This window comes from Atractosteus spatula, chromosome 16 (assembly GCF_055471065.1).
Source record: "Atractosteus spatula isolate fAtrSpa1 chromosome 16, fAtrSpa1.hap1, whole genome shotgun sequence".
Lineage (NCBI taxonomy): Eukaryota > Metazoa > Chordata > Actinopteri > Semionotiformes > Lepisosteidae > Atractosteus > Atractosteus spatula.
The window spans coordinates 6,906,588-7,050,766 of NC_142721.1; the positions used below are offsets into that span (position 1 = coordinate 6,906,588).

Here is a 144,179-nt window from a genome sequence, read left to right on the forward strand (position 1 = left end):
CTCTGCAGCCAGAGGGCGCTCCTTCTCTGTCCTGTCCCTAGTTTCCGGTCTGCTGTCCTTCCGGTCCCTCTCTTTCCCTTGGGCTATATATTTCCGGGTCTTGCACTCTGTCCCGGCTCTCAGCATTGACGTTCGGATGTCCTGAGACCCGCCTAGCACCAGGGCGCCCCGCGTCCGCTCCCTGAGGGCATAGGTTTCTATACGGCATTCCTGAACTCTTTGCACTAATGAGTCCGGGCCTTTTTCCCGTCTCGCCGCTACGCATATGGGTCTTTTTCCGCTCTCCTGCTCCCCACGGTTAGTCCCTTTGGACGTCCGTGACAGGAACAAGTAAAAGAAGAAGGCACCACAGCCGAAACGTACAATATGTTTCTTTTCTTCTCTTTTCATCATAGAATAAACCTTTACTTGTTCCTTTGCTGTCTAATTGTAGTTGCAGATTGATAGCTGTATTTGGTATCACTTTAGTTGAGGAGCTTTATTAATGCATAACAGCAATATGTTCATTAATGGAGCATTTATAAACAGTATGGGGAACAGGAAGACGTTAATTCGTTGGTACAAAAATACCTTTCCTTTTGGAACCTTATTCAGATGTGTGTGTGGTATGAAAACAAGAAGCAACCTTTTTTTACACTCTAGTATTCTCATATCAGTGCAATAGCAAAATAAAAGACACGAGTGATAGGTCATTTTTTAATGACCTATCACAAATGATAGGTCATTAAAAAAAATAAAAATAGACTATTGTTCATTTCAGTTCTAGTTTCGTTAGTAAGTTTTACGCCTTAGAATTCCAACACTTGTTCACTGTTACAGTATAAACAATATAATTAAGTGAGCTAAATACCTATATTGTTAACCTATACATATTTCACAGTGGTATCTCTTCTAATTGAACCAAGCACTTATCCACTCTTTCAAGTTGCAGTTATGAATGCTAGCAGAGAAACTGAAGAGAGTGCACAGATAAGTATTTCTTCAAGCCTGTAGAAGTCTACGAAGTATTCATACCCTGTGTCTTAAATTAGTTACTACATTAAAAATGGAATTGCCGCTTGCTTGGGTAAATGAATGTGCACTAAATGTAACAGAGCTATCATGGTTGAAGAGGCTCAGTATAAACAATATATATTGAATGTAATAGATCAGCGAATAACGTTGTTGGAGATGGAAGGTGCCAGCACTTGACAGTAATTGTACTGTGTAACCATAAACAGTGTTTGAATAGCCACTGTGCTCATTTTTCGATTTATGCAGGGAGGTCAAAGATTTGGACACATGGCACATAAACTGTATTTCAAAGAGGGTATGATTTAAAATCACCACAAATGGCAGGTTTCAAAATAAGCAATGGCCTAGCACACAGGCCTGAATTTTGAAGCACTACATACAGATGTACAGTACATGACGCTGGGTAAATGCTGGCAGCAGGAATATTTCACAAGGAATTTTCTCTGAAAATACAGCTCTAGGCAGTCTGTGTACAGCTCTGTTCTGGAAGATGTCTGATTAAAGCTGTCTGGTGCAACACTTGGAGATGCTTTGCATGGTGAGACGCAATACATTTACTGTAACTCACCCAAAGTCCCTCAGTTTTCTGGTGGTACAATGTTGCAATTATAGTACTCTGCAGTATGTTTAACTTTAGCCTGGAAAATTAACTAAATCTGGTAGCTATACTGCATCTCCATTATGCTTGTACATTGTTTTAATGACATACTGTATATGCAGACTTAAATAGTTTTTGCTTTTCATACAGTAGTTTTAGAAATTGCTCCTCTTAGAAATGGAGTGAAGACCTGCTTTCTAAATTAAGTCATATTTTAGCACATCACTTTAGCACTTTATCAGATTCATTTATTATGTATCAGTATTTATAATAATGGACTGTATACTGTATGAAGTTCTTTTGGAAAGCTATCTGTAGGATTGCCTTTACAAACAGTAATGTGGCAGTGATAATAAGTATTTATTATTTTAGTAAAATCCATTCGTGAATACCCCTGAATAGTCCGTGCTTTTTTACGTACAGTATCAATGATATTACAGAGATCCCCGCAGGTGGGTTCGGGGTTTTTAGTGATGCATCTTTCTAACTTGAGTGTTTTTCTCTCTGATGGAGGGTTATTGGCAGCACAGTGGTGTGGTGATTAGCACTGCTGCCTCATAGTTCCAGGATAATCCTGGATTCATTTCCAGCCTGGGATACCTGTGTGGACTCTGTATGTTCAGCCTGTGTTTGTGGAGATTTTCTTTGGGTGTTCAAGCTGCCTTCCACCTCTCAAAGACTTATGGGGAGGGTGTCAAGGAAATTTCCTGTTTGTGGGAGTTTGTTCTCAGTAGTACAACGAAGGCTTTGTGGCAGTAGAGTAAACCAGATGAACATGATAGGCCACATGACCTCCTCTTATCTGTGGCTTTGTTGACGTTCCTGTTCGGAAACTGAAGAGTATTGGTTGATGGTTAATTTCAGCAAATTTGCACGTTTGCCAATATTTTAGTAAAATCCAATAAGATAAAATCATGCAAAGATGGAAGAGCCTGGTGACGTACTGTATCTTCACCCAGATTATGAATAGATAAGGTTAGTCATTTTTGGAGAAATAGCCAGCAAGAAGGCTTACGTACAAATATGAATCCACATCCCTCCTTGACCTGAACTGGAGAATGGGTAAATGATTCCAAATCATTTTTTAAAAAGTGGTTAGCTCGCTTTTAAAAGCACCCATTTTAAGGTTAGTTATACCATTTTTTTGAATTCCTTAAAACTAACGTTTACTACACAGCTTATTATAGTAAAGAAAAACCTCAAATGGAACCCAGATTAAAATCCAAGATTTCAATTACATTCCTGCATTTTTATGAGTCACTAAACAAAGGCAAGGGTCTATCATTATTCAATTTAATTCAATGCAAAATTCCTAGTATAATACATCACTGTGACGCAGAAAGAAAGAGAAAGACTTTTTGAAGAGTACTGCTGTTTATAAGACAGCGACTACTTTTTGCCTCTTTATTCTCTATTTTCTAAACTCATTCTGCAAGGTGTTTTGTTGATTTTAATGGAGAAATAATGCTTTAAATGCTAATAAAACAGAAATGTATTTAACCCTTTTTTTCACACAAAGTACTCAGTGGCAGTTGGAATCTATTGAAAATATTCCAAACAAGATTTAATTATTCAGAGGACAGATTAAGGAGGCAGGTGAAAAACAGATCTTCTCTAGTTATAAAGCTCCGCTTCTTGCCAGACATGTTGAAGTCTTCAGGGTGCAATTTTTCCATTTCGATGAGTAGCTTGCAAAATATACGAGAAAGCAGTGGAAAAGATAAAGACATTACATGATTTACTTTCCAGACTCCTACAGACTCGACATTTAAATCAGTTAAGGGGAAGACATCAGATGCTGGGGCATGTATTGGAAACCGATAAAGACTGTTTGTCCGGTACAGGCCTCAGATGGAAGCCGGAAAATGTAGGACCCAAGTGGGGGGAGACTCAGAACAACATGGTGGAGTTGTTTGGAATGGATTAAAATAGAATGGAAAGAACTGGAGACTGGTGGCCGATGGACAAATTTGAGAATGTGTGTGGTCCAGCGTGCAGGCATGTGGAGGCAGGGCTATAAGACTTAAACGTGGCTGCTGCTTTCAGATTCACATTTCAGATGCTACCCGGTGACATGTTGCTATAGTCCCATAACAGCATGTAACGCTCAACGAGACGGAGTTATAGTTATATGAACACTCAACATCTCCACCGTTTTTTTAGTGTTCATTTTGTTATACTGTTTTTTTTTAAGATTCCTACCACAGTTGCATATTCAGAATGCACACAGCATGACACAATTGTCTGTTTTCACGTTGCAAGCTAAAGCCCTGATACTGTATGTTTGCTACGTTCACGCATTCAATGCCATGGTTGTCATTTTTCGTTTTTTGTATTTAAGCAAAATCTTAAAAAAAGAAACGTTGGATTTAATTGGAAATGATTTAGGTTTGTCAGGAACAGTTAAAGCAGTTTCTTGGTTGTTTGACAGTTTTATTCCTCTTGGAAAAAGAGCCTTCACACTTTGGCGTTAACTTGCAAGTTTGTAAATTGAGCTAAGAGTTTACCCTAACTTGTCAGCGGCACTTAGCCACTCTTCAGCTTCATATTCATTCTACAGGTTGCTTTTCCCAGGGGCTATTAATTTGTGCTTTATTTCTAAATATAGCAAAAGATGATGGATGGATTTTGTGGAACTCCAGGACACACTAAATGTCGGTCCTGGACCAGCTGTATTCAAGATAGTTTAATGATGAAAAAATATTTCTTAATGACAGGACAAATGATTTCCAAATAAAAAAGGCCTCAGTTACTGTATGAACTGAAGTATTACATTTTTCATGTAATCCCCCTTTTAAAGTTTTATATTGATTTAAAAGTTTAATTTTTGTTATGAAAAAGCTGAAAAGTAATCATATATACTGTAAGGTAAAACTAAACATTTGATAAAGGATAATATTTTGCCACAGGATATAAACAATATGCAACATGAACTCACCTCCACTTTTGTGGTGACCCTGATATTTGATTAAGAAAAAATCCCTCCATTTCTGCTCTTCCCCCACAACAGTTTCCTGCAGTGCTTGTCTGGGACCAGCTGTGCAGAGCCGTGGCCAGCAGACGAGACAAGACATGGCCCAGGTGTTTGTGAGAAAATCTGATAACCTACAGCAGGTAAACACACCGAGACTGATACCCAGCGTGACACACCAGTGCCAGGCCAGCTTCAATGCCAGGTCTTGAGAAGCACATCTTGGAAATGGTGTGCCACAAACAGTGCACACTTATTTATTGCTTGGATTGTTGCCATTTGTGTTACTATATCAGATTATTTAACTAGGTATGTGTCTTATATACTTTACTTTTAAAGAATTTTCAGTTAAAGTCTGATTAGCATTGCAATGTGTTACACAGTACAACCATCTTGGCATTAATCAGTGTTTTTACATTTTTCTGCGACCAGTCTATAATTTCTACTCAGAACCAATGCTGGGTTAGAACAATACAGAGAAGGAAGGTGTCGGACAGGTTTTAAGTAGGAACAGCCTCCTTTAATGTCTTCAACTCTATTTGACATCAAAGTCCCATATTTATCTTTCTGAAAAGTCTAGCAGCTAATGGAAAAAAGGTTAGTTGATGGATGATTTACAGTAGATGAAAACAACCCAGAAATGACAGTCTACTTTTACCTCAAACTTCTGTTTGCTGCACACACACACAAAAAAAAACTTTCTGGAACAGGACCCTTGAAGCATTTTGGAAACCCATTTAAATGTGCCTTTTGTTCTTTTCATCAATCATTTGTCTTTTCTTGCCAGCATGTGCAGTAAGCTCCTTTCCCCAAGAGCATGTGAAAAAACCACATTTTAACTGCGGTGTGTATAATAGGCGCCTATGTTTGCTCCATCCAGCTGAAGCTCCCAGCAGTAGATGGAAAATTAGACATACACCACTGCACAATAAATCTTATTGTAATTCACTAAGCTAGCATCACCATGAACAGGCCCTGAGAAATATGTCATGCATGTATATGTGTGGGTGCTTGAAATCATACTTGTGCCATTGCCATTTTAATCTAATAAAAATGTTTAATTTACATTTTCTCTTCTTTTTTGTATAACACACTTTTGGTAGTTGCCAGATGCAAGGGGGAACGATCCAGCACAGTCTTCAAATGATGTTGCAGCTTTAAGTGGCCTGTTTGGATTAACTGTCACAATGTTAGTACAAAGATGTAGGTGTTTGTGCTGCAGATAATAATTAATACTCTGTTAGTCAAGACAGGCGGCTGCTCTGTTATTCCGTGGTCCTTATGACTAAACATTGGAGTGAGTCGGGTGGAACAATATTTTACTGTTCTGGAATCTGAGCCTGTGTCTGAGCTCAGACACAGCCTGAATCTAATGAATCAGTCAGAGAGTGCTGTCTTCGTGAACGTATCCGCTATTTATCTGATTTTCTCATTATACTTGACTCAAGACTTTATTGGTACTGCATTTGGCAGAAATGCAGTTGCACTTGCGAGCTGTAAATGCAGAAAATCTTACATTTAAAGTGAGTACTGTAGGTTGCCCTCTTAATATTTACTACTACCTGTTCAACTTGTAACTAGAAAGCAGGGAGAAACACATGAGATAAAGATTTAGATAAACCTCAGTGAAATCCAGAGGGTCCTGATACAGAGACTAATACTGTAAATAGAAGGAAGCCACACATGAATACAATGTATACTTCTCGTTTAAATTGTGAGTTATACTGTATATAAAAGCTCGGTTTCACTTGAGAATATTTTTGAATCCCCCTGGAGCATTTTGGAAACCTTTAACTGAAGTGTGTGAAAAGGATAACCTTAAAAAAATTCTTAAAGTTTAAAAAAATATGATGTGTTTCATTCAGCTGCTACAGATCTCTCCAAATACTTTTGCATTATGGAAGTTATTGCTTTAGCAAGACTTCCTTTCCAGATGCTACCCACTGAAATGTTGCTGTAGCCCCATAAGAACATGTAAAGCTCAGCAAAACAATAAGTCAGAATGTTTCAAAAATTTTGAAATTCAAGGTATGAAGTTCAAGGAGCAAGAAAGAATGGTCAAATTTAGGATGACTCAGACCCCCATAAATTCATATGAATTTAATCGAATTAAAGAAGAATTAGTTCAGTTAGAAAATTCCTGAAGTAAGCAAATAAATAGGCCCTAAAGTTCTCTGGTACTGTAGGTGTATGCTCCTGTATTACAGTGCAATATAAGGACAGTTTTATTTTTTACTGTTAAGAGTTAAGTTCTGTGCATACTGTAGGTTTGAACTCTTCCAAAATAAGAAAGTGCTCAGTGTTACAGTAATGTGCTGTAGCTGAAAGGTGTGCCTTCACATTGTTGAATAAAACTATAAAACCTCTGGAAATTTAGAGTTTTATCAGTAAATGTAGAGTAAAACCTGTGGAAATGTTAAGAGTTTTATAAGAAAACTGTTTAGGGAACGTTGACTCTGAAGGTTGGGTTAATAGTATGTATAGTATGTGTAAAACATTGGCTAATGTACTGAGCCATTTTTAATCCTTAGAGGTGAAGGACTTAAGGAATCTTGCTATTTTCACAGATGGTTTAAAATAGATTAGTGTGGAAAAGTGACTCCCAGAGATGAGTGGACCCACCAGGCAACCCTGTTCTTCTGCCAACACTCATTGCAGAGGTACAGAAGTACCTTCCAAAGTATAGCAAGGTTAAATACAAACTTTCTAATCTCAATCAAAGTCCTCCCTGATGTACTGTCTTGCTGTTATCCTCTCTCTTGTTGTTTAACATGCATGATAGTTATTATACAGTGCCATTGTATGGGGTGCATACTGTCATCTACCTGATGGTTTCTTCAGTTTGTAACAAAGTATACAGTATAATTCTTTAATTTATGTGAATTTTCTGTATCTTATGGCAGTAGTGACCTTCTTAGATCTTCTGAGCCACGTGGTTTTGAGGCTTTTCATTCCATTTCAATATGAAGTTTGTTGATTATTTCCTTATAGAACAAAATAACATTTTCCTCAAAGTCTGTATGTATTGGTGATTTGAAGGTATGTGATTCTCTTTCTCAATTTTTCTCAGTTCTGCTCTATACTTCATGTTCAATTGTATCTAAATGCATAAAGCTATTTTCCTGTTCTCCTTAAAATCTTTACAGATAATAATCAAACTCAAGTGTATCAAGGTCGAATTGATTAATGCTTTTGAAGGAAAAAGATAACATGAAAAATTACAGCATATAGGGTGGTGCAGTGTAGTCTTTTGAAGCAGGGAGGTCTCAAATAACTCATAAATAGAAGTAGTGATAAGAGGTCAAACAGTACCATTTATTTGGCACATATTTTAGAGTGAAGAAAGAAAATGGCATATCGGAAAACCTGTCTCGAGCTCTCTTAACTGACTGATTTCAATCCCTAGATAAACCAGGTGCAAGGCATTTAAACAGCTTACTAGCAATACTAAAAAACTCCTTTCACAAGTCCAGAACTCTAGTGCATACATCCAGCAGACCTGTTTACAGAATGTAGGGTTTACTGAGTGACCTTAATTGTTTCCTTCTAGATCACATCTTCAGAAGGACCTGCTTCCTTTCTGCAGGCAGCAGCTGTGTTATTCTTTTGTGTTCCAAAGTCTGGCTTCCAGTCCCTCAAAAGCTCTGCATGATCAGACAGCAGATCTACAGCAGCACAGTTGCCTTCATCACACTGTTTAAGTGATGGTGGACTGTACTGTATGTCACCCACCAGTGGCATCTTGGAGAAGTAGTCAACACAAGATCCTTGACTTTTCCTACTGCACTACAGTGTATTCTGAAAATGTATTTATTCATAAATACATAAAAGTGGTTTTGGTGGACCAGTAGGTGAAACTCTTCATTTTGTATCAGAATATGTAACCAATGCCTCATTATTGTGACACGGGGCACTGTGCTGTCTTTCACATGAGATGTTATTCTAAAATTCTGACTACATGGACATTAAAGAGCGCCTTGCATTTTTTGAAAGAGTAGGAGTCTAGGTTTGCATAGTCTAGTCTACATAAAACTCCCTCTTAATTCAAATAGTGAAGCATTTTCTCACCTCCCTACTGTAACAGGAGCCAGTTCAGACTCTTTGGAATTCTTAGATGTTTTTGTCCGTTATTTTTTATTTGGAAGTGTTAGCACATTAACCCATTCGACTGAAGTATTATATGGCTATTGTAGGCCTGTTGCTAAGAACTCATGTCCCCCGTTTCCACTCCCGAGTATGAAAAAATTAGATATATGCATATGTGAAGTGTAATGTGCACTCATGAAGGCTCAGGATTTCACTTATTTTAACACAGACTGTTTAAACATAGAGGTAAAGCAATGTAACAATAGCTGCTCACAAGAACTTTCAAATGTAAAATTGATTGTGATGGGGCATTTGTGGTGTGTCTGCCTATTAGTGTAAACTGTGGACTCACACGAAGCACCTGCGATTAATCCAGACCTAACCTTCTTCATGTAACCACCCAATAACAGTGTTGTTAAGTTCAGAGGAACAACTAGATGGATTACATCTTCACAACATCTTTGCTTGTAAACACAATTGGGCATCGTGCAAGAGCTTGAAACCTCATTTTCAGTCATTGGGTACCCCTACAGCGCTAAAACTATGACTCAAAAACATGAGGCTTCACCACCCCAGATATTGGCAGAGGCTAATGCTTTATGCTGAACATTGATGTAGTTTTTTTTCTGGTGATGGTAAAGCAAGTGTACCCAGGAGAAACTTGAAACTTGTGTTGTATTGTATTGTTGGTGTAAACATACTGTAATAGTGCAAGGAGCTATTAAAGCAAACTATAAGTGTCCGCTTGTTTTCAGCAGTAATCACATTGTACATTGTTATATTGACAATATTTTGAGATCTGTGCTCTCCCAGTTGTTTCACCAGCATGCAGCCTCAAAGTAATTGGTTAAACATTCAAGGTCATCCTTGTGTAGACACAGCAGCAGTCACTCAGGATTTTACTCTTCAATCTTGAGATTGTTGTCATGCAGTTGGCTGTGGTGTCTTCGGATTTTCCCTTGACCCACCAACCTTGGATGAGTTGCATAGACACACACATCAGCATCAGCTTCTCCTGAATGATGTCACTGTTCTGGCAGTCGCAGCCTGAATGGAGGGAGATTCCACTGGTCCTTGTGCAGGGTCTTTCTGCCAGTCTGTGCCACATTGTTTGCATGCCTGCGATGGAGTTAATCGTGCACAAACCACACCAAAGTGGTATTGACTTGAACATTGCCTGATCTACATTTCATAGTGTTTTGGAATTTCTTTTCAGACATATCCCTTTTTTTATTTTCAATCGGATCATGTTCAGTGTCAATTCAAAACAGAGGGATGTTTCATGTACTGAACTAATTCTTAATGGTTTGTGTATACAGCATATGGAAAACAGAATGAAATGTTTAAAGGCCTCAGATAAAATAAAGTGTTATACCGTCTTTTATATGGACTGTATAGCCCTGTATAAAATTGACTGTACAGTATATGATTGACAGTCTGTTTTATATTTTCATCTGTATTTTGACTTATGTTATGGCTTACAGTTCCTAATGTGCTTGTACAACTTTAAGACTTTCTGAAACATGCAATAGGATTTAATTTTTTCTGTGCTTGGGAAAATATTCTTCTGAAAGTATCTATCAGAACAATGGTATTTAATACAAAGCCTCATACACAGTACTTAATGAAGGGAATAACAAGCTGGCTCTTGTGGGCATCTACAATTGTTTAACTTTGTGAGCTTCGTTAATGGTTCAGTGCAGTGTGTTTGTAGGCGAAGTCGTTTGAAAAAGAGGGAAAAGAAAGGAACAATTGAACAGTTGACATGGTGTGCGGTGTAGGCCAAACCTGCTGCCAGAACCAGCTTCCCCAGAAGGAACCCGAGACACGATTTTGGAAGAGCTCAAAGGGCTCAGCTTGGAGTTAATGTGGAAACACAATGGGACGGGACGAAAAAGCTCACTGTGTTTTTGTTAAACGTGCCTTGTGCCAAGACATAGCTCGAACGAAAGCCTAGGAACCCTATGAATGTTATTTTGTGGTTTTTATACAGGCATATTTTTGTCAGCTTTTGCAGACATTTGTAAGCAGATTTTAACAATGGAAAGACGTTTAGAAAGTGACACATCCACTGTCTTTGGCCAAAGCCTTTTGGACTTTTCCCATCTGATGGTATTATATAAAAAGCTGATGTCAAAGCACAATGGGATGCAATTAATCAGCTTTTCTGTCAACGGTATGAAGTAAAACTCTGCAGTAAATAGTCTTATTAGATAAACACCCTTTATTTTTTTGTAGTGAGTGGTTGGAAATCTGGAGTAATACCGGCTGTTCGGATTAGACAGTATGGGCTCACTAAATATTTTAACAGAAGGAATAAGTCCTGAAATAGAGGGTGGTGAATGAGGAGAAATGAGTAAAAGGAGGAAAATAATCTCAGGTTTGCTTTATATATTAAATACCACTCAGTTACACTGTTCATCCTGGCTGTCAACAGTAGCTTCTTGACTATGAAAATAACCTCTGCTTTTCATTATAAAATGAAAGGTGTGCCAATGTGATTAATAATCCACCATGCATCTTAGGTCACATACTGTTTTGATCAAATATCTTGGAGTCGAGGAAGCTCCCACTGAGATTTAAAGTGATTGTTTCAGTGATTGCAAGCATCTTTTGATCAAACTTCTATATTATTTGACAGCCGCATTGTGTGCTCACTGAAATGCTGAGACAATGCAGGGCTAATACCAATGTATTTTTTGTCAAAGGGTAACTTATCCAAGGGGACCGCCAATGTTAGCAAATTGTTTTTTTTCTGTAATTCAGTTAGACTGTGCATGAGTATGTGGGCTCACAGCTAATACTTTTGATGGATGTGTGAAAAATAGCAAAAAAATGTATTGATGTATTGAGACTTTTACTGTATTAAATGCTACATTTGAACTGTTTTTGAACACTTGTGGCATTTTTAGTTAACAGTGGACATGTACATTTTAAGGTAATTTTGAACATTAGAGAAGGCATTTATTTAATGGATTTAATCTAATTAAAATCTTGCCTGTTGGGAAATAGTACACAAGTAAATATATATCAGTATTTGAGTACAGAAAATGTATGGGCCCCCAAAAAACCTACAGCATTTTACATATCTGCAGGGTCATTGAACCTGTGTAATTCAATACAAAAAAATCAGAATATTAGATTTCATGAAAACTAGCTGCATAACCAACATGTCAGTCATTCTCCTGTAAGAACAGTTTAACACAGTAATTTTGTTTTAAATAATATGTTCTAAAGGGAATACAGATTTTCCGAGGGTTACTGCATGAACTCCACCAGGATGTAAAACCATAAACTCCTTTTTTAAGGATCTGAATCATACATTATTACATGATGCTACATGCATTGGGAGTGTACTCAGGCTGCATCACTAGTGCTCTCTATTATTGGAAACAATAGCATTTGTTATGTTTTAATGCCTCTAAGTGTTATTAACTACAGTATATGATTAAAACAAAATGGCTAAAATGTCAGTAGAAAATTTAATAGATACACTTGTACAAAGAGAAGAAAAGAGTGAAAAGAGCAAACTAATGTAAAGTGCATGGAATATGCAGTATATGATATACCATATATACAGTACAGTGTAAAACATGTATGCTGATTTTGTTGAATTTCATCTTCCTTGAAATTATTACGAACACTTCCTGGGGATGTTACAGATCGTGTTTACTAACCTGACTCTGCACAGGAAGTTAAAGGCTGCTGTCTAGAGGTTTGTGATTTTTCCAGAGCCATCGTTCATCTGTTATGCATATGCTAATTATTCAGCCACACCTTTATGAATATGTAAAAGTTGTCAAAGTGCTTCATTAATTAGTAATTCATGCATTTTTGAGGAATGCACGAGATTTAAAATTGTATCTGAAAATAAGTGTCACCAGAGGAAGAAAATACATCACAAGCCTTTGACCAGAGCCTGTAAGGGGCTAGATCATTAGACAGTTTTTATAAGTTTTCACTGTAAAAAAAAATTAAACCTTGAAATAATTATTTACAACTTGTATTGGCCAAGACTTGGGCTAGATCCTGGCTATGTTATATGTAGCATTCAAAACTGCAATGCTGTGTACTGTGCCCGCAGAATTCAACCTCTTCTCAAGTCGGCGCAAACTGAAAAGAGAGCAGAACCTACCCCTTCGTCATCACCAGAGATCCTAGTTTTACTCATTGCTTTTCCTTGGAAAGCAACATTCCCAGGTGAAACATATAGTATATTTTTATTTTTGAGGTAGCTGTTTTTCCATTCGCAACATGCTTCTTTCACTGTGCGATTCCCAGAACTTATTCTTTTAGATAATTCCCAGCAATGTATTTGATGGTATATACAGTAACTTTGGAGTTGAAGCAACATCAGCTGGCAAGGTGGCGTCTATGAGCAATGCCCAAGGTCTATGACCTATTCAAACTCTTCAACCACTTTCAAAGCTAAACCCACTGTGTTATAAAAGCTTTAGACTTATGTCAGTTATGTTCGGGTTGAGTTAGTCAACCTGGACAGCTGAGCCAGTAAATATTACAGTAGACAACAGCTGGTGCCTGCATTTCAATCTGCTTCAACCAAAGATGAATCTTTATTGCATGGTGAGTCCTTGCGTGTCGAGCCTCCTGTGCTGTGAGATATTTATAATATACTTGAGTATTTTTTATCTTTGATAATTACTTTGTACATTACGTGTTAGCTTTAGGGAGCTCTCCCTTCAGAGAAAGATAAAAGTCAAATAACTGTTCATCACGTTGGCCAGCGTTTACCATGTCTGTGGAACTCATGATATTGAGGATTGTATGGATTTTTAATTTACCCCTCTATTAAATCAAACAAATTTCCGGGCCATGACTGTGTAAGATGTCTGCTTCAGAGAATATAGTGCGCTGGCTGAAGTATATGCCAGGACCATGAATTTGACATGAAAGCTAAGACAAGCTCAATGGGATGTCATCTTTCCATTGGATTACTGCACACTACCTTCTGGATCGAGCCACTTTGTTACAGCACTCCTATTTGCTTAGGAATATATTTATGTAAATTGTACTGGGACTCATTTAGTGTAAACATGACTGGGCTCGGAGGACTTGCAGGCTGGGGCTCTGGGAGCTGTAAATATAAAAAAAACCCAAACAAACGTGGCTTTATAATAATGTGCAACTGCTTTACAATTCAAAAGTGAACTGACAAATATTAAATAATTCAGCTAAAATTTTAAATAAAATTGTGGTAGTTATGAATAATGGAGAAAACAAGAAATTTCAGTTTATGTATTTAAATAAAGCACTTATTAAGAAAATCTCCCTAGAGACATGGTCTTATTTTCTGCAGCTTTGGACTCCAAAGCATCCTGTGGAACTTCAGGACAGAGGAGAACGGATGGAGAATGAAGCGCTGGATCAAAAAGTGTTCAGTTCACCTTTGGTTTCCTCTAGCTACTAATTTTAAAGAACACAGATTGCAGATAAATTTTTGATGCTATGTTGGCTAATGTGTACGGAGGGTGTCCAAACCTTTGTCACTGGTGACTAACAATCTTTTGGTGTCCCTCTACAATTTGACTGGGAGGGTAGAGAAAGATGTGCTATACTATGCAGTACCTGCTCCCAGCAGCTGTTCCTCTTAAAAGTGAAATATGTGTGTATATTAATTTTACTTTTTTTCAAGATTGCTCCCACATTTTAATCTTTATCCTGCAGTATTTTATGACCACTTAGGAAGGATGTTGAAGCCTGTAGAATCTCAAGAGGTCTTTTTTTCTGAGGTTGTCTGATTTAAAGGTAGCCTTCCCTGTGGTAAGTTAGACTACCTGACTTGACGGTAGTGTTTCAGCACAATGTGTATGCTCCTAAGCTTGCCCTGTAGCAGCAAGCTGAAGGCTGCTAATTGTAACAGAATTGTTTTTTTTTTATTTTAGAAGTGAGAAAATAAAACTATCCAGCATTAAAGTTGCATAAAAACCAAGGCATTACCATGATAATTACACTGGGTGGTGCTGAAATTAAGTTGCTCTCTTCTCCTGTGATGAAGGTATAGATCCTTGTAACAAGATATTTTACTCATTATAACATGGCCTCTGTTTCAAATGCTAGTTAAGTTCAAGGCCGCAGTCTTAGCTTCATTTCCTAAAGCTGTACAAAAGCAATGACATTACCAGTTGTGAAAATATTCAATATATGATTTTCATTTTAATATTTTAAAAATCATTTGCTTATTAGCCTGAGCAGTAAAATCCTGTTAACCACTGAAAAAGAAACTGCACTCTCTGTGTTTACTGTCCCTAACGCCATGCATAGCCTGTATTTAAAATGTAATACAGAAAATATTTCAATTGATACTGCAAACTAACTTTTAAGCAGATGCAATTTGATAATCTGGTAACGTAATGATGTAGACTCAGTATTGTTAAATATTCTTTGACCCCCATAAAATACATAAAATCTTGAAGCACCATTTCACAAAACCAATAAACAAGGCTGAAAATGAACTATTTTGCTTTGTGTTTGCAAGCGGTTATCTTAAAATGTGTATAAGGGGCAGAAAAGACATCCTGTGTTCAACAAAATTAGTTAGAAAAAGATGCCACTGGTGATGTTCATCACTCTATCACCAGGAGTTGTTTCGTATCAAGGGATTAAATGCAAGTATTTCACTTTTTTTCTACTTCAAATTCCAGTTAAAAAGATTGACACACTAATAAACTGATGTTAATTAGCCATACTTTGAAATTCTTCATTCTGTTCTCTCTATCTCAGCATCCTGGAACTAGTGGCTTATTAAATCATTTGCTGCTCTTGGGTGATCTTCTTTTGAAACCGAATCTGACCCTCCGGGCACAATTTATTTTTATTTCAAAAATGATTTTTACCAGCAAATTTTGCTTTAGTTCAAGAGAATTATAAATCATTATTACACAGGCAGACACTTCAAACATTTTGTAAAAAGCTTTCTGCTCGATGAAGCATCAAAGGAAATGCTCAGCTTGATGATTGTAACACTGGCATACATCCATTCATTAATACATTAAAGTTAGGGATGGTAATAATATTAACATACCCCTTAAACTACAAGAGATTTCTGTTTTATTAAAAGCCTTTGTTACAACCAAAAGGAGGTACACTATCAGTATCATATCACAGGAAACACCAAAGGCTTTTTGTGAATAGAATTACGGCTATGATGCGCAAGATCAAAAGGGAATTTCTTTATCGTATGTGAACTTCATAAAGGTAATTGTAAAGGTACTGTAGTTTCCAACTAATAAAATATTGGGGCAATTCATTGGAAAACTAGTGTACTTAATGTATATGAAAACACTGGCTTGTGTATTGTTCTCATTTAAACAAAGGCTAAAACATCCCATTGGCATTTAAAATATACAGTAACTAATAATTCTTAGAAAAAGCCATGAGATAAAAAGACTGTGATCCGCAAAATGAAAGATACAAATTACACTTACGTGCATAAAGAGTGGCGTGGTACAGGATTTTCGTTTGAGCTAGAGTGGAACTGAGAGAAGTTTATCTTTTTATTCATCCATTCAAACCGTGAAGCTAATCTGTAGAGGATGTGCATTTACAGTACATCAGTTTTCAAAATTAAAATAATTTTAAAAGCCTGAAGTCAGAAGATAGAGATGAACAAACAAACTTTATACTATACTTTAAAGGCTTTAATTTGTTTTTAATTTTCTGTTTTCTTATTTAAAATTTGAATGTGTTCAACTACTGAGGTATTGTTGAGGAATGTTAAGAATGTCTATAAGGAAAGCACAGCAGAAGACTTGTTTAATATGTTTAATTTAATTTTGATAGTGTCTGTAAAATGGCTTAGTATTTGCTAGAAGCCTTATTTTTGAATTCTTGCAATCTTGTTTCCAGAAATACCCAAAGTATTTTTTTTTCTCTTGTCAGATTTCTCTCAATATTGCTTTCTCAGCTGAAAGATGTAAAAGGGGAGGTCTTAAAATGATTCCTTCTTTAGCATCTGGTTCATAGCTTGGTGCCCTTTCTACTAAAACAAGTGTTACAAATGTGATGTTTGCTTCAAATCAATTGGCACGATGAAAAAAAATCAAACTATTTTGCATCAAAACAATACAGTATTTCTGTAGGAGATACTTGGAAGGCTTTTGTGATATGACTTTTTTAAGCCACTGTGAACAAAGCAATAGCATTTCAGATAGAAATTCCATTAATGCCACGCATCCCTTTTGTGATTTTCTGTATGTTTTGCAGAATGTTTGAGTAGCTCATGCTTAATATGAAGATAATGACTGCTTTTCATTTCCTGTGTAGAAAAAAGGCAAAACTCACATTTCTTGTAGAAATAATACCGCTGATGTTTTGGCTAGAGACCATCTTCAGCACATTGAATTCACAAATTAACTACTTATTTATATAAACTGAACTAACCATGATACTAATTAACTGCAAGTTGATATTCTCAGAATGTATAACTTAGTTTCTTTTCTTTTAATCAGTTAGTAATAAAAAGATTAATAAGACTTTTATAATAAATACAGACAATTTGAAAGCAAGTTTTTTAAATATACAGTATCAATATTAGATAAATAAATATTATAATAACATTGTACTGTATATAGAGAAATTTCAAAATTAGCAGAAAAAACTAAATTTAAAGAACAGCTGCAGTAAACCAGAAATATGCTATGCATAAAAACATAGCAAACACTTTAAACTTGGGTATAATATCTATCTAATTTAGCATGCCTGAGAAATTCAATTTCTCATTCAAATTTGAAGGATAGAAATCGAGGATAGAAATCTTTGAACATTGCATCCTCAAGATAGAATGGTCACTTCTTCAATCCCTTGGCAAAAACAGTAATTGGTAATGTCATGATGCTGATCTTTTAAATCTACAACAAATCGTAACCTCTGTCATTTCTAGGAATTGAGCTCTTGTTTTTACTAATCATTTCACATGTACAGCAAGTACTGTAGTTTTGCATCTACAATATAACAAGAGGTGTTGGTGGATCACTTGGCACTCTTTTCTTAGGATCGGAGCACCAGAATTGCTGTCCAACTGAGATCCTAACTACTGTACTTGGTCGTTGAAGATCCTTTTGCACTTTTTGAAAAAGTAGGCATATTAACCCTGATGTCCTTGTTAAATTCTACTCTCATTTAGCCTGGTCTTCACAAAACTTCCTCTTAATTCAAGAGATGAGGCTTTTGTGCACTTCTCTACCTGATTTGTTGTGTCATGGGACTTCTGATGCACAGTGGCTTCTGCATTCAGGTGGTTCCTGCACTCCACTGGTTGATGAAGTGGATCCCCTCTGTATATAGAGCCCTTTGGGATGATAATTGCTATACACATGTAAGTACGTATCACAAGTTTTCCCCCCTAATTGTTGTGCAACGCTCGCAAATTAACCCGTTTGACTAAGGTATTATAGTAGACTGTTTTCTGCCCATAGATTAGCGCCCTTGCCCCCCCTTTTCACCCCTGAGTATAAAATCCTGAGACGTGTGACAGCAGGTGCTTGTGAATTTGCATGTGTATGTATAGTACAGTACTATGCAATTGTAATTACATTTCTCGGAGATTGATCGCTTTATTGCTAATTGACTGATTAAAGTTATTGTTGTTAATCCACACATTTTGAGAGTATCGATTCACAACTAATTAACAACACTGTCGGTTTAGTGAGCAGACCATGCTAAAGTATTATATAAAACAAAATAAAAATATTGAATATATAATTCCTGATTTATAAGAAGTTGCATATCAAGTAGTTTACCTTTTAAGGTGGGGGGGAGGTTGTGTTGTATTTGAACTATTGCACAAAGCCTACTTGGAGTAATATCACTTGGTTTACATGGGAAGAAGAAAGAAACCAGTTTGTGAATTCAGTACTTCGATGAAGGCCTCTGGCCAAAATGTCAGTTTTAGTTCTTTCTACAATAACTGTGAGGTTATATTTTACTATCCATGTCTTTCATGTCTTGGTTTCCATCCACAAAACCCTGCAAACCTCGCAAGGTGGAGAAAGAGGAATTGTAGGCAGACCCCTGCAACCTACCTGGCTCCGACCCATTCATCATTTAACATGGCACAGACAGCAGAACTCCATAGTGGAGGTGCAGCGCTGATTGGAGGACAGTTATGCCCCTAGCTAGCAGCAGCACCCATTTGCCTATTAGCAGCTGGGAAGCCACAGGGGTCAGTGCGACACCTAGAACCAAGAGACCCTTAGCCGACTGATTCTGTTCAACCACTGGCAGCGCTCAACCACCTGGGAGCTTCCCAGTCACAGTCAGCTTGTGACCTGACCCGGATGCAACCTGTTCAGCCTGCAGTTGGGCAGTAAGCCACTCAGGATGGCCCCATAAATGTGAGCCTTTCAAAAGTGAGTGTGCAGACATTTACTGTATCTTGTTTTATGTTTTGACCAATTCTCCTACTTGCCAGTAGAAACAGCTGAAGAGTATGAATGTTTCTATTTTTTTTTCATAATCCATATACAAAAAATAATTGAGCTTTTGACAGTTTTGTTAGAATTAATTAATAACTGTGTTAACTTTATCATCAGTTTTGTAAAAGCAAGTGGTTTATAGTGAAATGTTATTTTAAATTAATTTAATCAGTCATAAGAGGTCCTGGAAACTTCACTTTAGCCTCAGAGGAATTAATGCATTATTTAACCCTGAAACTAAGAAAGGTAATAGTAAAAAGAATGTAGATGTCAGCAAATGTAGTCCTGAGAAATTGACCTGGTAGAATAAAAGTAGAACTCAGTTTTCAACAATAGTCATTCATAGAGTATAGAAAATGTGCAGTCTGCACTATACAGATAAGCGGAGTTTTAAAAGATGGCTAAACAGTTAAAATCTGTTCTTAAAAAATCAGATTATAATGAGAAGAAGCATTTGCCAGTTTGTTGGCTTCGTAGTTAAGTGTACTTTTCGTTTTAAAAATTGGCAGCTATAGAGATTGTGGGTTTTTGTAGATTAGACACAAGGGCTTCTGTAAATCAAAAACAATCATCTGTTTGCAGATGTAAAAATATTATATATTGGAAAAAGTGTGAGGTATTAAAATAATTAAAATCGATGCATTAATACATTTTAAAAAGACCAAGAATAATATGCAGTATTCTAAACTGATGTGTCAGAAATTTGGCCTCATTTTATGTTCTCAAACTAATTTTCACTTCTGGAAGTTGCAATTGTAAAGCAAACACTGAAATCTGTTTTATATTAAGCGTTGATTTAAAAAACGTTTCAAATAGTCTACTAAATAGTAATGCAATTTTTCCGAAGCCTTTTCTTTTTATATGTACTCAGACCCACTTTTTGGAGGGTGTATTGGTATGGTTTGAGTTATAGTAGTCCACTATTGGATGAGCTGTCAGTATAGTAGTTCCTAGTGCTTCGGTTACCCAGCCCACAAACTAGCCTGTTTTATTTAACCTGTAGCTTCCAATGTCAGATATCAAGGTAGTCATTTTTGGAAAAAATGTCCAGTGACTTCACAAGATGAATATTGGTAGAAAATCCAAATTAATTTAATACACCATAATATCATTTTTCTAGAGATCTGTAATCTATTATTCTGAACTAGTAAATTAATGAATGAAGAAATGAAGTAAATTTAAACAGCATTTTTTTCCCCCCTATTCCTAGTGTAGAAAAAAGATAGTGAGACTTTTTTGAAACAAGCATTTGGTTTGAATCTTGTTGAGGTTATTGTGCATTTTTTTATTTTCATTTTTTGTGGTATATATGGCTTTTTGACTTTTAGGGGAACTTATTTCATATCCTCAAGGGATTCAGTCAGCTTGCTTTTGCTTACAGTACTTTTAAAGTTGCTATTATGAAACGTGAAAACATTGGTTTTGGATATTCAGGTGCTGGTGCTTGTCATCTTTTTTTCAGACTTCTTTGATTCTTGAACTTTCTTTCTAACTCTGCATGACATAAAAACACATTAAACCTTGATTTTACTTTTTCTCTAAAATAGTCGTGCCTTATTAAGCCCTAGATCTTGTATTTTGCATTTTTTAATTAAAGTATACAATACAAGGTACCAACCTTTTGGAGTTTATAAGACATTGAAACACAATGTGTTATTTGCAGGGAGGTAATGTCTCCTACAGACTCTAAATCTTATGGTTTTGTCTACATTTTAAGCTAAAACAGAACTTCCCTGTATCCCCAATACATTGATGTTCCCAAATGTTGATACAGTATGTGTGATGGCTGCTTCCCCTACAGATAGCAGGGATGAAAATCGGTGAGGCTCTGCTTGAAGAAAGCTTGAGAGTCTTTCAGTGTTCAAGTCCAGCCTCTTTGTGAGATACTAATGAGTAGCTGTGGATTTAATTGTGCCACCCAAGAAGCACAATGCACCATTTTGTAAAAACACTGCTGAGATGCTAGAATTCTATAGCTTACAACCAATTACAATGTAAAAGACAGAAAGAAATTCTAATTGAACTTCAGAAAAATGCCTGCCCATCCCCATTCTGTAATGCTGATCATTATTTCAAATAAAGCATTGGTGTTGTATACTCTGTCTTGGCAGCTTTGGTTAGAGTGAGCTGTTCTTCTGCACCTGTTTTGAGCCTTCCTTCAAATTCTCTTAAGAACAGGTGAAACCAACACAAATGAAACTCTTGGATTTTGCAAACAGTTGCTGGCAGCCTATTTTCAAACTGAAACATAAACTGAAAAAAGCCCTTTGGGATATAAAATTCCTAAAAAAAAATTGAAAAAAGCCTTTTTGAGGTATAAAATTCCTAACATCATACTGTTTTTTTTTGCACATCTTTTTGTTCTTGGCGCCTGTGTATCACACAGGGAAATCTTAAGTCAGCCATCGTTAAGTCAGGTTTTTTAACGGCTCACTGAGTTGTTGAAGTTCTAAATATTTTAAGATATCTTTAGCTTTCTTCTAATTTTCTATTAGAAAAGTGTATATCGCTAATGCTTGTTAAGTACAAAAATGAATGAGTAGCCAAACATTTTATGTTAATCAAGTCACATCTTGATTGTGATTTGTTACTGGAGGTACTGTTTAATCTTCAGCACACTGACCAAAATTATTTTTTTATAAAGTTGTGTTTTTTCCAGCAACATTTTCCAATGTTGCTGTACAAACATTGAAATCGATACTGCTGTCTTACATCTACTGTTGAAAGTTTTCCAACAGGTGTTTTGTTCTGTACATGCTTCCCAAGCACCTGGATGTAGATTAACTGAAAACCTTGGTAGTAAATATACAGCTGGGTAATATTAGTTGAGATTTGATGTCATTACACTATTAGAATTAAAACTGAAAAAAAAAATTGAAATGTGAATTATTAGTCTTGTAAAGACACCTTTGTGATTTAGACTTGATTTCCTAAAGGATTTAATTTTGTCAAGCGCAATTTAAAATAGGCATTGTAAGCTGGTAGTACAGAATAATTTATTGCATTCCTGAACATATCCAAACAGTGGGTACTGATATGATACAAGCTGTAGTTTGAGTGGTACTACTTATATTGTAGCATTAAATACTCAGTTAATAATGAACCACCTTCTTCAAACAGAGAGCCATCCTACATTGTAAAATATATTAATGATGTTATTAATTATAATATTTTGCAGTATAACAGATAATAATTATGACATTTGAAAGGCAAGACACTTAGAAATACAAAAAAGACCATCTCTCTTAGGAAGATAATAATAATTGATATACCTTCTGTTCATTAAAAACCTTAACTGTGGGCTTTCAAATCAATCCATTTCAAAACCGTTCCGTTTTCTTTCCACTGAGTTTAATCTTTTATTCGCCTGAAAATAACCCTCTTAAGGTTTTATGATAGTTCTTTATTATTGCGGGTTTGAACTGCGAGGCCAAATAAGGAAACAATTACAGGATGTTGGCTCAAAAAGTGTGTCAATTTGCCAAATAAGTTTATCTTGATTTTCGTTGTGGCTGAACACATTCTGGAAGGTTAGCCGAGTTATTAAACAAAAACGGATGGTAGCTTCAAAATCATTCAGATCATTATGCTGTTGATCTATTTGTCAGAAATAGTCAAACTAGTTTTTAGAGTAAAGACTCCAGCACTCTTGTTATTCCCTTCATTAAGTAAAATATATAGTTTTTTAAAACTTTTCAAAGGACGTATGTAACATATATCTAACTTGTCACCCTCCTAATATAGCTATATATTAATTTTATTGACATTAATATGTTATGGATGTAACGTTATTAGAATTGATGAAAATATTAGATTCGATACAATTGTTTACTTTCTGAACACAATACAGTGTGATATTATGTGTGAAATGTTATGTTCGTCAGGCAGCAATATTTTTTTTTTTTATCTTTTTGATTATTAACAGTACAGGTCTTCAAAGGAGTTGCATAGCCAAGATTTCACTCTTCTTCTTGAAGTAGTAGTTGAATCGAGCCATTGCATACCTACAAAGAAAGAACATAAGACTTAAATTACACGGAACATGACATTAAACTCGCAGGTTGTTCATGCATTCAATAATGACAGTAAGTTAAAAAGCATTCATTAGCTTTGCTAACATGCCAGTTCAACTATTTAGCACTAGTAAGTTTTTTGGGGTAATTTTACCATACTGTGCTGTATGCTGTACTTTGTGGGACTTTTTTGCTCCAGTGTGCACATTGTTATTTACAGTAAGTGGCATCTGCCAGCAAGCACAATACTGGAAAAGAGACAATTCCTGAGAATAGCACACCTGTTTAGGCCTTTTGTCATGTAAGGTCTTTTGTTTTGACCTACATACAGTACATGTAAAATAACCATGCAAGGCATGAGTGAATCTAGTAATGATAAAACATAAAAGAGACTCCTTATCCTGTTGAAGGATTATCAAAAGGCAATCAATGCAAATGGAAAACATTCATTCCACATTCATTGTCAAATATATTCACCTAATATGCTTCAAATGCATTTCTTTACCTTGTTTTTGCATAAAGAGGAATAACACACAGTATCTGAGTTATTTGAAATTCATCATTGCTGCCATTGATCACTGTACTATCACCTAAATGTCATCTTGTGTCAAGAGAGAGAAAAAACTATTAGAATCAAATGGCTTAGACGAGTCTTTTAAGATCAACCGGCAATGTCTTTAAATATTTTCTAAGCCTATGAACTGTGAGTTTGACTTTGATTTTAAAAGTTATTCATTAACATAGATGTGGCACGTTATGCTAACACTTCCTTTCAGACAAAAACATTATTCATTTAATCACCATTATTAAGAAGTCGTTTAAATAATACCACATGAAAGCAACTGCTTTCAGATACAAAAAAGGAAGTGATTACATTAAAACACTACTAATTCACACCGTTCCCATCCAGCTTTTATTTAAGGAAAAAAAACACCACTTCATCACTTTAACTGCGAGAAAAGAAAATGAAGTGAAAGATTAAGGTAGGATTAGGTTAAATGTCAGTAATGAAAGGGAAGATGAGATTTAGCAAGAGCGAAGTGATTAAACAAGAGATGAGAACAGCCTGGAGGAAACAGATGGTTGTACAACAAACATTTAAATACAGCAGATTGTGGAATTTTCTTTTAAAGAAATGAGAAAACCACATTAAAACTGTTAATAAAAAGGTAGGTAGAAAAAAGGGCAACAAATTTTACCTTGAAGTTAAATTTTAAATATGCGATCATCAAAAACTGGGAGTATAATGTACAAATAAAGATAGTGGAGATCATGTGATTAAGATGTATATTAATTGTATCTATAAATGTCATGAGTCTTTTGATATTGGGTCTGGTAGGACAGCTTTTTGGAAAACAGTAAAAATTGCTCTTTTTCTTGCAAATGCTTCTCGTGTGTCTTCTGTAAGTATTGCTGCTAATGCTGAAATGGGTGTTTTTTTTTTACTTTGATGTTTAAAAGAAATTATGAATATTTTCTTGTTAAAAGGTTCTGAGTACTTCTGTGTCCTTCAGTGATTTTATTCCTCTTTCCTGTCCTCTAACTTGATGTCTGACATCTACAGTACCTGCCTGTCTGTATACTGTACTTATACTGTACTGTTTTGAAGATTATATTAGAGGCAGTAACTGATTTATCAGGTAATGCATGTTTTTATCAAACCAAGCAAAGTTAGAAACTTACTTTTTCATTAAGAATGTGAATGCATGGCCTAGACAATTTACAGTAACAATTTAAAGTTATGAAGAATTTAAACAATTTCTACCCATTTTAACTGTATTTTGTTTTAATTTAGATATAAAAATACAATTAGAAATTTCTAGAAAAGCATGTTCACACAGACAAGGATAATAAAGCAGATTGGAAAAATACATAGTAAAATTTGGAAGGGCTTCAAATATGTTTATTTAGGTTAATTGATTCAAATAACTGAGCAAATGTGAGTACATAAGAGACTGTGGGAGATAATTGATATTACATAAATGATATGGGCTTTGATTTGACTTTCTGGAGGGATTTTGATAGGCGGGAACCTATCAGCATAATATGGTATCAAACATGGTTGCTATTTAAGATGTAGGTTAATAAGAAACAACTGGTCGATTTTAAAAGAGACACCTTGTTTTGTTTAATTAATTTTTTAAGATACAAAAATGATGTAGAACTGATTATCAATAAAATCCATCTGCCTGTGTGTATCTAAGCGAATTGGTCCTGGAATAGCATATCACCATTCTATTTTTACTTTTGAAATTAAGATTTCTTTTTGGGATTTCCCTAGGTGCTTCTACTGCATGTATGCTTAACTGTCAGACCGAAGGTCGAATGTCTTTGCATTAACATTGGCAATTTTGGGAATTCTCCTGGATTATTTCTCTCTGCTTTTGATGACAGTTTGTGTCATTTTTTTATATCGACTGCAAGATACAAAATCAATACAAAAATAGTCCTGTCTGAATACGTCTTAGCTGGGATAGGGAGGTGATTCAGAATAATTCAATCTTGTAACAAGCTTTGCTGAGTTGAGGATCTTGTCTTGTTACTTTTATCTCGGCAAACCAGGACAGACCAGGAGGGAGTAGTGTATGCCAAGAGAAGCAAGATGTATTTTTTTTACACTTAAAGCTTAAGGGTCTCCCATGTTTGGCAAAGCACCATCTATCTCCATACTGTTCAAGTTGCTGATATGCTATTGCGGTGTATCTAAGTTGCTATTTTAACTTCCAAATTAAAATTTGATTCCTCCCATCATCAGAGACTCCATAGACTATCTGAACATGTTCCCTCTCCCGAAGTTCACTTCTTCAGTTATACTGTTCAGGTTTGGCATTCAGTAAACCTATGTCTTGAGAAGCTTTTCATCAAGATAGACACTGTATGTCAAATACAGAATGCAAATGCATTAATATGTTCACATTGAGAGCCATTCTGCTGTATCCAGACTAATTGTCTCAGAATTCTGGACAAGAAATGCTGATTAATTTGTCTGAGGATTTGTCTTTGTTGCAGTTGTGCAAATATAGAACAGCCTGTGTGTTACTCTCGGTCTCAGCGGTGCATTGGAGTTGAGATGCTGATAGACTCCAGCTCACCACCAGGACAGCTTTTTAGATTTAGTGCTACAGTATAATCTCTAACTAAAGTCTATTAGCATTTAAAAATTGACATAAAAGATCAGAGATCAAAGATCAAGATCAAAAAGGTTATTTATCACTGCCTTCTATTGTATAATATTTGACTGCCAGCTTCAGAAAATTATTTTAATTCTCAACGATCATCATTTTTGAGCGATTATATTTGTTGTAGATGCATATCTGCCTAAAGTTGAACTTTTCTACATTAGAAGCAAATGCCTCATCAGATATCTGATGAGAAAACTTGGTTAACAAATTGCAGTTTTATGACAAAAAGGCTGTGTGATTTCAAGAAAGATTAAATTTAGTTAAAAATTGAAAGCATAGAAGCTTTTCTTGTGTTTGAAAAAAATAAGAAAAATTTTAAGCTGAATTACAGTACAGTATATGACCTCACTGACCATATTTCATGTTCTTAATTGAACTGCAGATTTTGTCATCTTAAACAATTCCAAACTTTCAAGCAGGAACAATAAAAATGTAAAGTTAAAGAACCAGTGTAATTTGCAGCTTACCTATAAATTAAAACTCTAGAAAGGATCTTAAAATGTAAACTATAATGTATGGTAAGAGTACCAGTTTAGACAACAAATCTACAAACAAAATATTTTTTATAAATGTAGCTCAATGTGTTTTACCAGCTTCTGTATCACAAACAATGTGTTTTCTAAATATTCATGTATGGTTTAGTTATACTGTACATCTTTGTATGCAACAATTCAAAATTACATAGAGTGAACTGAAGCACTGCTAGATAATTTGTAAAAGAACAAAGGATGTACTGTATACATCTAAAAATGTTTTTACTTTTACTGAATATGCAAATACATTCAATCCCCTGTATAACTGCATCACATTTCTAGATACTCAAATTCATTTTTTGCCTTAAAGGTTATTTATTGTTTGAGATAATGCAGTTTTGTTTACAGATTAAAAAGTATAAGCTTTTTTAAAAACTTTTTTATCTTGTAGTAAAGCACAGTACATTCCAGTGCCGTAGACTAAAGTTTTAGGATTATTACCCTAAAGTGGATTTAAGTACCTGAGACCTACAGTAAAAGCACCTTGTGTTCTACAGATCAAATAGCAAACATGTTCCTGCACTTGAAAACAAGTAGATTTTAAAGACTGTTTAAGCATTATTTTTATTCTGATTATTGTTGATGAATGGCTTCTTTTTAAAATAAACACTTTTACCAACTCATGGGCAACTGGCGGGTTTCAGAGATTCCTGATGTGAGATGATCTGAGCTTACTCTGACCACCTCAAGTCCACTGAATTACTCCGGCATTTTGCCAGATGTAGAGTAGACTGCTGATCGGGAACTTGCAGTCAGTGACAGTGTGGATACAGATAGTGCTGGACTGGAACTAAACAGGTTGCCTGCACTACTGTTATTGTGATTAAGGCTTGCATACAAATCACACATGAGATAGAAATAATATAGTGAATTCCTGAACTTGGAATAGCTCTCCTTTTTTTAGCTTTGAACCTTTGGTGAAGCAGTTAGAGCATTTAGCAATGAAAGAGCTGACATGCATATTCCCCACATTTTAATTTTAAATATTTAAAATTGGCACTAGACATATGATAGCCCTTACATATAATTCTGTTAAAATAATGGGTTTGTCACACAAGTCTGGAACTGTAAAAGAATCGCTGCTTTGCCAAATACATTATACAATTTTAAGTATATGTATAAACAAAATGAAATATCTACTTCAGGGGAAAGAAAAAGGAAAGTTTTCCATTCTTCTCTGCGATCCCTCTATTGTCACTTGCATTTGGCTTTCATTATGTACTAGCCCCAGGCGCCTGCAGTCCTGTAAGGGAGCCAGGAGTAATTTGGTTTATAGAGATCATATGGCAGGGAAACAGCCCTTGAAAGACAGAACTCCAAGAACCATATTTGATGAATTTCCTATGATTTGAGCCTGGGTTTATTCTTTCCTGTTGTGGAACAGAGACCCTAGAGCACACGCGCCGAGTTGGGGATGAGCGACAGTGAGGGCCAATTAAACTACAATATACACACTGTTTTTGCACATCTCAGATTGCATTTCCTATCAGGAAAAGGGGCTCTGAAAGTGATCCAAATGAGGGCAGGAAACCACACAGAGTGTAGGTTGCCTTTGTCATTAACAATTAATGTAACCACTATGGCTGGAAAGTACTGCTTTTGGAGTGCTTTTTCATAGGATGTTAGCACACACACACACACTAAAAAAAACAACCAAAAAAGAGTTTTGGCTGGTGCAGATTGGAGGACAGTATACAATCCAAAATCTGTTAGAAAAAGCCCTTGGGGAAACACGTTTTTGGTGAAAAGTGGCAAAGAAAACATTTTGTTTTTGTGTTTTTTGCCTATATCAAATAACAAAATCACTGCACTAACATGCGTGCTCATCTTAGATTGATTCCCCCTTTCCGTTCACTAAAATGCCAGTCTTCATTAATGTGACCAGAATGTCATCAAGTAGTTTAATGCCCCTTAATATCGTTGTATCGTTTACGTTCTTGAGTAGAGTGGAAATGAATCCCATCTGGGCTTTTTTGGAACCTTAAAGAGAAAAAAAGTTGACAGGCTATTTAGACGTGCTACTTCACTTTGCATTAGAGTGTACAATATCAGCAACAAGGAGCCCAAGTGAGGCCAGGTTTCAGTTCTTGTTCACTGGGCCTGGAGCAACGGATCACTTACCTCAGGAAATCAAAGTCAATCGTGGAATATCTGGCCTGGAGGAGAGCCCAGAGGCCCCATGAAAAGTGTGAAACCTATGTAAAGAAAGAGGATTCATTGAGAAAATCCATTACCACTCAGGAAGCCAATGAGCATGAAAAGAGCTGTCTTCCTGATGAAAAAAATCTGCTGTCAGGAGGGGTTACCCAGGCAAGTGTACCCACTCTGGAAAATATAGTTATCAATACTGTCATGTTTTTGAGATGCACTCAACTGTACCCATCTCCCCCTGAACTCTTAAATTGTTGAATTATTTTTAATGTGTGAAATGTGAGATATGCAAAACCCAGTGGATTTCTCAGAAATTCCTGCAGCATTCTAGAATTTAACTAGAAAATGAGATGTGTTAAGTCCGTAGGATAAAATGTTGTGTGAATTCATATTTGCCTGATCCTGAGGTCTGAGGGGGGTATTTCTAACTTGCTAGTGAAAGTAATATTGGTGTAATTCTGGATTCATATTGCATTTACACTTGTTTAATTATTTTAGCTAGTAAAATTAATAATTAAAGATATAACAAATTTGTGTAAGTCAAAGCTGCATAAGATGCATAAGGATTTGTTTGGGAAGACAAAAAATATAATGGTTAAACTACATTAAAGAGCAAGTAGAGTATTCACATTGAAGTACAGGAATACTTTTGCTTTACAGGTATTTTTCCATTATGGTCACTGTAATACCATTACACTGCAGAACCTTCCTTAATTTGGATTTTTTAGTACATTGAAGTTACTTTTAAATGGATAAAAACACGCTCGTACATTATTGTTGTTTTAAGCACAGCGTTTGTCAAAAAAAGCAATTAAAAACCTGGAAAGCAAATCAAGCCGTGCCTCAGTGAGCAAAGTGATGTCTGTGTGGAGGGAAGAAGTGGATTGAGCCCCCTAGGAGAAGACAATGGCACAAGAATAAAGAGTAAGAGCGCTTGCAGTGTGACACTGTTGTTATAACATGCTACCAGTGTACCAGAGCCGCTCTTGATGAAACATCGTTGTTCTCCCGTTCTTAAACAGGATGTTGGAATAAGGTTCATTGTTATACTTTTAAACAATGCACCTTTGAAGACGGATGAGGCCATCTGAATGTGAACATGAGACAGGAATGTACAGGTCAGCTTACACTGCAGAGATCATTATGAAATTCCATTGGATACTGTAGCTGTTTGAGCTACTGTATCTCAGCTTTGAAAGGATATGCAGTAGTACAGTTTCTTGGACATAACCTATCCCTCACTATGTAGTGGCTGTTACCTTGCTTTCATAGCAAGTTTTTATAGGCAAACCTGGAATTGGAAATAATATGAAAATACAGAATACTGTATGTGTACTTTATGTTTGATCTTCTGCTTCAGACTGCAGGGTATCTTATGAAACCTGAAATGCATTTCACAGTGAAACAGTAAAGCCTTTTTTATAGCCCTACAGTGATCTGATTATGACCATATTCGTTAAGGACTTCAGGTTGTTATTCTTTTAACAGAAAGAAAAGATAAAAAATAGTATAATTAATGACTCCAAGTTAACTCAGATGATTGGTGTGTAATTAAAAAGAAAATTGGAGAAACTAAAGTGGATAAACGCAGACTGTATATTCCAAACCTGCAGTGTAACCATTTAAAAATGAATTTCCCAAGTCAAGATTTGTCCTTTTGTTTCCTTCTAAGCCAAACAGTGCCCTTTTTTCCTTTTTGGCAAAGTTGAAATCTAAATTTGTAAAGCTACCCCTTCTTCAAAACAGTATAAAATGTATGTTTCATAATTTCAAAATTTAAAGAAGTGTGTACGTATTTTGTTATGTGGATTTAACTTCTAAAAAGATCAACTCAAATAGCCATCAGGTATATGCCACCTGTTTTAAGAGCTGACCTCTTAAGCTTCTTGAGTCTCCTAAGCTGGAGGGTGCCACAGTAGATTTGTTTTTAATGCGCTCTGATTTTCAAAGCTCTTCTTTTTTTATCCTACTTCCTGCTGCCTGCTTGGACCTTCAGTACAGCAGCACTGTATAGGAGAGCAAACACACAGCAAACTGTATTTGGGGAAGACCCCTGAAATTTTAAAATTTTAAACAATTAAATGACATCTGAGCAATGACAGCTAAATTTTTCTTCATTATGTATTCTAAGAAGCATGTTGATAGTGATTTTATTTTTAATTTAAATTATTAACCATATATACAGTAAGGTGTACAGTATTTTCAGAGGCACAGCAATAATGAAGTTGACCTCCTCAGTATCTTATGGCTCTCTCTTTATAACAACACTGTTTTAAGTTCAGCTATCCTATATGCAACACACTGCATTTTTAGGTGCCATTTACTTATGTTTGACTTCTCTTCCCAGCTGTTCTGTTGTTACCAGTCAGTACCTTAATTACTATTTTATTTTGTAAATACATGGATAGATGTAAATACGTCTGTCTCCATTCTTGGCACCTTGTTACCCATGCCTTATTCCCCCCCCCCCCGCAGATAGAGATGGAATTCTGAATGACACCATCTTAAGCTAACAGTGAAAATGCTACTCTGACAGAAAGCAGTGACAATCGAGAAATTCTAAAAGAAAGCCAGTGAGGGGAAACAAAAACAAAGCAGATTATTACTGTCGATCTTTAGCAACTGCACAGACAAGTATGACATCACAGAGCCACAGTCTCTGGCCTCCATTCTCCTTAGCCCTGTGTCCTTTGGCTAACTCACCCAAGACTTTAGATATGGAAGCAACAACTTCCTTAATGATTGTGGCAGCCATCGAACTTTTAGGAGACGCCACTAATGAGTTTCTTTTTTTATTGTGTCCTGTAACTGTTCATAATCTTGGGCAATGGTATATTTTAATCAGTATCTTATGCTTAAAATCTCCTCTGGGCACTGTAGCAAACATGTTTTAGTTCATTAGAATAAATGTTTAACCTTGCATTTTAAACCTTTTATACAGTGAATCTTGATGATTGCACCTACTTTCATTAAAATCAGGTATCATTGTGATTATGACTATACAGTACTGCTGTTTACTTACTTAATGTAATGTAAATACAGTGTATTACCCTTGTGGATTGAGCAGTATTGTTTTTTGATTATAGTCCACGTAGTTATCACAGAGCTAAAAGGAATGCCAAGTTACTGTACTGTACATCTGAAAAAAAATGTTATGAGCTTATTGATATATTTGAACATACAGTCTAATGAATTATGTATGAAAATGTACTGTTAGTGGTAAAAAATGCACTAATACTAATTTGTTTGTTTTGGCCACACAGACTTTGTGCCTAACTGCTCCATTGTAATAAGCTGCATTTAGTATTGTCAAAATTCAGTTTTTGTGCTTGTCTTAAATTGTGAAATTTTAATGTGGAAAAGCACTGCCTTTAAATAAATATCTACTATTTAATGTTATTTGTATGTAGGAAGTTCGCAGTGTCTAATAGACAAACGATGAGTCAGACTGGGATGTTTTAACTTACTTTTAATTTAAAGAAAGTAACTACAGTAGCTTAACTATTTGTGGTTTACAATTGCACCATGGCATGCACATTTTCGTGATAGAATTGCACTGGCTGAATTCTAGGCATTTTGTTTGATTGTTAGAGACAGCAGTTTAATTTACATAGTGATATAGCAGCTACTTGATGTGTTTTTGACAAATGACAATCCCCACCCACCCCTGCCTTTAGTTTCTCTGAGGTATAAATCTGAAAGATATTATTGACTTTCTTGCTCCTTTTTAGTGGAGGCTTTTTCTGGGTTTTGGCTGCAGCTGGGTTATTTCAAAAGAAAACACTTTATCATCATTTATTTGTAATTTAAAGACGCTGCCACACCACTTAGAAATTTCTCAGACAATTCAATGCATTGTGTTCTGGGTAATAAAAGCACTTTTGGAATGGACCAACATGACTTAGACTTCCAGAGAAAGAAAATTGTTCTTCAAACCACATGAAAACTTGGCAGGTGACCATAGTTTCTCTTGCAACGAATCCAAATCACTTTACATCAAGTCTCCAGAAGTATAGACAGTGGAATGACTTCAAACGATGTATAGACTACATAGCAATACATTTCAGAATAATAATTTGATTGTCAGTGTTGTGTTGGTAGTGGTATATATCACTTAGAAAACATTTGATGATTTCTCATTTACCACAGTCCTGTGTATTCCTTTAAACCTCTTAAAGTAGAAAAAGAGTATTCTTAATAAATCCCTTAAACATACCAGAATATGCTATCTTTTAGTTTTTATGCTGACTGTTAAGTTTTTTAGTGTAACTTCTGTTTTTGGATACTTTTGTCTCTCCTTTGCACATTATGCATTTGTAGTGTAGAGTTTATAATATTTACTATGAAAGCTACTGTATTTTTAAAAAAGGATACAAGTTTTTAATTCACTGTATCTGAAGTGTAGTACTCTATGTGGTATTACAGCAATCAGTACTCACACTGTGGCCCCGATCCTAACTGATACTGGTAAGGAGGGATGGGTTACTTCAAAAACTGTCAAAAATGTATAGTTTTACAAATAACATTTTGTACATTTTAGAAATTGTGAATAATATCAGAGACTGATATAAATATTGAGACATATTAAACATTCCATATTTTTAAAAATCTTTTCCATCTTTTTTTAGATCAATCATTTCAGTGTTCTTGAATTTATGGTGTGATAGCAAAGCTATGTAACGGTAGATACAAAAGTTCAGAACATTTTCACTTATGTATTATACATACCTTATTGAATTGTAATATACTGTATGAGCTGACTTAAGATGATAGCATTCTTTGTGTTTTGTGTAAATTATGAAATAAGATTTTTAATTAAAATATAATTTAAAAATATTAAAAACCTCTTTCTTTCCAAGTGTGGCATTTCTTGTTTATTGAAATACATACAGTAGGAGCTTTTTTTTTCGAATTGTTAGATCATGGAGTGCTGAAACACTGATGTCAGAGAGAGAGGTTTTGTCCAAAACAGTGTGTAATACCCTGCTCTATAAATGTCCCGAAAGATTGCTTTAAATTTAGTGTAAAACTGTAAATCTAGACATTTCAGAAGAAAAATGTATGTGTTGTTGGCTGGAAATTTATGTTTGATACATTGGCAATTTCAGAATTAGCTGCTGAATGTCTTTGTAGACACTGAAAGGTAAGAAGTTATAATTTAAAACTCTCCGCTGCACCGCTGTCCAAAAATAACATGGCCTGTGTGTACAACCAGCGGCATTGTAATCAGACAACAACTAGCTCTGTGTTTTCCCCAAACCAAAAGAATGGAAATAAAATCCTGTGAGCTGGCCAGAAAAAATACAGCCATATCAAAATACAGTACTAAATACTTATAACGTTTCATACCCAAGAACTTATTACGTATCTACAGTAGGAGGCATGTAAATGATTTTTAATTTTTCTTCAGATTTTTCTTCATTTTCAATCATGAATATACTGTATGTATATGATAAGCTTGACTCTTGTTCTTTGAAGTGCAAACATTGTGCCAGTGATGTCATGGGTTGGTATTAAGTTATATTTTGCATGTTGTATTTCAGGTTGAGCTGAAAAAGATTAATTTCATGACTATCCATGTATCTTTAAGGGAGGTACTGTATTTGCAACTCCTGTACTCTTTCATAAGATCGATCATGGATAAATTAAAAAAGTTTTTGAATGAAAGTGAAAGCACATTACAAGTCAAAAGCAGAATGCACATTTAAAATACAAAAATATTGTAAAATGTCTTAAAGCATACTTGAATAGCCTTAAAATTGTGATGGATGCTGTAATATATTATTAACCTGTTAATAGAGCTAATATTTATACCTCAATTTTTAGAGTAATACTGAAGGCAATTTAACTCTTTATTATTAGACTTCTGCACATTGTTGTAAGTGGCTGGATTGTTTATGACGACAGTATATCATTAAAGATTGTTGATCTATTTAAATATGCCCTTGTGTAGTAAAATACACAAAATAACAAATTATGAATCGTTTTGTTAACCGTATATGACATACAGTAAATGTGTGGTGTAAACTACCTTAAAATGCTGTATATGTTATGTTATGAAAACGATCAATTTACTCAAAACCTAGAGCTTGTTGTTAATCGGGCTTGTAATTTAACAAACTTTGTCACATTGATCATAGTCTTCAAAAACAAGACCAACGTAAAGTCAAATTAGCAACTAATATGACAGTTTGGAATAACTAATCCATTTAAATTTAAATGTAATTAACTGATTATGAGGTGTTGTTCATCATTAACATACTTTGTTCCTCTCTACATAAAGACAAAAAGAAATTTTAGTTCTGCATAAAGAAAAAAAATTATGACTGAAAATAGTAAAATAATGCTAAATGTCCTTAGTACAGTTGTGTATATACAGTATAAAGGTGCACACTGCAATGTTTTTTTAAATCTAATGGCATGTGTGCTGTTACTGGTTTGTGGAATTTGTATTTCCTCACTCAGTCATATTCAAAAATGAAACCAAAGTGTTGCTCAAGCAGATGGTATCCATATTTAGAGAGCTCTCCCAAAGGCACCGAAGACCCCACAGTCACAGCATTGAACTGATGCCTGACAAATAGTGTTTATCTATTTCACCCATTTTGGTATATTAGGGAGCAAAGCGAAAACACTTGGTCAGTTATGTTCTTTATCAGCAGTTACATTAAAAAAACATTGTATGAGCCACTGGTACTTAGTTAAAATTACACTTTTGCAACTATGACTAAAAATACAATTCTTGAAAGGGCTCAAAATCATATTTATTGTTTATTTTATTTTCTAACGGAATTAAAAGGTACCTAAACACTCACTCCTGTGCTTTGGAGAGTCTTGGAAGCTGTACACTGAGGTTCTGATCCCTAATAAGGAACGCAATTGTAATTTGTTTTAATTACAAAACTGAAAAAAACACACTTTCATGCAAGGCACCACCTGCTTTTAAAAGGGGGGTGGGGGGGGGATGGAATTTAGTAAAATCGCACAAAAAAGGCATTGTTGCCCTGTGCCGCACAGCTGTGCCAGCCTACAGCTATAGAACATTCCGTGGTGTCACATAATACTCTGTCAGTTTCCTGTTCAAAGTGCCAACCCAGAAAGAATGACTGTGCTGGGGGAGGAGGCAGTCGGACTTGGACAGAGCTCACTGCTGGAAACTTTTGCCTGTCTTTTAATTATTCATTATTCACCCAGAATGGAGTGATATCCCATTGCTAACTTAGGAAATGAGGGCATTTTCCTATTTAGTGGACACTGATTTCCTAGAAACATGATAACTGTTTAAATCAATTGTGTCTGCTGCAAATTCAGTGCATTATCTTCAATATACAGTATGTTAGTTAACCAGGAGCAGAAAAGTAATTTTAATCCTGTATCTTGTGGCCAGCTGTGTCAGACTGTACTGTTCATAACACCTCCAGTGTTCTTTTTGTTACAACCTTTATAAGGTGCTGTATGAACATTATGTAATAATAATGTGAGAATGGTTGCCAGTAAAATAACTCACCTGTTCTCAGTATGGGATTTTAATATAAAACATTCTCTTAGAACGGATGGCTGCCAGTTGAGATCTGAGATATCCGACATGGATGGGAAAATAAAAGTTACCTTGGGGATTTAACAGCTCTGCAGAGAAAACGGGCAAAATTAAAATGTTTTTCAATTTGTCAGCTGAGTTTGAAATATCTACGGTACCCAAATGCACTATACTACATTGTCGCAGTGCTAAGGGTCATGACATCCCAAACCTTGTCCCACAAGTGTACACAGCAAAGCAGAACTACACCCGGGATGAAGGTGTAGATAAACACTCACATACGGATAATTTAGATACAAATCAGCCTGGCCAGACCGTCTTTGGAAGATGGGAGGAAAGCAGAGTCCATGTGACAGTGAGGAGAAAGTACAACCTCCATACTATACATTTTCCCTTCCAGGATCGATCCCAGGACCCAAGAGCTGTGAGGAAACAGCACTAACCTCTATACTGTACCACACACATATTTTTAAAGTTTTTTTCCCCAAAATGTATAGCTGGGAGATTTATTACTCAGCCTAACTGAAGAACCCAGTTGACTCAGAGGAAAGGGCCATCTGAAAATGAGTGAGGAGGCTTTATTCCAGCGCTTCCTGTTTTTCAAGAAAGGTAGACCTCAGAGAAGCTCCTAGATTTCTTTTTTAATTCCCAACTTCCTGAGAGGTGCTCTGGTATGTATGTGTGTGCTAAGCATTCACATGTTTTTCTTTTCAAATTGCTAGTATTATAAACAGAATAATAAATTGCTCTAAGTAATTTTCGAGCAGCAAAAAGAACAGTACTGTTTTTGCATTTTTGGCAAAGAAGCTAATGAAGTGCTTTGTGGGTTTTTTGTTAAGTAAACATGCGGTTTACATAAAGTTACAGTATTTTGTGATAAAGAACAGTATACCTGTGTGAAAAACCAAGAAGTACCAAACCTCATAAACTAAAAGGCAGTTTTAGTACATATGACATTTTTTCCCAATAAATGGGTTCCATGAATTGGAATAATTAAATACTCATGAGTTTTCTGTTGAGGACCTTTCGAGCTTTCTTTTATGCCTTCATTTTGCAAAGTGTTCGCAGAAAACATTTTTGCAATAAAATTTGAACCTGAAGCTTTTACAGTGTCCACAGGCAAATAAACTTTATTTAGTCATTTTGACGTTCTTTCTCTTTTTATAAACCCATACTAGCCCATTTTAAAGGAGGTTGCTGATGAGAAATGTAATGTTCTAGAGACAACAGAAAAGCCAAGAGTTAATTTTGACTCTTCTCATTCTTGCGGAACAGTACATGGCATTCATTTTACTTGCTCAATGCAAATAAAAAAAAGATTCTAACAATACCTTCTGCTTCTCTGCTCTATTACTGACAAGAAGGTGAAAGACCATTTTGCTATGATAAGTCAGTCTGTTAACGTCTTACAAAGGTTTGTTCTAAATCCATTATATTTAACATTTTGCCTTGACTTTATTTCATTGTATGAAATGTTACAGTTGTTATGAGCCAATAAAATTGAAGTTTTTTAATTAACCTGTAGCTCAACAGGTTAAGGTTCTGATCTGCAGTTTCAGAGAAGAATTACATTTATTGCTGTGCTTAACTGGCATTTCTGTGTACATTATTCTTAAGCATACACCAATTATCACAAAGCCTATTATCCTTGGTAATGGTCCGGTCAGCCCATAGGTTCAGGGCACAGGGTGAGGCTCCAAACTGAACAGGACTGTAGCCACATTCTGAACAATTGTGGAAAAAAAACCCCAACTAATATTTAGCGGGAATACATTTGGAGATTTTCTTGATAAATAAGGTTAAACCCAGCACAACCAAAACTGATCAGCTGCATTGCAATGAGTTAAATATCTGGAGGGGGTTTTAATATTTGGTCTTAAAAACATGTTTTCTGTTGTATATTAATTTAACTTCATAGCAGGATATTTCTCCTTTATCTGTCAGTGTTATCTGCAATTAATACTTCGTGTATTTGAACATACAAGCCTTGAAAACAGCCAATGTTGGTGGCAGTGAGGGATAAAACAGACATTAGATGGGTTTTCTCATGGGGACTATTAATTTTTAATTTCTAATTAAACTATATTTTTTCACGATCTCAGATTTTTGGTGGGATATTTTCCTTATGAAAATGACCTACACCCTCATATTGTGAAAAGTTGTAACACGCAGCTGTATTAAATTATTCATTTGGTACATTTTATATTTACATCACCTTGTAATGATTTTCTTCTGAAAGTTTTAAAGTTTTGAAGTTTTATGGGCCTTGTGAAATAGTAAAAGAATCTCTGCCTGCTTTAAATATTTCCCTTCAAAAATGATGTAGGTGAAGTCTAAACTGAAGAGAAAACATTGTTGACCTCAGGAAAAAATACAGAATTCATTTAACACCAAAGTTCATTGTTGCCCTGTCAGCACTTTAATTTCAGCTGGAAAAGTCATAAAATATCACAAACTTGCACCTGTTCTTTATTAAGAGAGTAAACTTTCCAAGTCCCAATGTGAGATAGAGTAGTGAGAGCTATTTATCTTGAGAATAGATGTTCTGAAGAAAAACTCCGTTTGTGGATGTGGAAATGCGCCAAGCTCTAAGTAAATCTTACAATAACAAATCAATTATAGATGAGAAAAACAGAATGTTTCTGTAAAATTTCATTGATGTATTTAGACTAGAATCTGATTGCTGTTTATATTAATAAACACAAATGTCCACCTTGTACGTAAATGTACTGTTGCAAGGAACTGTAGATTTAATTACTTTGTTGTTTCAAGCAGCAGGATATTGAACTAAAGACACAAAATACACATGAAAGAATTCTTTTCAGGTCTGTTTTCTAATTCTGTTTTACAACGTATTGTATTATTTAGATGATTAAAAAAAACTAAAACAGAGATAAGTCAAAAACAAACATTAAAACTTTTCATCTTTAACAGATACCTTAATGAGGTAGATGAAGAAATATCGTATACAGTAGGTATATAAGTATATTATGAAGTGTATTGAGTATATGATATTCAAGAGGGCCGAACATGACAAAAATTAAAACAGTTAATCTTTTTTTACTTTTTGCTGTCTTCAACAATACTTTCACTTAACAGTGGTTTCCCTTCCATCTTCTTCAGTGTGCTATGGTAATTACAGAAGAATGCACCCCTGCAACATTACTGCAGTGAAAATTTGAAAATTTGATTCCGCTTGGCACAATACCAACACTCTGCATGTACGCAAACCTGACATTAATGAGCTATAAGAGATTACATGATTTAGAAGAGAAGCACTCGGTGCTACAAAATCAAATAATAGATCTCTAGGCTATAATTAAGAGAATTGGGATTCGACAATGAAGTCATAATAATGTAATTTAGCTCTAAGTAACACAGCCACAGAGTCACATTAAGAGGTGCGATCACATCTTTTCAGCAGAGTTCCTTGGTTAAGAGTTGTCACTGCTCAGTTAAGTCATCTTAAGAGCAACCTGTTGTCACCTAAGACGATAGCCTGACAGCCTTGTGCTGCCGTAACACCATGGCATTGTGCCACCAGTGCCACGGGGCCTGTTCAACACTGCACACTTCACCTTTCCTAATTGCACACCTGAGATGTATTAGTCAGCCTAATAGAATTACAGTCATTGTGTAACAGCTCATTTGGGTAACAAAATAAATATAACCTAACACAGCATGGCATTGATAACTACATATTCATTAGGAACAACGAAGAGGTTTCAACTGTATGAAAAAAGTGAAAAATTACCATATAACAGTTCCCTAAGAAGCACCATGCATAGCTAAGTGGATTTTTTTTCATTTTCATTAACCCAGTTCCTTGAATTGATACATTCTACCTTGATTTTACACTCATAACCAGCACTTAGCATTTACATGATCCTGTAAAATTTGATTTGACTGAGCTAGGATTGAGGAAAAAATTCAGATGGAATCGGTTTTATCGCATTGCTTAACGAATACATGCATCATGATATATTAATATATTATAAATATAAATATTATAAATTAGGTACTGTAATCATTTACTGGAAAATGCTAAAAAATAGTGCAATGAAAAAACTAAACATAATTATTTGTTATGAGTTTCTTATGTTTTACAGTAAATTGCTGTTTCATTTCAAAATGTACCATAATATCTATACTGTACATAAAAAATTGTATAATTTAAGCAGCTTTAAAAAGATGACTCTGTGTTGCCCTTTCTAGTCATAAACGATATTTAGTATTATGATACTTGCCATTGCCTAAAACATCAAGTCATAACTGAATTTTAAAGCACTGAACAAGTTTGGTTATTTCGAAGCATTAATTGCAATTAACCAGCAAAATCTACCCTGTTCTTGTTTTGTCTTGTGTTCCTGTGTTGTCTGCAACATGGCAGTTAGTTGAAACAACCAGAAATAAAATGTGTGTTTATTACCACCTAAACACAGTTTTAAATGATGTTTTGGGAAATTATTCTCAGGTTTATAGCCAAACACTTCCTAACCTGCTTTTCATTCACCTATTGAATAACAGCACACGTATAAACATCAAAACCAACACAATGACTGCTATTGGAATTGACAGACTTACTGACAACAGAGGTTGTTTGAATTTGCTGTGCCTACAGCAGCTTGGAAGAGTGTGCATGAAGATCTGAAGAAGGTGCATGTCATAACAGTGCTGAAGCTCAGACAAAAGACATCACACAGCAACAAAGTGAATTCTCCCAACAGCCTAGGGATATTGTTTCTTGATCTTTAGATTTTCTAACTTTCCACCACATTTACCTTTACACACGGTGCATTCTTACTTCTGTAATGTATGGAATTCATTATATACTTCTGCAATGAAATTATCACACTGCTGGGTTGAACATCTGCACCCTGTCATATATCATCCAATTCATTTCTAGTTAATTTGATTCTAATATCTGCTTACATGATAAGCCAGATGTTCAGATAGACTGCAGCATCTAAAGTTTTGTTTTAAGAGTTTGCACAGTACGAGAGAATTTCACCCTGGGCTGATTTTGGTGTCTAGGGCGGGAGTAAAATGTGTTTTATCTCAGTCATTAATATGTATAATAGTTTCATGATTTTTAATATTTGTTTTTACTGCCAGTGCACACAGAAATCATCTATAGCCATCAAAATTTGACAGAGTCCCTGTGGGCAGGCCTAAAGATATTTAAATTTTTTTTTTCAGAATTTCAATCGGCCTGTTTACATGATTAACTCGCCCAGGATAAATATCTTCAGCTAACGAGGAGGATCTTATCTGTGATTGGGATCAAGTAATTGAAATGCATCAAGTACAAGTTAAACCCACTATTCCCTTCATGGACAGATGTCAAAAAAATGATTTTTCTCATTGTTTAATAACTGAACATTGGTATTTATAAATAAGTTGCATAAATCAAAATATTTCTGTAATACTTTTACAAAACTTACAATTACACTTACTTTGTGCAGGTACCTTTGAATACCAAATAGCCAGGAGTTACTTAACTGTTCTTGAATTTGCATGTTTTGGCAAAAGTATGTACAGTAGTACTGTGACTGTAGGGTTTATTCAATGTACTGTATGTACTGATACTCCCTGTGCCTCTTGGACACTAATGACTATTTGAGCCTCAGTGTTTAATGGAATATAAAAGGTATATGTAAAAAAGTATATCTCAAAATTACATGGGGGAATTTTGGAATCTCTTTAAATTGCATGATACTAATGGCAAAGCAATCTCAGGAGAAAAACTAGGTACTTATCAGTGGGGCCTGCTAAGAAAAGCTATTTTAGCAAGAAGGAGTAAAATATGATGATCCTGCAAAAGGACTGTGAACAAGAAATCTGTGTGTCGTACATACTGATGGCTGTCAACCGATGTTATATTTCTAAAGGCTTTGGAGGGTAATAGTAAAGAATCGCTTAACTCACCAAAGAAAATTTGCAGACTTGTACATACAGCTTCTGCACTTCCTCGTCAGAGACTGTAGAATCCATGCCATTGTAATCCTTGTAGGTTTCTAAATAGGTTGCAAGCCAGTCGCTTTGTAGATCTTGGTTGGGGTAGAGGCTGTAATCTACATTATGCATTCCTAAGAATAAACATGGGAACGTTCGATAAAATTAAATAATTGTTCTGTTATCATTTTTAGAGAAAAAAAATCAACTATCTGTACATAGCTGTCAGTATTTTAATTTCTGTGAATGTGATAAATATAACATTTATTTGAATTTCTCCAGTTTGTATGATAATTGCCACCATTATTTTTAAAACCACCTGACATCTGTTAATTAAAACAAAACTAACGTGTTAAAATAGGTGAGAACAACAACTTTGAGCTTTAAGGAACATTTGAAGAACGGAATGCATTTCCACTGTTTATGTAATTGCGTTTAACATGCACTCTCATAGTGTCAGGGAATATTGTTGTATCAAAATTATACTGATTTATATTAGCTGGAGTATGATTTAAACAAAAATAGAATCATATAAATACATTGTATGTGTGGATTATCCAGCATGCTTTTCTTCAACATTATTATAGCAAATGGGGCAGAGGAAATAAATTTCATGCTCAACATACAGTATACAGTATGTATTCACAGTCACTGAAATATCCTATAGTTTTTATGATATAATATTTTTCAGCAGAAGCCCTTTTTTCTAATAGGACATGGGATAATCACAAAACCACTCTTTTCTCTTGATCAGCTCCATATGCCTGTCAATGTTCTCCATTTTTTTTCTTCATATCAAATGGCCCCTAAGCATGTCTCGTGACATGCCCCAGATTCAATAGCCTAACCTGAACTAATTAGAAAAGTGTTTGGAAGAGAACGTATTGCACACCATGGGAGTTTAATGCCAGTCAGATTAAGACATTTGCCATATGTCCCAGGCACAAGGCCTTTCAACCTGTCATCACATCACTAGATTTGAGATGCAGGAGTGCTGGGTTAGAACTTAATGCTCTGGAAGCCTTTCTGCTCTATAAATATGACATTGAGTTTGCTTCTTCTCACACGGGGGTTTTAGAGCAACTTCAGCCTTCAGCTCTTACTGGCTTTGGTAGAATGTGGTGCAAAGAAAAAATGCCCATAGATGCATTTTCTTCAGTTAAGGATAACCAATGTGTACTTTTAATTTAAAATGTTAATTTTATGTTACTTTGTCTAGATGGTTCATTGCAAAATGAAACTGCTTGCCTCCTTGCGACTTGAAAAAAAAAACATGTTTATTGATGACTGGCTTCAGTTTGTTTCTGTACCTTTTTAAAATGGACCATGTAAAGCCCAGCATTATTTGTTTGGTTTCCACTTGCATTTAAGCTCTATATCTTAAACAGTTATTATGTGTTTGCTAACACACACTTGCAGCTTGCTGTTTGATTTGCAAGGTGCTTTCTGGATAAATGCAGTAAAGTCATTTTTAATACTGTAAATCCATAACTTGAAAGGTCCATTTTGTAAGGGAAACACGTGCTTTTAAGATCAGATATTCTTGTAGGGGTATATTGAAATACATACTCTTTTGTTGTCTGAGAGAGTAAACTGACATCTGAATTCATTTAAAGCTTGCATCAAACAAATCCCTACAGTTTTCCAACAAGATATGAAAAACCATTGCATTTAACCCCGTTCCAATAAAAATAGTAATTTGTTAAGTTACTTAGAGGATTCTAACATGAAAGTCTAGTTGTTCGGGTCAGACCTTGGTCTGCATTTGTACTTCTAGTTGTGTAATGTGAACTTCACATTGAAGACTTGACGAGTTATTGTACTTTTGATTATTATTCATTTTTTGTAACAACACAGCAATTATCTTTAATTATAAGAATGAAGACCTTAAGCTTGAGAGGACCTGCATGTCTGTCATCTTGTTCTAAAAATGAAATATTTGGGTGGGAGCTTTAGGGTTGACATATAGAAATTATACTGAGGGCTCCAACCACAAGTGCTACTATTCCTTTCATTTTCTCTAGCATTAAAAGTTGTTCTTGGATTTAGTACAGAAGACATACAGACTGAACCCTCTCGCTTTTAGACAAAAGGGTAGAAAATCTAAAGTAAACCTACATCATGTGCTCATAGATTGAAAATGATGTAACTCCTGGACAGAGAAGCAGATTTTCTTGAGTTCTAAGTATTTTTTTTTTACCATTTCTTCTATTTAGAAAGTAAGTGCTATCCAGGACCAGAAAGAGAAGTGTGTGTATGTGGTCCACTAGACATGAAATTAAAAAAAGGTTGGAATAAGGCAGCACCATCAAGTGAATTTTCAAGAGGTTTTATATGGAGACAGTTTCCAACTATATACAGTACTGTGATTGTGATAATTAAAGATATCCACCAACCTGCAAATTCATTAAAGTGATTCCCAATGTCGTATGCCTGGTAGTTGTAACCTGCATATTCATAATCAATAAATCTTACGAAACCTGAAAAGAACAATAAAGAAGTAAATGATCACCCTTATCACTATTATTGTAATCTAAGACGTTTAAGAAAATAATATTGTGTATAAGGGGATTTAGTACATGAGATGTGCTCAATAGAAAATGTGCAGTGCAAAAATATTTACTACAATTTTTAATGTAAGGAAAGATTGTATTGTTGTATTTAAGTATTGTAAATGGCCTGGTTTTCCATTTTATGTAGGAACTTTCTATTTAGTAGGCAACCATTTTTGCTTATTTTATATGTCTGTCACAGGAATGTCTTACAAATGACCTGCCATACACAACAACAATTTCCCATAAACATAAATTGGTTTCTACAAATGTCTTTCTTGTCTGCTTACTGACTTATTTTTGTTTCACATGTTAATATCCTATGCCAGTAAAAGCCTTGCCCCCTGAGGCAACAGAGACACTAACAGGTTTGGTTCCATGTGTTGGTGATACAATCTCTTCTTCTAATCCCACTTCATATTTGTAAATGTGCCTATTAAGACATTTTATCTTTTAGGTATAATGGCTTACAGTATATGCAGTACCATGAACACTCTTTTTATAGTTGTTGTGAGAATAAAGATCCTAAATGGAGCAGATATGTTTCACTAAAAAACTTTCAATATCTTAATTAATAAACAAAGTATCTTCATTTAAAAGGAATTTTGAATGATAAGAATTTCTGAAACTGTCAACCTTCTAAATTACATTAAATTTGAGGACAGAGTACTGTATATTTATTGAATTTGAGAGATGTTACACTTCTGTATATTTATTTTGTGCAGTTGTAAACATAAAGAATTGGTGCAGATAGAATGTCATAGTCTACTGTACTGTGTGTACTGTATATATTAGCCTGTTCTTCTTGTATTTACTTTCAATTTAAGATTCCATGTCCCTATGTACTTTTCAACATTCTGAAAGAAGTTTGTTTTCAGTGACTTATAATGTGCAGGTTGCTAGTTAAGATCACTGTAGATTTGCTGCTACATGCACATGATACTTTAAGGCACTGACTTTCATCTGATCTATAGTTCTGACATGAGAAGGTCTGCTATTCAGCTTTATCCTTAAACCAATTTATAAAACAGTTGCCTTTATTGGTGTCTGATGGGAATGCCCTGCATTTTTTATTTTATGTTGTGGGAATATTGCCAGATGCCATTTTGCACCACCAGCTTACTACACCATAGAATAAATAGTGGAGACTGATTTTTAGATTTCAGTTTTTGGATTGACATTAAATTCTATGCTGTACGGTGTATCAAATATTTCATATACAGTCCTATTGTTTCATTTTTGCTGATTCAAAAATGCATTTAAAACATGCAGGTAAATCCCATTTAAAAAACATCCTCTTTAAAAAAACAAGACACCCATCTTAGATACACTTCAAAACAGAAGATCTTTAAAAGATTGATTGTGTATTAGAAATCTCCAAGTGAAAGTTCTTTTGCACTATGCAATACTGTATATCTAGTACAGAATTTAAAGAGTTTGAACTGTTAGTCTTCAAAATTACGTAACCTCCAAAGAGAGTTTTAAATTCATATTGTCTTGTCTTTTATTCAGTTTGTATATACTGTATGAACAGACAGTCATTAAAAATGCATTAAATAAGTATTGGAACCAACAACATTTGTGTTGTTTTAATTCTTCTCAGTGTGCAATTATGTTGGCATATTTTGATGAAAATACCAAATATATATTCTTTATAAGAATGATTATACATATTACACACAAAAGTATGAGGTAAAACAGTACCCCTTGATATATTTTAAATCAATATTTTTGAAACTTTAGTAATGAAAGTGGACCATCTGTGCAGGTAAATGTATAACTTTTAAATATAAATATGATTATTGTACCATAATACAGTAATTATTTTGTAGATAACTGTGCAATATATGAAATGGATTTTGTCTAGGTGTTGATAGAGAAAAAGAATTTTATTCTTTGCTATTACTTAAAATCACTGATAATAATACTTATTGGATATCATTTTGGTGATCTGTAGAAATATGAAATGACAGGTCCTTTTCAGAATTTTCCTGCATGACAGTCTTTCTTTATAAACTGTACTTATACAACTCATCATTTGCCTCTAGGGTTAGAGGAACAACTGCTATTCTATTCAATAAAATATCTGTATAATGGATCTAGTTATATTCTGTGTCCCATAACATCGTACATTAATGATACACTCTGGCTACCTCTCAAATAAATAATTCAGAACAAATTCCACCTCCCCTTCCAAAAACAAATCTGTTTTAAAGAAGCATTCTCTGACAAGAAATGGTTTCCTTTCTGTGTTATATTGTAGGTGACCCTAAACCAACCTTTAGCTTCATTGTAGATGATGTTTTTACACAGTAGGTCATTATGACACAGCACTGCTGGGGATTTGATTTGAGAAAGGTGCTTTTTAAGTGTTTCAATTTCGCTCACAAGGATGTCAATGCTGGGAACCTCTGTCAGGAACCTGGAACTGGGAGGAACAAGTACAAATGGGAAAAACAGAGGAAAAATGACAGTTAGACACGCAGAAAGATAAATGTCTGAAATGGTCATTATTATTTCATATAAATGCCTTTCTTTGCTTAAAAAATTTAAGCTGCAGTGGCAGTACCAGTGCTGCATATGTCAGAGGAAAGCCAAGGGACCACAGATGATTTAACTAGAAGAGGGGAGCGTATGTTAAAACCACATATGCAACAGCTCGCAGTAAACAGTAAATATGTGGTACACTTGGCAGGACACTGGATTACTTGGAGAGCACATGGCCAATTTCTTTAAGACAAAGAGAGGGCTGTCTTTTTTTCCCTTGTGATTTGTTTGCTCTACAGAAACAATCTATTTTATGATTTCCAGGCTTGTTCAATAAAAAATAGTGAAAGGAAAAAATGTATCCACTGTAATATGTCTGAAATTAAAATTGTGATTAACACAATGAAGAAATTTATCATGACTGATCTAGGTGTGGAAACAATACGATTTACAGATTCTGACATAGTTGTTGTAATTCTTCGATTAAGACATGTGTGATATGATGCCACGTGGGGTGGCCTTCAATACGGGCAGTGTTATGGTTCCAAGGTGAGTCGAGAGAGATCCTGTGCAGAGTAGGGTGCCGAATCCGAAGCCGTAAATCAAAGGCCAGTCCAAGATTTCAAAAGCCAAAGGGAAATCACCAGAGTACCGCTCCGAAAAGCTATCCAAAATCATAAGTCCATGTTCCGAAAGCCAGTAAATGTGACACCAAAAACAGCAAGCCAGAAATGTAATCCAGAAAACAAGGTCAAAGAGAAAACAAGCCGAAAACCAGGAGTAACACGACAAATGAAGATCGCCAAGTACCAGGATTGAGCTTCCAAAATACTGAGCAGAGAGTGAATGACTAGAGCATTCTAAAATAGAGGAGAGCTGAGGGTGTGTTGATTAAATGGGACAGGTGAATGGTCAGTTGGGGAACTCCCGATGGAAGTCCTGGATGAGATTTTTGTCCAGTATGTCTTTCTCAGGTACCCAGGATCTCTCTTTCAGACCTTAACCTTCCTAATTCACTAGGTATTGAAGAGACCCTTGGCGAGAATCCAAAATCTTGTTAACAGTGTACGCGGGTAGTCCATCTGTGAGTCTTGGAGGAGGAGATCTAGGCTGGGGGTGCGAAAGGGGTGATCGGTGGAAAGGTTTGAGTAGAGAGTGGAAGGTGGGATGGAGTCTGAGCATGGGTGGCAGGGCCAGGCGGTAAGAGATTGGAGTAATTTGCACTGTGATACAGAAAGGTCTGATATGACGAGGTCCCAGTTTGCGAGAAGACCGTCTAAGAGGGATGTTACATGTAGACAGCCATACCAGTTGACCTCGTCTCAGTCAAGGGAAAGTGCGGCAATGTCTATCTGCAGATTTCTTCTGTCGACAGTGAGTGTGAGATATCTCCTGGCCTTTTCCAAGATCTTCTGAAGACTCGATATATATTGTATTAATTGACTGCAGGTATTGGAGTGTCGGGGGGGAATCCAGAAAGAGAGAGGGTTGATAACCCAGGGAGCATTTAAAAGAGGATAACCTGGTGGCAGACATAATTAAAGAATTATGGGCGTACTCCGCCCAAGGAACAAGAGAAACACAATCATCTTGAGAGGCAGAGATTCAATGCAGGCCCTGAGTGTACCCCATATGCAAGATTTAAGGTGAAAAATTTGATTTTTATTTTTCCAAGTCTTTTCCTGTGGTAAAAATAAGCGTACAGAGAAAAAATAACAGCTGTTCCCACAGGACAGCGGGAAAATAGTTATGATGCTGCCCTTCAGCCTGAGCTGGAGAGGAAATTAATATCAGCACAGAGTTACACTTCAGCCGGAGCTGGGGAAGAATAAGTTAGCAATAGGTGCTGTTCTTTCAGCCAAAGCTAGGGAAAAATAATAGTCAGCAGTAAACCTTCGGATGAGGGACAGATTCAGTCTCTGCTGAATACAAAGACCAGACACCACCCCTAGAGGACCCGGTGTCACTGATGTAAATGTCACCAAAAATAAAGGGCTTCATGTGCAGTCAAGTTATAACGTGTCAGAAAGGTATGTTTGTATCTGCAAATGATCTTTAAGCGCAAGATTGTTGTATTAAAATGTAAAATTCTGCATTGTCAGCCTCACCTAAGTTGTGTAGTTAATGGAAACACAACTTAAAACACTCTCAGGTTTTCTCATGTTATTTGTTACTGTTATTGGCACATGTTATGACCCCAGGCGTCTAGGGGATTAAGGGGTGTAACATTTAGAATGGGTTTGGATGCAGGTGGGTTTCTGGTGAGGGACTTACTGTAGGAAGCGTCACAAAAAAAAGTTTGGTGCAAAAGTGAATAAGTTGCTGGTACGTACTGTATACAGGACACAATAACACACAGGGAAAAGGAACTTGAGCGGTGCCAAAGAAAAGAAAATAACAAAACCGAATGGATCTAGCTGATACAGCGAGGTTTATCCTAATTAACCCAAACAAAAATCAAAAGGGTCTTCGACGTCTTCATGCGCGCTAACTTCCCTACGCTGAACAAACCAGGACCAAAATACACCAGTACACGATGTAAAGGCACTTTCATAAAAACCGTTTCGATGCCTTGAACCAATATATTAGAGTCACAAGAGGTTTGCTCAGAAAAAGGCAGTGTCTGCAACAAGGAATGACTGGGCTGCTCCAGTATCCCTCAATATTTGAATTTCTCTTTGATCCTTTAGTTCTCCGGTTAACGAAACTAACCCTTTCAAAATAAAAGGTTCATAACTAGGTTCAGGAGTATTTTCAAAAGCCGAAGGAACGGTAACATGGGAAACAGTCCTGCTAAGCGCTACACTCTTAGGTGGTTGTTGCTGTTGCTTTCTAGAGGCCTTGGAGTGGGTCACCTGCGCCGCAGCGGCATTCCATTTTGCTTCTAACTCAAGCTGTCTGAGCTTAACCTCTTTCTCCATTTTACGAATCGCAAGCCGAAGTTCGAATTCTGCCTGGTAAAAATCAAAAGGGTCTTCAGCGTCTTCATATGCCCCAACTTCCCTAGACTGAACTAACCAGTGTGTCTAGACAAAACAAACCTACATGTGCACAATGTAACCCGACGACCTTACCTGTACCTTTTCCCCTGGTGTACAACAAGTTCACAGTTAACAATAACACGACACAAGTGAACCAGTTGCACGATTATGGGAAAACGGAAAATACAGACAAAATTACACGAGCGAGGAATAGGGTAACAAATGAGCACAAGCAAGGTAAAAAGGTAAAAAGATAATAACAAAACACAGGTAATCAAAACGAACAAACGAACAAGGCCGAAGCTAACAACGAACACTAGCGAACAAATGCGAATACGAGCCGAAGCAAACCAAGTTGAGCAAAAAGCTGACCGAGATCGGAGCTTCATTGGTATTTAAACTGTAGATATGGTTGCTGATTGGTTGGGAGTTGATTGATGATGATGTCACAACTGCAATGATGGTGTAGTGATGGACCAATATGGGGGGGGTACCTGAATACAGGAAGCAGAAACAACAAAACAAAAACACGGACACGCACAGAGATGTAACAGCACAGTCGCAAATACAGTAGGTTTTCCTTTACTTAGTCTATAAGTGAAAATGCTGTTAGAATTCTTTAGTTGTTCAATGATCGGTAGACTTTGCCCAACAGTAAGCACATGACTCTGCACATCCTGAGACTCACTGACATCCAACACTTTGGTCAACACAAAACTTTGATTCATTCTAGAAGAAGAATTGGCTCTACTGTTGGCAAATGCATCTGAGGTGTTGCTTTCCTGATAAGTGAGGCATATTACTGTATCCATTTTTGTGTTTTCTGTCTTGATTTGCACCAGTCTTGACATTCAACAAGTTTACTCCCTTCACCTGTCCTCCATCAGCTCTCACACTAATGAGATGATTATGCAAAAGTCGCACAAGTGTGTATTGGCCAGTCATGAATGATCAATTAATCAAAATGTCACCAACACCATTTAATCAATACCAAAATAGTTTTTTTTTAAGAAAGCGATGTTTCTTTTGATGTGCAGTATATTATATCCATGAACTGCAATACATCTCCCTATTGAATGAAGGCTGGTCATTGTGAAGATGGTTTATACTTAAAAGGATTATGGATCTTGGAATAAGTAACACTGGTGTGTGTTTTCGCACATATTCTTTTCAGAAAATTCTCTCTTTAATAACTGGTAATATTTACCTTTATCCCACATCATGTAGACTTTTTCTACCATTTTATGAGATGATCATTTACAGTGAAAAGAGTAAATGACACTGTAAAAAAATTTATTTATACACATACGAAATTTCTATTTCTGAGTTTAGCCAAGCCTTTTTTTCTGGTGAATTTACAGTCAATATAATTGAGGGACAACTGTACTGTACTATACTTAAGCTGCACACTGTAACATTTTCATTTAATTTTAAAACAGTTGGATTTTCATATAAAAAGGTAATTTGATGCTAAATGTCAAAGCACATTAGGCTTTATTTCCCAAACTAAGTTTGCAGGTGATGTTCAAGCTGGACACGTGGCATTTCTGTTTGCCAGTCTTGCCAAACATTATAGATTCTTGGAAAAACACAGTCAACATACAGTATTTTGTAAGCTTTCTCTCTCGTTTAGTAGCAATATGTTTCCTTTTTCTTGGTAAAGAAAAGCTTTTAACACATCAATATAGTCTGCTCAACCTCTCCACCATGCTGAGGTTTAATTTCCTTATTCCATAAAACAATTATGCGTCTTTCAATTAATGCACTTTGTGTACCAGCACTGACTGGGAGGTCTTAGCAGTAGTACACCACCCGTGTGAGTTCCAGCTAAACCATCGTGTCCAGCACCTGTAACAAATGCCAAAATTAGTGATATTTTCTTTCCCTCTGCCTCACTAGGAGGTAGATGAACTCGGCAACATTTACAGCTTTGGCTGAATTGCTGGCCAATCTGTGTGTTACTGAGTTGCTTTGGCGCTTTCTATTGGCTCTGTTGCAGGTTGACACTAATGCCTCAATATTCCCTTCCACGTGCTGTAGGGCTGTGATCTCTGCACTGAATATAGCCACTTCAACACCTTCACAGGACAAGCATGGCTCCCCTGTTTTTCTGATTGTCAGTACTGTGATACAAGTGTTTTACTAATACAACACTATCCCTATCATTCCAAATCTAAATTAACAAAGAATGAAATATTGAATCTTTACTAAAATTCATCTGACTTAAAAAACTACACTTACTATATATTCCATGTACCCCGTATGTCTGTTTTACTCAAAGTTTAAAGCAGTGCTAAGGCAACATACCTTGTTCATGCAGTTCTAGGATTTTGTAGAAATACGGGAAAGCGTTTATCAAGGGTTTCATGCCAATATAATAGGAATCTAAAACTACTTGATAGGGTTGTTATAATTTGTAATTTTTTTATCTGACCATCAGCCTTATTTATTTTTTCCAATGCACATTAAAAATAAAAATCATAGAGCAGTTACATCTTTGATGTTAAATCCTTGATATATTTGGCCCATACTGCCATATCCCTCTGTGATCTATCAGATTAATTAGGTGGAATGTGCATGCACAAGAAAATAAATAAATAAAATACCAATTTAACTAATGCACTGTGGTGTCACTGTAGGTGGCAGAAAGTTGAGTTTTGTATAAAACGTTTAACTAATATATTGGAAAATGCAGTGAACAAAATGGAAAGAAAGATTCAGGACACATGCAGTGGTTCATCATAAAATCCATTAATTATAATAAAGAAATTTATAAGAAATGGAACACTTTGCCGCCCTCACATTATACCTAGTGTTCAACTTTTATTTAGTGAAATGTCTTGTTCTTATGTAATCAGCACTGTTTTTTTTTAATCAGAGTGATATTTATATAAATTAACTCACCATTTTTAAAAATAATTTCCACTCATGTAATATTTCTGATCAATTTACAAGATATATCACTGTAACAGGAGAAATTTCAACACAAACTTCTTCTCATGAGTGGCAGTATCTTTTGAAATAACTATAAAGTTCCATAATCTGGTCATTGGAGATTATGAGACTATGTTGAGCCCAGGAAGACTTCAGTGTTTGGTCAAAAAGGGAGAAATACGATTGCATAGGCTGTATGTACTGCTCAGAAAATCTCATGTTTGTTCTACTTCTGTATGTTACTTAGACATAAGTGAATTTATCACAATCAATAGATTATTTTTTACTTATTATGTGAAAACATCTGACAATTTAAAATAATACATTTAATCTGTTAGTGAAGTATATTATTTGAAGTCTCTAAACATGAGTCAATTTTGTAGCAGTCCTGTCTTGACTGCAAGAATAATTCTGTTCCTCAGATTTTTAAGTTTGGTCAATTTCACATGGAGTTGGAGCAGATACTGTACAATTTAAAAACAATTTCAATAGACGATTATGCTGTAGCATTGCTCTTTCTGTGCCTTTTTATTAAGGGGTTTTAAACTAGAAATATGGAAACTTTTCTAGGTAACCCTATACACTGTGTTAAGACTATACTAATTCTGAGAAGATGCCATTTATTAAAACATTTAGGGACATTTAATGCTAAAGCAATTTAAGGAGAAACAATAGTTTTTGGAAAGCATCATGTTGTATCATGTATCATGCTGTAGGGTTACAGTACATTTGTTTTGAAATGGTTAAACATTTTCAATTCTTTTTTTCATGACCAACAAATCCAGGACAAATCCAGGACTGGTATTTTCATAGAAAACACAATAAAAACAGCTCAAGTGCTGTGTAAGCATTGTTTTTGGCCCCTGCTATTCAAATTATTTTTTTATGTCTTCATTCAACTAAAAAAAGTAATTTAAACACTGTAATACCTATTTATGCTTTGGAACAAACAGTTTGAGAAGTATTATACACAGATGTCTACATAATTTAGTAGTTTCTGTTTAGAGCAGTACAATAAAATGGACAAGATAGAATTTCCTGTTTACAGCAAATGCAAATGCATCTCCTGTAATACGGTACATCATTTTGATAGCATATCAGCATATTTTCCCCTTCTCGATTTAATAGGATTCCTTTTTTGTTAAAAGAGCACCAGGTAAGAACTCTTATCCTGTTAATCACCAAACCCTAATTTATTGTTTTATTTGCATACCCCCATGAAGCTTCCTCCAAACTATAGCATTCTCTTTATCTATTAATTTTTTTTTAGCAGTCCTGTTTATGTAGTATTGTTTGTTTGAAAGGTAGGTAATCTAATTACTGAAGAGAATATTTCTTAGAAATGTTCTTGTCAGATATTAAGTGAAGGCTTGCAAACAGATCACACAGAGGTTAGTATTCGAATCAGAGTACTTTGTCTTTTTACCTCAGAATACTGAAAAAGACAGTGCTTGAAGGTGAGAACCAGGGACAAATGAGATAACAAAAGAAAATACCGTAGTAGAATGAACACTCTGCAGTCCAAAAGTACGAAAAATAAAATGAGCAGTGTTGATTGGCAAAGAGAAGTAAAGCATCACCATGAAGCAAAAATGCACCACTGTTGTCAAGGTCAGGACAGATAGAAAAGTGAGTGCTGTCGACAGAAAGGAGCCATCAACAAAGCCAACACAAAGAGAAACTGGCTTTGCCAGAAAGCACTTCCAGAAGCTAGAACCTTTGGTCGTCAACATCATTTTGTCTGGCGAGGAGAGATATACTGTAACTCTTGTCTGTAATGAGAAAGTGATGGTGTAGCGCACGTTATTCCCACAACTGAAAAGAAAGTATCTGCAGATGTAACTGAATCATTCTCTCAGGCAGCATTATTGTTTTGGGTCAGATCCACCTGTAGGCTTCTTTTAGCTTGCCTTAGTTGAAAAGTATTTGTTCCAGCAATACTGGGATATTGAAATCATATCTAAATGTACTTCAGACTACCTTATGGTAGAGAAAGTACTGTAGGCTGGATAAACGGCTAATAGTTATAAAAGATGGCACTTCTCTAATGTTTGTCAGTCCAAAGGGTCCTAAAGCCTTTCACAAAGAGGAGGGGAGCCACTTCATCTAGCACCGAAATTCAGCACCCACTCCAGGTGGTTTGTGGCAGCTTCCACAGCAAAATAGGTGAAAGAATCAGAATTTACATGACTCATTGAAGTAAGAGGGAAAATGGGAGAGGTTAGTTTGGTTAAACTCTGAGTGCAATTTAGTGAGGATACAAAGGTGGCTCTGTGGCTAAGGATCTGCACCTGTGGCTAGAAGGTTGCGGGTTCGTATCCTGCGGCCGTCAGAGGAATCCTACTGTGTTGGGCCCCTGAGCAAATCCCAACTGCTCTAGGGGTGCCATATAAATGGCTGACCCTATGCTCTGACCCCAAGCTTCTCTCCCTGTCTGTGTGTCTCATGGAGAGCAAGCTGGGGTATGTGGAAAAGACAAATTCCTAACACAAGAAACTGAATATGGCCAATAAAGTGATCTTATCTCTTCTCTTATGATTTATACCCCTGCTCTTATGGTGTCTGTGCAGCACTGACGGCCAACCAGGACCTTGGTTTAACTTCTTATCTGAAAAGTGGAGACTCCTAGAACAGTATTCCCTATCCCCATTCATTTGGAAATTCGGGTCTAAAAGGAGGAGTGCCACCTAATGGTCCACCAGCACTACTTAACGCAACGTATACAGTATTGTTTTTCCATTGTAATACTGTCCAGGCTTATTTCAGCTTCTGAGATCACACCACCAGGTGGTAAGGCTGCTATGAACTAGCCCCCACAGCCCAGCTTTCAGGGTGCTGAGGTACTGTATGTTCTAGGGTAAAGGGAAGGACTACGGACTGTTTCATGGGGAAACCGTTTATACTGTAAGCGGTATAACTGCACTGACACGGGGAAGCTTCTACCCAGCATGACAAAGAAAGATTACAAGCTATTGTAAAAGCAAGGTTAGTTGAGCTCTTCTGTATGCTAAAATGTAATTATCATTCAGTTTTTACTTGATTAGTTACTTTGAAAATGTACTGTAACTACCACATCAGCTTAAAAATCCTTGTATAGAACATTTTAATGCAGGTGGAAATACTGATACAATTTGCACTTACTGTATACTGTCTGCATATATACAGAATACAACATTTTCTTCCTGGCAATACCTAAATTCATAGTGAATGTATAATGTACAGATGATAGCAGCAGTAATTCCAGATATAAACTGTGTATCTTACATATGAAGCTTTTCTCTCACTTTTAATACATTCTTATTAACTAATGTCTAGATGAACTAGTATTTTGCTAAAAGGAACATATGATTGCATTGTTGTCAATTTTTTTTTGTCAGAACTGCACTTATCACTGGAGACTAAGCAGTCTGTAATATAAATTCCAGGTGCTAATATAAATACTCTGTGATGAGTGTTGAAAAAAAAGACTTGTAAGTGCAAATTAAAGCTCTTACAAGATGGAGTACTGAGTGGAAGCTTGTTTTTTATTATTCAAGTGATTTGAGAGAGGAGAAGGGGGAGATGAACTACAGAGAGTGATTCTTTTTTTCTGATTTTTGAATATGCCAATGGCTCATCAGGGAAACATTTCAACTTCCTGCATTGCCTTTTCAGTGAAGGGTATTTGCTTGACAGCTGAATGTGTGAATGTTTGTTGGTACAGTGGGGACCGATGATGCTGCCATAACAGTCTGCAGTTGGAAGAATCTGTGGATTCATTTTTATAGCAGCAAAATAATGAGGATGGCATGATCTGAGATGATTTTCTTTAATTCAGGAAAAGAGTAATACAAAATGCTGTGGCTTTGAGCAGAAGAGAATTATCATTTTGATTACAAATTTTCTTCCAAGAAGACAAACATGACTTTCTTTGCTTATTAATCCAACCTAATATATTGTCAGTAAAGAAACTGATTAACAAAGGATTACAGTTTCCCTCTCTCTCTCTAAAATTGTGGGGAACTTTAGGTTTAACTTTGAGATTTCTTTGAAAGTTCTCCATTAAAATGCCTATATTAAAATATACTGTACAAACACTGACTAGATTTCACAGTAAATGCATACAATATTATTCTTTCTTCTTGTGTTTTGAAGAAATAGATTATGTAAAATGATTGCTAATGACATATTATGCCTTGTGACTCTTAATTGAAACATTTAAAGTCTGTTCTATTAAGAAGATTATTCTTTGCTAAAAAAACATCAGAATGATAAATAGTCACTTAAAAGTAAATATGGGGAGACCTAATATATGGCTCAAATAAAAAAAAATGCACACTTACTGTACAATTAATAGGTGCAGTTGGTTTAATTGTTGTATTTAAAAGAGCCATTAAAGAAATCCAAATTGTGGAACAAGTTAATACAGTTGCTACAGTAATAAAACTTTTACCTTGATTTGAAGGCTGACAATGAATTAATGGCAAATATGTATATTTTTCTTGTATATCATATATTTGTATAAGTGGACAATGCCCATGCTATATCTCTCTAAGCGCAGTATTTTTTCCATGAAAAGAGTAAAAATTACTAAATGTTTTAATGGTGTCTGATTATTTACAAATGCTATACAATTCAAGCAAATACTTACTTATTCATGTTTTTAGGCCATTTATGCATTTTCTATTGTCCTTAACTAGTAGTGCTTTGAAAACCTGTAGTTCTTCAAAACATGAAAAATATATTATTGATTTCAATTCCCCTGTGTTTAAAAAATCATATCTGCTCGACATTAAAACTTAGTTCTTTGATTTTATACCAGAAAATAGGGCAGAATGTTAAATTAATAATCCGATATTATTGAAAAATTTATTACAAGGATTTTGCTTATAATTTTGTGTTCTACAGCAATTAATAATTTCAGCTTTTTGATGCTCCCTAAGGAAATAACTTTCATTCAAAATGCAGCATATGATGATAAACATAGCACAATTTCTTCACTACATACTAATAGATTGTGTCCTTCACTGTATCTGAACACGGATTAAAAAGGCAGGCAAGTGTGTTATTGTTAATATTAAAAAATCTGAAAACACACATCCTTGAAATAAGCCTATATACTTTTAATAGTTTTAGTCTGGGTACCTAAAACATACAGTAATGTACAGTACAATGTAATTCATGGTTCAGTTAACGATTTTGCTAGTTCTTTATTAATTTTGCAATTTAAAGATATTCAGATATGTTGTGTTTCTCTGTTTCTTCACTCAACGTTTCTCCTTTTTATTGAAACAATTATATGATGATATAATGACATTTTAGATATTTATTAAAGTACAAAAAGTAGCATTTTAGCTTTATGGATGTGTAGAAAGGAACAAAATGATGCCAAAGATGGAGAATATCTGATAATGAGGCAATTACATTTCATTGGAAAATAGGATTGATTAGCTGCTAGAGCATTTCATATTGGCTTCTCCTGTATTATTTGCCTTGCGTTGTTGTGATGAAGTTTCTGAAGATTAAAAAAATTGATGTGAATTAAAGATTGCATAGACAAGCTCGGTTGCTTTTCACTCACACTAAGCTGTATTAATTGCCGTCAAAGCATTTATAATAGCAGAAATAAACTACTTCAGGCTTTCAGTAAATTGTTGATGCTCATATCATACATACAGTATACTGTAACTCCGGACTGTGCCTAAGATGTATAAGAATTTTGCAGAGCTGTGTACATTACATACAGTATGTTGTGTTTATACAGTATACTGTGTTGTGTATATATACTGTATATGCCATTACATGACAGTTGTCTGTCAGTCTTCCTCAAAACTTGTTCATACAGCAGCCAAAATGATCACCATGCATAAATGATTTACTACAAAATAAATGCAGACTTCAGAAAGTTATCTATCCCCATTAATAATCAAGATTTAAACAGTGATTCCAGTGGAAAATCAACTTCAGAAGCTAATAAAATTGGACCATTTAATTAATTCCATGAAGATAAATCCTGTATTCTCCATAATTACTGTATCCCACTGGTATATGCACGATTTTCAGATTTTTTTATTAAGTTGCATCGTTTTTGTGGTTTAAGTACTGCTCTTGAATTTGCCTTCATAAACATGTATAAAGCTTGAAAACCCCTTGCTTCCTAAAAGCAATAATAGCACTTGCTACTGTAACCACTTATCCAGCATTAATATGTTCTAAATAAGTCATCAGATACCCACAATTATCTACTGTATAAATGTCAATTACTTCATTAAAAGAAAACCCCTAGTAGCCAGAGTTATTTTATGAAATGCTTCTGTACAGTATTTCTTTACCCAAATGATCCACACTTTCATATCAGTATTTGTGTACCATGTTTGCAGATCCAGAATTTTTCCATTGCTCTATTGGAAAAATTACTTTAAAAACTAGTAGCTTTTTTAATGCCACCATTTAATAAATTAAAGACTATTTAAGTATTTAAGACTGATGGATTTGCAGAGATAGTTTCTGAGTTTTCAGTTTTTGTGATGTGACCTTTCTCGGTCACAGTACAACCTCCCAGAACAACCTCCATCACTCCTTGGTCTAGTCTGTAATAAAGGTGTTTTAATGTTTAGTTTTACAGTACTTCATACATTTCTAAAAGATGATTTTCTTTAAAATCTCTTTATTATTTGGGTAGAGGGAAAGGATAAAATGAAATTGTAAATCTCAGTTCTGTACCAGCCATTTTAAGACTGCAGTTTTAATTTTAAGCTTGAGACATAGTGCAATTTTCTATTTCTCAAGACAGTGTATTACAGCATTGTTTGATTTGAAGATTAAACTATTTACTTTATTGGTATAGTAAAGTCTTTTACATCTATTTAGAAGGAAATGAGGAGCGTACTACGCCCAGGACTAGAGTATTGTCTATTTTTATAAAATCCTACTCCGCATGCCTTCAGGGCTGTAGTGCTAGTGAAGCTTACTGTGGGCACTGTAGATCAAACATTGCCTGTACTCCAGCCCATTCATAATAATGTATCTGGCAATTGTCAGAGTTGCCTTAATGCCATAAAGACTTTAAAGAATCAAACTGTTTAAAACTGATATTCCCTCTACAGGTTAGAGATTTAGGAGCTTGCCTCCACATGATTAATAGATTTCTGGGATTTCCATCTTCTTTGGAGCAGTCTTATTTTCTATTCCACTGAGCCATTTGCAACTGAATATTCTGTGTGGAAAATGCCAGGCATTCGTGTGCGGAGATCTGACTTATCAGCTGAAACATTTGTGCGAGTGTGGGGGGGGTTGCCATTCATAATGCTGACCAATCAATCAGGTGTGCAGTGGTCATTAGTGTAGAGGTCGTGCTGTTGAGTTTGGCAGTGAACTAAAATAGCATATAATGCAGCCGTTTCCAAAATGCCTTCACACACATACACACCCACACACATAAACACACTACCAGCCTTCCTGCCAAACCCTCACTATCAAATCTTGCTGCATTTCTTTGTTGTTAAACCAAATATAGTGTTACATTGTCCATCTTTACGTACAATACAACTGCATATAGCCTCCGGTTCCCTAGCCTGAATGCTAACTGTTCTCTGCCCTAGGCTCTGAATGCTATCTCAGTGTAACAGCACACAGAATGCACGCTATTCCCACACCCACTGCCACTGCTCTGGGGATAAGAACAACACAATTGATAGAAAGTGTATTCTTTTCCATAGGTTCCCACCAGCATGTCGCTAACAATTTCCGGGGCCTTATCAAAGAACAAACGCCTTTGAAAACTGGAAACAAAGCACCAGGCTACATTGTTGCTGTACTTTCACTGAAATAATCTGTGTTTTCCATCACTCTACATGTGGAGCCTACAAACTCCACCTAATGTAGACATTTGGATCCAAAATTTTCTGCGAGCTTTTTTTTTGCTGTTCTACAGTACTGTATATCTACAGGTCTTCAAGCAAGTGTCAAGAAATAAATATTATGTTTTTTAAAGCATTCTTTACATTTTAAACAAAGTAATTGTGTTCCAAAATGCATCCATTGCACTTCTTGGCTCTGAATGCAAACAGTCCTCTTAAACTGAAAGAGCACTTTTTAAATATTTAACTCACTGCCGCAGTGCAGAGCAAAGTAGGAGTTACCATTGTTTTTCAGAAGAAAAAAATACAATTAAACATACCATACTTATTACACTGAGTTTTGCATAGAACCTAAAATTGCAAGGTTTAAATAGCTGGCATACTTACAGGAAGCCTTGAAAAATAATGTCATTCATTGTCTAAATGTACAGGTTCTGTATTTTTAAACCAACATCTGTTTTACATCTTTGACTATTTAAATTTTTAAGTAGCCCTGCTCCTGATTTTTATTTTGGTGATCATTAATTATTTACACTAGATATTCATATAGGGGATCATTGACCTAAAAGCCTGCTTGCAGGAAGGGTGTGTTATTAAAATACATTTTAAATAATCCTGTGTCAATAGTTTTATTTATACAAAATAAATTAGAACAATTACATTTTTGCAAAAACACTGTGAAATTATATGAGAATCATTAAAGTTGTTCATATTTACCTTCACCCCTCCCTTCTTTTTATTTCTAACATAAATAGCATGCTCATGCTCAAATTAATGTTTGTTTCAATTAATATTTCAGATTTTAATTTTCAAAATAAAATGAAATATCACTGATTTACCATTTATATAATTAATTATGTTGGTAACTAGTAAGCAATCTGTCGGTCATCAACAGTTTACACTTCAGGTGTTATTTGTTTTATTCCTACACTTCTGGAATTGTCAAATGTCTTCTGCAAAGGAAGTAATATATCAAAATACTGTGTATCAATAAAATGTGAAAGAAAAGAAAGGCTGTTCTAGCATACTTTGAATGATGATATATTAGTATATATAATAAATGATATATATTAATAATATAGGATATATTAGTTATGGAAGCTTACCGTCATTTTAAGCTACTGTACAGTACCTTTGTGTATAAGGAATGCGGTTCTTTATTTCTTTATTTATATAAAACATACTGAGTTGGAACCAAAGGTTCTTTTATTATATGTAATTGGTTTATTTCTTATGTATAATACACCATTAACAAATAATTATAGTCCGCAAGTATGTATAAATTTTGTGTTTATAATTTTATATACATTTTTATGGATTTGCTTAAACTTATTTCAGAACGTAAGAATGCCGTTTTACCCCTTTATTTTAGAGGTACTGTAGGTACTCAGCACACCTGCAACTATAGTTAGGATATCTTCCAACGTGTCTCTTCCACTGGAGTCATTCTGTCAGAGTAAAAGGGGTTGCTTATAACAGTTTAAGCAGGGCATGCAGTAAGCCTTTTATGCAAAATATAAAGCATTCGCTGGTAGACGTTAATTAGAGACATTTCCTGCTCTTGCAGTTGCTTACAAATTCATGATTCATGATTTGTATGGTTTATTTGCATAGATTTGCAACTACAATAAAGCAACAATGATTTTCCAATAACCATGAATTGTCTGAGTTTAAATTGCAAATTAATATCCTTTTTATATGGGAAGCTGCACCCTTACACAGTACTGTTCCAGCCTTGAGCTCCAGCTCAGCAGATGTTTACTCTCTTGTTACAAGGCAGTGCTTGGAGGCTTTGTGAAAGGAATGCTTCATAACTGAAGTGCTGCCTCTTTTTTTCATTTACTTTTGCAGTTGTGACCACCTTTTGTCATCTGTTTTTAGCATCTTTACAAATTGTCACTCTTCTTGAGTTGTGAAGCAGGGACTGTGGAGAGAGGGCAGGTTGGACATGGGTTACAGTATGTGCACATGTGAACATGTGGAACTGGTGCTTATTGATGTGTTGGTATGACACGACCTGAAAATTAATAAGAATTACAGATTGAAGTGCATTTCAATTTTAAAAGGGCTAACTATTTGTAATGTAACTCTAACAATTGCAATAATTACAGTGCATTATTGCAGTGAATTATTGTAGCATACAGTACTTACATCACAGTGACATGTAGTGTCTTTTGTATGATTACTGTGTTTTCATAGTGGTAGAGGTAAGACTTTAAAATGAGACAACTAAAAATCTGCAACTAAAAGTATGATAATGTCAATCTGTGTTGTAATCAGTTATTTGTTATATGTCTGTTTCATTAAAAATGTTTTGTTTACAGTTGTTTTCCTGATTTCACCTAATGATCTTTTGGGTCAAATTATAGAAAAAAGAGACAGGAAGGGTTCTTAATAGTCTGAGACTTCACTCTGGAATAGTGTGTATTGCTGAGATATACAGTAAATGCATATTCATCAAAATAGCAACATTTGCTAAGGCTTCTAAAGTCATGTTATAGAATAATTTGTCAGTGTCAAATCTTTTCTGAAAAATGCTTGAAGCTAAAGCATGACTATAAGACAAGTAAAACATTCTAATTCCATTTATAATCACTTAACTTTATGTACTTTTAACAGTGTATGAAAGTCATGTGAGAGGACATGAGGAACCATCAGTAAAAAGGTATATTTCACTAGTTCATTTCTCTGTTGCCCACTGGATCTTGTCTCTTTCTAGTGCACAATTATATATATATATATTTATTGTTCACATATTGTAACAGGTGGCTACACCTAACTGTCTATCAGACCTTATGATATATATAACCATTTTGTTTAAATTAACTTCTTGCCTCACAGCTCGTGGGCTCTAGGGTTGCTCTTCCTCTGTTCGTGTGGGTTATCTTTCACCTCCCAAAACATGCTAACTAGGTTAATTGGAATCTCTGAATTGTCCCTGTGTGTTTGAGTATGCGTGCCCTGAGATGCACTAATATCCCACCCAGGGTATAGTCCTGCCTTTCAACCCGTGCTTGTGGAAGTGACTGTGTGTTGCTATAACCCTTACTATTTTAAGATTAATTCCCCTGTTAGGTTATGTCTGTATTAAAACTAAGGGTGTTTAAATGTGTAATATTGTTAAAAGCATTTAAATCCTGAATTAAATTACAAGTAAGGATTATTCCCATCACAGGAAAGCAACATAATTGATATATCATTTGAGTTCAAATGTAAATCATCCTAATATTTTACTTTTAAATTATGGTTTGGGTTATTTAAAAGCAAAATCCAATGCTTTTGCTGTTGAAAAGTGAAAGGGGCATTTTATTTTTTATTTTTATTCATTATTATTTTTACATTATTTTTGTAACATTTAAACATTAATTTAATCCTGAATGTAGACATGAGACCGGTTCAGTTTGTGTCAGAACAACAGAATGTGCCTTATTGCAGTAGTTATTTGTATGTTACATAGATATCACCAAAAAATGAAAATTTTCCTGTAGTTATTTTTAAAAGCTTTTTCCCCTTTTCCAAGAAGTATCAAAATCTAGTGCCATCTACTGAATTTACAGGTTTACTGCACCACCTCTGGTAAAGTATTCAAACTACAGGAAAGTAAATTGGAATAGATAATTTAATGTCTTCTGCATGGGTATTATTGATTAAGAATTCAATATCTGGCTTTGGGCAAGTAAACCTCCTGCCTCCCATAATTTAGACATCTGTAAGTGGGAAATCTTTCTTTTTGTAGCTCTTGGAGTACCATAACTACGTAGTATTGCATTTTTTCTTTCAAAATGAAACAAGAATATAAAATTGTAGGCAATAAGCATTAATTACAATGACATAAATAATACAGTATATTGGATATAAGATACAGTAGCTGTAAATACAAAACTAAACATAACATAATGCTAATTTCAGTATTAAATTTTCTTGGGGTGCTATCATATATAATGGTAATTCCATTGGTACAATTGTACAGAACATTTATGGATTAATTGTATTTCAAGATTCATTAGTACTCTATAGGGTAATGTAAATAAAATACAGAGTCTTTTTGTAATATGATTAAGCTAAAGCTTGCTTTAATGGAAGAGAATATTGCTCCAATTAGCTCTGCATTTTTGTATTTTATAATTAACACAATAATAATAACAACAACAATAATAATGTTTTTAGTCCAGGTAGAAATATTTTGCAATTAACTGAATTTGAGTACTGATCAACAGTATACATTCAGTCCAGAGACAAATTCATCAACATTTGAAAGTCAGAATGCTCAATTAATATGATACTGTAATGATACGGGAATGTAACAATATACAGATTTTTTTTTTAAAATTGTTTTGTTAAATCAATTGACTGCACTTATATTCTGCAAATATTTGTTTTTAGCAATTTAACCAATGTAAAGCTTGACAGGATACATGACAGTAATGCACTGTTACATTTTTTGTGTTTTAAGATCTGTTAATTGAAGCCAAAGGCACCAAAAAACATAGATTATAGAACACAAAGGAGACTGCAAATAATTCACTAAAGTTAAGGTTTTACAACATGCAAGGCATTTGAAAAGCATGAGATTTAAATGTCATTAAAACTTTAAAAATATCACTTAAAACTGTAAAACCATTTTACTTTTTTACTCCTGCAGTGAATCAGTAATGGTGTTAGATTAAAGGAAATCATAATCACTAAAAATACATAACATAGATACAGTATACAGTATACAGGAGTTTTGATAATTTTCAGTTCTAGTGACTCAAATCTAGTACTGTAGTAAATACTCTAGTACTCTAGTAAATCTAGAAAGATGTAACTTAAAAAAATGATTAGTAATGTTGTGTTGGAGTATTGTGTTGCTTTTCCAATCAAAATAAATAAGTGAACCAAAGATTCAGATCTTGTGGCCTGTTTACTAGGCATGGCTAGTTCGTTTGATCGAATTTGCCCACTGGCGTCATGTACAACGTGGGGATTATTCCATTTCACTTTGTGACCTTCAAAGTTATTTTCACTTACTTGCACTTACTGTCCATGTACAGCACCTTTTTCAACACATCAAATACTATAATGTAAAACTAAAAGTAACATTAACATTAATTTGTCACAGGAAAAAATGTGCATAAAACCTGAGGTGCTATGAATGGTTGAAAATGTAATGTGATTTGCTGTTTTACAACAGATTTAATGATTCATCTTTCACCACTGATGCTTCATATGAAACCCATGTGTAAATCTTCTCATAAAAGAATGCATGTGTTTGGCCTTTTAACTTAATATTTGAAGAACAGCAAGATGGATGTCAATAACTTTATTATAATTGGATTTCATGTTTACTGTAGATCAAAAATTACTCTGCTGGATATTGTAACATTATGCTCCCTGTTTTGCATTATAGATTTTTAACCTCATTTCACATACCAAAAAAAAAACATTATAAGCAAAAAAACATTTCCATTGTGTTCTTGAAGTCTTGACAGGATCTAGCGTCCACTGAGTGTTATAAAGGGCTGTTCTGCATCCTTGCTGCCTGAAGGCTGTTTTGATAATCATATTAATGAGACTAGATACAAAAAATGTGCTGTAGGAACTTGGGTGGGTGAGAAGACAAGTCATATTTGCACTATACCTATACTAATCTTGTAGCCTTGACCAAGGTACATAAACCCCAAGGCTTCTATTGATCAGCCTTGAATCTACTTTTGCCACACGATTCCTAGTTAGTTATTAGAAACGTTGGCTTGTTCCATGAATTATTTTATCGGAAGCAAGTTACACTAAGTGCTTATTTTCTAAATAAATAAAATTTTGAATTTTGAAAACTCCAACAAGAGTTTTTTGTAAAGATGTAGCAGCTTTCTCTGTCCTTGTGTGTGGAACATATTGGTACTGTAGTAATACTGAACTAGGTTTCGAGCTAAAAAGGAAAGAAGATTTAACATGGCTCAAAGAGTGTTTCACTCAGCACTGTGCAACTGTTTTGGTGGCTCCCAACGAAAGCGATCGAAGACCTTACAGATTTACTACATCAGAACTGCTCACAACACTAATCATAGATTTATAGTGGCTTCACAAATTGAAAGGCTTTCTTTCTTTGTTACTAAAATGTTTTTTTCTAGACCCTGTCATAATGTGCCGTTTTTTTTAATTAGTAAAGGGGCAATGGTCTACATTTTAGATAAAATTCTGGATATCAGAATTTTATTTTCAGCATTTAATAATTTGATGGAATGATGGATGATTAAGTGTTAAGGACAAAAAATATCAACCCAGATAAGTGAATTTAAATTAAACAACATTTAATATTGAATTGGTTTTCCATTCTTTTTTTAAATCTCATTTCTCACTAAACTATACCATCATATCAAAACGTTGAGTATTGCCCTAGAGGCTTGTGTCTCTCCCAGGTCTTGTATTTAAGTAATTGATAACCCTCTTGTTAGTTAATTGCACCAGCTTTTCTGAACACAAAGGAAATATGAAATTGTTTTATGTGTCTGTTAGTTAATGAGCTAAAACAGATACGTTTTGCTGGTGTGTCTCATTTTCAGATTTAAGCATTAATATTTTAGAACAGCAACTGAAGTAAATAAAAGTGAACGTTTGACTGATAAGAAAATCATCTAAGGAAGCTTTGAAATAATTTTTTCTTTGTACTGTCTGGAACTCCCCTTTAACATCTGACCTTCTGCATGGAATGTACACTGTAATTACTCTTTATTTCATCTAGATGCCCACTGCTAATTTTCATATTTGTCTTCTGCTTTATTGAACATGTCAGTAGATTACAGAAAAAAAAGCAAAGCCAGGATTCATCTGTTTCTAAAGACATACTATTATGCAAATCATTTGGGACCTCACGACAAAATATGAACTTATCCAAAATCAGGAAAAAATATTTAAACATATATATTGAGCAAAATCAAAGACAATCAATTTACCTAAGACACAAGGAGTATCTTGTTAATGGTTTAAGCATGAATATTGAAGTAGTGTATATACAGTACCTGCTCTGACTACATGTGACTACAAACAAAACAGTTCACAGTGCTGTATCTCATACAATTATGCATATATTTCAATGAAGAAATGTAGCCCGACATCTATTTGACACAATTTATCTGTATTTTCCAAATGCTTAAAAAACAAAATATTGTTGTCTTACTGTATGTTTAGAGAATACAGTTTGTACATTTATTTTACTGAAAACCTAATACTGTAGTTCAAAATTCAGATTGATATCCTTAGTGCTCAGATGACCAAATTTTCTTAATTGCAATGGGGACATCAGAAATGTATATTTAACACAGTACAGCTTTAAGACATGCCACAAACCTACAGTATAGTAGAAATGATTTGTATAGCCCTACAACATTTTTCACAAGATTTCACATGACTATAAATAATATAATCCAAGTCCAAATAAGCACCTCTGAAAAAGGTACCTGAAAATAATGAAATACGTGTTAATTTATTTAATTGTTCTAAAAATTTCCTTTTGCTCTTAATTATTTTGCTTTTGTGATCTTTTATATGAGATTTCTATGATTTCTATAATTGCAGGAAGCAATTTGTTGTTCTTAAACATATTAAAACATTAACATAAATTAATTTAAAGGAGTTATTATTTGGTTTCCATGTCACTTATAATTGGACTTATTGTTCTTAATAATTATGAAAGGATGTCTACAGTATATGTTTGAAGAGTTCTCTTGTGAATGAAATAGAATCTGCATTTAATCTGTATTTACCCTTTTGAAGCCTTAAACACATTAACTGAAAGGATAAACCTCCACTGCATCAATTAAAATTTATAGGTCCAGAGATGAATTAATTTGTAAAATACATGTGGAGTGCAGGCATCCTGAGTGACCCACGCATCTCAGGTAACACATTTACTGCAGAAGATGAGGAGACCAAAACAGGTGTTACTAGTACTGAGGTGCCACTTAGCAACTTTTACTCCTGGAGAATAAAGTGCAATCTAACCTGATTTGATATCTAGGGAAGCCAAAACCTTTAGTGCCCCTTAGCACATTATACAGTATATTGATGCTGGAAAATGTATGCAAGTGAAAAGTCGCATTATTGGTAATTGGTGTAAAAACAGGAGTTTAGCAGCTATTGTTTCATCCTGTGTTTTATGTCTCTGTTTGAAGGCAGGCTTCAGACTCAGAATTTACTCTAAATTCAATTACAAGGTGTGCAGGTATGAATAAATATGAACATAAAGCTATTTACTGAGCGTGTGGACAGTATTTGTTTTTTTACTCATGTGCATAGCGCAGTATTCATGTTTAGAAGAAATAACATGTTAGAAAAGTGTTTTAGATGCTGAAACAGTAAAAGAGGTTTAATTTCACAGGGAGATAAGGCCTTACTCCGCCCACAGCCCTGCTGTGTGTGAGCAAAATCCGGAAACAGACTTCATGACTAGGATAAGCTCAGATCCTAACCCCGACAGTGCTGGCATGTACATGGCTGATCTTCTAATGAAGAGGGGTCACAACAGTAAAACACTAGAGTGTGGAGCCATCATACTGCCTTCTGTCTTTAATTTTTTTTCTTTTCCTACTTCTGATGGACAGAAAGTCCCTTTGTAGAGTGCTTTAAAATGTGCAACAGTAAAGAAGGGGGATTTTTTCTCTTCTATTAGCACACCACCTACCTGGAAAACCCATAGGAGTTACAACCATCGGACCACAACAAAGTTAAGTAATTTAAACCAAATGCTTGAAGCATTTACCTTGGGCTTTATAAGGCATCCAGAAAGTCAAACACTACAATAAAAATCTGTAAGACCTCTCATAAAATAGTAATAAATGTGGAAAAATGGATTCTTTAATCAGCAGTTGCTAATACTTGTTATATAGATGACCCGGAAAAATTGTTCTGTTGATCTGCTAAATTCTGCTCTCCATCCATTTTAATACATTCTGTTGTTTACTATGATTAAATTGGCCATCATTTGATGTGAACATTTTATAAGACAGTTTTTATACAGTATTGCCAAGATCTTAATGTTTTTCTTGATTTGTTTGCAGAGAACAGGAAAACGCTTTATTTCCACTAAGGTCTATTGGTGCACATAGTTAAAGGTTCAAGGGGCTAAAATAAAATGGTCCGCTCTGGTGGGCCTGAAGCTTCTACAGAAAAACAAAGCAGTGATAAACAGGAGCTAAACCTGGAAAAGACACATTTTTATTTATAAGTTTTTCCTTTCCAAATCCCGGAAATTAAAATCTTTCTCAACAGCTTTATTATGGCTTTATCATGTGTAGCTGAACTGATGATTTTACTCAACCTTCGACGAGGCTCAGCTGGCAGGTTTTTAATTGATTGCTTTAATTGATTGGTTTGGGTAACCGTGGATGAAAAGCAGTTTATCTTAATCAGTTCATAGCAAATTTAGTGGGGGCTTGATTGCTTCCATCTGATCTTTATTGGACCATATTTTATTTAAGTACAGTAGTCATGAAGACAAGGCTGGGTGCTGCTGGGTCTCTCGTTGAAAAGGTCTCCCAGCTCTTAGGGGATCGTGCTAAGTGGTGAAAGCAGATATACGGTAGGCCAACATGTGTACTGTACTTGCTTTGCAAAGAATAATAAGAAAGCTCATTCCTCCAGTGTGATGCAATTTTGTCTCAGATTAAATAAAAACTCAATCCCCACCAGCCTGCTCAAATGCTGCTTCACTTATGGATAGGTTTTTGTTTGCCAGTGCAATCTGATCTGAACTCAGTCTTCAAATGACAAGAGCAGTGCACTAACCACTACTCCATACTGTATTATTAAATTTATTTTGCAGTGGCATTTTTTAATTGTTTTCTAATAGTGTAGGAACCCTTACTCATTATTGTAGCTTGACTTTATACGTTGAAGGTTCATGTATTTTTAACACCATTGGAAATTCAACACATTTTGTAAAACCCAAATTCTGGTGTTATGGAGGCCTGTTTGCTACTGTAACTAAAAAGAGATGTTTTGAAAAAGGTTTTGCTTAAAGGCTCATTGCCTTTCATAAAGATACTGTGGTTTGTTAAATTCCTGCAGCGGACTAATGTGGAAAGAAAATGACCTGCATTTTTAAAAGAAATTCTGTATTTGAACTTTTTAATGCAAACTAGATAGATGTGTCATTAAGAAAGTTTATGTTAAGGTTTGCTCAACTTACCACTTGTAAACTGGTGAGTCATCCTCAGAGGTTTTGACTAAATTAAGGAACTCTGAGATCTTTTTCCACAGAATTGGTTTGGCAGGTGAATTGTTTTGTGCTGGAATTGAATGAAGTTTTGCCATTTCCATTGCAATTAACCTACAAAAGGAATAATGATGTTTACATAAGACAAGGAACATATTCTTACACAGGTAACAACATACATTTGCATCAGGAAAATTACATACATGTATAACCTTTATATTCATACATGATGAAAAGTGTCATGATGGTTGTTTATCTATTCCTTTTTAAAATGCTCCAATTTAAAATAATACTCTCACTTTCAATTCATTATTTCATTATCCATTCTTATTACTTATGAAGTTCGTGCAGCACATCATCAACATAGTATTAACATGAACAGTGTGTTCATGTTAATAGAAAGTTAGATCTCTGACCTGTTCTGCCAAGATTTGCAGTCTTTCTTTCTTTTTCTTAATATGCTTTGTTTCACAAGCCTAGCCTTATATTATAATGCACAGAGATGCCTAAAGCATTTGCTACCGGACAATGTTAATCTTTTCTAAAACACTGTCTCGTGTAACCTTGTTGGTCAGCCTAATCCAGAAAATATTCTCCCAAGATAACTGAGAAAAGATCTGGACCCTCAAGAATATCCTTACAGTTTGCCCCATGCTGTCTATAATTGGTTTTACATCCTCGCTATAAGAATAATTGCATGTGAATGCTGTCCTGTGCTTGGTTAAAGGATAATGACCAGAAACAACTGTGACCTTGTCTGAAAAATAAGCCCCCTCTTCCTGAGAACATTCTGAACTGAATGTTTTCACAGAGTTCTGTTCTCCATCAGTGTACAAATCCTCACATTGTACACGAATAGAAAAAGAATATGAAATAGTTTCATAATACCAGATACCAGGCTGTGTTTTATTCCCATGGTCTTTGGTCACTGGTTACTTTATTATCATAAGTGCGTTGGTATTTATCCAACTTCACTTCAAATGTGTATTTATATAGAGAGAATTTTTTTAATAAATGTTGTTCCCTGAAGCCTGCCAGCTCTACATGGGGGAAAGAGTAACAAAACAGTCCCCTTGGTCTGACTTAGTCCCATCACACTGTGGTAAGTAGCAAGTCCTACTGGGGATCATGTTAGGATTTGTAAGTAAAACATACAGTAGGCAAGATGTTTTCCCCCTGACATCTTTTTAAAGATCATTTGCCATCTAGTTATTATTGTGATTGTACTGTGAAGTAAGTCTGCTACAGGGTGGTTGAAACTGTGCTTCCAAGTATTACAGTATAACTTCTGTTTTAAACACTAATTAAATCTTATTGTAATTGGATATATTAATGCTTCTTCTGCTTTGAGCTGGATTTAGTGGATTCTCAAAGGAGCTGATTTGAAAAAAGCAGTTAGAAGACTTGCTCTTTATTATTAAACAGCAAACAAATAACCTCAAGGAAAATCTCTTTGGACTTGTTAGTATCCTTCTGTGTCTGGTGCAATTTATAGCAAAGTTAACTATGATCCTCATCAACAGAAGCTTGCCTAGTATTCAGTCAATGTTGCCTGGATAACCTTTGGAGTTATTTAGGGTATCTTGACCTGTTGGTTCTTAGTAAACATTTGGGAAAGAAAAGGTATGTTCGCTTGCCTTTGATCTGTTTATTTCCACAAACTGGATAATTGTGAAGTTGAATTCCGAAGAAGAATTCAGTGAATTCATTACTATCAATATTTGTGTTGAAACAGAGACATTTTTAATTTCAGGGTTTACAAACTAAAAATAGCAACGCAAGTCCAATGGTTAGAAAAACAATCTTGGAAAATTCATAGCCCACAAGGCAGATGTTACTCTTACATTAGTAAGTTTTGCTTGATGGCATTCATATACTGTACAGAAAACAGTCCATTTTATCATTAAGGCTGCTATAATTTAGTCAATGATGTGGTTATTTCAACTTGCCACTGTCTGTAATTTATTACAGATATTTAAATCTTAGTTAAATGATCAAAAATAGAGATAGAATGACATCATCAATATGGTTGCTTGTGCTTAATTAAATGGATTGAAGAGATTACAGACACATTACTGAGAACATATTATTAATAAGTTCTCTGTAAAGTGAGAGGTTCTGTCCTGTCTTAAACTAAATCATAATTAAGTTCCGTTTTTCTGAAGCACAGATGTTTGTGTACATCTGTCTGTCAGAGGATTAATTAATAGCCAGTTAGACTATGCAAGGTCATTGCTAAAAAAACAATTTGTAAAACAAGATTTCAGGCAAACTGATTTAGTTATAAACCAAATTAATATTATTGTAAATGTGCCCCCTCTTCTTTACCTGTGGTAGAATGTGTTCAATATATTGATATACAGTCAACCCTGAGCAGCTTCTTGTATCACAGCCTGGGGGCATGACTTTAATGCCTTTTGCCTGTAGTATCTACATTATATCATATATACACATACACTTTGGAAATGCAACACCAAATTCAAGACAAACATCAGATACATTAGATTTATTCAGTCAGCTTCAATTATGACATACAGTAATTGCATTTGTAAGTAAATTTGTGACAACTTTTAAAGCCACTTGTGTTGTACAGTAGGTCACATGGCATGACCTACTAAGTAATCAACTGGTTGTATCTACAACAGTTGACACAGAAGCATGCCACATATTCACCTATACTGTACATCTAATGCTACAATACATATGCATTTTGCCTATTGGTTTCACTGGTGCTTAGTTGGGTTAAGAGTCAGTGATACAAGAGGGCAATGTATGATGTTGATAGCACACTTAAGCAGAACATCTTGTGTAACTCTCCCTGCTGGGGGTTGTGCATTTTATTTTGTTCAATGATTAAATGGTTCTGTTAATGTTTTTTTTTTACCCAGAACATCAGGCAGAGCAAAGGTTTCCGAACATTTTCAGCATAAGGCTGTGCACTGAAATTAGCATCCAAAACCAAAAGCCTGAGTTAACAGCTCCTTGTACTTCTGAACGGCCACACTTAAAGTGTTTTTACTCCCTTACACAGACCTCACTGAAACCTGTACCTCATTTTGCCTGTGTTGAGAGGGTTGTTGTTTCATTTATAATAGATAGGCAAACTACCACTATGTGAAATCTACGGGGTGTCTGCATTGGCTGACCATAAAATTACTTGTTGAACCATAAGTTATTGCAGTTTTATTGTCTCACTAAATTTGTATTTTGTAAGCTTAATGTTAAAATCCAGTACCTTATCTGTTATGAAGATTTGATGTTGTCCACCCTAATCACTTCAATTGATTAAAACAGACATCCTAATTCATCCCGTCTGACAGTAGTGGTAAATAAGGCCGTTCACATTAAGACATCATAAAGTTGAAAATATTTACCATATTCCTCTGGTGATCTGCTTATGCTTAAAACAACTTTTCGTTAATCGAAGACTAAAATGTTCATATAAAACAAAGCCATTGATGCTACAGCTACTTTAAAATGGTATTTGCAACTCATTTAGTGGTTCATTGTGCCCCTGCTCTATACAGACACTTGTATGTACAATACTTGAGCTACTGTATTGTTAGCTTTATGAAAGCGCATAAATGGTGTAAAATTGGAACTAATATTTGAAAACCAGAATGTTATTGTAAAATGTCTTGCAAATTGTTATTTTGCTATGAATTCATGTAATATAAGATATCAATATGGTATCATACATCTCAAATGTCTATATTTTGTTTGTCTATATTGTAAGGTACAGCATGTACAGTACTTTCTGGTATTAATAAAATGTATTACATTTTGATAAAGTCTATATTATACCATTATATTGAAAAACAAAATCCAATAATTATGGAGAAAATGTATATTTTTAGCTTACCGCAAATTTACACTGTTTAATTTGGGTTTTTAAAGCTGAAATTACTCTCAACCCTGTTACCGGAAAGAAAATCCCCCAAAACATAATGTTCTACTCCATAAATGGGGTCTCCATATCATCTAACAGTGAGAATAAAGTACAATAAGTACCTACTGTACATGTACTTATAATGGAATGGAATTATCTGTTCTCTCTCTGATTAACATTTTAATTGCATTGTGCCACATATACGAAAAGTTGTTATTCCTCAAATGCTATAAGAAAGCAAAATTGACATTTGTATTGTACTGTATGTCTATAACAGAATTGACAAAAATAATGTTTTCATTAATGATGGCAGCATAGAACACAACTAAATTTTCCCATATACAGTACAGTAGCTGCACCAAGTGCTTTTTCTATATATCTAAAATCATGTTATTTTAAAACTAAAACTTAAAAAAAATATTGACAGCTAGTTTTAACTTTTCACATGTTACTAATTGTACTACAACTGTAGAATCACTTGTCTGTTTTGCATCTGGTGTAAAGGTTACATGAGCACAGGAGCAAATAAATACCTGTATATTGCTGGCTGTCTCACCAGTCCTTCGCCCAAGACCGTTCCTTTCACATACTCATAGCAGATTCCATTCTCAAAAGTGCAGTAGAGTTGAGGTCCACAGTTATGGGCATGAAGAACTTCAAACCTTTTCATTTCGGTCTCTCTATCCACAAAGAGGTCAGTCATTTTTCCATGTATACGAACCAGGACTACATCTTCCATTAATTTATCCACATAGCAGCCTATCAGTTGATTTGTGATTCCTTCAGTAAAGAACTGGAAGAAATAAAATAAATCTGAGTTAAAACATGGTTTGTGGATATAAGTTTGGTTGCACATTTTGTGCCATGGAGACATTTTCTAATCTAATTTTAAGGCATTTACTGTATTGTACAGTATGTAGCACCTTTCATTGCAAAAATCCCAGCACTGTAGAGAAAATACAAAAGTGTAATGAATTACAAAAGATTTACATTTACAACATTATAAAAAGAAATAAGTCTTTAGATGTGATTTAAAAAAGCTCTGTCCTTGATAGACCCAGGAAGAGCATTCCAGAGGCCCTGGGCCAGAGCACTAATGGCACGGTCTCTCATGGTGCGCAACTTTGACCTTGGTACAAGGAGAGGGTTGCATTTCATGGAGTGCAGGTTCTGTTCCAGCACATATTGACAAAGCAAGTGCTTTATGTAAGTTGGGTCCAGGCCATTTGAAGCATTTGAATATAAGAAGTAAGAAATTTCCACATAATTTGGAATTATACTGGAAGCTAAAAAAAGAACTTAATTTGGTTCTACTTTAAATAATAACACATTAATGACATTATACAAAAATGGTATTAAGGAGAAGCAGTGTACAAACTTTTGAAGTTTTCATAACAGTCTTTGATGCTTGGCAAAATTGAACATCCAGATTTGTAATGTGTAACATCCCATTAATTATAGCATTAATAGTTGTATAATAATTAGCATAAGACTGATGTATAGTGAAATACTCACAGTTACACACAGCATTAAGAACTACTCTGAATGATGGTTTGCTATAAAAGCAATGACGCAAGTGACTTGATTTGCTCTATAATTTATAAAAAACAACTGAGAAATCTTAATATGCAGAATCTCTGAAAATGTGGAATTGATACAGTACGAACCACTATGTAATGCTTTTTTGTGGTTCTATTTTCCAACATTTTAGAAGTCAGATTATGTCTATATCTGTAGAGAGGTAACAATTTTAAAGTGAATGTTTCATTAACCAGCCTTTGGGTGTTCTTACAGGTTAACAGTCCGATAGATTATGGGACCCATCACTCAGTCTGAACTTAGTCGTAACATCTACAGTACCAGTGGTCTGTTATGAGAATCTATATTTTAATAACCCAAAAGTTTTTTTGCACTTTAATAGCTATCAAAGACTTTATATATATGAGATGTGAAAGCTCAAAATGGGTCATGAGCTCCATCCACTGTAATATAAAAATAAAAATTTACCATCTTATCATTTAATTATGTTTTAATGGAAGAGAATCTCCTTCCAAATATGGTCTAACTTCCAAACTGAATTATTCTCTAATGTGTCAATATCAGCAATTGTGGACATTTACATTTTGCATCTTAGGGAAGTATGTGTGCAGTTAGATACTTCCAAAATAGTGTATTTGATAGAATAAATTAAAATTACTGATAACAATTTACATTATTTCTGTTTATGCCTAAATGTTTAAATCGTAATTGTATATTTATTTATTTGCCTTAGCCCAACACAGAAAAAAATAGAATGGGTAATATTATGCTATTAGTATCTATCTTTAATATTTATGTTCAAAAGCAATTACTGGAAAACAATTGGTAAAATAACACTTATGTTTTAAGTTTAAAAATCTACCACACTTACATGAAAACATAATATTCAGGTATTGATTAATTAGTAAAGTGTCAATACAGATACCTCTAAACACCAGATTATTAAAACTGAGTGCAGAATATTTTAAATCGCAAATCTGGATTCTCTAATCAGGAATGTAATCTGTACATTGGCCCAGTAATTGAACATTGGTTGATTTAACAATTAAACAAGACACATAATATAACTTTGTCTAACCTTTTATCTAATCAAGCACTGGGGTTCTAGCAGCATGGAGATTGTATGGTCTATCACCTTGCACCTGTTGCATGCAGGGATTTTACTGATATTATACACTAAAGTGGAATAGTGACTGGGCGTGAAACGTTGGCCTACAGAAAAGTAATGGCCTGGGAGAGTAGGAGAGATATGGTAGTACTGTAGGTTTCCCCAGGTACCCACTTCAAGAAAAATGCTAGAAATGCAAAAGAGGGGAGGGATAATCAACAAAACATGGAAAGGAGATTTATGAGATTCCATAAGCTGGACAAGAAGTAATGAAGTCCTATGATTAATTCTTATATAGTCCCTAAAATGAACAACTGAAAGTAGATGAATTAAATTGAAACCATGTAAAATGTGGTTGACATACTATAGGCAAGAATTTTTGTAAGTATCTACTATACATCCAAATTAAAGTAATTACTGATATTGTTCAGTTATTTGCCATGGGGGGAGTCAGATTTGCTGATGAATTTTTGGAAATCCTCTAGCTTACAGATTTGTTAAGATGGAGTTGGGAGTAACAAGAAAAAATGGCATCTGATGAAAATATGTTTGGACAAGTGGTTGACTGTGATGATATGAATTAATAAAAGTCTAACATGACACGTACTAAATACAGACAATATTTAATTAGTATTGAAACAGCAGTGTCTTGTCTGACATGATCATTAATCAGAATACAGATGTCTTTAATCATAGGGTAGTTTTGGGCTACTCATATGGTTAATGTACCATTCTGCCCCACCGAATGCTTATAAAATTTCAGGGTTTGTGGTTCTTTGCAAAGTAGAGCTGTATGTTTTGGAAAACAATATCTTGTTACTTACTGTCTGCACTGCCAGTGACTGAAAGAATGCAAGCAAGTGTGCAGTTTCTTAACTCCTCATAGCATAGAATACATACGGTGCACAAGATCCTTCACACAGTACTACTTTACATCATACTGTAAAGTAGTACTTACTGTGTTGAACTGAAAATAATTCTTATTCTGAAATTTTGACTTTGACTTTTAGATTTGAACTAAAATTGTTTCTGTTGCAACTCCATAGTAAAGTCTTAAATTACCAAGAACTTCTTTTACAGTACATACGTTTCCTGGAATTCTTACAATCATAAACACATACAGTAAGCTGTCTTCTAGGTTTGGGTACCGAGTGCATTTCACAATAATGCATTTACAGTAAATGCAACAGCAGTTTTCATAATGCTTTTCCTGGTAATCTGACATATCTTCCAACTGCTGTACAGTATCATCCTCTGTTAAGCAATATTTAGTGAACTCAAACATGAACACATTTTTTTTCGTTGTACATTGTTTTATAGAAATAATGGCCTATCACTGAACTATTAAGAATACAGTGATTCTGTACTTGGAGGTTATAGAGAATTGAATCTCATAATAAGCCTTCTGAATTGATAAAGTTTTTTCATCTAGCTTGTAGAGAACAGCCCCAAATGATCAGCCTCTCACCTGAGAACCTATTTTACAGTGTTGAGTTGTGAGTCCAGTTTTTAAAATTTAATGCAACATAACTTTATTGCATTCGGAACAAGATCAAAGATATCTCTCTGTGTGTTTGAAGTCTTTTCTATTTGAAGTTTCTTCCAAAGATGTTGTGTGTAAAACAAAAGTTTACATATAGTTTGGCCTCTTTCTTGTAGAGATGTGTGGTGTATAGTGTATTGATCATACAGTACTTCTTCAAGAAAAAAGCATCCTAAGCTGCCAGAATGTTGGCCTTTATTTATAGCTTGGTTTTAAATATAAATAAACACCTCCCCAAAAAACAAAATTAAAGGTTTATTTTTTTTTAAATGTGAATTTAGTTTACACTGGTGAAAGTTTACTATGGAGAGTATCATAATATTTTGTTACTTTTACTGTGGTTTCGTCTTGTTAATGCTATGGTATCCTTTGGTTTTAACCTGGAGAAAGGGTAAACCATAATTACTCTATAATATATTATATTGTGTATAATACTGGATGTATATACAATATAAGGAGTGTGAGCTCCTAACAAACATCTGTAATGGTATACCATGGTATTTCCACAATCCAGTGTAGAAAAACATGGTAAATACAGTGCTGCCTGACACACACAGGAAACCATGTAAAAATTAAGGTACAACAAAAAGTGCAAAAATACCATGATAGATTCACTATGGCAAACTGCAGTAAAAAGTGTTGGATTGACTTTGGTTCTTAGTTACTGTAGCAATAATGCATTGATTGCATTAAAAATATTTGTTATATTTGTTGACATTTACCCTGTGTGTATGGCTAAATTCTGAAAAGAGTAGTTGAGTTTTGATTTGAGTACAGAAAGATTAAATGACTTCTTCAAGAAAGGACTTACTTTGTTTTGCATTTTATTAGCAATCACATTTTATTTCTAGACTCATTAAAATGTGTAACAGAGGTAGTGTTTTTAATTTGAACAAACTCCAATCCAAGAACTTGTACCAGTTCTGGATTTGTGATCTTACGGTGCTGAAAACTAACAGTTCCCCAACAATGCCATTGCAGTGGGCATAATACTGTAGATATTTCATTTTCAGATAATTCTTTAATTCTTTCACACTATACTAAGGTTTAACCCACAAAACTAAAAACTGTTAGGGTTGGGTTGAGTGTTCTGTAGCAAAAGCATTGGGTGTAATAGTTTGAACTCACTCGATCTTCAAATTGTGAATTCAGAATTTCAAAAATGGGCAGGGAAAAACTTTCCTATTATTTACAGTTCCTGTGGCATTTTCCCCACAGTTGTTGGAAAATGATTAATAAAATACTAGTTTTGTCCACGAAGACTCCATGTCATGGTGTGTAAAACAACATGGGATAGTTATTATTACAGAATGAAATGTACTGTACTCTATTAAACAGTCCTATGTGTTGACTTGCTTGACACAGAATGAAAAGATATGGGTCATTACAGTATACTGCACCATCATGTTTAAGATGGTTGGAACTTGAAGGGATCAAAGCTTTTCAAAAATGGACATTAACGATAAGAGTTAATGTGCACGTAACACCAAAGTAAAATACATGGAAATAGGTGCGATAATGTTACTTATTATTAAATACTGAATACAGTACAGTACATATTCTTGGGGCATGAATTGATTTTTTAATGAGATCAACTTTAGATCAGAGGACAATGTGTGAACATTTTGCAGAGAACCAGTACTAATGCGCAGAAGAAATATGCAAATGTATGACACTGACAGAAAAAAAAGCTTCTCATAAAAATGTTATATTCGCTTTATTTAATAGGTTTTTGTGATTCAAGTATTGCAGAATTTAAACTCGGCCTCAGTTAATGCCATCCATTGGTCATGTTTTTAGTTATTATTCTTCATTGAAATGATTACCTATTTTGTGCATTAAACTGAAGACAGTATAGACAAGCTGAAACACTGTATTTAAATACGATTGCCTTTTTATGTCAGCTTCAAAGAAAAAAAGAAAAAATAAACACTGAAACTAAAACAGTGTCTTCACTTAACTACAAATTGGCATCCATAAATTACATTCTGACATGAGTTATTGGGAGGAAATGGCTTTCATCCTATTTCTTCTCATATACTTTGGAGTGCAAAGTGTTTACATTTTATGGAAATTCCCTTTAAAGTACTGAACAAAATCCTAATTATTATAACCTTACATCTCAATTGGAGAGCAAATCATACTGAAAAAAGTAACTTTGTTGTGCATTTAATAAGTGAATTAGACTTTGCATGAAATCATACTGTACAACATTTGGTCAGGTTGTAAAATGTTCACTTACACAGTGTAAGACTTTAATTCTTATGAATAACAAAAAAAAGAGATCCCTGATTTAGTACAAAATTCACAAATACTATGTAAAAAAGTAATGGAAATGCATTATTTGAAATGATTGAGAACTGGATCAATATAAAATGTTGATGTCTGCCATTTCCAGTTAAGTTGATTAAACAAATATCATCTAGTGGACTAAATCTTGTCTAAATGGTGGCTTCTTTTTTATAAGAAAATAAACACATGCATAATACATGTAGCCAGCCAGTAATATTCAATTTAGGATGCCTTTGCTTTGGTTGACATTGCATTTAAATGCATTCTTTTCATTACATTTGTAAAGGGCTAAGATTTTTTTCTATAATAGCTTAATCAGGGCAGTGCTACAGTATGTACAGTAGTAACCTTTGGACAAGATCTTTTGATGGTGAACGAACGTACAGTAAAAAGGACGATGAATGCATTGGATTAACAGAGAACTATTAATAAGTGGTTAGTCACAGGTTACTGTGTGAATGTTGTCAGGGACTATTCTTTTGTATAGAGTCCAGAAAAGAATTGCTAACAGCCTTTTGCATAAGGACACTCAGAATTATTTTGCATCACAATGAACTAGAAGTAAAAAAGAATATATGTAGCCTTAGACCTTATTGATTCCGAAGCATGTCACAGCAGGGGTATTTTCATGGCTTTTTTTTTTACCAAGGACTTAAAAATAAAACTAAAAAGGGTTTTTATCACAAGGTCTGTTTAAATGTCTTTCACCTGACTCTGTTTCTGTTAGAAAGCTCAGGCATGCTTTTTAGTAGTATGCAAAGGAACAAGTAATAGGTTTATTCCATGCTGAAAAAAAGAAGAAAGAGAACACAACGTTTCGGCCGTGGAGCCTTCTTCAGGTGTGAGAGAGACAGGGCCCTGTCTCTCTCACACCTGAAGAAGGCTCCACGGCCGAAACGTTGTGTTCTCTTTCTTCTTTTTTTCAGCATGGAATAAACCTATTACTTGTTCCTTTGCAGCCTACGCATGCTGACGCAGCTACCCACCTGAACTACTTTTTAGTAGTATGTTTGCTAGTGTCCTTAAAAAAGAATAACTTATATTTTTCCTTGCCACATAACTTAAGTTTTGCAAATACGTTATTCAAAAACATTTTTAAAGGATGCTTGATGTGTAGTAAATTAATTGTTTCACCAAAACGTTTGGTTTCCTTTCAAATCTCATTAGATAAGAAACCACATCTTTTTGAACTAATACCAATCATACCTGTTCAGCAAACTTTTGCACTTTCTTTTTCTTGTTTCTTTTTAGTTGTTAACTTTATAAAGGGATGAATTGGCAGGTTTCAGTGAACATCCTGTTCTACTAACATGTTGTTATAAATTACACGTTCTTTCCAATAACATCTGAGAAAGAAAAGACTGTAATTTTAATTTCAAAACCACTTGGCATACCTACTATAGAGCACTGTACTTAAAGTGAAGGGAGGATCTGGAGAGACTCAGACAAAGGGTAAAAATAAAAAGACATCCTTTGCTGAAAGCTGCTGATGAGGACAATTCCCTTCCAGCTGGACAGGGATCAAGTGCGTGCTTGTCAAATCATTCAATGCCTGTTCCATCCGATTCCTTTTTTTTTCTTTGAAGGAAAGGGGAGGACTAAGAATAATGCAGATGCTTAAAGAAGTTCAGTTTATGTCAAAGGCTTTTTAAAAATTAATTTCTGTAAATGGCAACATGTTGAGGGGAGATGGTTTTATTAAGAGGATTGAAAGGGGTTTTCCTGCCACTACTTAGTTTTTGATAGTAAAATGATACTTTGTTTCAGATCAACCTCACAGGACACAAAATTACAGATGCACATCATGCCTTTGACATCTGTGTGAATGCCATTCCTTTTTTTCAAAAAACAGATTTCGGGAGTGACAGCCACATTATTTACATAGTTTTTGCCAGCCATTTGCCCAGATCAGAGTAAACATAATATGGCATCAAATATGCATCAGTGTTTGATGTAGACATACACATCTTAATGTACAGTTGGATGTTCCAATTGTAAATTGAAGGATATGTAGTAGGGACAATTGTGTAGGAAGAGGTAACCACCTTTCACCAGAAAGAAACACATAAACCTTGTTGTTCTTGTTCATTGTACAAAATTAATTGTACAACAGTATGCATACAGTACATGCACAGCAAAACAAAAGTTAAGTGGCAGCAGTATAAAGAAAACATTATGGGGTGGAAAAAAACAAAGACCAAACACCAATGGATTTTGTCTGTGTGCTCCAAATGTTGCTTAAAAATGCACCATGGAGCAAAGCTCTAGGTGGAAGAGGAAGTCATTTGGAGGAAGTCTCATTTCAAGAAAATCTGAAATGTGTACAGCAACTGGCTCGATGAAAGCAGACCATTCTCAAAGACTTGCTCAGTGTCAGCCAAAGGATTCTTGGGAGGTTTGAATTGCTGTTATAAACTTGCTAACATCTTGATCTTGATTTGATTAATTCTAAACCCTTTGAAAATAAATTTTAAAATATTTTTTCCTGTATATGTAATAACATCCATGAATCTGCAGATCAGCACTTGTCTTGGAAAGTACTAACTTAATGGGGAAGTACCCGGTACAATGCATCTATCATAGTATTATGATTGTATTGCATGACAGTAGTGTTATGACCCCTTAGTCTGATTTGGTCAGATGTCAGAAGTGAAGCACAGGATGGCCTGGTTAATACTGTGATCGAAGACTTTCAGGGAAAAGCAGGTTGCTGCTGTAAGTTTTAGTGAGCCAGTAGGTGGCGTTATTCCCTCTAGACCAGAATTTGAAAACCAATGCCCCAGTACGTAGGCAGTGGAAACAGTGCTTTTAGAGCTGCTGTCATTCCGATGGGGCATTAAACCAAGGTCCTGACTACTGGGTTAGTAAAGACATCGTGTCACTTTAATCATAAGATTAGGATGTTAATTCCAGTGTTCTCACTTGCTTCCACTGTGGGGTTGACTAAATCTGCCTAATGCAAATCCCCCCTTAACTGATTTGGTTGAGGCAGTTACTCATTTAACCAGATCTGCTGTGTAGTGGGGCAGATGAAGCATAGTTCCTGTTGCATACTGTGTACTGTATCACCCAGGTGGGAGAAGCAGTTCAGTAGTGGGTGTCTTGAGTCCCCCCCCTTATACACAAATCACTTGGCATAATCTGTTTTATACAGTACATTTCAGAACTCCTTCATGTAAACACTCCATCCTGTAGGCTCTCTTCAGTTGGGGCTGTCCCTTTGCATATTGCACCTGTGTTGGACTATTGGTCATGTGCTTTTTCTGTTGCTGTTCCACTGTTATGGGTTGCCCTTCCTGCATCTCTTCAAGAAGCAGCTTCTTTGAAAGTGTTTAAGTCTAAACTTCAAATACTATTTACTGGGCCTGATTGTCTTACAGTTTCTCTTGTACAGTATGTTCTTGTTTTATTGTATTTATTATTTATTCAATTTCTTTATCATTATGTACTGTACAGCATCCTTGGGTTTAGAAATGTGTGTTATAAATAAGTAATTGCTGTTATTATTGGATTCTTTGGGATGAAAATACTATATAAATGCAAAATGGTATTATTTATTTGTTATTATTAGCTGAAATAGAAAAAGAATGCTGAAGTATTTTAGACATTCGTTCAAACTCGTTGCTTATTGGTGACATGATGTCATCCTTTTCAATGTCTGAATAATATTGGAAATGTATCGATCTGGAAAATACGTATTCTCTTGAGAAATCCAAAATGAAATTTATTAGATTCCTGTTTGGGAATTTAACAGAAAAGGCTGCTGAAATCCAGAAAACAAAAATCAATTTGGAATAGTTTTGCAACCCTGAAGGCATTTTTATTTGGATTTTTTATGGCAATTTCTGACTAGTGAAAGGTCATTCCAGACCTTTGATGTACAAACACTGGATTGTTTTGGACATTGAAGCCACATGGATGTTTGAGATTTAAGAACAAACTAATGATACACTGTACTGTACCTTCTTCACTAATATAATAGTAAACCCAGTTATTATATTCTGAATGTAATGCAATAAAGTACATGTACAGATGCAGAAATTTATTTTTTTCATGTTTTAACCAAAGACGAGAAATATTTTGTGCTAGTAAATGCATATCAAGTTAAATGCATATGAGAACAGTACCGTCTTTGTGAGGTAAAGATTTCAATAGTGCCTCCTTGTCTTTGCACGGTTTTACCTGTCTGGTCCGAGTAAAGTCATTTTTTTGTTTCACATCTCCCTAACAAGCCATTGCCTTTGCTCTCATTGATGCGTGTCTGTGCCAAAAAAAACAGTCTGAACCAACGAGCTGCAATGGTCAGGCACTCTGGGAATTAGCCCTTCCTAGTTCTGCACACTATTCCATTCTAACAGAGTTTGAGATTGAATGATCTCGAGGCCCCTCTGCTGGGATTCCTCACAATGCAAAGCCTATTTCTCTTGGAGATTGCCCCACTGTTTGCTGACATGAATAAAACTGTCACTTCTTCAGGACTTTAAATTTGCCAAGGGACTACACAGCCTCTTGCAATAGTTGGTCTTTGAATTAACACATGGAAATATTTGGGTATTTATCTATAAAAAGGCCCTTCACAAATATTTCAGACCACAGATTAAAAAGGATGGGAAACAAGCAGCACAGGATATGTGTATAAACATTTTTTTCCACAGTACCCACTATTGTTGCAACCTTTTGACAATTGTTGTTACAAACAAAATGCAATACTTAATGTAATACATACACTTGACCTTTTCTACAGAAAGAGAACATAACACAGCACTCACAGTATGTATTGTTAAAAACCTCAATCGATATACTTTACAGGACGTTATCCTATGATACTTTGGTGAACTAGCTTAGCCTGGAACACCAGGCAAGGACATTTAAAGAAATTCTTAACTATAATTCATTACTTTTGAAGGAAAGCAAAGGCTATAGTTATTTAGGCTAATTTGAGATGAAGTGCAGATTATCCTGACCATCAGAATGCCCTTTTATGATATAGGCAGTAGCTATAGCATGAACCACAATAAACTGATTCCAATATAAACACTCCTGAGAAACTAAGGTTACTGCAGTATAAAGTATTACATCACTTAACTATAGTGTCAACGTTTTCACACTGACCCACATGGGTGTCGTGCAAATATGCTGAGATTGGCTGTTCCACTGTCACACCTTCCCCAGCGGGGCCTCCCCAAAACAGCTACAGCTCTGACTCACAGCCAAAGATGGAAACAAAAAATGTGTTTGGACTTTCTCCCTTCTTTTAAAATAAGAACTTTAAGAATTAAAGAACTTAATTAAATAATTGATTAAGAATTAAAGTTTGTTTAAATTTCAGAGTATGTTTTTTGATAGAATCCTGTATGTACAGCAACTGATTGTTTAAAAGAAATAATTTTATCAATTGGCAGGTGTAAAAATTGGAAGTATAAGGTATTTTATTTTATGCTAGCTACAGTATATAAACTGTACATAAGCTGAATTCTTGATCTATACTCCGAAGTTCGTGTTCGTTTTTGATTGTGCATCTTTCTCGGTATGCAAGATGCTTGTCGATATCCCCCCTTTATCCCTTGAATATTCCCAGTTTTACGTACTTGCCTTCAGTTTAACCTCCTCTGGCTTCCAGTAAGGACGCAGTTTCTCGAGCACTGCAAGAACACCACTTTTAGGCTCATTCTCATCCACAGATATTTTAAAATGTAAATCTGATTCTTGCTGGGCTTCCATCTTCTTGTCCTTATATTGTCTAACAGAGCTACAGTACAAAGCAGAAATGTGTTTCTTTTATTCTCGCTATCGGGCTGGATTTCTGTCTTATTGATCTCGTCTGGAATGGTTTCAGTGTAAATCCACAAGCTTGTAAAAGTTCAATGTTCAATGGTTATATTCCTTTAGGTTATATGATTACATATTAACCTCGTGTAGGACCATATAAGGAATCGTCCACAAAGATCTTTCCCAGACCTTCAAACAGTTGACTGTATTTAGTAGATTATTCTGCCTTTTCTAAAGAAACCTAAAAAAACAACATACGATTTAACACTTCTATAATAATTATACTGTATCTGTGTATGTCCTGTATTAGAGTGCATCGCTGAGAACTGTCTTGGTATAACTGTAAAAGATATCAATCAGAAATCAGAAGACAAATCAAACCCTCCTCCCCACCTCTCACTCCCGCTAAACCTATGACTGAATGACACAAAACATGATTTAACCTGAAAAAAATAAGAGAAACAAATTTGATGCTAAATCCTATTAGCCACTTCTTAAAAGAAAATTTTATTTTGTTATGGAAAGGTTCTGCATTTTATCATTTTCACTATTAAAAGTAAATAGTCCTGTGTTAGCAATACGTAAAGTAAAGACATCCAAGATGTGAGTATGTTAATGACTGTTTACAGCCCTACTTCATTAACTTTCAGGGTATGTTTTTTTTTATTTTAACACACTAGAGGATCTTTGATCATAACTGTGCTACTGGATGATCGAGTTGGATGCTACATACCTGTATGCTGCTTGAACAATAAATAATTCACAAGAAGGCTTTTGCAGATTTTTAAAAATTCTTCTGATTCATTGGAAAAAAAAAAGTTTATTTTACTATTCCAATAACTTGTGTGAAATAAAAAAAATCTGTTTTCTGCGGATTCTTACTTATTGATCTACATACAGTGATTGAAAAAGTAGTCAGTATTATTCCTGTTGTGTTCCATTTTGTGAAACTGCAAAATGCATTTTTAAACTTTTTAAACTTTAAACTTTTTTTTTTAAAGACCACTGTTAAAATTTTGTGTTGTCGGACTACAAAACCTTTTTCCTTGTGTTTGCAGTATCACTTAGGTGTTTTGATGCAAACACATTGTGGGATTTGAGACTTTTTTTTAGTTCCATAAAAACCCCAAATGACCATGTTTGCCAGTGATACCAGGTGCTGATTTCCTTTCCTCCTTGCCCAGCTGCTCAGTTAAGCCAGCGTCACACTACATGACTTTTCCTAGGATTTTCAGTTGTAGCCTTCATTTACATAATCGTAAGAAAATCACAGCGAGCTGTAGAGAGTCGCAGTGCGCGCCCATTACCGTCAGTTGTGTAGTGTGACAGCCCCAGCGACTCAATCATTGCGCTCTCAATAGCCCCTACGACTCTCTGCGACTTGCTAAGATAAAATCAAACTGGTTTGATTTTCTCGTAGCGAGTTGCAAGTCGTAGGGGTGGGCTTTTGTGTCTGCGACGGTCACAGCCAGTGAGTGCCCAACTGGAAGTACAATACATACAGTGCGGCTGCAGGGAAAGAAGGAAAGCGAGTGTTTTGGACAGTGCAAATGGATGAGATGCTCGTCAAACTTTGGAGCCACCAAAGATGTCTATTCGATGTTTCGTGTTTGTTGTTTACTTTTGTGCGGTGCTCCTCGTCTTATTCCAGTGTGCTCCACATTGATTGGCTGCCAAAACGAGGCGACCTCATGGTACTTTCGTGCCACAATGCGAGTTTTGGAACTGTAATGAAAAATTGTGTGGGAATCATGTAATTAGTCATCCCCTGTGATTCCCAGTCGTATAATTATACACCCTCTAGGACAGAAAAGGCAGCGAAATTCAGCAACTGCAGTCATTTAATTTGACATGCTCTCCGACTAGAAGTCATGTCGAGTCCTGTAGTGTGACAAAGGCTTTAGGCCTAGCCTGATCTTGGTAGTGTGTGGGAGTCCTTCTACTTCTAGATAATGGATTTCACTATGTTCAAAAGCGATATTAAGGGTCTGCAAAATGTTTTATACCCTTCTCTTGATCTGAGTCTTCATGAAAATTTGTTACTGAGTTGTTTCCAAAATGGTCCTTGGTCTTCACCATTGAATGTATCTGTTGTAACTCACTACCTGACAGAGGGACCTTATAGAGGTGTGTATTTATTCTGAAATTGTGCAAACCACTATCATTGCACATACTGTAGACTGACTTTATTAATCTTATTGTGTGGCTCATTAGTGCATCTAAATTAACTTCAGTTTGCCACAGAAAAGATTTTGCAATAAGGATTTTACCATTTTTATTTCATATTATCTTTTTTTTGCTTTGAATGTGTGCAGTAGTTTGTGTATACAGAAAATATAAATGTCTCCTTCAAAGTGTCATGACTGCAAGCTTGAAAACAAGAAAATATTAAGTCTGCAAGTGTCTAAATAATTTTCCAAGGCATTGGATACGTTGTTTTTTATGGTACTGTATATATAATATCAATCAGTAATTTACATTGCTTTTGCTTAAAAATCTTAAGACTTTAATGTGCCTTATAATACATGAACAAAAGAATATATACATTTTTATAAAGTTCAATTCTAAATTAGTATTTTTTTCCAAGTCTACCATTTTTATTTTTAGATATTAAAATAATACACCTACACTCATAATATATTTTGTCCATCAAAAAAAGAGCTCAGCAGCGAGTTCCTCAAAGTCTTCACTGGCATACTTACATCACAGTTTGGAAAAGCTACTTGTTGCAATTTTGAACAGCAGGACATGTTGTTTAGTTTCAATAAGATCCACCTTTGGTATGGCGTTCTGCTCTTGAGATTTCATCGTACAAGGTGTCTTTTTTAAAATACTTTACTGATTTCCACTAAGCAAGAGTCACACCCAATCCAATGTGCAATTTGATAGGACTGCATTCTCAATCCATGAGAATTTTTTTTTCATTTGAATTCAAAGGTGGTGAATGCAGTAACAGCACTGTGCATTGTTCTGAAGTTATGCAAATTCATGCATTTAAGTGATTCATACTCATCCCCGCAAGCTTCAGAAAAATAAATATGAAACATCCGGAACAATGTCTCTTCAGTAATAATTAAGCTGATGGCCTATTATGCAGTATTGCAAATCAATAAGTACCTTATTTGGCGGCACTTGAAGTAGTGAGCACTGGCTGGAGGCCAACCCTACTTACTTGAAATGAGCAGATGCAGGTGCATGCAAACCTTGTCTGCCATTTGTCACTGAAAGAAAGAATGGGTTGGTAACAATTGTGGCCAGCCTCTTCTGTTTAATTGTGTGCAAGTGCTCGTTTAGAAATATTCTCTTTGTTTAGCAGGTGCTGTTATTCTGTTTTCTTCTTGAATGCTGGGCAGATCTGAACTCTACAAGATCCATCTGTTTGGTACCTGGATGAGACCATAATCTTGCTGTGGTATCATTCCCATAGTTTTAAGATCCTAGTTTTTTGTGTTTTTCATCTTTGCTAAAATATTATCAAAGCAACATAAAAGTTAGTGTTTTCCATATGGTATAGAAATATAGGATTTTTTCACATTTTTAAGTGTGTGAATGAAAGTGTTAGAAATTAAGTCGAGTACTGTATATTAAATCCATTTAATCTTATTTTTAAAAATATAGTGCAGTTCTTTGAAATTCTGAATTGTGGTATTTAGTTGTCTTTACCATTTTGGATTGAAAGTGGTTAAAATGAATTGCTTACTTACTGACTGTTCACGATATAGTAATTGAGCTTATTAAATCCAACTTTAACGGCTTTGGTCTGTAATTGGTGTAGTTGTCTCATAAGGTTCGTAAGCTCTAGTAATGACAAAATTAGATGAATGTATACTGTATGTAGGACAATGCCAGTTTGAAGTTATAGTGTCCTCTAAATGTACGAATACTGTACCTCTAATGACAAATAAAATAATAATGTCATACTGTCATCTTAACAGTATTGTCCAGAATAAAGTCAAAAGTATTTTGTGAACCCTTCTCTGTTATGTGTTACATTAACAAGAAACCTTTAGAAGTTGCACTATCTGGTGTGTATGTTTGAAAATTGCCCCAGACAGAGTTGCTCTAGGTCCTTCAGACACTTGGATTCCCTTTTGTGAACATCCTTTTTGAGTTTGAGCTACATATTAGAATGGATTGATGTCTGAAGCTCAGGTTGGCCACTTCTTTTTTGGATGTGGATGTATGCTTTGGATTATTGCCATGATGAAGGTGGCCATTGGTTTCCAACTTTGAGCTTCTTTGCAAAGGGGACCAGATGTTTGGTCACATTATGCTGCTACAGTACACGTTGGAGTTCATGACCCCCCCCCCCCCCCTTTCCTAATATGGACTCCATTGTCCAGATGCAAAAGAGCTGCAAAACATAACTTATCCCCTCCCACCATAATTCACACTACGAGCTTCACCTTTTATAGGAGAATGTCCAAAAAAATCTGTTTTTGTTAAATTTGTGTTAGAGATATCCCATGTTTGCTTTCGGAGGACAGAGGACTGCTAAACCATTTGTGTCACAGGCAATAGTGGCAAGATACATGGCCTGTTCTTGGATTATTAATTTACCAGTAGCTTTACATTTCTAAATTTATAGGGCATTTATGGAAGCGCATTGCTGCCACTAAGGGAAAAAAAAATTGCCCCCTTATCTCGTAATTATGAGATACTGTTCATACAGTATCTCGTAATTACGAGATACTGTTCATACAGTATCTCGTAATTACGAGATAACAAATTATTTCATAATTACGAGAAAACAATGCTGACGTCAGTGTATGTACAGTACAACCTGTTATGTTGTGCACTGAATGCATGTAGAAGAATGCAAAGTGCCAGCCAAGAAAAAAAGTAAAACAGCATTTTGGCTGTGAAGCCCTCACAGCCAAAACGTTGTTTCTTTTCTTCTCTTTTCAGCATGGAATAAACCTATAATGTGTTCCTTTGCAGCCTACTTATGCTGACGCACAGTAGCTACCTAATTGATATACTGTAGGTATTATATGACGATTTTGAGCACATAAAGTACTCGAGAATTACTATTATCACGTAATTAGGGTGAGGATTTTTTTTTTCCTTGGTGGTAGCAATGCGCTTCCATAGGCATTAAAGTAGAAAGTGGTAGATGGGTGAATAGCATCATACAGGTAGCTATTCCACTACTTTTGGAAGTTGGTGATGATTTAGGTCTTCGAACAGCTCTGTGATGTTAACCATGATAAGTGCCACCATTGAATATCTTTAGTGTGTTACCTCTTTATGCTCCTAAGAACTAGGAAATGTTCAGAGGCCTCTCTACAGTTCTGAAGGCTTGCATTGTACTTTTAAAGAGCAGAATATTTACATAGATATTTTGTTGGATTTTATTTAAAAGAAATACCTAAGAGGTGTGACACTTGTGTTTTATAGAATTCAGTTATTTATGGTAAACATGATTTTGCTTATTATTCTATAATAAGCTATATAATAAGTAATTTTATTATGATGAGTTTCGTTTTTATTATTTATTGGGGAATATAAAAATCAATCTGGAGGTCCCCGAATCTATGGTGTGTACATTATACTCATTTTTACAAACAAAATTGCATGGTTTAATAGTTAAGATAATTCCATTGGATGTTATTTAATTCCTGGCTCTTAGATTCAGATGTTGTTCTGTTGTCATGAAAAGGCTTTTATTGAAGTTTTGGGCTTTGAAGGATAGCTGAATGTCTCTATTAAAAATGTAGGGCATGTTCCAAAACATCTCTTCACAGCTTCAGAGCAAGTGTATGAGCAGATGTTCCTTATTGAACAGCAAATACATGGAATTCTATGTACTGAGGTGGTTATTCATTGTGCAGGAAGCTGCAAGGCCTGAAAAAAACTGACTCCAGGAAATTGTGAGAAAACATAACCAGAAAACAGTCATAAACTATTCATTTACATATTTGATTTCAATCTTTGGACATCTTACTGTATGTCACTCTATTAACTGAAGTTAATTAAAGTGACAGACCTTGAAGAAGAGTAGAAAATAAATTAATCATTAATAAAAGATCAACAAAGTTTCGAGTCGCATAAAATATAAAGGAATAACAGCAACATTTTTGGCAAGCGAGGGCTTAATCTTCTTTTTCCGCTGTTTTAGAAAACTACATTGTGAGGAAATTGGTTTGTGCTGTTCAACACATGGTACATATTTAATGAAATTTATAACAATTGTTCTACAATCAGATTAAGTGCTTGTTTAAAATGCAAATATGTTCTTTTCTTTGACATGCTGTAATTAAACAGAACAATACTCTATTTTTTCATCATGTATTATATGGTTCTCATTAGGAGCTTTGAAAACTGAACAATGATTGACCACCTGGTCTTGTTACTGTAGTTAAATTTATTAAACTCCCTTTCTCTATAGAAAATCAATGTGTAATTGTATGGGTTGCATGAGGTCAGGCATGTTTTTCAGTAGAAAGATATAATTAGCTCGACCTACATGCTATGTATGTGATGACAATTCTATATGTTGTTTTTAATAGCTAAGTCTTTTGGTTATCAATGAGATCTTTAGATCTCTAAAAGTATTAATATATTATATATAATTAGACATACCATAGGCTAAATGATTACCCTGTTGTATTGTTAATGGTATAATGATTTTAAACTTTCATTTTCATGCTGTTCCTTGATTGGAGAACAAATGCTCATTCTTTTTGGTATTCCTTAGGAGTACTTAGTATTGCCTATTTGGAAAAGTTGATGCTGGCTACATATTGAACATTGAAACTCATTACCATATCAACACTGGACTATCTTAAAGGCTTTCTTTCTCACTTCTTTTGTTCTTTTTAACCACCATGAACTTCAGAGTAATTCTTCTACTCAACATACTATACATTTTGTAGGATAAATAGTGTGAAACTCAAATGGCTTTTGAAGTTTTTACCTTTCTGAGGGCAATGTTGTTGAACGTACTGGTTGAAAACCACAAACTATTTTAAATGCCAAACCTCATAGTCATGTTACGTAGTTATACGAATTTGAAGGAATGTTTGACAGTCTAGATACTGTATTTGAATAGTTTCTAATTAAGGTTCTTTGTGGCCTATAACAAACATCTTGCTTTTTGTTTAACGCTGGGGTCATAGTAAAGTTTTTGTGGTTTTTGGTTTAGCTGGTTTCACAGGAATCAAGATAACCTCGATATGAAACCACTTCATTCAAACATAAATTTGATGGTCCCTTAATTGCCATTGTAAATAAATTAATTTCCCTAATTTCAACATTTTTGAAAATTATTATTGTGACCTATAGTCAAGAAATTAATTTGAGTGGGTATTTTATTAATTTGGTGTGCTCCTCTGTTATGTGCTTACACATAAGGTGGATTTGAATTAGTTAACCCAGTGTATTTAATTTGTGTAGAATTAATTTTATCTACTGGCTTCTTTCATAACATGGTGTTCTAACAATTGTAAGATGTTCACATCTCTAAATGTAATTCAATGAGCAATGCATCAAGCAAATTTTATCCCTGTTTACCAGCTAATCCTGATTAACGCAAAAAGGCTGTTTCTCAGAAGAATAGCACTGTGAGAAATGAATAACGTGTTGTCCCCTGAGTCAACTTATAATTATTATTTTGTGTCTCAATTTAACTTAATCAGAAAATACTCACTGTACAGATTTCCACTCGGTCATCTGGGACGTTAGATGATAAATTTATTTAATTCTGCTGCACAGATAAATTAATTGGATTAAAATTTTGATCATCAGTTCCTTTGTGCGTCCAACCTTACATTTTTTTTCACCTCATCTCACTTTGCACATAACTGAATTCTAAATGTTTCCACAGCTCTCAGGAAGGTGTTGATCCTAAGCGTCGACTCATTTAACATAATCACTGTCTTCTAATGAAACAGTTAATATTAGACTGACAACTATCATTTTGCTGAGGGCATCCAATAGCTGTTACTTTGAGGTGATGAATGTGTAATTACCAGGCTTGACAGGCCTTGTTCATTTTTTGCCACCTTTTTTTTGTGCAGATGATGCAGTGTCGCATAATGTCAACAATCAAAATGTCAAAATGAAGGCAGTGTGAAGACCCAGGTGAGTAATTACCCAGGGTTCAAGACCTGCCGTGACTCTAGGAAAGGCAAAGCTGACAGGGTGCCGATTGTTTCTGGCTTCTAGTGCTGTACCACCCTCCTGACTTGTCGTTAACAGATCAAGTCAATGATATTCATTAAATTATAAAACACTTGCTGTTCGCCCCCCCCCCCCCTTTGAAAAAAAGGACAAGTCTTATTAATTTATGCTTTGAGGAATACAGTGCTCTAACTTCAACAATTAAAAAAAATCTGTAATTATTCACTGATAATTTTCTACAGTCAAACGGAATGTGACTCATTTTTACATGCTGATGCACAGATCCCAGTGCTTATAACTTACTCCTTGAAGATCAGGAACCCTTGGGTCAGATGTATTTTAACATAACTTTATTCAGTTACAATAGATTGAAATTCCTGCTCTACTTAAGTAATCAGGCTTTGCAATGTGGGCATTGTGGCCGGTTAACTGTGGTCACATGTTGTTGGGATAAAGATGTGGTCTTCTAGAGACTTTCGTGTTCTTTTCTAAATAAAAGTGTTAGACATGCTGTACAGGTACAGTACATGTGATTAAAGAATGCTGACTGAAGGTCGTGATACAGTATCTGTTAGATTGATTACGATTTTCGATGCACATCTGTTGTAGAGGTACATTAAACTTTAAAATTGTTTTATGTTATAAACTAAACATTTATTCTGTGATTGGAAAGTAAAGCATCAGACATTTTAGGTGAGGGTATTGCAGATATGTGATTGTAGTCTCTGATCCTGCTTACCCTTTGTTGAGAACACTGGCTGTAAAAGGGGAAGAACAACTACAGTAGGAATGAAGCCTAGAACCCAAGTTCCTGTTCCTTTCTTCCATTCATATATTGAAGTCTTGGGGAAGAAAATGAATTTTCAAGAAGTCCACGTTTTCAGAAGTCCAACACTTCTCCCAGGACCTGCCTCACTTGCCACTAGTTCTTCATACTGCAGAAGTAGATGGCCTTTCTCATTTACACACAGTGGGTATTAGTTTTTATTAGAATGCCATGCCATTAGATTTTGTTTTTAATGTGATCCAATTTCATCAAAGTTACATCTTCTTAAATCCAAGGCTTAGCAGCACGATGTGTTAAGTAAAGTACTGTACAGTATATTGCATGCAAAATAACTGCTTTAATTTTTTTATAGTGTTGTTGTATTTTATAAAGGTCATTAATGTTGCATCTTATTCTTAGGTCATTTTAAGTAACTTATCATATTAACATGTGATGCTAATAATGTGTTTTCTTTTAGTTCTTTACAAACGTGAGTTATTGCTTTCTTAATTACCTGAATAATTTCTTTAAATTCAAATTATTATTATTAACGATGAGTTAGGTCTCCGTGGTTGTGAGGCATAGCTTTAATATAAATTGTTCCCTTTCTCCTGCTTGTAGCCTCTTTAAAAACACACTGTTATTGCAGATTCTGGGACTTTGGAACTGAACTATTAAGGGCAATGTCTTGCATAAGATGAAGCCAGTGCAAAAATATTTGTTCACCTGGTAAAATTTTAACACAATCTGTAATCCCTATATATTGTTTAATAGGCATCATGTTGTTTCTGAATATACAGGTTGTGCTTTTCTGCAAATATTGTTCATTTTTAAATAAATATAGAACCATACATAGCAGTCTTTTCAATCAACATAATTGATCAGTAATTGTGCTGAGTTTTGATTTGAAACAAAAAAAGCACGTTTCCTAATACTGTTATCATGTTTTCAAAAATAAATTAGAGGCTAAATACATACTGTATCATATCAATTAATGGTGGAGTGTTAGGAGATAGTTGCAATAATTTATTAAAGTTGTGTGCATTTGAATGTGATGTGTTAATACTTTAGCTTATTAATCAGATAGCAAAATATTTTTTCAAACTCTTGTTAAGCCATTTAATGATCTTTGTAGAAATGGGAGACAGAATTTGGACAAAACATTGCAGACATTTTACTGAATCAAAGTTTAGAAACCAATGAATTCATACAAAATAATGAACATGTCTTAACTGTTAGATTAAGCAGATAGACAAATGGTTACTTCATAGAAGTAATAAAAAAAAACATTTCTCAATAGAAATTAAATTTATTACAGTTACAATTTTAATTTTACTTTTGAAAAATGCAGATTTATTTTGAAAATCTTAATTGAAAATGCTTTATAAAAAGACAAAATTATGATGACACAGCATTGGGATTGAATGTACAGTAGTAGTTTAAACCAAGGTTCAGTTTAGGCTGGGATGCAGGAGTATTTACAGTACATAATGCAAAGTGTCATAGTATTTAGTATACTGTACAGTACTTCACATATTGTGCTTGATTTGTCCAGCCCATTCATTTGACTAATAACTGGCTCTGATTATAAGATAATTTCTCAAAAAAACACTACATTAAATACATTAATTATAATGGGAAAAAAAAAGGCATTTGTGTTTAAGCCCAGCTAAAGTTTCCTTATACAGTATTTAATTCTTGCACAGTGTGTTGCATTTGTATTATGGCTTTAGGCCATGGTTTTGCCACTTTTCCTACAGCTCCGCTTTATGTTAAATTTACAAGCCTAAGCATGCTTGAAGATAAAGTCCATTTTCAGAGAATCTCAGTACCAATACCAAGGCTATAACATTCTGAAACACCAAAACTTGCAAATGAAGACTGAGAACTTCTGATTGGTATGAACAAGTGCCACAGAAAATGCAAATCAAATCTATGCAGGAGTGCAAAGAAAAGGAAATATTTTTACACAGGCAAGCTATAACAACACCTGCAGACCTATGAACTTGTGGCAGAAGTGTGGTGACAAGATGGTGTCTGACATGACTTGGATCTACAGTGAATTACAGGTCTGCTAATAAGATGCAAATTAATTTCCTCTTGTCCCCATATAATATTCCAGGCAGCAACACATAGAGCTGTGGTGTAATTCTCCCCCCCTTTTTTTTACAAATGCAAGAAATATTTTTGATAATTTTGAACATATCACAAACCGAAATATATTCACGACATGCTCCATGTATTCAGTAAACTCACTTTTCCTGTGCTTAGTTTCAACTGTTTGTTCAGCTTACTGTCTTTGCTGAAGGATTTTGAAATGTTTAGTGCCTGCAAACAATTTCCCAAAAGTTGTCATTTTTTGTTTTATTTAATTTTACACTTCAATGTCCTTCAGTATGGAAAAGCAGTGCTCATTTTGTCTTTGTAAAATAAGTCTGGGTCTCAACAAATTCATTTATAAATGAAAAGTATTTTAATCCATTCAGCCTTCTAAAGGTGAGAAAATGAATCAGTCTTACAATTGGTGTTGGTGTATCAGTATCTAGAGTTGTCGTTGTTCATTTAAATGTCTAAAATCCTGTTTAAATAGTTTACTTAGACTCAAAAAGGAGATTGACATGTTTAAGTACAGTATCTTTACAACAAATGACTTTTTAATCTGATCACTAAGATAATTGGAAGATCCAATGGCAGCAGTTCAAAATTAAGGGGCACTTAAGATCCACATGATTCAAAACATACAAATTATAAATTAGTTTTTGAAAAATGTAAACCTGCTAGGAACTGGCACACAATACACATTCATATCAAGATGAAAAACAAAGTCCTTGCACTTGTATAGTGATTTTCATTCTGCAGGAGGCCACTGCATTTTACATAGGATTCCCTTCTACAGGATACTGTACTGTACCGTACATATAGAAAGGGACCCACTTCATCCACCACTGGATGGAAGCTCCCACCTGGTATGATATGGTAGTTATCTATCAGCAGTCACACTACAGCAAATCAGGGAGATATGTGAGAATTTGCTTTACCAGTTAAATTATGTTGAACTTCAGACAGGATAGACCCAGAGAGAGATTTAGCCAGGGGTTAACACAATCCTGCAAACAGTAACATAAGATCTTAAGTTACATGTATCAGGTAGTCGGTATCTTGGTTTAATACTGTATGTTGTCCGAAGGACAGCAATCGCAGTGTACCCTGTCACCATATGTGGACATTAGTTTGGAAATTATGTACCAGAGAGAAGAGTGCCACCTACTGGTCCACCAACACCACAGCAACAATTTGATGTTTCCTATGAAATTATACATCCCAGTACTTACCAGCCATGGTATTACTGTGTGACAAAAAAGATGCTAAGAAGATGTTAATGCTGGTGTCATTTGCAATGTCCAGCAGTCTTTACCATAATATGTTTCCACAGCCTCAGATTGTTGAACAAAGAAAAGGTTTAGCCAAGCTTCCTAATTTTGTCAGTGAGCAACAGCACCTTGGAGAAATGTGTCACCAGATAAATCATGGCATTTTACAGTCCAGTACTCCTTTCTTTTCTTTTTGTTAATGAATTTGGAATCTGTATTTTTTTCCTATTTATTACTCAAATTTGAAATAGGAAATCAATAATTAATGTGGCTTTACATCCACAGGCCCGTGGACAAGCACAGGAAGGGCAAAGACAGTGCTTTCCTGTGCTTCTGAAAGGTGTGCTTTTCAGGCTTATCTATTGCTTCATGCACTTCAAGCCCCATTGTACCAGCTCATGGATTAACATGACATGGAAGTCTGAAAGATGTTGTTGCTGACCAGCTCACCCTAACAGTGGATTGGCCGTTTGTGCACTGCCTCTTTGGGAATCCCACATTCTGCTAATGGGCATTCCCAAGATTGATTCAAGCAACGTCCATAGGACATAGCCTGTGCTCTGCATATACTGTGGTTTTTTACCACTTGAGCCACACAGGTCTCGGGACCTCTTCTGTAAAAGTATATCTTCCATTTACAGTCTTCATAATGCAGGTTGCACAACATCCTTAATTGAATTAAAAATAAATTCAAAGATTATTTTTTTACTTTTTCTCATAACAGTGTCTTTATTTCTTCTCAAGAAGCTATAAAAAGACTCTTTATGTTTGTACCCTGTTCCAGCACAGATGTTCACTGTTCACCTGGCTCCCCTCCATAATGGCATACAGTATGTGTGGCAGAGGTACATTCTGAGTGTCCTGGAACTATGTCAGGAAAATTCCTACTTCATTTTTAAGAAAAACATCCCAAGCAGATACAATAAAAATGTTATGTACTGTATATATAGTTATATAAATGTATATATTACCTATTAACCTTATATAGTCTTGCAATTTTCACCTTCCAGCCTTTTAACTGAGATGTAACTGTGAAAAATCATATAAGAGTTATTTTGGTGAGCATACAGTATATTTATATTCAAGCACAAATAGAATTCAATATGTCATTCCTTAGCATATCCCTTAGAGAATCGCTGCTTTCACTATAATTTCCATAGAAATTTTGTGTGCAAATGCAGTAATAGACACATTTATAACATCAAAAGGATTCAATTTTCTTTTCAATCACACAACAGTATGAATAGCTTTTTCCATTGAATTTAACAATAAGAGACCATTACCACAATCTAAAGGATGGGGTTGCCTTCACTTGCTTTTATGAAAGTATGTCAAACAATTTACCATATCTCACATTTGTTCTAAGAAGCTAACTGTGCTGTCAAACAGGTTTGTTTCTAATGTGTGTCAGCAAAATGTTGTTTTTATTTAAATTTGGCATGGTAATCACCAATGATGCATATACTCTTTAATGGTGACTGTTAGTTAGTCTCTTTAATACAATAACACCGTTTAAACAGACTTCACAAGTTCCAGAAATGACAACTACAGTCTGTTAATTGCAGCTTACAAATTATTAGGAAATAAAGATGTGCATATCAAACAGGAACTGCAGCACTTTGCGTTTTGTTTAGCCAGCCAGTGGCTACTGTTCCAATAAAAATCTAAAGAAGGAAAACAGTTTTACATCAGTTGTTTTTTGTGGCAGAGTTCTTTCTTTCTGTTGAAATGTTAGAGCCACTCATAACAAATCACTTAAATATGTATTAATTAGAATTCCAGGCCTATGTACTACTGTATATATGTACAATATATTGTAGTTAAATAAGAGTGGTCTCAACAGTTAAGATTAATTATTTCGCTGTTGAATTCCACATCTGATCATGTTATTATTGTGAGCATGAACATGGACCGTGTTTAAATTGTTGTGCTATTTTCAGTGAACAGAAGCATAATTTGTATCCATTTAATTAAAAATGTGCATACTTTTAATTGTGCAAAGTTATGATGCATGAATATGAAGGTGGTTTTAAACACTAACATTTCTGATTTACACAAAATTCTTAAAGCTGCATAATATTACCTCATTTACAATTTTGAATCTTAAACATAATCAAAATTAAAGTCAGCTTACCAATCTTACGAATCTTTTATATATTCTTTACAGAGTTGACAGAAACCAGTATTCACTGCTTTTTTTTATTATGATTAAGCATATGACAAAATGCAGACATATTTCCCTGCTATGTCAAAGATTATTTAAATAGTTCCCTACTTTGTTCTAGTGCCCTTCGTTCTGAGGATTTCTTACTGCACTATTCAGTTTTCATTGCGTTTGACCCATTATCGAGCACAGCAAGGGGCTTTTAAAACCATTATGAAAAGATAGACCATCACAGATGGTTTAAGATTTGAAACATGTATCTTTTTAACATTGAATGTTAGGGATTTAATTATATCCAACTGCTTCTCAAAGGAATTTGTTTACAATACAAATAACCAAGTATAACCGTACAATCTATTTATACATTGAGAGTGAAAAGTATTAGGATAAATATTTCATCAAGTATGTTAATGTGAGCAATTACACCGTACAATTTAGATCAGCAAATTATATGATGGTGTTGAGAGCACCTGTCAATCAGTACACAATTGTCTCTATATTGGGTCACAGATTTTAAAAAAAGCAAAAAGGAGCCCTTATGACCCAAATAACATGTAGGAACATATAAACCTGAAGTTTTCCCACAAAATAAACAAATGACTAAATAAAAAGGGAATGATGATATTCCTCAAGTATCGGCTAATGTATGCTGGAGAGATGTTAAAAATATGAGCAAAGCCTTATTCTGATCTATTTAAAAGAGCTGTTTAGGTTTTGATTGTAATGAAAAACTAATTAATATCTCCAAATGGTATATAACCAGGCAGTTGCAGCTTTGGCTTCATATTTGAAATTGCACTGCAGTCTGTTCCGTAAACAGTGAAATCCATGAACAACTTAAATTAGGTAATCATGAGATTAGCACAAGAGTCTATCGACTTTTCTCTTGCATCTATTGATGTGGTTTGGCATTCTTTATTCAAGTAACCAGTTCTGCCATTGTGCAAACCAATCCAATTGCATTGCAGATTGAAAATGCTGTCTGAACCGTTGGGAACTAAACTGTGTCTGATGGCATATTACTCTACATCCAAATCAGATACTGTATATCTTGATTCCTGAGTGCAAGGCAGTAATAAGGATTTGGAATTCTCAGGAATTCTCTTAATTATCAATACCTAGTTTTACAGAAAGACACATTATTTGTGTAAGACCCACAATAGGTGAACTCACATGATGGGCAGAGTAACTAAAAATCATGCATTTTCTGCATTCCAGCAACCTTAAGAATTATACTGCAGGTTCAAGAGAGTTCTCAAGCATTACTGTACCTCTCAGCTCACATGTGTAACTCTTTTCAAGAGCAATAATAGAAACACATTCACCCTTGGTTTGTTATACTGTGAGCTACAGTAATAATACCTACTGTACTGTGCATATTTGTGGAATATACTGTTGGTAGATCTGTGCCTGTGACAAAGACAACAATCCTATTCATTTCATTTGGATGGTTCCTCCACAAAAAATGACTGCTTCTGTACCGTCTTATGCATACCTTATAAAAGCCTAATTTTTAAATCATTTTTGTTTGCAAAAGAAAAAGTTAATTCAAGCCAAGCTTAATTTTTTCCTCACCATTAAGTGTCTATTATTTAGTGAAACATCTAGATTAGTAAGAACTGTTTCTGAAATCATCTGAATATTTTTGTCTTCTGTTTTGGCAGCTTGCATGCCAATGTCAGGTGACGAGTAAAGGATGAATTCACACCATTATGATGGCAAACCCTGCAAAGCAGTTCGAGGTTTCTTAGTGTGAGCTTGTGTGGATACAGAATTCAAAATCTAGCCTTGGATTTAATAGCTTCTAGTTTACATTGCAGACTGTCAGTCATCCTATTCAATTGTGCTTCCAGAGCCATAAAGTTTTGTTAAACAGTTCATTTATACAGTATTCATCTTTGATAATACTGTCTGTGTGGAAGGACAGACTCATTGTTCGATGTAGCATAAGGGAGAGCCAGGAGGTACTGTAGGAGACGATGTATTATTATAGCCATTTCTGATGGAAAAAATATTGTTATTATTGAAGCATTAGCTTGCAGTTTTCAGTGAGACTCCTTGTCCATTCTTTATTATCGTACACACTTCATGGTACCAGAAGATGGTACACCTTATTCACAACTTCAGCTTTGATAACCCTAGAAACATCAAAGTGAATGATAGAAACAAAAATGCATGCATTATTTTACAAAATATATCACAGAACTATAAAAATGTAACAAGTACATGGAATGCTTTTTTTGTGCCCAGGGTAAATTAGTCGACTGCTTTTTGTATCCCTAGGGCATTTGGTTCACTGTACAGTATGTACTCAAATGTATTAAACTCTATCAGTTTGTTATCCATTTTAAAAATTGTTTTACATTTGTGATTTGTGAAAAAAAATGAATAACGTACACATAATGGATCCTCTGCACTTTGGCATCAAAGATAAATTATTTGGACACTAGTTTATTAAATGGTAGTTTAAAAAAATTGCTGGCTGTAGTGAGAAGATAAGTTCCAATTGTTGATTCAAAATTCAACAATTTGTTGCCTGTCTGGAAAGCATCACTATCAACCTAGACTATAAATGGATCCTTCAGAATTCTTTTTGCTTAGCAAAACCCCAAGAGACTAGTTTCTCTGTTGCAATGGCATCAGTTTTAGTGCTTGTAAAACTTGAACAGTATTGCACCTGACAGCGTTTTCATTTTTAAATATATTTCAGTGACAGGTAATGTCCTTTTTGGTGGATAATTGTATCCAGGGTCAACTACACAGCTTCAATAAATGATTCATGGAAAGTAGAATGAACTTGTTTAAAATGTAAAAAAAAATACATTAAAAAGTCCATTCTCTTTTATTTCAATCACAACCCTATCTCCTTTTGTCACTCCAGCTCTGTTCACTGTCAGTATTGCTTTGAGAGTTTGGCAACAAGGATGTGGTTGTTATTTAAAAGAACCGACAGATGCTGACATTAATGCAGTTGTCTTTGCTTTTATTTCCTACATGGAACCCACTTTGCAAAGCTATAGTACATTAAAATGAAGCACTTTCCATATGAGACTTCCCCCCATTAAACTTTTACAGCAGACCTTTGCTGAAAGTCCTGTGCTCTTTTCACTTTGTGTTGAAGTGTGGCTTAATACTTCCTAGTTTAAGCAGTAGAATTTCCCAGACCTTGAGTCCTGTGCTTGTGGTTTATGTAATACAGTATGTGATCTGTCTGACAGTGCTGTCACATGCCTTACAATAGAAAGTTCATTAACCTTAGTGGTCTTTAAACAAATTATTGTATGCAATTATTGTTGTATCAGTCTCAGCTTCTTCAATACCCATTGTCTCATTTACAAAACCTCACTTTCATGCTTTCTGTGTAGTAGTTCAATTTTAAATGACTTACAGTATTAAATGTATTGTATAAAAGTGAGCTGTAACACTGATTTTCTCATATAGTCTCACCAGCCTTGAATTCCAGTTCTTACTTACGAGCAATTGTAAAAGATACTTGAAGCGAAACTTCCTACTATTTCAATAATATTTGTAATTAATTTAACTTTGCACTTTTATTACCAATAAGTGAATAAAGTTAAATAAGTTTTCTCTGCATGTTTGTGGAATGGAGTACATTTTTGATGGATGATGCATGCTTGGTCATGTAGAAGTCTTTGCACGGGCAAGCTGTCTGAAGTACAGTGTTTAGTTAATCTCAGGCTAACAATCCTAGCATAGGTTCAAATCCCACTTCAGATACATTGACAATAATTCATCACAAGCCATCCTTATGTCATTTAATGCAGACAGCTGTAGGATTTTGAATGCAGGTAACAAAAACAGACTATAAATACCAAATGAGAAAAATGCTGAGCTAGAAGAGGCTTCTTATGAAGAAGACTTAGGTGTTTAAATTGACAAATTATTTAAATCTTCTAGGCAATGTGGGAAGTAATTAGAAAGGCAAAAAAATGTTAGCATACAGTATACTGTACAGTTAAATGTGAAGTATTTAAATCATGGGATGTCATGTTAAAATTGTATAATGCACTAGTAAAGCCTCATTTAGAAACTTGTGTACAAATTTGGTCACCACGTTATACAAAAGTTATTGCTGCTCCGACCTTAAATTACCCCCTTTAATTCCACAAAGGAATTGCTTCGGGTGCAGTAAGTGCAGAAACAGAAATGCTCTGTAAAATAAGAATGGATCTTTCTTAGGTGGAAAACTGAAGCTTAGGAGACATTTAAGTGCTGTAAATCAACTGTAAACTGTTGGAGAAGGTCCAGGCATTCTCAGCCACGTTATCTTCAACAATATTTTATCTGTCTTTCCAAGAGCCATGTTATATAAAAGACAGCTGAAAGTAGATTTAGTATTCTTTTATTTTCGATTAGTGTTTTAAAAAGAGGACCCATCATGGCTTTTGAGCAGATATCAAAGGTCACTAGCTCATTATCCTAATTGTCATAAAATGTTGTTTGTGACTATACTGTACACTAACACCTTTAGCTTGACATCTGTTTCAGTTCTTGAAAAGCAATTTTTGGTCATGCCATGAATGTGCTTATGCACCATTTTTTATTGTCTGCAGGAAATCTTCATTTAATAATTTAATGCATCATGAAAATTGTCAGGATTTTTCCAAAATACTGCTGGCATATAAAGTAGCCAAGTGGATGAAGTGCTCGGTTCATTCTTAAGGGGAATTAAAACAAGATCTGTAGGCAGAAAAAACCCGAAAACCATTTGTGCCAAAAAGAGAGAGAAGGAACATTGTTTCCATGTGCTATAGAGTTATGTTGGGCTTCAGTGACTCATGTGGCATTACATATTCTTGTGGAGCATTAACCATGCCCAGAAAGGCCTTTTTTTGTGATTAGGACCATCATGTGTACATAGAAGGAATAACCACTTTTGCCATTCACTATTAAAAAAGGATTTAAAATAGAAACGGGGGGATTACAATCTGGGCTTCCAAAACGCTTGGACATGTTCCATGTAAATTCTTTTTTAACAAGTTTAAAATTACAAGATGCTTTGATTGACATTCACATGCTACCACTCCCTGTAATTTTTGGTGGTGGCATTGTATATTGTTCATCATTGTAAATATACCCAAACCACACCATATGAGATCACCTCTAGTGGGTTTGGCAGTTTAATTATAACTCGGAGTTAAAAGAGTTTACCAAGTTTTGGGATTGAAATTACTTTTCTGCCAAACAGCTGCACCCTCCTAGATTCGCTTATCATGACACCAGTGAAAATAACAATATCCTAACCACAGCTGGAAATATTTATGACTATCCTAGCTTTATGGCATGAATGAACAGTTCAAAATTGATACTTTCTTTTTATTTGCTCATAAAAAATGTATAATCCTTGATTTGCGTTTCAAAGGATAAAGGTTTTAAACAGTAATTTCCATTTTTATTTAAATGCTACTGCTGGACAGAGAATAAAGCATAGTGATTCTGGAGGCTACATCTACAAAAGGGCTGGTATAGGGTGTTAAAATCATCTGTCAAGAGGCCAACCACTCAGATATTAGTATTGTGGAATGATGTTAAATCACAGTTACGTTTTACTATTTGTTGGCTTTTGGATTATGGGTTTTATTACTTTAAATGTGCACTTAATTGTGAGACATCCTAATTTAGACTTTGATGCTTTCTTGATATAGACTGATGTCTATCGGAGAACGTGGGTTCTGAGAACTTGGTCATTAAAGTTCCCCTGGTGCTTTTTGTAAATCGAGCTTGTTAACGTCTGTATCTTAACTGACCTCCAGTATGTGGTTTACTAAATGTGCCAAATGTGCCAAAAATACGTTTCTCCCTTAATTCAACTAGTGAAGCAATTTAGCAACTTCATACTTCTCCACCTGATACGTGAATTATGGCTGCTGCACCTCATCCAAGTGTGCTTCAGTGGTGAATCAAATGGGCTCCCTCCTATATGCTTTAATTATTATTATTATTATTATTATTATTATTATTATTAACCTTTTAGGTATAGCCTACTGCTTGTCCCATTGTCAGAAATTTAATTCTCTCTTTAGCCTGAACCTGACTGTGTCATAGAGTCACTGTGTTTGTTATTAACTCTTTAAGAAAAAAGTAACAGGTTTCAAATCTACAGTAACACTCTTCCAAATATTTGAAGATAAACACTCCATTAATTATGTGCAATGTTTAAAAAGGACCACTACATTTTTTAATATAATAAAAACATGCTGGAAAACCACTAAATACAGTATATGTAAATTTTAAAATAAAAAATGATTGGTTCGGAGCAGTCTTCAGATGGTGAGCTGGACCAGTGGTAAAAAAATGTGAACAATGACAAGTCTCTCACAAATAGGTTTTCACTTTTGCTTATGTGCAGCACTGGATTTCCATTTTTCTCTTTTAAATTTAAAATTTTAAAAACGGACTACATTTATAAAAATCATTTCTTGTCATTCCAGAGTAGAGAGTTTTTAAAACTGACACTCTTGATTTACTTAAGAGATTGGATTACTTAAATCTCCTTCATAAAATCTGGTAAAAATCTAGGATTTCCCTGAATGTCATGTGCTATTAAATCATTCCTACTCTTTCGGGGAAAAAAAGTATTATCATTACAAGAATGGACAATATTAAAGCTGGGAACCTAAGAAAATACAAAAATTCTTAATCATCTTAATTAAGATTAGTAAAAGACTCAAGTTTTTAGTCTTTTATTGCTCTTATTGTACATTGTTTCCTTGTTTATTTGTTTTTACCTCTCAAATATAGTTTATCTTTGCAGTGTGCTAGCATTGCAACATGAAACTGAAGTGCCATGATTTGACGATACAATGTCTTAAAACAAGTCATGGTTTACACATTTCTAGCATTTTTGTTTTAGACACATTTTCAATATTAATTCAATTCAATTCAACTTATAGTACATGTACATTAATGTACATGTACATACAACTTAATGTACAACTTACATTACATGTACAAACCTGCAAAAATTAGTTTTTTTTGGGGGGGGATGCATGGGAGGAAAGGGAGAAGAAAGTATAGTATTATATGGACATATCGGACTCACTTAGGGTTAGAGGGTTATAAAGAAAGTGTAACAGTTAAAACAAAGGAATACAGAAGTCTGTCCTATTGTGAGCTTGTGAGTGAAAACCTGATTAGTGGAAATTAAGTTCCCATTACTACCCTTGTTACAATCTGATTTGTTCAAGAACACAAATATTCCCTCAAACACCCACAATTCAACTTAACTTGATACTGTCTATATTCCCGTTAAAGTCTATGGAATTTTCCAATATAAAAATGCCCTTCATTATTATAACTTAATAGAACACCCACCCCAAGGCAATTGCCTAAAAACAATTGAATTTAGAAATATATACAAATGCTATTTTTTAACAAAAGCATAACTGATGGAGAATTATTCTATACATACTGTACACCACAGTCTTTGGTTTGTGAAGCATTTTTACAAGTTGATTTTTAAATTCAGATGTCAACTTTTTGTGAGTGAGATCCTAGAAACAGCTTTAATAGTGGAAAAGATGCAGATTTATAATTTTATAGAGATAAAGAAATTGATTATTGAATTTTATATTGACAAGGATGCAGTTATTCATAATAACGCATCCATTCTCTGTTAATTTAAATTGATAAGATGTGCGCTTCAGTCTTTTAGATTTGTCACAGGAGAAAAAAAAACAATATTCTGAAGGGAATTCAGCAAATCCTGTGGGACAGGTTTGTAGCTTGATGAAATCTTCCTAAAAGTCATTAATAAGAATTTGTCATACATCAGAAAAATCAGGGAAATTAAAGTCTCCAAAGGTGTAACATGTTGGTGCGGAGATTCCCATTACATGTCATTTCAGGGTTACGTTGATTCAGCTGCTCACCTGCAGCAAAGATTGCCCGAAGGAAGATCTTTCTTCTTTCTTTTCATCTTGGACTAAACATGATGGTCCTAATAATTAAAGCAATTCTGGCCTCCGGAGTGCTATGCAGCATCTGTGCACATCAAGCCTGTGACATGATACAGAGGGACAGGAGAACTATTAAATATCCATCACGCCACTACACATCAGTCTTAATGCAATCAGAAACACATGACTACATCAGCTAATCCCTTTCGATCCAAAGTGATTAAGTAAGTCTTTAATTTCCAAGACAAATAAAAAATGCAAGATCATTTTATCATAAATGTAAATGACCTGTCTCTTCAGATGACATTTCTAGGGTGTAATTGCTAATACAGGACTTTGTATACTTCAGAGACCAGTAGTGATTTTTATCTTAATGAAACAAAATGTTTTTGTATGCATGTCAGCACACCACTGCTTTTTTCCTTCCCTTTTTAAATAAATGCTTAAAGTTGTTGAGCAAAGTGATGCTTTGGGATGGATCAAGATAATTTAATTAAACTATTGTTACAGCTGGTGCTCGGCCAGGTAGTGACCTGGAAGAATAAGATGAACACAGTCTATAATGGGGGCATATTTTCAGTAGTCAGTCTGTAATAAACTCCAATCAGAGTTTTTTTTTTATTTAATATGTAGGCTGCAATGTTAGTTTTGATGAGATATTTTGGCTATTTCATCTTCAAATAAAAAGAATGACTGCAAGCGGTTACAGGGGTGTGTTAATTGGTTATCCACTTTTATCTTTTAAGTAATTGTATCCATTAACTAATGAAAGTCACGCATTTGTTAAAACATTATATATCTCTGAATATACTAACTCTATATTTTTTCTATGTGTTCATATGATTGTTACATGATGCAGTCTTACTTAATTAGGAAAGATAGAAATGACCATTTTAATAATTAATCTGCTCCAATTTAAAATTTCAAAGTCTTAGGAGTTCACAATTAAATTCTCTTCATGCTGTATCTCAAACAGGAAAGTTGAAATTATTTTGCTGTCACTCCTTGTTGAACTGCAGATAGCTCTGCCAGTGCACATGTTGCCATTTATCATCCAGCTGTGTAGTTAAGCAACACCTAACATATCATGTTTGATTATCAGTATTGACGTATTTACGAAACACGAGGAGCTAGCCTGTCAGCCAGCCAGTGTACCCATTCAACCGATAAAAAGAAGGTTGACATGACAAAGACACAGAAACCTGAAAACAAGGTTATTGCACAGTGTAGCACAGAGAAAAGTTGAATACCATATAAGTCTTTGAATATTGGTGTTCTTATTCTTTATTGTTTTAGGAAGTAAAGTTTGGTCTGGCTTTAGAAACTACCCATTTAGGTCGGATCAAAGGAAAAGCTTAAATGTATTTTTATTTTTCCATCTTCTAAGCACATCGTCCACGTCAGGGTCATGGGGGAGCTGGGCTCTGTCTCATCAGGCCACAGGTGCAAGGCAGGGTACATCCTGGACAGGATGCTAGTCCATTGCAGGCCACACAGACAAACAGACTAGGGCCAGTTTTCCCAGAAGCTAATGAACTTACCAGCGTCTCTTTAGACTGTGGAAGGAAACAAAGCCTTACATGTATTTTGTTTAAATTCTAATTTGATGGAAAAAATGATGGAACTGAAACCCTGTCAGTATGGACTCTATAAATGAAAACTATGTATTAAAACTTTGTATTCCTTTCATTTTTAATGTATGAATCATTGTCTGTCATATTTATCTAGTTTTAAAGAGTGTGAAAATAAAGAGAAGATAGAGTAATTAAAGCTGAAAGTATTATTGTGCAGGCCTGCTCCTGTGACAGTCACTTGTTTTTATCTAATGGTGCGTCACCCTTTCTGTGTCACTCAAAACATGTCTCTTTTACAAAAATATTGTATTATTTTGGTAAAGTTAAAGAATGTTTACGATAGCTCCCAAGAACGAAAAACGTGCAAAGAATTTGCAACATGAGAGGAGGTGTAAGTAAAACGGCCTCCCTTAAATATGGTTACCATGCAGATAGGCAGAATTTAAAGAAAAACAGCATTTGATCTCTGTCTCTTCATCAGGGTGGCAAAACAGAAAGCTGTTTGTGTGTGTTTATGAAACCTTATGAAAGTGTGTTTTCAGCTAACCACATCAAGCATGATGTTATCACAGTAGTGTGTCAGAGCAAGCAGACACACTCTACTGCCTTTCTATCTCTTTTTTCTTTTGATTTTTAGTTGAAGTTACTGATTCAACATTTGCCATACGAGCTTGTTCTGGTACACTTTTAGGAATATTGAACTGGTTCAGGAATTCATTAATTACCCCTGAAAGTAAAAAGAACATAAACATGCTATAGAAAAGTTTTGAAACTTTCTGAAACTTAAAGTATTCATAAGCACAGCAAAGGAAGACAGAAGTGTTTGTATTTTTTCTGTGCCAAGATGAAGATGTTACATATTCATTCTGTACAGGCTTAATAAATATAAACAGACTAAAAAGGAAAACTTGGGACTGGCACTTTGGGATTGCAAAATGTTTTCCATCACAGTGTTTGTTTATTGGGCTTTGCTTAAAAACAAATTGCCTTGTTTTTAAGAAGCACAGATTAAAAAATCAACTTTTTGGCTTTAACATTTTGAGGTTTCAACTCCCCTTGCTAATTTTTAGCAAAGCAGCCTGAAACAATAAACTGTACAGTATGTACATTACGTTTCACACTATAATGCTGTAAAGCTTCACAATTATATAGTTACAATATTAGGAGAAACTGATTATAAAGAATGATTGTCCAAAACTTATATATTAACTTTATATTAAATATTATATTTTAATGCTAACAATTATTTGATTGAGAAACCTGACATTACTTTATTTTGTGTGCAAGACCTTTAGTTTGACTAAAATAATGTCAAGCATTCTTACAATGTTGGAATTGTGCATGAGATGCACTATCACTGTGATCTGGAAACACTTCTTTGGAACACTGTGCAGATGCTAGATGGAACTGACAGCATCTTAGTAGTCCTCAATCTGTGGCTACTCAGTAATGGAACAATGATAATGGATATTACGAGGTTTAGGTTAATCAAGAAGTACAAAAACCAGCACTTGAAATGACTGTTATGCCATTAGTGACTGCATTCACAGTCACTGTGCTGTAAAGTATAGAAAATTCATACTAAAACATGATAGAGCTTACTGTGGTATCCCATTCATATTTTATGGGAAATCGATGCAATGAAAACATGTGCATGGTGCATATGTTCAAACAGTGGAAGAACTGCAGATTTAGAATACGTGATAGTAAATTTTAGCAAGTCCAATGACACTGTTTTAATCATTGTTTCATTTGCATTGATATCCAAGGTACATTGATCATTGTTTTCACATTCCAGGATTTTAGGTATTTGAGTTAAATCAAATTTTTTGTTAATGTAGAGTATTAGAAGATGTACTGTACAGTAGGTTAATTGTGTTTTTTCTGTTTTCTGGACAATATAGAATAATAGTAGATTTAACATGGAACATCAGAATCGAGAGGACATTAGAAAGTGTATGGACTGTTCATACACATGCTATTCATACTGTTTTGTACACATTGAAAGTTAAATCAAGGTAGTTAGCAGATTGTGAAGTAAACAAACTTAATTTTACAGTGACTTGTGACACAATTGGGCCCATCAGTCAGTACAATAAGCTTGAGTGGCCCTTGCAATTTAATATGATCTGCCAGGCCTGACATGTACACTGAGAGCAGACAGTTAGCATGACGAGAGGGAGTCAGGAGAGAGATAGAGATAAATCGGAATTCATTCTGGGAGCAGTCACACTCAATGACATATTCACTGACTGCTTCAACAGCTCATTTGATAACGTTCTTTCTGCGCGATTCATTTTTCTGAAAGATGAAAGCTGGCTGAAGATCTCATCTGCTCACTGAGGCAGGGAAGAGAATTTGATATTAACACAAAATAAAAAAGGAGGGAAGTACTTCCTGATTAATTAACAGTTTCTTGGCCCTGACACAGGCAGCTAAATGTCCCGCCTTCTGCAAAGCTCTTTCAATTAAGCATGCGTCATAATTAAGTGGCATGTCATTGGGCTTGCTGTAGCTGGCACATCTATGTATGGAGTAGAGGGAAACACATTAATCATAATAATTAATGGCTTGAAGAACATGAATAAAATTTTTTGTGCTACTTGTTTTATTTTTCTTGTGGTCCATGCATGCAGTGCTTACTACTGCTTGGTTACCCACCATGCGGTTCATTTTTCAGTCACTGATGTCCTCATAGTTGCTAACGATGACTTGGTGTCACATTAACATGTTTAAAAACTAGGAGCAGGCTACAGGTTAAAAACGTACAGGTCTTGTAATTAACCTAAACTAAGAAATTGCAAAAAAATGATTAATCAAATTCAGCTTGTGAGTCACATTTATTCCTTTTTTATAGAGGAGCAACACATGCACTGTACCTGTACATTTTCAGTAAATGAGCTTACTGCCACATACTGTACAGTATACTTTTGCTTACTTTAAGCTCACTTATACACTCTCATGCCGGTGTAAAAATCTCAGGGGCTCTCCCCTTTGCCATTGAAAAACCTAACCAGTAACCAGTGGGGTGTCTGCTAGAAATTGTATATTAGGAGTTTGGAGTGCTGATTATATTGAAAGCTTTATATACAAAGAATGCATGTTGTGCTCTTTGTTTGGTTTGCATGTTCATTGAAAATATAGTAAGTTTAATCAAATCAAGCTTGCAGCTTACATGACTTTTTAAAAAATATATTTTTACATGAGCTACCCTGAAATTAATTTAACCTTTTTTCAATAAAAGACCCTTTGAATTAAGTTCTTGTGTGGATTGTGCAAAGTTGGTCATGGAGAGGCTCTGTTCAGCAGGCTTTATGGATCACCCTCAAATCATCAATTGACTATAGAAGCATACTCTATTATTATTACTATTATTATTATTATTATTATTATAGTTTATCATTTAGTATTTTAAATACCAAACCCTGTAGTTGCAAAGGAGCAGCATTGTCCATTCATAACTTAATATGAACAATCAACTTGCTATAACGATCATCACCCACCTTTGTTCCAACCCCCAGTGGTTTGGGTTTCCAGGATCAGGATTGGACAACCCTGATTTATTAAAATCTGGATCTGTTTAATAAACTTTTCTTTGCAGGATTGCCTTTCTTTACCTTTTTATGAACTTGTTGTGTTAACTTCATAACTGTATTAGCATGAGTTTCAAAAGTGCTCATGTAGCACAGTAGCAATAGTGCACAGCAGGAATGGAGATCTGTATATTAGTCTTCCTTTTGTACAATTTTGTACAATAACACTCAGAAGATAAAGACTAGGACATGGTACCTCTGAACAACTGCTCACCCATACATTAGGCTTCATACAGACAGTGTGCACTCAGTCAGTAATATTCACTAATTCAATTTGATGCCCTTCTTTTTTTTCCTCAAGAGAGCATGTCTCTTGAACGTAACTGATACTCAGTTGTCATGCCCTTCAGTCCTATAGGGTTTTATGTGACTCTTTTAGGATAACTTACATCCTAAATGACAGTGGTCACCAGTAACTGATTCAATTATTTTTTGCTCTTTAAAAATCAGTCAGTGTTCAAGAGTCACACATACAGTAGCTTTTAAAATCCGTATGTGTATATCTGCATGTCTGTTGGCTATCTGTTGCTGTATATTTAGAACAACATGTATGTCTGCTCTTCAAATCTGATTTAAAATAATGGCAAGTTATTTTTATTATTTCTTGCTGGTCTATTGTAAAAAATTGTGAAAACATATTGTAACTTTTTCCCCTTTTTATGTGTGGTAAAGTGATGTCATCTGGTTAGTTTTGTTAGATTGATACTGTTTTATGCAACACCATGGTTTACTTTAGCATAACCCACCTTGTCATTACTTGACAATCCATGCATGAAGGTTATGTATCAAAGCAGCATTTAACCTAAATATTCTAATGTTTAGTTAAAATGCTAAATTTGCGTTCTCTTAAATTGGTCGGCAAAATATCATTACAGAGTGCCTTAAATCAATATTTAGATGTTTAATTATTTTGTTCGTCTTATTTGAATATATTAGTAGAGCCTAATAGAGCTATTAGGACTATTAGTGATTACCATGGCTGATTCAGGGATAGGTAGCAATTAAGTCAGAAAATCTTCTCGTTTCATAATCTGCCATTAAGAGGAACATAATTTTAGCAATTATTGATCCTTTTAAACACACTGTAAGCTGAATAACTTGTATTAGATGTGTTTTAAATGCAGTTTATTTTGACCACAAGTAGTATGCTCTATTGAGTATGCAAATGCAATCAAAGACACTTGTTTGATTTGCTTAATAATGTCCCCTGAGGGATTTCATCTTATCAAGTGTCACAGTCCTATATATGTACAGCAAACAGTCAAGCAGTATGTTGGCATGCCAGGTGAGTTCAGGTACAGTAGCTGCAATTATTGTGAAAAAAGGTGGTAGGCTGTGCTAATTATGTGCTAAAGAATGTTTTTTTTTATGGTAGACATTTTCAGAATCATGCATGGGCAGTATCATTTTTATTTGACTGATTTAAAAAATATTTTGGAAACTTATGTATTGTATTGTTTTTACTCAGCAGCTTCAAATTTTGGCTGCAACTATAAAGCGTATAGTTGTGTATTGTTAGATGTATTATTCCTTGCAGCTTTAAGAATTGTATCGGTAGATCTTTTATACTATTTAGTTAATACATATTATGAAGCATTTTTCATTGCCTGTAAAGCAAGAAAGGTGCATACTTTTATTCTTTGGACTCTAAAAGAACTCAAGGACTAGAAAAAAACTACATTATATAAGTGAGAGGAAAAAAACATAAGCACACTCATTAAGACCTTGTAGTATTCCACTTACTTTAACGACAGTAGGAGAAGTTTGAAAGGTATCCCATCAGCCACAACAGTGTTTGATTTTCAATTTACCAGTTCGTAAAGAATTTCTGTATAGTTCGATGTAAGTAGACGTTTATGCTGCTGTAGCTTTGTGCTGCTGCACAAAGCAATTCAACTGTTGAGACCTCGTGGATATTAAAAAAAAATCCACCAAGGAAAATGTTGCAGTCTGTCATACTTTGTTAAAAAAAACACAGCGACAATGCGAAGAGAGTATTTTGAAAGAGGGTAGAGTGCTTTAGATTTATTTATTCTCCCATTCTTATACAGTATGAATGACAGCCTTATGGCTTCTCTGCTCAAATGCATGGACCAAACATTTAAAAATAAACAGTATACACTAGTATCTATGGAAGAAGGTCAATACTGTGCAGGAATGCCAAGACTAATAGGGTGCTGGTTGGGCTGGGCGATATGGCTAAAAACATTATCACGATAAAAAGTTTCATATCAGTCGATATCGATAATTATCACGATAAATGTCAAATCATTATTTCTTTCAAGTTTAAAGGCAGATTTTTTTCTCCTGAGTGAAAGTTGAAGAAACCAGACAGTTCATTGGTTAATTAAACAACTTTTTATTTTAAGAACACAACAAACACTTGCCAAACAGCAGGAACATTAAACAAATCTGTTAGCCGCCCGGTCTGCAACACGCACGCGCACTCGCGCAGTATTTTGTGCGCATGCGCATATCATGCGCAAAGCATAAACATATATATCGAACATTTGTTAAAATTATATAGAGGAAAATTATATCGCGATAATTATCGTTATCGAATTATCGCCCAGCTCTAGGTGCTGGTATTGGGTCCCTTGGTATTACGTAGGTGGCTCTACTAGTACTGGCATGTGCTCTGCATGCAGGATGGACCATACAGACATGGCATTGCTGGTTGACTTTAGACTGTCACTAGACAATTGAAATAGTTTTGATCCTGTACCATTGGCCCAGCAGTGTCCTGGGACAAAATCCATGTGGCAGACACACTGTGGCTTATTGGGGCTTGTGAATTTGAGAGAGATTGAAAGTCGAAAGGGCTGTTCTGCTGTTGCTGCTTTAGGCCTCATGGTACAGTACATGTCAGGAGAGTGCGTATTATCTCTTGTGCTGATGTTGTAACAGATAGTCAAGTTGAATAGTGGTAGATGATTCCAGATAGAATCAACATTTAAAACAAAAACAGATTGATGTTTTGGTTTTTTTTAAGGACTGGCAATTCCCCATTAACACATATATTTTTTATCCTAGAATTAGGCTTGAAAATACCTTTCCAGTTGCACTTTATTAAAAATATTTTAATTTCAGGTATCAAGTATGGAGATCCTAATATCAACATTTGTCTTCCTAGTAGAAGGTTGCATTTTCAGATTCTTGTTTTCTGTGTAGGATGTGTATTTGAAAGACCTTTCCTGGCCTATTACAGTGTTGTATTTCATTATTCAAGTGATGACAAATGTTACTGCAAGGTCTGGCCCATGTTGTAACTTTGGAAGCCTCAGAAAAAGTAAGCAGATATTCTCTAATGGAACACCTGCAAAAGGGAAAGTTATTGCAATAGAGTGCCAGCCATTTTCATTTTTTATGTTAAAACACAGCTAAAGGAATGCTTTCTGTCAGAGCATTTTTTCACTTTTCAGTTCACCCAATGTATATATCTCAGGCTACAGATACAGTGAAATTGCTGTATACTATAATAGACTCAGGCATTTGGACCAGCATACAATGAATGCTGTTGTAATTTCTGCTGTCACAGGGCAATGAATGTTCCATGTTTTTTTGCTTGTTGCCTATGTGTAGAGAGCAATTTACATGGAGACATTAATGTAACTGTCATGTTCCATCTAAGGGCACTGATGCAGAACTGCTTAGAGACAGCAGCACTGCAGTATTGATGTTCATGGCAGAAGAGATTGAGATACGATAGAAAGTTAATGGAATTAAGTAAAGAATTCCCCAATTTACAACAGAAAAAAACATTTAAATAAGCATTGGTTTGGAAATAAATGGCAAAATAAAACATGCAGAAAACCATCTGAAAATGCAATTTGTTTCTCTTGGAGATTTTATATTAAGAATGATAAGTCAGTGTTCTGAAATATCTATATTACATTCTCACTGCAAGTGCTCCTTTAGCTCTTAAGCAGTGGTTCTTGCATTTGCCACAGTATATTGTTACAAAATGAAGAGGTATGGGATAACGAGACAGTCATCTTTTAAATGAATTGTAATTGTCTTTTTGCTGCAGGATATAACTCTTTATATGTACCATTCTGAGAATCATAAAATATTTCATGGAGTAACTTTCATATTTTAATGTACTGTAAGCAAACCTCTATGTTTTCTTCTTGTAAACTGAAGCATCAGCTGTTAGAGCTAAAAATATCAGTTACATACAGTATGTGCGCTATAGTGCCTGAAGGCATACTCTTTCTTCCACGCAAGTGAACAAAGGCCTTCAAATATGAATAAAGTTTAGAGGTAACAGTCTCCATCTGGTTTCCAAAATGTGCTGGAGCTACTCAGCTAAAAGAACTGATCTTGTGCTTGAAAGAATGGTTCACTGCAAAACTTAACCAAAGTTTGAAGTGTTGGGTTCCAGTGGGCAAACCGTTTACAATGACAACCTGGAGTAACCACTTTACATGGGACATTTACTGGAGTTATTTGAGTGATGTACTTTGTACAAGGCTGCAACATCAGAAAGCCTAAACAGTGGGCAAGCTACACAAATAATTACATTAATATTGATTGGACACTTTTCCCATAATTAAAATTTAAGTGCTATTAAGATATAAAATACTGTATATTAACAACTTCCATTGCTTTTCAAGTGTTATACAACCCATTTATTTTTATTTGTTTTACCACACTCCCAAGGAACAACATTTGTCTCTGTACTGGCACTCCTTGTAGTAATGCTCAAAACCCAGTAACTGGAATAATAATATATAATGAGTAATTACAATAGCCTTTTATTCTCTATAGCTGCAGACAATTTAATGTGCAAACATTTCTAAATGTTTTAAGTTAGCAGTTCTGACTGTAAGGGCCAGTGAAATGTTTGTTAAATACCGTTAGAGATTTCATGAACCTCTCTGCCAAGACTTGTAAAAGATTAATCACTAGATTTCTGTTTAAATCCTACGGGGGCAACTGATTAAATAACAATGTATTTTCACCACAGAAAAAAAATGTCATACAAGATACTTTGCTATTATTCATTTTTCTGGAAGGATAAATGGATTAAGTGCTCTATTGTTAATTGAAGTAATGATGTGCTGCTAATTGAGATAATGTGTCAGGTTTTTAATAATATAATAATTTCCATATGATTGCTTAACTTCATTCACACAATTGATTTAGCTGTCCTCATCTTCAGTCTGTGCTGTTATGTAAAGCCCTCCTTATCAAGATAGTGTTTGTTCAGCGCCATGACACTTTGTAAGTTATTGATGTTGTGGTGGTTGAGTGATATGTACAGTAGACCATGTACTCGAGAACACTCAAATTCAATTTTGTTTCTGACCTTTCTGAGAAACTGGGGCAGAAGTTCAGTTTTGTAAAAGTAAAGAGTGCAAAATCCTGTCATGTTAAGAGAAAAATAACATTCTAAACGAGGGCACCCAGAGAAAACTAACATACAGAAAATTTGATAGATTTGCATGGTTTACAAATGAAATTAAAAATTGCAAGTTCCAAAATGCATTTTTGTACTAGTAAAACCTTGCATGGTAATGTACTGTACATGGAATAGAGTAGAAGGTTTGTTATCAAATGACAAAAACCCCACCTCAACAAAATGAAGTGTCATTTTGATATACAGTAAAGGTGATTTAATTTTAAATGCAACCTGGACAGATTTTTGCTATAGGTTACCAATGTGTCTGAACTGTTGAACTGGTGTTAGAGATTCCTGTTTAATAACTTTTCTACTTGTTTTTTTAAAAATAAACTCATAAACACCCCTTTCTGAGAAAACACTTACTCTCCCATTAATTATTTTATTTAATTGTATGGCTAGCTATCCATCAAAGTAAATTATTCTAATGCATTTCAGTTACATTTCTGAATTCATTAGCCAATTTCTTATTTTGTTGAACAATGTGAATTCTGAAAACAGTTACTGTATCTGTGTGCCTTTGGTACTGTTCGTGTAATGTAGCAGTTTACAACATGAGCTTTTTGTGGAGAGAGCAAATTATTTTCCAGTTACATGTAATCATATAAAAAAAACAACCAAGCAGCAGTTGAAAAAGCAAGTCGATGATGGGCTTTCTATCAAAGCCAATATTAACTCACATTTAGGAGAGCACACAGGAGGGTACACATATAAAAGCACACGCTTATTGTGTAGTTTCTTAAGTACTGTAGTTGACTGGGGAGCAGCTGAAACATTTTTTAATCCCTTTAGACATTTGAGTGAAGAAAAGGAAGCCTGGCCTTGTATTCTTACATTAAATGTCCATGGCATTGGTTGTTTTCAGGAGGGACGTATGAACATGCTCTAGCAGTAAATGGAATACATGCTGTGGTGGTCTTTTAACAGTGATTAACACTGAGGACAGACGGCTGGGGGATGGGATTTTCCTCACATTAATGCTTTTCAGAGGAAAAGAAGTGTTGGTAAAATGACCGCTTTTGTCTTTTTTAAAGATGTGGAGAGTTTTAAAAAAATGCAGAAGTTTGTGTTGAAGAAAACATGACCAGCTTTTTTATTTTTGAAATGCTTTTCATTTTTTATTAATGATACACCTGGAGTATTTCCCTTAAGTTTTAAAGCTTGTTTTCGATTTCATTGTGCTCATCCCTTCCTTGCAGTTGTACAGTAGTTTAGATTTGGATTTAACTGTATTAAGTAAGTGAAAAGCAATTGACATTTGAGAAAATTCAATCAATATTTATGAGCACACGGGAAGTTGTGTAAGGCCTTCTCTCTTTGTTAATTTGATTGCTGCAATTGTATTTTTTACATATTCAAAGCATTTGCAAAACCTATTCTATTAATTTCCTTTCACAGTGATGTGCAGGTGGGCAGCAGGTTGCACAGTGGTAAGCATTGATGCCTTGCAGCACTGGGTTCAAATCCCAGGTTCTGTCTGTGTGGATGTTCTCCCTGTGTTGTGCGGGTTTCCTCCGGGTGCTCTGGATTCTGGAGGTTAATTGGCTTCTGGAAAATTAGCCCTGGTGTGAGTGCCTCCATGTTTGTGTCTGCAAGGGACTGGCGTCCCATCCAGGGTGTATCCTGCCTTGTGCCTGTTGCTTGCTGGGATAGGCTCCGGCTCCCACAAGACCCTGGATTAGATAAAGCAGTTAAAAAATGGATGGATGATGTGCGGAGCTCAACTAATCAATCAAAATCTTAATTTCATGGCAGTCTTTTCAACTTGTGTTAATAGTTTTTTAAGCATTACTTCAAATTATTGATCTGAAATAATATTTTGAATGTTTATATGTACTTTTTGTAAACAATTTTTCTTAAGTGATCTCAATATTGTTAGTGAGTTTGTGTTCTCATCTGCAACTCATATGCTGAATTTATTCCTAGCAAGTGAGTGAAATTTATGTATGTCTTCAATGTATATGGGTGTACAAAGCAATTAACATTGAGAAATATATTAATGTATGAAATGTCTGAATAATGATTTAAAAAATAATTATTTACTTAATCTGGACAAGGTATCAAGCAGTTGAGAACAAAGTATTTTATTTGTTGAACAATGGAAATATTGACAAATTAATACTGGAACTAATACAGAATACCAGTTTGGGAAATGCAATAATCTCTCTCAAATTAAAACTTTTCCCCTGCTTTGTGAAGCTAAGCAATGCTTTGCTGTAAAGTTAAGTATGTCCAGGTGCCTAGATATATTGTTCTTTCCTGAGTACTTCTAGAAATACACAGTACATGTGGAGTACGGTACTTGTTCTTGTATTCAGTACAAGTACACAATACCAGGAGGGACTTGTTCTGCTTTAATGCAGATTTTAGGCTTGAAGGCTCCAGGGGATATTCTGAGTTTACAGAGTCCAAGCATCAGTACGTTAGGTTTTTGGGTCAACTTTTCCTCCTCCCCAGGAGAGTCTAGATAGCTGTTAACATTGTTATCTGTCTGGTTAACCCTGCTATTACTGCCTCAGCTACACCGGGCAAGTGTCAGGATAATTGCTTGTGTTTATCTTCCTAACTACACCTGTAGGGGTTCAACCTCTATTTTCTGTTGCACCTGGGACCTTCACTTTCAGGAATCGGAGCAAAACCAAGCAGCAGTACTGAGTTTGTGTTTGTACCGTGTGTATTAGCTCATGTTCTGCTGCAGTTTCTGCATTTGTTTTGTTGTCACTGCAATTCTGAATTCATAATTTATTTCTGCTGAACGATTTTCTTCAAATTCAGTTTACATTTCAACTCTGAAAAATGTGTAGTGTAGTGTAACCCAGTGACTGAATAACTGTAATTTTAGAAATTTAGAACATTTTATAAATGATTCATATTATTACTAGTAATTCTGCATATTCTGAATCATGTGATGTGTACTATGACTGAATCAACATTCAGTTTGGATACATTCAGTCGACACATAGGATCACAGTGTCAGAGACAACCAGATCACTGGTAAGTGCTCACATGCCCAAATGGCTTTAACTTAGACTTCCTTTATTAATACTTAGCTTTATAGAATTCTATGCTTTTGCCCTGGACCTTTGGCAGACTGGTCTGGCAAAAAAAAACAACTGATATGTGCTGACAGTTTATTTTTTCTGGCCATTTTTGGTATCAGCTGGCTTGGCTAACCTTTCTGAGATAATATTTTGAGAACACTGCATTTACTGTACTCCTGCGGTAACTTCAATATAAACATTTTCGCAGACATTAGAATAAATAAGACATGAGAGGAGCCAAGTATTACTGCAGTATGAAATATGTAACTCTTCACCCTTGGACATTAAACATTTGTGAGGGATCACGTAATTTTGAAGTGATACAAATTATACAATGGATAACGTGTTTGTTATTCATACATAATTTAGTAGAATCCCATGTTCAAAAGTTGGAACATCAGAAATGTTCTTGTTACAGATGCAAAATCAGTGGCATTTCTTGAGTTTTATGATAATCCTGATATTTCCAGTTAGATATAGTATTCAAAGCAGTTCAGAACACTTCTACAGTTGAAATGCACATTAAATTTGAGTTTGTGCAAAGATGCTTAAGCATATCATTACTAAATGTTATAAGAAAAATGTGCATATTGAGATTAAGTATTATGAAAATAAATAGAATTAAAGGGAAACTGCAATACTATTTTCATATTTTGGGGTTAGAAAGAATCATCATTGACGAGTGATTCTCAAACCACAATTAAAGTAAAATATACACAGTAACTTGTAAAACCTCCAATTTACATAGCAAAATTGACATTTACAGTATGTGCAGCCCCATGTTCTGTGATTCAGAATCGGGCAACAAAACATCTGGTAACGTGAAGTTGCTCTGTTACATTGTAAACAAGCAGGCTTGTGAATATATCTCTTTTAATCCAACAGAAATATTGCTTTCACTTTTGCGGCAGTTTTCTACTTACTTGTTAACTCTGCATGCAGATCACATTGGAGCATTTCTGTGGTGAAATGTCTACTGAATAACCTGTATTTATTTGCTTGTACATCACAGTACAGTAGTCACTATGGAGACTAGTGAGCAGGAAGGCGAGTTTGTGACAACATGGCGACTTGCAGTACTTTCACAAAGTTCATGTTTTTGTGATTAATTTGCCATTTCTAATTTAACTGGTGTGAGAAATTGGGACTGCAGTTCCCCTTTAACACTTTACCTTTAAGACTGTTTGCATATGTTGTTTCTTTGGATTTCTATTCTTTGTTTAATGAAACCAGTAGTTTGACTTTCACATAATAGATGCCACTGTTTCTTTTCATAGTCTAAAGTTTATTGTACACTGGTTTATGTTGTAGTTAAGAGCTGATGTAGTCTCTTGTTACACCAGTTTGATCATGAATCTTAGTTACCTTTGCGTATCTGGAGGGTAGCATGAATCATGCAGTATTGTGAAAATAGCAAGCAGGAGGTGAAATGGCACATCAACACTTTTTTAGATGTTTCATTAAACTGAATTGCCTTGCACAAAAGAAAATGCATTAACCAAAGTGTCAGGCTAGCATGAGGATGGCAAGTGCCGTAACTGGACTGTAGATTACTTAAAGTACTAAAAAAAGCAAAACTGAATCCCTATATTCTGTATCCACCTATTCACACTTGTGCTCTTGTTCTAACTTTCTCATTCTCTGCAGAGTCCTGTAGGTTCAAAAAGTATAACCAGTTCACTTTGCGGTGCATAGGGTATCCTTTCACACAAAAGTTACAATACTTCGAGAAATCTTTACAAAACTACAGATGTTACGCAATGTCTGAGTAGTGATTGACTGTTCTTCCACAGGTAATTTGAAAAACATTTAATATGTGTTTTATTTTTTATTTTTTCAAATTTATACTAATAGGGTAATCACTTAAGATGCTAAAGAAGATTGTGAAAGGCACCAGTTTTTATAATAAAAGCTAACAGAGTTCCTTAAATGGATTTCTTAGGACCTGCAATGAAGAAACTAATAATAGAGGTTATATAATGTACCACCTCTGTATAATCATTAAAATATATGTATAAAAACAAATACATAGAAATATTTGTTTTTGTCTTAAAATATGTTTTAATCCATTTTAATCACATACAGTTTAAGTATAATAGCAGTAATAATCTATTGCAACCATTCATAAAGATGCTATAATTTTGTCTCTAGCTAATAAGCATCTCTGAATCCCATCTGTACTAATCGTTTTCCGGCTTTTAAAATTAATCTGTGCAGTTTCCCTGCCCTGTTATAGATAGGACACGGTTAGTTAAAAGAGGAAAAAGGAAAAAAAAACACCACCCTTTAAAGTGTCTTGCTTTGAGCACATCACTTAAATGTAATTCAGTGTTTTATATGAGATTTATTCAGAATTAAGCATAATAAACAAAGCATATTTCTCTGTGCATTTCAATAAACCAAATACATGTCACATTCCCCCTCTGACAGATCTGACTTCAAAGGCGTAATGTTGGCAAAAATAAATAAAAAATCTGATTATCATGGCGCTTGGTTTATGTCTTTTGAATATGTGCATAACAACCTCGATCAAATCAGCTAATTAACTATTTCAATACAATGTAACAAAGTGTGTCTCCTTTTAAGCTGTTCCAGGCATCTTACAGTGACACTAATATGTCATAAGAGCGTTTATAATCAAAATTGATTTTGAAGGTGTGAAAAATACTGTTAATACCTCCCAATTTCAAAGTGACCAGCTATTTTGCCATTAATTATAGTGTGCTTGTTACAGTGATGATGGAAGGGGGGAGTCATTATGATAATATATTTAAATGCTTAATGTGTCCTGTAAAGTGCATTTTACACTGGATTAATAAGAAAATTGGATTACCAAAAAGGGACAGATAGAAATCTATGATACATTTTTAATTGATTTGAACGATTAGATTTTTATATACTGTATGTAAATGCTGTAACAAAATGTTGGTTCATTTTCAAGCACTTGTTCTCATTGATTTCACGTTAAATTCTGTTTTGTGTTGTTTGATTGCATTTACGACACAATGTTAAATGTCATTTTAGATTTTATTTAAGAAACACTGATCCTTGTTAAATGCTATATACTTTGAATAGAGCTTCAGAAAGGTCCTGCTTTGCATAATTGTGAAAGATATCAGAAAAGGACATGTCCTCCTGTTTCTAACATTACATTCCAGAAATAGTAACATTTCTCATTGTGCTGAAGTGTTTTATTATTCTAAGAAAGCCATTCTTATGTCTTGGGTTCTAGGGTACAAGTCTGAAAAAACTGCATATAGATATATATATATGATATACTGTAGATGAGATATGTATTTGTCCCTTCCTAGCTTCATAACAATGGAGTCTAACAGCTTTTAATACTCATAATAATCAGATAAATAAATCAGCCTGTATGTTCTTCTGGTGCAACTGTTTGTTTTACATTCCTGAGGGCCACATGATCAATTTACAGAATAATTATACTTTTTTTTTTGTATCTGTGCATAGTTGCAGCTCATTCTACTGTGTCTACAGACCTGCAGGTCTTTTTTGGTTTATGTTCACACAGTATTACGAAAGTAAAATAAAATGCTGGAGGTACAGTGCAATACATTATAAGTTATCTATTTATTAGATTCATGAATAACAGTGATTAGCACAATAAAAAATAAGTTAACTATATAGGATTCTGTTCAGTAGAAAACAAAAAGAATGTCCTCACGTGTAGCCTGCATTTTCATTAAATTCTCTACAAAAAGTTGGACATTTGTAAAGTCATAAAACAACTAACTGTTGTTGCAATTAACTGGATCTGTTCGAATCAGCTCTTGCCTTAAGGTGAATAAGTTGAATGACAGCACAGCTTCATTTTTTAGTAACAGATGTGTACGTTATATGCTGAGTGAAATTTAAAGGAGCATTTAGAGGCTATCAAAAATAGCAGCATCACAGAATGAAGAATGTACTGTATGGGTTGCATCTAACACATTTAACACTTTGTTGAAGACATTGGTCTTCCCACAGGGGCTGATTCTGTATGGTGGTGATAAAGGTGCTTGATATGTTTCATTTTTGTTACAAGCAGTTAAACTTGCAAAATCATTAGCTTACCATCGGCAATGTGTTATAATCTGAATAACACCCAACTAAAAATAGATATGTAAAGGTAGCCTTTTTCCATGATTTAGATCAGGGGTCTGAGACTCACGTCCTTGTTAGTCCTGCAATTTAATTGTTCATTTACCTGCATAATTGTAATACTTCTTACCGGTTTCCAGGGTGTTTTTTGCTGTAGGTGACTGTACTATTAATAAAGTGTTTTGTGTAATCTACTGTAAACGATCTTAAAACAAATCCCATATATGTCTAATTGAATAGTTAGAAAAATTGTTTAATTGACTGCTCCGGATGGGACAAATCCCAGATGAAGCTAGGCCCCCCAGGAACAGACCTGGAGACCACTTGCTGTAATTCAGTGCAGAATAACCGAGCAGCTCTGAGTCTATTGTCTCCCCTGCAGGACACATGGAGTAACCACAGCTTTCACTTTAGATAACTGGCAGAGTGTCCATACAAAAATTACCTCTGAGTGACGTAACATTACCAGAGGGCATCAGTTCTAACAAGAGGTGACAGCCTCAAAGCACTTCGGGCAGCCCTGACAATGGAGCCTGCAAACACACACAGGTGGAGATCATTTTCTTTTGTCTCCAGGCTTATATCTAGTTGCAGCCAGATGCAGGTATGGCTTGTGCAAATTATGGCCTAAGGGTATACTTTTTTGCTTCGTGTTCGATGCTGTTTGAAGCTGTCTGACTGGAATTTATGAAATTCCCAGTATCACAGGAGGAGTTTGTTTTTCCCATTAACTCCTTGATACTATCTTAAATTTAAAAGCATTTGCATGAAAAATATATTCTATCTGACACTTTCCATGTGATAAAACTGTTAACATGTACAGCATTGTTGCAATATGGTCCAGTAAAGATTATGTTGGTTTTGATTTATGCTACTTACACTGTATAATTTTTTTTCAATTGATATGAATCTTCATTTATTCTTGTAACTTGAATGAAGGACCAGTTTCTGAGCTGTTAAATTCGCTGTAGAAGTATGACTTCTTAAATACTTGTGTTATTACTGATAAAAGCCATTTAAGACAGGTGTATTAAAGTTACATTTAAATAAAAATAATTTAAAATTTCATTTTGAATTTTTTATTTAACTTTGATTTTAAGCTGCAGATTGTGTGTATATTTAATGAGTGAAGGGTATGATGCTTTAAGTTCTGCTACTCAAAATTAAATCTTGCAGTGTATGTTAATATTTTTAGCTGACTGTCAAATATTCACTGTGCTGTTAAGGAAGCATGCCACTCAAGTATATTACATAATATTTACAAGTAAAGAAACTTGCATTCCAAACTCAGTTTGATGGATTGAAAATAGTATTAATTTTTAAACAAGGTTACTGAATTTGTTTTTTTAGAGCAATTCAAACACTAATTAACTTTCTTTATCTGTCTATGTGCCATTCCTTCTAGTTACCTACTGTATGTCTATAGACCACCTAAAGGTTCATGATTTGAGTTTTCCATTACCAGTACAACTTAAAGATAATTATACTACCTTTAGGGCTGGGTATTGTAGGAGCTTTTATCTGCAAAATGGGTTATCCACCCGATTGTAAATAATTTGAGTGGGTGTCTCTCCTATTTTCCATTATCTCCTGTTTTCTTACAGGTAATTTATGTATTTACTGCCTTTGAGAAATAGATATTCATATTATTGCGGATATTTTTAACGTGGATGCTCTTTGCTTGTTCCAAGACTTGCAATCTCAAGAGGAGCTGCCTGGCTTTTCTTTCTTTTTTTAATTACATTTCCCTTCTACCATATGGAACTGTGACCTCCACTGTCCCTGTTAGAGATTGCATAAAAACATGTAGCGGGTATTAATATTTTTAAAGGAATTTGAATGTTACAGACCGGTTTTGGTGGTTAGCACTATTCCTTTGTTCTCTCAGCCCACAAATATTATTATAACTATTGCACTTCCCTTCTTCCTGGTGATGTGAGTTTCATTTCTCTCCATTCAAGCACAGCTGCAATGCCATTTACCCCATCTGTGTAATACATTGTAGCTAGGCAATATACCAATATCATCTTATACATGTGCATGGTAGCTGTCAAAGGTCAGCCAAGCAACAAAGGCTGAGCAACATGATTTTGTTCATCTTAGTCTTCCATGATTCATTTGCAGAAGGACAATAAATATTTAAAATCAGTGTATAAATATTATAATTAAAATATATAAATGTAATGTATTTAATGAAAAAACAATTAAACAAAAGCCATTAATTTATAAAATCTTTAAATACATTTGTTTTAGTATTGGCACAGGTTGTTCTTTATTGTTTTTCACTAACCTACTGTATATAGAGAATCTGCTGATTCCTGAAAATAAAAACTATTATACTGTTAATTAAATTATAGTTTTATTCATTTAGCCTTAGTTTAGTCTTCCATTATAAAGTGTTATTTCTTACTGTAACAAGGACACCATAATTTGAAATAAAAACTGGTCACTTCAGTACTTAAATCCCTTTTTTTTGTTTTGCTGGAGCAGTCTGGGTAAAGTACTGTGCCTTGCTCAAAGATATGGCTTGGATTGAGCCTCAATTTATGCGCAGATCCAGCCATTCAGAAAGGTCGAGGCATAATGCGCCATACAGCAGAGTCCATACTGCTTGTACCGCATGGCAATACGCAACACCTTTTTATTTTTTCAAATAATCTGATGCAGGGCTGTATTACATTGTAAAACCAGCAGGTGGCTCAGTGAATGCTTAACATTGTATGTCTAACATAATGTACAGTAAATCATATTTTAACAATAAAAATTAAATGTGTATTAATCCATTAATGCTTTCCTGCGTACAGCAAGTGACCAAGTTACAGAAGTTTACAGTACGTAAAAAAAAATTATGAAGAAGGTGGAATACTGTTTATTTTTATTTTTAGCTACCACTACCAGCTATATACAGCATATATAATATTTTTAAATTCATAAATGAATATGGTTTATAACGGTCATTATACTTCTGTTATTTTTATTTTCAGCTACCAAAATATCCACATTGAAATTACATATTAAGTGGATTTAAAGAAGGACAGAAGGAAAATAGCTTAAATGAAACAATTGTTTCACTGACAACTGATGCACCTAAGTGCCATCTATTGATCATAAACCACACCGCAAAGTACACCGCACCGCACTGCACTGCAGCACTTCTGATACAACAATGAGTATTACCACGCGTTCTGAGTGGCTGTCTGCCCCTCTGTCCAAAAGGCACTCTGGACACCTTTTTACACAAGTTTTAGGAGTGTCCAGATATGGTTATAATTTGAGTATGGTTGAAGTTGATTGGTGGGGGAGTTTTCTGTGTTGTTTCTGAAAATTTACAATGAAAGATTAGTTCACAAAAAATAAAGTTTGAACGGGTTTCAGGAACAAGCTTACATTGTAAATGATATTTATATAAGATGAGAGAAAAGATGTTGTCTTGGACAGAGGTTATGTATTATAAAATCCAACTATATAAATCTTTAAAAGGCTTGTATTTTAATTATTATTGTTGTTGTTAGTATTTGTGTTATTACTGATAGTATTTTTCAACATACAGTACAGTAACACATTAGCTTTTATATATTTAAAGCACACTGTTGTGCTTTTATTTTCATAATTTCTAATATCAGTCAAAACACTGAAAACAGCTATTATGCAGCATAGTGTCATTGCTTTGAGTCACATCAACTTTCTTAAAAAAATGCAGTTGATATCCTACTGTTTGTAGGAGAAAGAAACTGAACATTGATGATCCAAATATATATTCAAGTTCTAAATCTACTTGGCATGCTCTACACCTCTCCTTTTTCTGCTATAGGCTCTGCTGGCTATAGCTTGTGGCAGTCCCAGCAGAGTTAGCTCTTTCCACTAACAAAATGCAAAATACAAAATTAATAAAAACACCCTTTGAAACTGACAAATATGCCTTAGGCAAACTATCGGCCCGCCAGCTGGTTAAAATTTAATCAGTATTTTTTTTTCCTGAGCCATGCTCATCTTTTTAATAACATGGTACGTAGACTTCATGTGCACAAAGTTTTTATCAAACAAAAATTACATTTTTAATGGGGCCTGACAGTTCATAGACTTTGTCTTCCTAGGGGGGCATTTCACTAACAAAATAAACAGATTTTCCTTATCTCTTAACCTCATTTCTTGTCTCTTTAAAATACCTGCAGGTTATGTACCGTATCTTGCAGCCTGCGTAGTAAAATTAAACACCCTAAGCAAAAGTGTCTGTGTATGGCATTATGGCAAGATTATCAGACACCTTTCAGCATAGAACAGCACCGTGGAGGAGTGGTCAGGGCTCTGGGCTCCTAACTGGAAGGTTGTGGGTTCATAGGTGAGACACTGCTGTTGTATCCTTGTGAAACTAGCCTGGCTCCAGTTGCTCCTTAAATACATAAGCTGCATACATTGGTGCAAATGCAAGTGGATTTAAGTGAAAATATCAACCAGCTAAATTACTATAAATAATAATAATCTCTTGTTTAAAATCAAAATCTTGATTGGAAAAAGGCCCTTAACAGACTAGGCTTAAATAGAATATTTGAATCACTACTAAATCATATCAACTACAGCTTGTTTTGGCCTATCCTCTTGCCAGTAGGCTAAAATTTGCATTTTATCTCATTTATAATTGAATTATGTTAACATAGATGTCATTAGGGAGGAGAGTGTTATTATTATTTATTTATTTGGCCTAAGCCTTTATCTCAGGCAAAAGAGGAATACAACAATAAGAAAATACAGTACAATACATTCTGAATACAAATTAACATAATGAATGTTTGATAAATTGCAAAGTTCTGAAGTTTGCATTAGTACCAACCTGGACCTGTACAGCAGCCAAAAGGGGTGCAGGAAGCAGGCTGCATGATCAGTAGATACAGTCCACAATACATGTAAAACCATTGGGCCATTGTATAAAACCATGATTATTTAATTAAAAAAATGCACAATGGCTAATGCCAAGTTGAATGATTCCAGCGAAATCACTGGAAATGTGTGTATTTTCCTTAAGTTAAGACAGCTATTCAACACGAACTTTCTTTCAAAAACCTGAAAAATACCAAAAGGTGCACAATGCTATTCATCCATACATTTTGTAGCCACTTTACCCAGTACAGGGTCTCTTACCTGGATAGGTTCCAGCTCCAGGGGATGGTAAGCAACAGGTGCAAGGAGGGATACACACTGGATGGGACGTCAGTCTGTTGCAGGGCACACACAGGCATAGACATGCACACATTGACAACAGGGCAAGTTTTCCCAGAAGACAATTAACTTTCCAGTATGTCTTCGGACTGACCAGAACACCCAGAGGAAACCCACACAGGGAGAACCCAGGGAGAAAATAGAAACTTCATGCAATTGAACCCAGGGCCTCATCACTTGGAGGAAGCAATGCTAACCACATGCACCACTGTGCCACCCCTGAAGAATAGTAATTCTTTAAATTGATCAACTTATGTTTATTATGCTGGTGCATAAACACAGCAGAGAGAAACACAGCAAAGACACAATACCGTGCCAAGGTTTTCAGTGTTAGGAGGAAAGTGCAATTGCACTGTCCAGCCAGAAGAGAAAATACGTAAGTGGACATCCTCCAGATGACAAAAGCATCAGAGAATGAAATATCCTTGCTTAATTCCCATCCCTCTGAACTGAAGGACAGAAATCTTCAATTTAACTTGTGTAATGTTCTGTTGGTAAGGAAAATGATTTTCCCTTCTTGTATCAATTCTGTACAAATAAAATGAGGCTACATTCTCCAGCCCCTGCCACACCCTTTGAAGAATTTAGTTATGGGCTCCAATGTACAGTATAAAGAGAGAGACTACTTCACTTCTTCACTATACTGATCAACAGGTCATCCTTCAGGCAGCCAGATGTACAGAAGATGCCGTATCTCATCATGATGGAGCCTCACTGCTGTTCTTTCTGGATGATTCCAATCTGACAGCACAGATCAGAAATGTTTCACCCTGGTTCAAAAATCCCCATGTCATCCTTAATTAGGGAGGTTCCTGATTTTTCTGACAGTTTGTCCAGTGACTAATCCAGCCTGTACAAAGTAGCATAGAAAACAAAATGGTGTACTAAAAAAGTGTAGTTCACAGACTACAGCCTCTGCCTTATTCTAAGACTATTTTTTTCTCTCACTGTACATTGTCTTGTTCATATATTTTGTTTCATAATTTAATAATGAAGACATGTCAGTTTGATCTTACAGAAAGACATACTGTAGTAATAGCCAGATGCATTTAATATGCAATGAAAAAACTATCACACCATAGTGCAGTGCTTTTAGGAGTCTGGAGTCTTCAGCACATGTTTAATTAGACCTATTTTTGTGTTAATACATTTAGAAATTTGTTGTTTAATGCATTTTGTTTGGTTTAAAAACTGATAAAAAAGTTAAAGAATTGGCATCACACAGAAGTAGAAGAAAATTACAACTACAGCTAAGTTGGATATGACTGAAAGTTCAGGAAAACTATATACATTCTTATTTTTTAATAGAATGAAAAGAGTATGCAAAGCTGAGATTGCTAAGATGGGGTGGCACTTTCATGAAAAAAACCTTGCAGAAAGTGCCTCATATTACATTTTCTTTTGTGGCAACTTACAAATCAACCACTTTATGATGAATCTTCCTGCCTTTCATTCAGAATGTTCTGATTACTCCCCTAGCTCTGACCACAAGTATATAAATATTGTGAAAAATATTCTTTAATGTACCTTTGCAGCACAGATTTGTACTCCATATCAAAGTGTTAGTCCCAGTGTGATTTTATTTCCCTACAGTGAAAACATAGAATTATGAAGGAGTGCTTTATATACTTTCAGCATTTTAAGAAGGGCAGTGGAGTGAGCCAAACCCCGGTTATTGCTTCTATAAAAGTTGTTCGACTTTTTGTAATAAAACAGGTCTAGTAGGAAAGACATTAAACATTTTTAATCAGCAAAATTATGGATGGTTTATTTTAATTTATTTTTATCATAGTATTTTATTCAATTTTTGTTTTTTTTAATATAATGTGTAGTCCAATACAAATATGTGTTTGTTATTGGAAACTTTAATGTTGTTAATAATAACTGAATTTAATTACTAATAAGGCCTGACTGTCAGCCTGTATCTCTCTCATCAGAGAACTTCTTGCTCATAGGTAAAATTGTCCTTGAAAAAAATTTAAAACATCAAACTGTCTTGCACATTTAAAAACCTTCTAGTTTTGTAGCTACTTTCCAGCTTTTTTTAAGTTTCTCGGCTCTTAATTGAGATCTTGAAAGTCAAAGCTTTCAGTTCCAGTGTAGCCTGGGACAAGAATTATTTCAAGTTCCTGGGTCATAAATATTAATTTACAATATATTATGCATATCATTCTTTAAATACCACATAAAATGCCTTTTTTGTGACTGATCTTAATTTTGCATATGCTTTTAAGTAATATACATTAAATAATAATTGCCATTAAATTGACAGCAGGAGTAGCTTTAGTTTTGTCAGTCAAGTTCTTCCAAACCTTCTGTGACATTTTCTTCTTCTCATCGCTTAGTGTTGTAGGAACATCATTGTTCATCACTCTGTGTTTTTATGTTTTAACCTGAGCAACCTCAGCAGTATTTATGGGCACTTACATTAAAATCTTACAGAGTAATGGAATTACTGAAGTTATCTTTCACTCTAAAGTGTGGCACTCAACTTAAAATGATCAAATCAGGATCAAAACAGTCATTGAAAAGATGCAGAACACATCCTTTAAACTTATTTACAATTTACGACTAACATTGTGATTAAAAATATTTAATATTTAACTGAAACAAATTTACAGCTAATTAACACTTGTAGACTGGAGTGCACTACACCTCTTTTATATTACTTTATGTAGAGCTTCAGAAAAGAATGTTAACAGACCTATTTAAAGTATAGCCTTTTTGATATACAGTAGGACATCTGCTTCTGCTACAGTACCTTTTCGACTGTAATGCAAGCAGATGCACCATTTAATGCAGCTGGGAATGATGGGTGAAGATACTAATATTGAATTGAACAAATTAATAACAAAAGAGGAGGAAACATGTCATACCCCCAATAAAGCACAATGACTACTGCAGAGAATAATAGTCTATTGTAGCCAGGGGTACAAGAGTTTCTATGTTTCCTCTGCTTGCCAGCTTTGCTGTTGCATAGCCAATGCTAAAAGCCTTCTAAAATGTCTATTATCCACATTAACTTTTAAGACCTGAAGGAACACGGGATTATTGCAATGGTTGTGATTTATGAAGGTTTTCAGGCACCTAAATCTTTAAGGAAAGACTTCATTGAGGTGAAAGATTTCTAACTAATTATACTGATTGGGTGAAAACTAAGAAAAAACATACAACAAACAAACACTAAATCTTCTGTATTCAAATTCATTTTCATTCTAGAAAAATATTTCTCATGCTGTTGTGCATTAATAATGCCATACACCTTTAACTATCTTATAATGAAATATTATTACTTGATAATATTAAGCACTGTTCTCAAGCCTTGTGGTTACAAAAGGTGTTATTAATTACATTGCTTTATCAGTGAAACTTGTGGTCCTACAGGTTTATAGATTTATAACTATATTCTGTTCCAAGGTAAAGTTTAAATCCTTAAAACCATTCTGAAATTCTGAAAGCTTGTTGTGTATGGTTAGTTACAGTAAGATACTGTATAGTTACTGTGATGTTACTAAGCTTGTTAGTAACCTTACCCTGCAGAGTGCTAAGGTTATTATAGCACTTCCTATGGAGCAGACCCTAAAGCATTCGGCTTTACTGATCTACATACAGTACAGTATGTAGATCTAAATTTATAGAAATTGAAGTGACAATCATTTGCTAAACATTATAAATGTAAACATGTACATTTGCATTTTTATAAAATCATTAAGTGTACTTTTTACACAGTTAAGTACTGTTTAACTATAGTCTGTTATCTGTAAAAACAGTCCATGTACTGAATATTTACATATTAGATGAGGTTCAAGTGTGATATTTCATTTTTTAAAGCAATAGGTTGTTTCTATTCTGTTCCGGTTTACAACACAAAAACAAAACATTAATTGATCAACTGGCATTAATTAAAACTATTCCATCATATCTTTAAGTACAGGATTATTGCTATTATGGTATTCTAGCATTTTTCTATATATAACCAACAACTCTGACATTTTTATTAAAATTATTTTGCCATAACAGTAATGTATTTATTTATGTTCCCTTTTTCCTTAATACACAATTAGCACAAAAACAATACTTTTTGCTATTCTTCATTGCACAGTTGGGGAGACAGAGCCAATGCTGTGGTTGTGGTAATAAAATAACGTAACATTTCATTTTTTATATGAATCAAACCATTTTTTTGTTGAGCAAGTAACGAATACCTCGTTATACTCCGTTAAGAGACATGATTACTAAGAGGGGATTTCACTCAATGCATTAGGGCTGCGTAGCATTTGGAATCACTGCCCCTCTTTGAGTTCAGATAATGAGCACTTAATTATTGACAGCAGATTAATTTTTAACAAAGGCACAAGTGTTTTACTTCATTGGACTAAGATGGAAAAGCATTAAGAAAGACATGTGGCATATAGAGTATGACCCAGAAACGTACATCTTTTCATGCCACCCACCTACAGTACAGTACATACTGTACTTTTGCAATGTGAGTTCGAAAGCAAAGGTGCATTATGGCACATGTCGTGCCCCTGTCTTCACCACACAGTGAGGTAAAAAAGTTGTTTTGTGGAAACCTTCCCCAGAAGTGCCCACAGTTCTTTCTTAATCATGCACTTAGGCTAAATAATACATTGAATATGTCATAACCAGGAGGACACTCTTGATAAAATGTGATTTAACCCCCTTTTCTACTCCTGAAGATAATACTTTATTTTATATCTAGGGACTACTTGTCATTTATAATTTCTGAACTAGAGAGATATAATGGACTTACAATGAAACCCAGAAGCCGTGCTGAAGAGCACTGAGAAATGGAGAAAAAGTATGTTTGCCTTCTGTTTCATATATAGTGCATCTATACTGTATATATATTTTGAGCAGTATGAGAACTTCCTAATAGTCATGGTGTGGAAACCATTACTCTTTTTAGTATTGTGTATTGTCTAGTAAGAGAAGCTTGCTGATTAATGCAAGCTGTTGTGTTGAGATTTTTTTCTTGATATCCATTTCACATGTGTTTTTATTACTCACAGTCTACTGTATAAGAGAAGCTGAAACGTATGTCTGTGATTGCAATCAGAATCAAGCTAAGATTGCTTCATAAACATAAAGACCCATCCACAGGAGAGGCCTATACTCAGTAAGGAATCTGCAATGAGAAGAAGCTTGCTGCTATTCCTTCGACCTGCCCCTGGTGTGCTACACATCTCCGTCTTAGTTCTTGTAACTCACTAAGATGGTACATTAAGAAGCTTGCTCTTCAGAAGGACAGATCCCTAAGATCCAAAATGAAATGCAAAGGCAGGAGATAACAAGATAACATGCCGTGACAGGAAGAAACAGGGTACTGATTTCTAGGTACTGTAGACTGATTTGTTATATTTGTTCTGTCAAAAAAGGGATACAATTAGAATAAGAATGGGTAATGTTTTCTTTCAAAATTGTTTTACTTTCCTTTGCCATAAACACTTAACATATTGTAGCTACAATTTACTGCAAAATCACAGTGAAATTATTTAACTCAGATCAGGTTTCAATAGACTGGAACCATTTCCAGAATTTGATATGGAGGAGCTCAATAGTAACTCATCATCATAAAGCCCTGGAATGATGGAAAACAAGTTGGGATTTATATTTTACTGTTTCTTTCTGATTCATGTGTCCCATTGATTTGGGAAGAAAATGAAATGTTCATAATCATTTTACAAAGTGCTGATATGAGATGCAGCAAACTTTTAAAGCAGTTAAAATGTCATTGTTTTACTACGGAATATACAGTACATGGTAAACTAATGTCAGATAATGTGCCTCAGTGTCGCTGTGCTGTGGTGTAGCTGTGTGTAGTGGTATATTACATCTTGAAATTCAATTCCAGTACTTCAAGTAACCCACACCAGCTGACATCTTAATTAAAACTACACTGTGTCCTCTTTAACCTTTTTATTAGACAGTGAAAAAATAGTTTTGTTCTGGAAACAGGAAGGTCGTGATCCTCCTTCTCATCCGTAACTGAAGCTATATTGTATCCGTATTTATCCTTTTTGTTTTTATTATGAATGCAACACATTATGCTTTAACACTCCACTTCACTGATACTCTGCCTCTTCTTTTTGTATGATCGTTTATTCATCAGCCAGTTTGAATTTATGGCTCACAAGGGACCCCCTGGAATGCTTTTGACAGTACAGAAATGCCGTTACAGTACATAATAAATAATGAAATCAGTAACACTAATAACATACTTTGTGCCCAAAATTTAATTAACAGTATTGAAGGTCAGCTAAATGTTTCTAATAAGAAATGGTAAATTTATGCATTTTCCAAGTGTGCCATGCTATAAAACTACATCAGCTGATTAATGTAATTTTGTATTTGCAAGTGTAGTAAGACACAACATTTACGTAAATTTGTAGGAGAAATTGTGTAATCTAATCAACCCCAAGCCCTGCAATTTTTTGCTTCTATGTTGTGGGGTGTGGTGCAGCATAAAAGCCGATTGAATTAAAATTAAGTGAAAAAGGTTTTTGTGTAATTTCTGTCAGTTTTCTGCACACAAATGTAGTCAATTGAAAATGAGTGTTTATGTGCTACAATAAGAGTTAGTAAGATAGCACAGCAATGTTGTCTGCTTGGAGGTCTACTAATTTTGTCTTTTCATACACATCTTTCTTTAGCAAAACAGCAGGAATCAAAGCGTGGGAAAGATGAAAATAAAAAAATGTCATGCAAATGACTTTTGTTATTGCGCTATGATTTTTATTTAAATTTTAAGTGATCATTCTGCCTTTTAGTTACAGCTGTCACCCCTCATTAATGTGGATTACAAATTGCATCAAACCGCATAAGACTGTGTGTGATTAATTTATACAGCACTTCATATAGGAGTTAGCTGTGCAGGTGCAGTAGTTAGAAAGCTTATGGCTGTTAAGGAGAATTTAATGGCATAGACTATATAAATTGGGTTTCAGCACTGAGGCACTTGTTATATGTTGTGTTTTTATATCTAAATGGCAGTAAAGTTTATTTCTAGGGCTTTGATTAAGAAAGGCCAAAATAAAATGCCTGGGTGCTTTTCTCAGGGGTTTAGAGTAACTATGGGGTTCAAACAATATTTTCCTCCCTTCAGCAATTAATTAGGGACTTCCATTGATTACAGTGAAGCAATCATGCCCTGTATTTTAACCTCCTCTAATTTTTAATCTACATCACTGACCAGGAAGCTTTAATTTCCATATTAGTATATTTTTTGTATATTTGCAATTAAAACACAACTGGGTTTACATACGCCTCCCATTACTAGCAAATACTTAATGCTAATATATAAACGGAAGGTTAATTCTTTAATTGGCTGTCAAACAGGTAAGAGACTGTTCTCTGTTAATTGGTCTTTTAAATAAGGACTACATTTAAAAGCTTTAATGATGAGTAATTATTTTGGTGGTTGTGCCAGTTTTTATTCAGGGGGTGTTTCTACAGGAGAAAATGTGAATTAACGATGCAGTCATCACCTCCTTTTAAAAAGAAAGAGTATTCCAAGCCATTTCCTGATGTGCTCAGCAGTTTTGTTTTATTTTCTAACTTGATCTTCAAAAACAGTACAATGGACAATGTTATTGATTATTGCTTGGCTCATTGAAACATTGAAACCGGTAAAGTGTGTGTATTATATTACATCATATGCTGTATATTATATGATGTTATAATAAGAGTTCCACAATTCCATACCATTGTGTAAATGTGAGCCTTAATAATGAATGTTTGCTTCAGGCTCTGCATGATACACAAGGTCAGACTTCCAGATTGTATTGTGTTTGTGCCTGTTGATATTTTTTATTTGGTGTTGTGGTTCTTTATGCATTTATGCTATAACTTTTATATTATGCTTATTTTATTTCGTAGGACTTAGTGCGGTCCTTCATCGCACATTGATTTTTTCCAGTGTTCGGAACTACAGATTAAAAGTAAGGATTTACTGTATATACCATATATAGAAATATGGTATTCGTATATACTGTATATACCATATTCAAAATAATGAATTTTGTAGATAAATGATAACCTAATTTAATGTATGACTAAATAGGTAACATGCTTTGCAAAAGTAAAGAGAATTTAGTTGGAGACTTGACACCAACAAAAAAAAAATGAACTGGGCATCTTTATCACTCTATCCATTTTAAAACAATGTGAGAAGCAATAGTAAATTTATTGTGCAAGTGTTTCATAATGGACTTGCACATGTGAAGTGGAGATTCATTTAAGCAGCATGGTTTAAATAAAATAAATAGGCATGAAAAATTCAATTTACAATAAGGTTACTCAACGCTGCAAATATGCAGCACTAACTAGGTCTTTAAAAGCTCAAGGGGGGCAATAGCAGTAATGGCTGTTATTGTCACTGGGTGTTAGAGGCTCTGTAAAAAGTCTTTTGAGCTGCAGAATTTCAGACGTTCAGTTGCTGTTAGACATTTTCTGTCAGTTTTTTGTAACAATTTAATATTCTGGAACCAGGATTAGGGGTACCTTTTAAGAAATATTTATGAAAATATCTACACACTATTTGAAAACATATAAAGAGATGCTTTAAAAATGTAACAAACACTATTGAGTCCAATGCTCATCTGTTGCATTTTCTCAGTATAATTTTCATGTCATTTTTGCTATGCCCACTACAGAAATCGTCACTTCACTGCAGTAGTAACTGGGAAATAAACCTCTGACCTATTCAGGGGGAGCATTAGGTTGGTACACTTTTCCCAGGTACATTTTTTTTTCATTTGTTTTCATTTTTCATTTTCACAACATGTACACGAGACATGATGAAGCCATCCTAATGGAAAGACCATTAATTGAACAGTCTAGAAAAAAAACCCAAGAGATTTACTAAAGACCTTTTCTGTGACTGGTGACACAGTGAGCTGGCAAAGACTTAGAGCTGTCGAAAAGAACTGTGTCAGTCAGGCTGAATCCATTGACATCTTTCTTCTCTATTTTCTTGGGGTTATGATCACCATTTGGCACCATATTATATTTTATAATATATTTTCTATTTATCAATGCACATACTGTATTGCCAGGCAGAATGAAATGGGTTAAAGTTGTTAAGGTTGGACTACATACAAATCTGAATTCTTGTGTCCTGGCATGCGCCACTGATTTAGCAAGACAATAGCATTTTTTGACTTGTCAAGCCCTGTAACCAGCCTGGTTAAGACATGGAGGCATTACGCTCATCGCTATCCAACAGCAGCTTAGGAGCACAGTGCTTTATTTCCCCCCCTAGCTTAGTCTTTTCTGTGATGTGAAATAAGAACCTGTGAATGTGCTTTTAAGCGCTAGAGTGCACCAAAGAATGAGATGTTTTCAGCTAACATCAAGCTGCTAATGATTTTAATGAGAGTGCCTTCTAGATTCATATTTTTTTCATTGAATACATCACACTAAAACAAAATCAATGAGCAACATTAATTAGGGTCTTTTTAGACGCCTTCTGTGGTATTTTTTCGTTGAGCAGCGCCAGATGAAGAGCGCTGTGCTTTATTTAAACTAAGTTATTTGACATTTAGATGTAAGAGAAAAAAAGGAAGAAAAATACTAACAAACACAGGAACAATTTTTGACAGTTCTTTGTCATGCAAGAGAGAAGAAAGGGGCTGACTGTGAGATGGTACTTTGAAGCCCTGGAAATTTGTAATGAAAAATTTAAGATACAAGAGAGAGAAAAAAGATGAGCTATTCATTTGGCTCTGCATACATTAGCACTTGTAATTCAAAGGTTTGCTATGTGTTTTTGTAATTTTGACTCTAATAAATATCTTAGAGAATTGCTTTGATATTCCAAGATTGTCTCTGTAGCTTGCATCCATTAAGAAAAAAGGGAAAAATAATCATCAGCCTCCTGGCTCTAATGAGAAGGTCATTGCACTCTAATTATCACAGGCAGTTAAGCTGGAACATTTCAAAGGCACCCATGAATGCACAGACTGTAGACAATACTGTTTATTCAGTTGCCTTTACCTGTCTACCAGCCCTCTATAAAAATGTTACCATTTCTTCTACTTTTCCTCTTAAATTCTTTCTTTAAATATTTTACTGTCTTCAGTTTGTCCATTTATGTTTATAAAAAGTGTATAGTCTAAAAGGTAAAAGGTTGTGTATACATACTGTATGTTGCTGTGATTAGGTGGCATTTTGGATAGCACCAAAAAAAAGAGTACAAAACATTGTCTGCATTTAATTTATACACCAACTGTTTTATTTTGTTTTTCAAAAAACTTTTCTTATAAAAAAGAAACTTGGACTTAAAAAAAACCCTTGAAGTTTAATGTAGTTATTGTCCAGTAAGCTTCTTTTTCATAATTGTACAGTTTGTAATGGCTTAGTGGAAGTTTGGTGCATTAAACAAAAGCTTATAATGTAGCTATATTTTGCAAATGAGTGTTTAACAGTTATTTAAAACTGTTGTTAAAAGTATATTTTTATGTTTTTTAAATGATCCAGCATTGCACCGATCAGTTAAAAATCCACCATGCTGTTTCCCCCTTATTAGAAATCATCAGTGTGACATACAGAAGCTAGTATTCACCAGTGAAAATGGAATACAGTACATACTGTATATATTAGAGTACCTTACAGACGTTTTCAGCCTCTGCTAATGATGTCCGAGTTTGTTTAAATGAATTGTACAGTATATAGTACACATTTTTTATTTTAACCCTGGTTTCTCAACAACTGAGCGATATTATCCTTGAGGTGTTTTTAGATACTAACACTCAATGTAATTTGTGAAGTTCTTTTGAAATTTTAAAATAACAGCATGTGTGTGTTCTGGGAGCCTTCTTTGATCATTTTAGGGGTTCATCCATATGGCCAGGCATCATCCCTCAAACCAAGCAAGTTAAGGCAAATCTGGTACTGTATGTACAGTACTCCATTATTCATGCTATAATGTGTTCTCATTCTACAGGGAAGATGGACACTCACTTGCTCCTCCCCTGCCTCATCTTTATGGCTAGTTATTGAATAAAACAGACTCATGCGAGATATCACTATGGTTCCTGTAGCAACAGTATGGGAACTATCAGAACTATTGATCATCATATGCCTGTTCAATTATTAAAAAGTTTTTGCAATCTTGACAGTTCCAAGAGTGCATGCTTGGGGCCTGCTTGGGATGCTCTTTTGAGTCTTCCAACTTCATCGTCCAAATGGCCAGGCCATCATCTAAAAATAACAGACTCTTTACATCATCACAATATTAGTTTGTCTGTATCATCTGAAATTACAATATGACAGTGTTACCTGTTTGAGG

General features: G+C 34.8%; 1 protein-coding gene across 4 annotated transcripts; it reads right to left on the minus strand.

Annotated features, from left to right (window-relative positions):
• Positions 1–22,081: 22,081 nt before the first annotated feature.
• LOC148819460 (ethanolamine kinase 1) lies at positions 22,082–87,856 on the minus strand. Of its 4 annotated transcripts, none has more exons than XM_088934489.1 (9): positions 87,421–87,856; positions 75,880–76,139; positions 71,431–71,571; positions 47,305–47,453; positions 44,870–44,953; positions 42,447–42,607; positions 28,952–29,025; positions 28,764–28,810; positions 22,082–23,106 (listed from the first exon to the last, which is right to left on the minus strand). In XM_088934489.1, the coding sequence occupies exons 1-9, from the start codon at positions 87,547–87,549 to the stop codon at positions 23,021–23,023; spliced, it is 1,131 nt and encodes a 376-aa protein (XP_088790615.1). In that variant the 5' UTR covers positions 87,550–87,856; the 3' UTR covers positions 22,082–23,020. The 4 variants fall into 4 exon arrangements, with proteins under 4 accessions (XP_088790615.1, XP_088790618.1, XP_088790617.1 ...); XM_088934492.1 differs by having other exon boundaries at positions 87,417–87,495; XM_088934490.1 differs by having other exon boundaries at positions 23,034–23,106; positions 28,646–28,810.
• Positions 87,857–144,179: the final 56,323 nt, after the last annotated feature.

Excerpts from the sequence above, each read along its gene's own strand:
- LOC148819460 (XM_088934489.1), bottom strand. The coding sequence starts at position 87,549 with ATGGAAGCCCAGCAAGAATCAGATTTACATTTTAAAATATCTGTGGAT. Across the intron at positions 42,608-44,869 it reads TCACTTTAATGAATTTGCAG|GAATGCATAATGTAGATTAC; the intron begins GTTGGTGGATAT and ends GTTTATTCTTAG. Across the intron at positions 29,026-42,446 it reads AAGTCTGCAAATTTTCTTTG|GTTTCACACTTTTCATGGGG; the intron begins GTGAGTTAAGCG and ends TTCTTTACATAG.